The sequence below is a fragment of the Bos mutus genome, chromosome 21 (genome assembly GCF_027580195.1).
Source record: "Bos mutus isolate GX-2022 chromosome 21, NWIPB_WYAK_1.1, whole genome shotgun sequence".
Taxonomy (NCBI): domain Eukaryota; kingdom Metazoa; phylum Chordata; class Mammalia; order Artiodactyla; family Bovidae; genus Bos; species Bos mutus.
The window spans coordinates 24493895-24637147 of NC_091637.1; the positions used below are offsets into that span (position 1 = coordinate 24493895).

Below are 143253 nucleotides of genomic sequence, written 5' to 3' on the forward strand. Positions count from 1 at the left end.
TGTATCTTGATGACTGAGTTTTCTGACATTCCCTTAAAATTTGTGGGTTTTCCTGCTTGTTCAGTGGAAAAGAATCTGCCTGCCAATGCAGGAGATGCAGGTTCAATCCTTGGGTTGGGAAGATCCCCTGGAGGAGGAAATGGCTACCCACTCCAGTATTCTTGCCTGGAGAATCCCATGGACAGAGGAGCCTGGTAGGCCACAGTCCATGGGATTGTAAGAATCGGACAAGACTTAATGACTGAGCATGCACATCCTAAATTTTGTATCTGGGGTGTATGTCTCACTTCTTTCACCCTTGTCCTGGCCCTGTGAGGGAGTACCAGTTTCTGGACTTTTCTGTAAGCCACTCCTATGTGGTGGATGCTCATCCTTGTTCAGTTGGCTTCACTCCTGCCCCTGGCACTTGGGGGCTGGAGCCCAGAGCATGTCACATTGTCATGGTCTGAGCTCCTTTGTTTTCCCTTAAGACCTTCTTTGATATATCCCTATTCTGCTTGTAGTGTCCAGCTCCACTGCACTCCTCACACCAGTTCATAGCTGAGCTCCTTGTCCTGGCTCAGCCCAACCTCCAACCCCTTCCTCCCTCCTCCACATGAACTTTCTCTTCCCCAACTCCTGAATTCATCATCTGTATCCACAATGTGATGATTTAGCCTGTACGACTTTGGAGGGTGCCCTGCAGAACTGGTTGATTTTCAGCCAGTTTGCATCCTCTTGGCCGTTAGTCTTGGTGGTCAGTACTCATGCCATAACTCATGGCAGTTAAATATTTTGAAAATCAGGTTTCCTGTGTCTTATCCTCCTCTGTGAAATGGAGGTTAAAAACACCCGGGAGTTCTTGCTCAGAAACAAAGCTGGACACGCTGCAGGCTGGACAGAGGTGGTAGCGGCAGTAGTCATTGTTATTTATTCTGAGTCAGATGATAAAATGCTGGTGGCATTAACGGTGGTGTTTGAGGGGCTTCGGGTCCTGGCTGAGAGAGACTTGGAGGTTCTATGCTCCTCTCCTGATGAGGCTTCCAGCGGCCATGAGAGACGTTGTTTGTTTTTCAGTCTCTCAGTCGTGTCCGACTCCCTGTGACCCCATGGACTGCAGCACGCCAGGCTTCCCAGTCCTTCACTATCTCCCGGAGTTTGCTCAAACTCATGTCCATTGAGTTGGTAATGCCATCCAACCATTTCATCCTCTGTCGCCCCCTTCTCTTCCTGCCTTTAATCTTTCTCAGCATTGGGTCTTTTCCAGTGAATCGGCTCTTTGCATCAGGAGGCCAAAGTACTGGAGCTTCAGCTTCAACATCAGTCCTTCCAATGAATATTCAGGGTTGATTTCCTTTAGGATTGTTTCGTAAGACCCCTGGGGAGTAACAAGAATGGGTGTAGGGAGTTTACCGGTGGGCTCGAAGCTTGGAGGGGCCGCTGGGAGATTCTAGATGTGGAAGAGGAGCAGCCGGTTTGCCTGGACCCTGACCTGTGCAAGCAGGATTTACTTCCCCTCCCAGCAATGAGAAGTGGACCCTGGCTGTTCCTAGGCTGGGAGTCACTTGATCTGAGTGTGGGCGATAATTGCACAGTAAACATACGTTACGGCATATGTGTGATAAGTGCTGATAAGGGGCTGATGGACTGAAAATAGAATCAGGCTGGGCCACTTCACCATCAGGCCCTGCATGACTCCCCGGCCAGTTGCTCAGGGACCCTGGCAGGCACCCCACCTGCCCCCTGCCCTCTCCCTGGGCATCTCACCAGACCTGTTCAGCCATCACTCAGGCTGTCCCTCATCAGAGACACTCAGGCCCCCCTCTTCTCTCAGCCAGAAAACTTGAGGTTTCTAGTTCTTCAAGGCCCAGTTTGGGACACTTGGGAGAAGTGAGAAGCTCTCTCTGACCAGCCCTGTTCCCTGTTTTATTTCTTACTGTTTTTTTTTTTTCAAATGAAGTGAAATCTATGTAGTATCTATAATTCACCATTTTAAAGCATACAATTCAGAGTTCTCCCATTACCTGATATAATTTCTGATACAATAACTGATATGATTTCACATCAGGAGTACTTTCTAGCGAGCACTGAACTTGGGCAAATTCTGGGAGATGGTGAAGGGCAGGGAGGCCTGGTGTGCTGGAGTCCACGGAGTCACAGAGTCGGACACGACAGGGAAACTGAACAACTACAGTCAGTTCTTCCTCTCTCTCTTTTTGAGGTAAATTTCACATAACATGAATTGACTGTTTTATTTATTTTTATTTTTTGGTTGCACTGCACAGCATGTGGGATCTTAGTTCTATGAACAGGGATCAAACCCATGCTCCATGCAGTGGAAGCATGGAGTTTTAATCACGAGATGGCCAGGAAAGTCCCATGAGTTAACCATTTTAAAGTATAGAATCCAATGGCATTTAGTGCCGTCACAGCATTGTGCAAGTACTACCTCTCTCTAGTTTCAAAACTTTAAAAAAACCCTCTGTGAAAGAACAGCCCATGTCCTTTAAGCAACCACACTCCTTCCCTCCATCCCCAACCCCTTGGCAACCATTAATAACTTCCTGTCTTTATGAATTTGCCTGTTCTGAACATTTTATATGAAACAAATCATGCACTTTGTGATCATTTGTGTCTGGATTCTATAATGTAGCATAATGTTTTCAAGGTTCATCCAACGTATGGAATGCATCAGTGTTTTGCTCCTTTTAAAAGCTGAATAATATTCCATGGTATGTGTACCGTGTTTTGTTTATCCATTTACTTGTTGATGGGTATTTGGGTTGTTTTTACCTTTTGGCTATTTTGAATAATGCTGCTGTAAACATTCATGTACAAGTTTCTGAGTGAATACACGTTTTTATGTCTCTTGTGTATACACTAGGAGTGGAGTTAGTGGATTATATTGTAATTCTGTTTAACTTTTTGAGGAAATGCCAGGCTGTTTTCCACAGTGACTGAGTGGCTGCACCATTTTACATCCCACCAACAATGTATGAAGATTCCTATTTCTCTTTTGGAGAATTGTTATTTTCTGTTTTGTCTTTGTCTTTTATCATCACCATCTTAGTGGGTGTGAAATAGTATCTCATTGTGGTTTGGATTGGCATCTCTTTAATGACCAATGTGGGGTTCCCTTGTGGCTCAGCTGGTAAAGAATCCACCTGCAATGTGGGAGACCTGGGTTTGATCCCTGGGTTGGGAATATCCCCTGGAGAAAGGAAAGGCTACCCACTTCAATATTCTGGCCTGGTTAATTCTATGGACTATATAGTCCATGGGGTCGCAAAGAGTCGGACACAACTGAGCGACTTTCACTCACTCACTCACTCAATGACCAATGTATATCTTTCCTTTTCTCCTTTGCCTTTAACATTGCTTCTTTTTTCAGCTTTTTGTAAGGCCTCCTCAGACAACCATTTTGCCTTTTTGCATTTCTTTTTCTTGGGGATGCTCTTGATAACAGCCTTCTGTACAATGTCATGAACCTCCATCCATAGTTCTTCAAGTACTCTGTGTATCAGATCTAATCCCTTGAATCTAATTGTCACTTCCACTGTATAATCATAAGGGATTTGATTTAGGTCATACCTGAATGGTCTAGTGGATTTTCCTGCCTTTTTTCAACTTAAGTCTGAATTTGGCAATAAGGAGTTCATGATCTAAGCCATAGTCAGCTCCCAGTCTTGTTTTTGCTGACTGTATAGAGCTTCTTCATCTTTGGCTGCAAAGAATATAATCAATCTGATTTCGGTATTGACCATCTGGTGATGTCCATGTGTAGAGTCTTCTCTTGTCTTGTTGGAAGAGGGTGTTTGCTATGACCAGTGCATTCTCTTAGGAAAACTCTGTTAGCCTTTGCCCTACTTCAATTTGTACTCCAAGGCCAAATACTTCAGGTATCTCTTGACTTCCTACTTTTGCATTTCAGTCCCCTGTGGTGAAAAGGACATATTTTTGGGTTGTTAGTTCTAAAAGGTCTCGTAGGTCTTCATAGAACTGTTGAACTTCAGCTTCTTCAGCATTACGGGTCAGGGCATAGACTTGGATTACTGTCAAATTGAATGGTTTGCCTTGGAAACAGAGACCATTCTGTGGTTTTTGAGATTGCATGCATATACTCATTTGAATGCAGAGTTTCAAAGAATAGCAAGGAGAGATAAGAAAGCCTTCCGAAGTGATCAATGCAAAGGAACAGAGGAAAACAATAGGATGGGAAAGACTAGAGATCTCTTCAAGAAAATTAGAGATACCAAGGGAATAGTTCATGCAAAGATGGACACAATAAAGGACAGAAATGGTATGGACCTAACAGGAACAGAAGATATTAAGAAGAGGTGGCAAAAATACACAGAAGAACTATACAAAAAAAAAAAAGATTTTCATGACCCAGATAACCACGATGGTGTGATCATTCACTTAGAGCCAGACATCCTGGAATGTGAAGTCAAGTGGGCCTTAGAAAGCATCACTACGAACAAAGCTAGTGGAGGTGATGGAATTCCATTTGAGCTACTTCAAATCCTAAAAGATGATGTTGTTAAAATGCTGCACTCAGTATGCCAGTAAATTTGGAAAACTCAGCAGTGGCCACAGGACTGGAAAAGGTCAGTATTCATTCCAATCCCAAAGAATGTTCAAATTCTTTGAACTCATTTCACATGCTAGCAAAGTAATTCTCAAAATTCTCCAAGCCAGGTTTCAACAGTACATGAACCGTGAACTTCCAGATATTTAAGCTGGGTTTAGAAAAGGCAGAGGAACCAGAGATCAAATTGCCAACATCCGCTGGATCATCAAAAAAGCAAGAGAGTTCCAGAAAAACATCTACTTCTGCTTTATTGACTACCCCTTCTGCTTTATTGACTCTGACTGTGTGGATCACAGCAAACTGTGGAAAATTCTTAAAGAAATGGGAACAATAGACCACCTGACCTGCCCCCTGAGAAATCTGTATGCAGGTCAAGAAGCAACAGTTAGAACTGGACATGGAACAACAGACTGGTTCTAAATCAGAAAAGGAGTGCATCAAGGCTGTATATTGTCACCCTGCTTATTTAACTTATACGCAGAGTACATCATGAGAAATGCTGAAGCACAAGCTAGAGTCAAGATTTCTGGGAGAAATATCAATAAACTCAGATATGCAGATGACACCACCCTTATGGCAGAAAGCAAAGAAGAACTAAAGAGCCTCTTGATGAAAGTGAAAGAGGAGAGTGAAAAAGTTGGCTTAAAACTCAGCATTCAGAAAACCAAGATCATGGCATCTGGTCCTATCACTTCATGGCAAATAGATGGGGAAACAATGGAAACAGTGACAGACTTTATTTTTGCAGGGCTCCAAAATCACTGCAGATGATGACTAAAGCCATGAAATTAAGATTTTTGCTCCTTGGAAGAAAAGCTATGACCAACTTAGACAGCATATTAAATAGCAGAGACATTACTTTGCCAGCAAAGGTCCATCTAGTCAAAGGTATGGTTTTTCCAGTAGTCATGCATGGATGTGAGAGTTGGACTATAAAGAAACTGATCATTGAAGAATTGATGCTTTTGAACTGTGGTGTTGGAGAAGACTCTTGAGAGTCCCTTGGACTGCAAAGAGATCCAACCAGTCCATCCTAAAGGAAATCAGTCCTGAGTAGAGTACTCATTGGAAGGACTGATGCTGAAGCTTCAATACTTTGGCCACCTGATGCGAACTGACTCAATGGAAAAGACTCTATGCTGAGAAAGATTGAAGGCAGGAGAAGGGGATGACAGAGGATGAGATGGTTGGATGGCATCACCTACTTGATGGACATGAATTTGAGTAAACTCTGGGAGTTGGTGATGGACAGGAAAGCCTGACATGCTGCAGTCCATGGGGTCTCATAGAATTGGACACGACTGAGGGACTGAACTGAACTGAAAGACCAATATTGTCTAACATCTTTTCATGTGCCTATTTTGCATATCTTCTTTGGAGAAATGTCTATGCAAGTTCTTTGTCCACTCAAAACAAAAAACAAAAACCCCCACCTATTTATTTATCTATTTGGTTGGGCCAGGTCTTAGTTATAGCATGTGGGATCTAGTGTCCCGACCAGGGATCAAACCTGGGCCACCTGCATTAGGAGTCTTAGCCACTGGACCCCAGGGAAGTCCCATCTTTGACCATTTTTTAAATTGGTTTGTCGTCTTTTTGCTTTTGAGTTGTTAGAGTTCTTTATATACTCTGGATACAAAACTCTTATCCAATATACAATTTGCAGAAAGATTCTTTCATTCTGTAGGTTGTCTTTTAACTTTCTTGAGAATGTTCTTCAATGCGCAACTGTTTTTAATTTTGATGAGGTTTACTTTATTTTTCCTTTCACTCCCTTTTCCTGGCAGTCCCACTATGAATCAGACCTGACAAGAGCATCTTTCATGGGCTAGGTGTGGTACTGGGAGCCGCAGGAGTCAGACCACCCAGACCATGTGGAATCTCACAGGAGGGAAGTGACACAGGTCCTTGACATGAGGCAGAGATCAACCTGAGATGGGTACAGATGAAGCCCCTGATTGGAGAAAATCGGTAAAGGCTTCTGAGAAGGACATTTAAAGAAAAGTGGAAGTGACTGACATAAAAATAAAAACTTGAGAGCAGTCAGTAGTTTGGTCTAACTGGCATAGAGGGTGGTGCAATTGGAGAGGTAGTGTATGGACATATCCAGGGGCTGAAATGATGTGTGCTTGTTCAAATACAGTGATTGTAAAATGGTCATGTGCTCACATATCACTTGGAGAGCTTGTTCAGATTCAGGTTCAAGAAGTCTGAGGTGGGGCGATCCTGCTTTTCTACCAGATTCCCAGGCAATGCTAGTGTTGCTGGTTCAGGGTTCACAATCTGAAGAGTGAAGATGTGGTTCATTCATTCAACAAACATTCTGTGCAGAATGTCATGACATCCCAGGCTTGGTGCTGAGCAGAAGTGGATGAATGAGCCATGGTTTTGCCTTTGTGCAATTTAACATTTGATGAATGATTTTTTTAAAGCAAACATGAAGATTCTGTTAATTTATAATTTATTAAAGTGTATTGCTATAATTGAAAACGTTACAGAGACTTTTACTTTCAGTCTTGTGTAGAAAGAAATGTGTTAAGGAAAATTATGTGAATAAATATTCCAACAAAATACATCTGAATGGTTAAAAAATACTGGAAGAGAGCTGTGAATGTCTGTTTTAAAGATTAAAAATTTCAACAACAACAAAATTCTAGTAAGCACCATTCTATTTTCTGTTTCTATGAATTTGACTGCTCTAGGGACAAGGCAATGGCACCCCACTCCAGTATTCTTGCCTGGGGAATCCCATGGATGGAGGAGCCTGGTGGGCTACAGTCTATGGGGTTGCTAGGAGTCGGACACGACTGAGCGACTTCACTTTCATTTTTCACTTTCATGCATTGGAGAAGGAAATGGCAACCCACTCAAGTGTTCTTGCCTGGAGAATCCCAGGGACAGAGGAGCCTGGTAGGAGGCCATCTATGGGGTTGCACAGAGTCAGACGCGACTGAAGCAACTTAGCAGCAGCAGCAGCAGCAGCAGCAGCAGGGACATAATACAAGTGGAATTGTACAATGTTTACCTTTCTGTGATTGGTTTATTTCACTTAGCATAATGTCTTCATTATGTCTTGAATGTGACATAATGTGACAAGCTTTATGACATTCACAAAGCTTGAATGTCTTCAAGCTTTATCCAAGTGGTAGTGTTGGGGTCCAGCCTACCAGGCTCCTCCGTCCATGGGATTTTCCAGGCAAGAATAGTGGAGTGGGTTGCCATTGCCTTCTCCGTGAACCCTGTTAACCATTGTTAAAGAAAAACCAGGAAACCCCCTTCTCACAGGTGGCAAACAACGATTGGAAGTAAGGGTCAGGTTGTCTCAGATTAATGATAGCGTCTCCACCTGCGTGTTGTAATTGTTAATTCTTCCATGCCTGCATGTTGTAAAACTAATTACTAATGTGTAACCAGTCATGTAGCGGAGGGTATAAAACCGAGTCCCCCGAAATCATCATAGGCCTTGTTGGGAACCGATTCCCCTTGGACCCGCTGGTGTAATAAACTGTTCTCCATTGTCTTGAGTGTCCTCTGAGGTGTGTTTTTGAGTCCAGATTCTACAACAGTAGTTTGTGCCCTTTTATTCATTTTTAATTTTATTTTTGGAAGGGCACATGGTGCGGCATGTGGGATCTTAGTTCCCCAACCAGGGATTGAACTAACTGAGCCCCCTGCATTGCAAGCTCAGAGTCTTAACCACTGGACCACCAGGGAAGTCCTAGAATTTCTTTCTTTGTAAAGGTTGAATCCCATTCTGTTGTTTGTTTACCACTGGTTGTTTATTGATCTGTTTATACACTTGGATTGATTATACCTTTTGGTTATTGTGAATAAGTTACTATGAAAATGAGTGTACAATTATGTCTTTGAGACCTTGTTTTCAGTTCTTTTGGGCAAATACCCACAAGTGGGATTGCTGGTGTTACTGCTATTTTTAAATGAATTAATAAATAATTATTTAAAAACGTTCCTGAACACCTTATCTTCGACAAAGGAGGCAAGAATATACAATGGATTAAAGACAATCTCTTTAACAAGTGGTGCTGGGAAATCTGGTCAACCACTTGTAAAAAGAATGAAACTGGACCACTTTCTAACACCATACACAAAAATAAACTCAAAATGGATTAAAGATCTAAGCGTAAGACCAGAAACTATAAAACTCCTAGAGGAGAACATAGGCAAAACACTCTCCGACATACATCACAGCAGGATCCTCTATGACCCACCTCCCAGAATATTGGAAATAAAAGCAAAAATAAACAAATGGGACCTAATTAAACTTAAAAGCTTCTGCACATCAAAGGAAACTATTAGCAAGGTGAAAAGACAGCCTTCAGAATGGGAGAAAATAATTGCAAATGAAGCAAACCGACAAACAACTAATCTCAAAAATATACAAGCAACTCCTACAGCTCAACTCCAGAAAAATAAACGACCCAATCAAAAAATGGGCCAAAGAACTAAATAGACATTTCTCCAAAAAAAGACATACAGATGGCTAACAAACACATGAAAAGATGCTCAACATCACTCATTATCAGAGAAATGCAAATCAAAACCACTATGAGGTACCATTTCACACCTGTCAGAATGGCTGCGATCCAAAAGTTTACAAATAATAAATGCTGGAGAGGGTGTGGAGAAAAGGGAACCCTCTTACACTGTTGGTGGGAATGCAAACTAGTACAGCCACTATGGAGAACAGTGTGGAGATTCCTAAAAAACTGGAAATAGAACTGCCTTATGATCCAGCAACCCCACTGCTGGGCATACACACTGAGGAAACCAGAAGGGAAAGAGACACGTGTACCCCAATGTTCATCGCAGCACTGTTTATAATAGCCAGGACATGGAAGCAACCTAGATGTCCATCAGCAGATGAATGGATAAGAAAGCTGTGGTACATATACACAATGGAGTATTACTCAGCCATTAAAAAGAATACATTTGAATCAGTTCTAATGAGATGGATGAAACTGGAGCCTATTATACAGAGTGAAGTAAGCCAGAAGGAAAAACATAAATACAGTATACTAACGCATATATATGGAATTTAGAAAGATGGTAACAATAACCCGGTGTGCGAGACAGCAAAAGAGACACTGATGTATAGAACAGTCTTATGGACTCTGTGGGGAGGGAGAGGGTGGGAAGATTTGGGAGAATGGCAATGAAACATGTAAAATATCATGTAGGAAACGAGTTGCCAGTCCAGGTTCGATGCATGATGCTGGATGCTTGGGGCTGGTGCACTGGGACGGCCCAGAGGGATGGTATGGGGAGGGGAGGAGGGAGGAGGGTTCGGGATGGGGAACACATGTATACCTGTGGCGGATTCATTTTGATATTTGGCAAAACTAATACAATTATGCAAAGTTTAAAAAAAAAAAAAATAAAATTAGATTTTAAATAAAAAAAAAAATAAAAAAAAAAACGCGTTCTGAAGTTTTTCAAATAAAATAACCAGTAATACAATTATACCCACTGATGTAACCCACTTATATGGTCTTTTTCTGGGAGGGGTCCTTGATAGTTTTTGCGAGTATAGAGGGGTCCCTTATTTAAAAAAAACTGGGAACTGCTCATCCAAGGTAGTGGCAGAGGTGATGAAGAGCTGTGGCCAGTGTGGAGAGGTAGTTAGGGGTTAACAGTGCCTGGATCAGGTGACCCTTTAAAGGGAGAGTCAGGGCGACCTCTGGGTTTCTAGCTCGTACCACAGGGAGGGGTGTTAAGGAGACCCAGGGGCGGTGGGGGAGCTGATGAGGTCAGGTTGGTCCAGTAGAGTGAGGGGGCCGTAGGGCACCAGGTGGTGGCAGTTTCTATGTAGTTTGTTTATTTATTTGGCTGCATGGAGTCTTTGTTGCTGCGAGCGGTGGCTATTCTCCAGCTGTGATGCATGGGCTTCTCATTGCAGTGGCTTCTCTTGTTGCAGAGCACAGGCTCTAGGGAGCGCGGGCTTCAGGAGTTGCAGCTACCAGTCTTTACAGCACAGGCAGTTGTGGCGCACCGGCTTAGTTGCCCCATGGCATGTGGGGTTTTCCCAGATCAGGGATCGAACCCGCGTCTCCTGCATTGGCAGGCAAATTCTTCACCACTGAGCCACCTGGGAAGCCCTCTAGGTGTTTTGTTTTGAGGAGCCTGGAGGAGATGTGAGCTGCAGTTAGGAACGTGAGGGTAATTTGCTTTGTGTTTCTTCTCTTCAGCCAGGCCATGAGCTCTAGGAGGTCAGGATCAGGGCTGGCTTATAGGTATCTGATCCTGACCTCCTAGAGCTCATGATCCTGACCGAGGTATGCATGCCCAGAGGCTAGATATAAATTCTTGGGGGGTGGTGGGTGCGTCTGGGTGGTATGGCCATACTCCCGAGACAACTACAACCCACCTCTCCAGACACTCCTTCTCCAGCAGCCGATGCAGTGGGTGCAGGTTCCATCCCTGGTCAGGGAACTACGATCCTCACCTCACAAGGGACCCCAAGCAAGGACCACCAGCTGGACCCAGACAACCCATAGAATTGTGCAAAACTGTTTTCAGCCATTAAGTTTTGGAGCTATTTGTCCCTGCTACAATAGAAAACTGCAACAGTCTTCCTCATCAGACTATGTTGTTGTTGTTGTTCAGTAGCTTAGTTGTGTTTGACTCTTTGCAACCCCATGGATTGTAGCACACCAGGCTCCTCTTGTCTTCCACTATCCCCCAGAGTGTGCTCGAATTTATGCTCTTTGACGTCAGACTATGAGTTCCCCCAGAAAGAAGGAGTGGGTGCCCTGACCACTCCAGACCTCTGGTCTGAGTCCAGAGCCCGAGAAGGACCAAGTGTTCATCAAAACACTCCTTAAATGAATAAATGAAACCCATCAAAATTCCACCGTTCACCCTGAGATAGAATAGATTTATTAGCAAGAGGTAATCAGGAAACATATATTTTTACAAAACTGGAAATTGTTTTCCAAACAAGCTGTAAGTTGAAATATTATAGGACTTGAAATAGAATTCCCATACCACTAGGTATCGCTTACAGCAAAAGTTGTCTGTCTGTCGGAGTGGAGCATGCCTGCCACTTCAGAGTTGACCTGTGTTTTCTATACTGTACAATGTAAAAAATAGATGGTAGTATTCACAGAATAAGCACTACAGTACTATATTCCTGCTAGAAGGCATTTAGACAGGACTACAGTATATGCAATAAAAACACTTGGTTATTGAGTTCCTAAATCTACAGTGTGGTACTATTTTTCACAAGGCATACAGACTGGGAGCATCTCAACGTAAGCTTTGTAGTGACCATTAGGCGGCTCAAAGAGGAAAAGTGACATTTTTCACGTGTTCTCGACTTGCAGTGGATGCTGGCCGCCTTTGGCAAAGTCGACACGACTTGGTGTTGTGATTCTGTTTTCCTCGGGAAGTTCTGGGGCCTTGTCCAGGGCTACGGAGACCTATGGTCATGCCCCCTGGTGCTATTTCCAGAGCCGGGGGCAGCATGGCACCGAGGCGGCGGCCTCCAGGGCTGTCATGGGGCGTGGTTTTCAGCGGACAGGACCCTCTTCCCTCTGGGTCACTGGGAGGTGCGGAGTTTGGAGACCTGCGATTTGGGCTGGAAAAGCTGCTCTGGAAATCGGCGTCACCATCAGCAGGAAGGTTTGTCGATGACCAGACTCTAGGGTATGGTTCCCCTCCCGCCTCCCCCCACCCCCCACCCAGTTATCACAACTACATGGAACATGCCGGAGGATGTTGCCTGGCTGACTCGGCCCAGGGGCCTGGGCTGGGGACGGACAGAAGCAGGACGGGTGCCTAAGGGTCGTGTATGCGCGGGGTCTGTTTTCCCTTCGGAGAAGAGTAAGGGGCCGGGAAGGACAGACTGAGAGGACGGTTGATGAAAAGAACCAGGCACTGCAGGAGACGAGGGGTGGGGTGGGCAGACCAAGTCTTAAACGGTGCAGAAATTCATATTCTGGTTCTATGGGAATCTAAGAACAAGAACGGATTTGTATTCTTGGAGAAGCACATACTAAAGAAGAAAACCCAGAGAAACCAAACGACTATGTACAGTATCATAGAGCACGTGTCCATGTGAGCGGCTGGATCTGGGCTGGGTACCGGCTTCAGGTGGGGAGTTTTGGTTCTATTCGGAGAGAAGACTCGTAGAGGCTTTCTTCATCCATTACAAAAGATTGGTCCAGTAAATACTGGGTTACCTGAGAAAAGGAAAAGAGAAGGAGGAATGCGAGGTGATGCAATCTCCACAATATACTAGGTGGTCACTGAGTGTCTCCCAGGAATCAGGCAGCATCACGGGGAGAGGGGCATCAGGCTTGCACATGAGGCAAAGATGCATTAAAAACAATGTGTCTTTTTTAAAATGTTTATGATTTTGCTTCTTTATTATTATTATTTTTTGGCCGCACTGCAAGGCATGGGGGATCTTAATTCGTCAACCAGGATTGAACCCGTGTCCCCTGCATTGGAAGGCGGACTCTTAACCACTGGACCACCATTGAGGTCCCTGTTGTGTCTTAATACTATTTTTTAGTATTGCCTTAAGTTTTTGTCTTCATAGTAATAGAAAATCACATATGGTCAAAATTACTCTTGACCACCATTCCTATGTGTTAGAAGACATATTTTAGGCTCATATCAAGAAGTCGTCTATATCTATGGGACTTGCCTAGTGGTCCAGTGGCTAAGACTTCACACCCCCAGTGCAAGGGGCCGGGGTTCCATCCCGGTTGGGGAACTAGATCCCTACATGCTGCAACTAAGAGTCCAAGTGCTGCTGCTAAAGACCCTTCGTGGTGCAACAAAGACCCGGTGCAGCCAAATAGATAGATATTTCAAAATATAATCATCTCTATCTATGGGCTTCCCTGGTGGTTCAGCTGGTAAAGAATCCGCCTGCAATGTGGAAGACCTGGGAAGATCCCCTGGAGAAGGGAGAGGCTACCCACTCCAGTATTCTGGCCTGGAGAATTCCATGGACTGTATGGGCTCTCAAAGAGTTGGACACAAATGAGCAACTTTCACATTCACATCTATATCTCTATATCTAAAATGTCAACTGTAGCATCTGGGCTGTGGATGTATGGGTGTTAACAGTTTTTTCATGCGTGTGTGCTCAGTTGCTTCAGTTGTGTCTGACTCTTTGTGACCCTATGGACTGTAGTCCGCCAGGCTCCTCTGTCCATGGGATTCTGTAGGCAAGAATACTGGAGTGGGTTACCATTTCCTACTCCAGAGACAGTTCTTTCAGTGTTTCCATATGTTGGAAAAATGTTCTTAAACATCGGGATTATGTAGCATGAGAGAATCCCCCAGGAGCCGACCGTGGAAGCTGAGGCTGTGTAAGAAAGGAGGCTCCCTGTTCTTCCCCTCACGAGGCTCACTCCAGGGCAAAATCTCAGAGTGGAAAATCAGGAAGAGTCACCACATGGATTAAACTATTCTCCTTCCTCCACGTGTCCCACTTCACCCAGCTCCCGAGTGCTTTGCTGGACTCCTGTGTGTTAAATGTACAATGAGAGATCAGAGCCCAATCTCACAGTCAGACCCCCACCCTTCATAAAGAATCTCTCCAAGGCTCAGATGGTAAAGAATCTGTCTGCAACATGGGAGATCTGGGTTCCATCCCTGGGTCAGAAAGATCCCCTGGAGAAGAGAATGGCAATCCACTCCAGTATTCTTGCCTGGAGAATTCCATGGACAGAGTAGCCTGGCAGGCTACAATCCATGGGGTCACAAAGAGTCGGACAGGACTGAGCAACTAAACACTTTCACGTTTCCAAGGTTCAGTGACTTGTCAGTTGTTTGGAGCTGAAGGTTCATATTTTTCCACAGACACTTAAATCAGGAGGAAGAAAACAATTACATTTCTTAGCATGTAATCAGGAACCTTCTGATAGCTGCTGGAGAAAAATCAAGTCCTTGTGAGCTTCTTTGCTAGTTGACCCTCTGCTACTGTGAGGGACAGACCTGGCTGTCTAGGATGCTGACCATTAGTCACCAATGAAAAGGTTACTGTGTCTGACTAATGGCTCTCAACCAGCACCTCCAGGAAGATGACCTCAGATTTCACGTCTAGACGAACTCTGATAAAAACATGGCAATCTTAAACAGCTATGGGAAACAGACCAGACTTATTTTTTTCTGTCTTTTAAAAAATTACTTATTTTTATTTCTTGGCCATGCCATGTAGCATGTGGGATCTTAGTAGCCCAACCAGGGATCGAACCCATGCCTCCTGAAGTAGAAGGGTCCAGTCTTAACCACTGGACCACCAGGGAAGTCCCAGGACCAGACTTTTATATCTAGCTAGTAGCTTCATACGAACAGTTCTTTGAAGAGCACAAAATCTCAACCCTCCAAACACTCTGGAAATCATCAGACTGGTCAGTTTTATCCATCATGAGCATTTGTTTCCCTAAGAGTGTTGCTTCTTTTGAGACTGGCAGCAAACACCACCACTGCAAAGCTGTTAACAGAAGGAGCCTGAAGGGCATGCTTAAGATTTTGTGACCCATAGATTGTAGCCCGTCAGGCTCTTCTGTCCATGGGATTTCTCAGGCAAGAATACTGGAGTGGGCTATCATTTCCTTCTCCAAGTCTAAAGGGCAGTAACATTTATTTGTATTGTACCTTGGAGCTTAAGGGCAAGTTTAAGAAGGGGGCATAGGCCTAATACAGCCTGGTACCTGGTGTATGTTCAATAAGCACTTGCCAAATGAAAGAATGAGTGAATGACAAGGAAAAAGCGGCATACTTGATTAAGGCTTCTCTTCCCCCTATGGCTATCAGTTAAAGACAGAGTGAGTTCATGGAACCTGGCAGGAGACAGGGCAAGTCTATCACAAAGGAGTGTATGCGTGTTCAGTCGTGTCCGACTCTTTGTGACCTCATGGACTGTAGCCCACCAGACTCCTCTGTCCATGGGATTTCCCAGGCAAGAAAACTGGACTGGGTTGCCATTTCCTCCTCCAGGGGATCTTCCCAACCCAGGGACTGAACCCAAATCTCTTACGTCTCCTGCATTGGCCAGCAGATTCTTTACCACTGAGCCGCGTGGGAAGCCCCAAAGAAATATGTGCGTGTGTATGGTCTGCTAACAGAATAAAAAAAAAAAAGTTTTGCTGTGCTTGCAAACACACACAAAGAATGAGTGATGCAATTGGCGTTGGGAGGGGAACTTACTTGGAGGCTGGGGGACTTTCTGCTGGGTGCCCTTTCTAGCTGTGAATTTTGAAACTGGTGAGCATTTCAAAAAGATGTGATAAACACAGCCTCTCTTGCCTCCGAGGAGACCAGGCATGATTCTAAGCCATCCTGTGGCAGGTAAAGATCAGATGGGAGCTATGGGATGACCACAAGCTCTGTCTGAAGGAGAGGGAACTTGTGGCAGGTCAGGGGACAGGACACAGGGAGGAGGGCTTCCTGGAAGAGTGGGGCCCAGGGAATTCAAGGCAGAAAATGCTTGGGTTTGGAGGGGGAGGGGAAGAGGCAGGAAGAAGCGGGGTGCCGCCACAGCACTCGTGAGAAATCAGAAGTGACTGCAAATGCTGCCAGCTTACCTTTGCTTGGTGCTCGATCTTGTAGGCAGTTTGTTGAAACTGGCGGATCTCTCGGATGATGTGGGATATCTGCGGGAAGGAAGGAGAGTTTTAAATATTTATTTTAACTTATATTTATTATTTATTTGGCTGTGACATGTCTTTGTTGCCACATGTGGGATCTAGTTCCCTGACCAAGTTTCAAACCTGTGTCTCTTGCATTGGGAGCATGAAGTCTTAGCCACTGGGCCATGAGAGAAGTTCCAGGAAGGTGAGTTTTAGAAACAATTTGCTCTTAGTATCACCCCTGGACGCCCTCCCCCTGCAGAACAGAAGGGACATCAATAGCCATCAACTCAGCCTCTTAATTTACCTCCTGGGAGATGCTACTGAAGCATCATGATTTTCCTTCTACCAGCAACCTGCCTCAAAGGCTGATCCTTGGTAAGAATCTATAAATCTATAGGTTATAAGGGGTAACACAGACTATCTGTCCTTCTCTGACTTATTTCACCAAGCACAATATCCTTGAGGTCCATCCACGTTGCTGCAAATGGCAGAACCTCACTCAATTTATTTATTTATTGAAGTATAGGTGATGCACATTATTATATGTTACAGGTGGACAATACAGTGATTTACAATTTTTAAAGGTTATACTCCATTTGTAGCTATTATAAAATACTGGTTACATTCCCTGTGTTGTACAATATATCATTATAGCTTATTTTATACATAACATTTTGTACCTCTTAGAACTTCATTAATTTTTAGGGCTGAATAATATTTCAGTGTGTGTGTGTGCACGTGTGTGTGTGTGTATATATATATATATACACACACACCACATCTTCTCTTGGAAAAGGAAATGGCAGCCCACTCCAGAATTCTTGAAAATTCGATGGACAGAGGAGCCTGGTGGGCTACAGTCCATGGGGTTGCAAGAGGCAGAAACAACTTAGCGATTAAACCACCACCACCACCACATCTTCTTTATCCATTCATATAATCTATAAAAAACACTGAATCATTATATCATATACCTGAAACTGTCACAGAATTGTAAATCAACTATACTTCAATAAAAAGATGCATATTCTGAAATGTAAAACATATATTCAGTCAGATTACACTAAAGATGATGAAAATTATTTTAAAGACTCACAGATAATATAGTAAGAGAAAATTACCAATAATTTTCTTTGAGTAGTGAAAATAAATGAGTGATTTTGTTGCTAAAAAAAAATCCTGATGACCTTGATGCTCGGAAAGATTAAGGGCAGAAAGACAAGGGGGTGGCAGAGGATGAGATGGTTAGATAGCACCACTGACTAATGGACTTGAGTTTGAGTGAACTCCGGGAGATGGTGAAGGACAGGGAAGCCTGGTGTGCTGCAGTCCATGGGATCAGAAAGAGTCAGACATGACTTAAGGACTGAAAAACAACAAAAATTACAGTATGTGATTGAGAGAGAAACACATCACTTGATCAGTGGTGCCAGCTTATCCAATATCCTAAAACAGCTCCCCTCAACTCCAGCAACAGCTAAAGGCCACTTTCCATGTGCCCACGGTGTGCAAGACCACACAAAGTCTCCCTGTTCTGCCACTAGGGCAGTGCTGCCAACTTGCCCTTGACAGAGAAATCTTACCAATTAAACAAAACCTTAGGAGGAAGCCCATGATACAGAACCAATACAAATAGAGGCTCCCTGGCTGGAGACAACAGGGGAGAAGCATGGGTATAAACAAGGCTCTCTGCTGGAAGGGGGTCTTCATCTCCCCTCCCAGGTCCTAGATTTCTCTGGGGAAATTGGAAACCTACTTGCTTAGAAATGATTCGGCTGTGGCCACATAAAGCAAGGGCTTTTCTAGGACTTCCCTCATGGTCTCACTGGTTAAGAATCTGCCTGTCAATGCAGGGGACACAGGTTTGATCCCTGGTCTGGAAAGATCCCACATGCCTCGGGGCAAATATGCCCATGTACCACAACTACTGAGCCTGTGCTTAGAACCTGTGAGTTGCAACTACTGAAGCCCGTGTGCCTGAGAACCTGTGCTCTGCAACAAGAGAAGCCACTGCGATGACACTGCAACTAGAGAGTACCCATGTGTAGCAATGAAGACCCAACACAGTCAAAAATAAAGAAAATAAAGTTAAAAAAAAAAAAAGCAAGTGCTTATCTGAACAACACTGGATGGGCTTGGAATAAAGATACACCTTTGAGGTCAGACAGAGCCCCAGACCCGGCTCTGCCGTTTACTTAGGGGTGATCTTGGGCTGGTCCTGGATCTCTCCCAGCCTCAGCTTGCTCCCCTGTAAGGTGGACAACACCCACTCCTCAGCCTGTAGGTGTTAGAGGAGGGAATGGAGGTACAACTGGCTCAGGGCAGGCCAATGCTAATCGCCACTTAAGGGGGTTACTGTTCTTACAGGAGGAGCAGGGCTCAGGCTCCCCCAAGTCGGCCAGGCCTGGAGGCAGAGCTCCGGTGGGCCCGGGCTCAGGTTTTGATGACCCCTCCCCCTCCCCGCTCTGCTGCAGGGAACTCACCATTCTCATCTTGGAGAAGTTGACCAGGCCGTCCTCCGTGTAGTTGGGCGTACCCTCTTCGATGAAGGCCAGGTCAGTGAGGTACATCCCCAGGTAAGGGACACAGGGCGGGTCGCAACTTTGAAGCAAACGGCATTGACAGAGGTTTTTCACTTAAAACGCTGGTGCCTCTCCCAAGAAGAGACACACCCCTGTGGGTCACTCGCTTTGCTGAATGGAAAGGGGTTTCTATTTGCCAAGAGTTAACAGTAGCGCTTGGGGCTGAATTGCCTGCTGGGCAAGAGGGTCAGTCCTCTGGATGGTGGGGGTTGACATGGTGCCAGCTGGGGCTTCTCAGTGGACCATCCCCTCCCACCCCAAGCTGGAAGGTCCCCCTCTACCTGTCTGCTCGCCTTCCCAGATAGAGTCCTGGGGCTTGGCCGCCAGCTCCCGCCGGGCTCTCCTTTCCTTTCCATCTCTCCCCTGAAACTTTCCATTGCAACCTCATCCCAGAATCACGTCCTGGGGGTGCCTTGTAGTGCCACCCCCATTCCCGCCAGTCACCCCCAGACACTCTCTCCCTGAGATGTCTCTGCCTTTGTTTCTCGCCCCACTGGGACCTCTGCCCACCCAGGCACTGAGCTACCAGCACAGAAAGCCCTGCTCTCTGAGACCACTGTCCTGGATGTGGTCTGGGCGGGGGTTGATGGCCTTTGTGGGGGATGGGCCAGGCCTCTCTCATCTGTGGCTCTGAAGCAGGGGTTCCAGTCACTGGTCCTTCACGCCCTGTCTGGTGCCTCTTATGGGGTGCTGGGTAAGGGGGTGATGCTGTGATGGCTCTGGTGGTCACTCTGCCCTGGCAGAGCTCCTGACAGCTCCCTCGAGGGACTCCCCACACAGTGCTCTACAGACTCCTCTCAGCTCAGCACACAGCCACAGCAATCCTGCTTTCTGCCACCTGTCTCCTGGTGGCAACTCTGCCTCTCCAGAGGGAGTCAAGACAGGGAGGACGGTAGAGCAAGGATAGAAACCTGTCTCAGTCCTCTGTCTGCTTGCTCTGTGACCCTGGGCCGTATCTTTCCCTCTGGTCCTCAGGCTCCCCTTGTACAACAGCGCTCATGTTAGCTGAGACAATTCTAGGTGATTTGAGAGTTGATTTTAGGTGATGCTCAGACACTGTTTAAATAAATCGATTCATATGATGATAAACATTTGATTTTCACCCCCACCACCCAGCATCATGAGTGTCAGCATCATGGTTTTGACACTTCCTAACACTTGCCATTTCCTTCACTCTTTTTTTTCTTTTTTGAACAAACAGTAACAGGACTCACTAAGGATCAGAGCCTTGGCATACATCAGGATCTGGTAAGAATTTAATAACATTGTTTTGTTTTCACTGTATTTATTTTTTATGGTAACCATATATATTTATGGCAAATATGCTGGTTTCCCATTTGCTATCATGTTGGTTTTTCTTCTTTAAATAAAGAAAATAAATTTAAATATTTATTTCTGGGAAATAGTTAATTTAAAGGAGACTATTAAGTACATGCAAATACAGCTGACACGTGGGTATGACAAAGTCCTAAAGGAGGTGGATTTTTGGAGTTTGAGAAATAGTGGAGAGGAGAAATATTATTTGAACTGTCAGTCTTGACTTCTTCATGGGTGATAAAATCAATTTGGTGAATGTTGATCAGATTTTTAAAAAAGTTTTAAAAAAGAGAGAATAGGGAAATATCTGAGTTCATTGCATGGTCTAAAATTGCTTTGAGACATTTTTGTCCCTTTTAGGCATATATGTGTTTGTATACAGGGTAACACTGTCAAATATAATTTTTTTTTTTTCTTTACTGCAGGTTGTGGGAAAAAAAAAAAAGAAGTAAGAATCATGCTGTCACTGGCAGACCTCTCTGAGTCCTTCCGGCCATTAATAGTTCATGATTGTTATTGAGTGGGCCAAAAAGTTCGTTCTGGTTTTTAACATCTTATGGAAAAACCAGAATCATCTTTTTGGCCAACCCAATACATGCCTGGTTTTCCATCAAACTCCAAATCTGAAGCACAGGCTGGTGGATCTGATGGAGAAAAGAGTTCAAAGGTCTTAGAAGCCACTCTGGGGCTGGAGGGCTGGTTGGTGGCTTCTGGGGGTGCCCCACTCCTCCTGCCCTTGGTGGGCACCAGGCAGTCTGGAGAGCTTGGAGGACCTCTTATCTTGGACAGAGGCAGAGGGAAGGCTGAGTGACTGCTCGCTGACTGTGAATGACTGAAGGAAGCAGGATGTTTTTGAATGCCTCACGGGGTCCTGACCACCCAGACCAGTGAAAGAATAGCTGAGGTCCTCAGGCCACTCGGTGACTTCCCTGAATGATTTACTGGGGGTTATGACCCAGGTGTGGAAAGATGATGGGTGGGCAATTTAGTCACTTGCATGTGGCACCACCAGTCCCGGACTCTATTCTTGTTCATCACCTACATAGTGAGGGGCTTTAGGAAACAGCACACTTCATTCAGTCATGTACACACACACACACACCCCCCAGAGTCCAGAGCCATGTGGGAAATATATGGTGTTGTCAGAGTGGCTAGAGTAAGGGACAGTGGGGGCAGAGAAGGCTGGAGGAGGGCTCCCAAAGGGCAGTACTGTGTGGATACAGACCGTGCTGAGCATCTGAGTGTACAGGGAAGCACAGTGGGGGCTTTGTGTGGGCAAAATACCCAATGTGCGGCTAGCTCTGAACTCTCACGTGGCCATCTGACCTGTTGGGTGGGGTCCAGCCTTGCCTTGCATCAGGGCCTGGCCAACAAGGCTGTTACGGACGGAGGCAGAGCCCTCACATGCCTGTACCTGATGTTCTAGGGAGCAGAAAGAAAGTGCCCACCCCGCCCAGTCTAAAAGCTGCTTCTGGTTTCCCAGGCACCACCTAGACATGCTTGCCAACACCTGGTGACTCCTGGCACCTGGATCTTATCTATGATCATTTGGGGCCCCCAAGCCTGATGTTTCTGCCAAGAAATTCCTGATGATGTCAAAGGGGATGAAAGAAATGAGCTGGCATCAGTGACTGAAAGCAAGATGCAGCTGCCTGATGGGGTTCTCCACCGAACCCCAGGAAAGGGGAGGTGACAAGCAGGGGTCACCCTCTGCTCCTCCCCCCGACCCCCACTCCTGGCTGTGAGCTGGGCTGCCCTCTCTTACAAGCTTCTGGTCTGGAATCTCCTCTCTTTCTCAGGGAGGGGATGAGGGCTACCAGGGGCTGGACTAGAATCCCTGGGGTCAGGACCAACAGTGAGGGTATGTGGTGCAGGGAAATCAGGTCCTCAGATTTTGCGGAAATTTCTTTTTGGTAATGCATTGGGAGTGGGGTGGGGCTCAGAATCCTTTTTGCCACCTGGATTCTACCTGCTCTGCAGTTTCATGAGCAAGAGACCAGGCTTCGTTCTGTGGCCACAGGCTGAAAATAAAGATGCAAACAGATACTTGCTCCTGTTGGAGCCCCTGAAACTCCAGGACTGTGTATCCATCACATCCACGTACATAGATGGATGTCCACACCATCAGGAGGTCGTATGGGGTGGCCTGCTGCTTGGCCAGCAGACTTGCTCCCCTACAGCTGTCCCCATCCTCCACTTAGGGGAATAGAGGGGAAGGGCTGTGACAGGAGCAGCGAGAGCCTGGCTCCTGTGTGCCCTCCATGGGCATCCTATTCAAACTAAAGATAGACGTGCCAATGAGCAAGCATCTGCTGGGTTAAGATTACACAGATGGGCAAAGCTGGAACTGGCCCCTCAAGAGCTTGTGACCAAATTTTACAGCAAAATGTTGTCGAGTGGAGCTGTGGGCAGCTTCTGGTCACTCAGTGGATGATAGGAGGGACAGTCTTGTGGGTTTCACCAGGGTGTGGTTTGAGGAAGGAGAAGGGGGAGATCACGTCCGTGTGGGGGCATCAGGGCAGCAGACTGACGGGGTGCACACAGCAAGCCTTGTAGGTGGCCCAGGAGATATTTAAGAGAGTAGCTGGAGACAGGAGGTAGGATTTGGGGGTACAGTCTTGGCTGGTAAAGCTAAAAGGCCACGTGCTAGCCTGGGTGCTGCACAAGGCTGCATATTATGATGACAGACAAAAAAAGGACACCCGGGACATCAGAACAGGTCTGAGGACCCAGGGACCCACACAGTGAGGCCCATCATGAGCTCCTTGTCTGGGCGACTCACCAACTGTGCCCACCCACCACCTCATGCCCTCTGATCTCTGCCCCTCGCCTGGTGAGATGACCCCCAAGTCTTCACATACTGCTGCTTTATGTGTAAATCTTGGTGCTTCTGGAGTAAAGGGGGATAAACACATGTCCCAATCTGTCCTTCCCCTGCCTGGCCTGGCCTGCATCTCTGTAAGGCAGGAACCTGGTTTGCATAAAGGTCTCAGTGGCCAGAACACCTGAAGGCCACCTGTGCCCTGCATGGCTGGGTGAAGACGCGTCTAGGAGAGGCACTTACACAAGCCCACAGGGAACCTGAAAGAGGGGAGACAGGATGGGGACGCAGACAGAATGGGGACCACGGAGGCGGTGAGGCCGTGGCGGTGCTGGGCGAGGAAGCCATGTGAAGGAGGCAGATGGAGCAGCACCTGGGGGCGGACGGACGGACGGACGGACAGGTTGGTGAATGTGGGGGCAGCTCCCCACAAGCACAGTCCACGGGGGCTCGTGGAGCCCGGGCGGAGGAAACACGGCCGGACAGCACAGATGGGTGGAACATCTGTCTGAGGACACAAACAAAGTGGAGATGATGGTCAAGGCGATGGGACGCAGATCCAGCACGAGGAACACACCAGGGATGACGGGAGAGAAATGAGAAAGGTGGACGGGGCTGGCGGGAAGGGGGTGTGGGGTGTTGAAGTCACTGGAGGGGCTGGAGGTGTGAAGGGTTCCATCCCCAGGTGCTGGGGGCTTTAGCGGGCCTGGTGTGGGCAGTGGTCATGGGGTCCCTCTTGGAAAGGAGGAGAGGCGCTCCCGGGCTCCATTGGAGCCAGGGCCCTGGGGTCTCCCAGGGACTGGGAGGTCCAGCAAGTGGCCACCTAGGAACGGAGAGCAAGGGTGAGGGCCAGCCCAATAGGCCACGTGCTCAAGTGCCCGAGAGGAACACGGAGGCAGAGACTAGTGGAGGAACCCCAAGGGAGCATCTAACGAGAGTGACAGCAAACCCATGTTTCAGGTGAGTGTGCAGCCTTGGCACGTGACAAGGGGCTGAGTCACTGCTGTCCAAGGAGAGCTGGCCTGGCCTCTTGGGCAAACCACAGGGCACTGGCTTGGGTCAAGGCCTGGCTCCATCACCATTTCCCCCAATCCTTTGGCCAGCCACTAGCCCCTCAGTGTCCTCCTTTGGAGAAACATCATGGGAGATCTTGTCTTACAATGTGGTTCTCAGTGGGGGCAATTGTGCCTCCCTGAGGGTATCTGGCCATGTCTGGAGACCTTCCTGGTCCTCATAACTCAGCGGGGGCGGGGTGGACGGGGGCACTGGTCCCATGCATAGAGGCCAGGGATGTTTGCATTCTTTGATGCACAGGACAGCCCTCACCACAAAAACTATCCTGGTCTAGGGACTTCCTTGGTGGTCGAGTGGTTAAGACTCCACGCTTCCACTGCAGGTGGTGTGGGTTTGATCCCTGGTCAGGGAACTAATATTCCATATGCCCCAAGACTGGGGAAAAAAAAGTAAAAGATCCAATGCAGGAGATGCGGGTTTAGTACCTGGGTCAGGAAGATCCCCTGGAGAAGGAAATGGAAACCCAGTATTGCCTGGGAAATCTCATGAACAGAGGAGACTAGTGGGCTACAGTCCAAGGGGTCAAAAAGAGTCAGACATGCCTGAGCGACTTAAAAACAAAAGGACAAGAGGACCGAGGTTGAGAAAGTTCACCTCCTGGACAGTGTTAACAGGGCCAGGGAAGTCACAAACTTTGCAAACTGTGAAGTGTCAATTACTGGTAAAATCGTATTTGTTTGATTCCAAGATGCCGTTTGTCTATAAAACGCACTCTTGTTTTGATGACTAATTATCAAGTACAAAAAGGAAATGCAATCATATGAAATAAACGCATTGACTATGAGATGTAGCCTGACATCAGAAATAGTAAAATATAAAATAAAATGTGCATTTTGGAATCAAGGAATCTGGCACATCTATAATTGCTATCACACCTACCACACTTCTCAAGACTATTCCTGTGTCTCTCTCTGGAAATGCCCCAACACCATGAATTTTCTTTGGGAGATGATGGAGGACAAAGCTGACCTGCCCTGGGGTCTGGGGATGTGTAGGGATTGGTCTTGTGGGAAGACAGATGGACAGACAGACAGACAGGCCTCCTGCTCCAGCCAGGTGAGGCACATGAATGCCTCTGCAATGCAGTTCTATGATTTAAAAAAGAATGGTGACAAAATGACACACAACTTACTTTTTCAGAGCTTCTCTCAGATTCTTAAATCTGCCCTCTGATGACACAAGCTTTTGGAGCTTGTCAATCAAAGCTTTAGTCTGGAAGGAATTAGAAGCATTTACTAGCACACAGCACAGGTCAAAGCCCGCGGCTCTGGCCCACACTCCAGGGCCCTGTCCCACCTTGAGATGGGGCAGGTGGGTTCGGGGACTTCCTGGGTCTAGCAACTTGACCCTGAACCCGTGAGGAGGTGGACAAGGATCTTTGCTTTGTGTGCCCATGCTCATACATCTTTCAGAAACTGTGCGTGGGGCCAGGAGGGTCCAAGTGCTGGGGTCCTGAGACCTGGGCTGTTGGGAACAACGTGATGGGTAACTCCAGAGAGCCGGAGCCAGAACAGGGCATCACTGGTGTTTCACCATCATGACCTTCCTCATCACTGTACCCAAAGGATGCGACCATCTCCTCACACCTTCACTTTTTTTTTTTTTTTTTACACCTTCACTTTTATATATCAGGCAGTGAAGTGAAGTGAAGTCGCTCAGTTGTGTCCAACTCTTTGCGACCCCATGGACTGTAGCCTATCAGGCTCCTCCATCCATGGGATTTTCCAAGCAAGAGTGCTGGAGTGGATTGCCATTTCCTTCTCCAGGGGATCTTCCCGACCCAGGGATCAAAGCCGGGTCTCCCGCATTGCAGGCAGACACTTTGCCGTCTGAGCCACAGGGGCACCACCCAAATTTAATGGGCTTCCCAGGTGGCACTAGTGGTAAAGAACCTGCCTGCCAATGCAGGAGACATAAGAAACTTGGGTTTGATCCCCGGGTAGGGAAGATCCTCTGGAGAAGGGCATGGCAACCCACTCCAGTATTCTTGCCTGGAGAATCCTATGGACAGAGGAGCCTGGTGGGCTATAAGTCTATAGGGTTGCAAAGAGTCAGACGAGTGAAACGACTTAGCACGTGAATTTAAGAATCAAGAAAAAAAAAAGATGGTGAATAAACTTATCATCAAAGAAGAGAATACCTTGATGGAAAAGAGTAAAGTCTGCAGCAGAGGGTCCTCTCTGCCAAACGACCAAGGCAGGCCCCACCCACACATTAGGTGGAGCCACTCAGGCGGCTGGTGTTTGTCTTAAGGGTCCAGGTGGGTGCTGCGGAGCGTGTCCTGGGTTGAGCCTGGGTTTGTGCTTCTTCCCCCGCACGACCTGGGGAAAGTCCCTCACTTCGGAGCTCCTCAGCGCCCTCATTTATAAAATGATGAGATGAGTAGTGATTTCCTTTCTAGCACCAAGCCTCAAGATTCAGAACATGGTTGAGAAATCGGGCCAGAGACCTGCCGTGCACCATAGATTAATTTTTATATGAGAAACCTACCCACAGAAAACAAGCCAAGTCTTCATTCGGATGGAAGAAGAGATCAGTGTGTGCTCTTCAAGGAGAGAGAATGGCAAAACACAGCCCCTCCATGCTGGTCCCTCCATGTCAATTAGAAATGTGGTCGCCTGGTTTGGACCAACCCTGCTCAAAGGAAAAATGTATTCTGGGTCTGATGAAAGAGACACATGCTTCCTAGCATAGGAAGAAGCCCCACCAGGCCAAGGGTGGATGATTCTACTTTCGAGATGGCTGCTCTCAGATGCCCAGGCCAACCTCCACCCCAGGCTCCCAGCCACCCTCCCGCACTTGGCCTCTTTCCAGAGCTGTGCCCTCGCTTCCTCTTCTTTCCCCTCCACCTGCAGGGAAATGAGATGCTGCAGCTGAGGCCAGATGTGGGGACTGAGGGTCAGAGCCCTTGGTGGGCTCTGTTGCCTCCATACTCTATACATCTACAGGCAAGTTCACACTCAACGCACATCCAGAAAATGGAAGGGTGGGTCTAGATGTTCCTTAACGGCAATGCTCATTCAGATAGTCCAGAATTGTGGGTGACACAGCAGTTACACTCTCACATAGCTCCAGGTGAGGCATCATCATGCTCGTTTTCATTCTTTTTCAGTTGTTAAGTTGTGTCTGGCTCTTTGCAACCCCATGGACTGCAGCATGCCAGGCTCCTGTGTCCTCCACTATCTCCTGGAGTTTCTCATGTCCATTGGGTCATTGATGCTACCTAACCATCTCATCCTCTGCTGTCCCCTTCTCCCACCCTCAATCTCTCCCAGCATCTGAGGCTTCTCCAATAAGTGAGCTCTTCACATCAGGTGGCCAAAGTATTGGAACTTCAGCTTCAGCATCAGTCCTTCCAATGAATATTCAGGGTTGATTTCCTTTAGGATTGACTGGTTTGATCTCTTTGCTGTCCAAGGGACTCTCAAGAGTCTTCTCCAGCACCACAATTTGAAAGCATCAATTTTATGGTGCTCAGCCTTTTTTTTTGGTGCTAGTGGTAAAGAATGCACCTGCCAATGCAGGGGATGTAAGAGATGCAGGTTTGATCCCTGGGTTGGGAAGATCCCTTGGAGAAGGGCATGGCAACACGCTCCAGAATTTCATGGACATAGGAGCCTGGTGGGCTACAGTCCATAGCTCTCAAAGAGTCGGACACAATTGAGCACATACACACACTGGCTGGCCCTGGGTCTTGAATGACATCCTCGAGGCAGGCCAGATCACACACTTTGCCCTCTAACTAACCTCAAGTTGCACCGTCCTAAGAGAATGGAAGACTTCAGGATGGTGTAGGCAATTCCCTCCCAACTCTATGACAAGGGTGATGTAGAGAATGAAGCCAAAAAATTCCCAAACCCTCAGTGGGATGGGAAAACAAAGCCTGGTCAGAGGGCCTCTGGAAAAGATGATATCATTCTGATGGAACAGGGAAGAAGAAAGATGCTGACCTGAAATGGGTCACTCGGACTCTGCCCATAGCCATGTTTGAACCTTGACAGACTGAACAGCCTAGGTGACCTGGAGGTTCTACAGCAGCCTCGCTCAACCTCAGACTCCAAGAGCTCATGAGGTCGTGTGCCACATGTGGGCAGATGTGGCGTGCTGCCCTGAGCTCCTGCACTGCCAGCCCCTGTTCTTCCACTCGCAAGAGAGGCATCTTCCAGCTTTTGTCCTGAGCCCGGCATCCCTGTGTGCTAAGAAGCAAGTGGCCCAGCCTCACTGGGTGCAGTGCGGATGGTAGGGGTGCTCTGCAGTCCTGCTGTCATCTGGAGCTGGAGTGACTGGTTGGCAGTGGAAGGGCAGCAGAGATGTCCCAGGATGCCCTGAGTCTGGCTGTTTATCCAAAGAGGAGGGATTTATGGACCTGCCGCCTCCCTGGGGCATGGAATCATGAGCTGTCATTGGCATGAGAAGAGTAGTGAGGAGCAGGTGATGAACAGAACCATGAGGGGACACAGTATGCCAGTTCAGAATGGCCCAGATGAAGCAGGCTCCTTGGAGACCCTGGGCCCCACACAGCTCACCTGGCTGTAAGACCAGACAGTATATTACTGATGCCTTTGGAGGCATCCCCTGACCCCTGGTGGTCCCTGTCCAGCTTTCAGGGACATCCAGTAGTACACCCAGGAGTTGGCCCAAATGCCTCCTCTCAGGAGAGCTGTCTCCTGATGACCCCAGGGCATAGAGCTTTATTCCTGAGGAAGACTCTGTCTTATGGTTTTTCAGAATCAGGTTCTGAGTGAATAACCATTAAGTTCATATATAAGATCAGCAACTGTCTAATGGGTAACAGGGACAAGTTAACTCTCTGGGGGCCAGAAGGGTTGTGAAATCAAAGTCTGAGGAGAGGACTTGCAGGATCATCTGATCACCATCTTGGTAACCTGCAGGTTTGGACTGAGATCCCCCCAAAGTCACCACTCCTTTGTCCCAACTCAGGGAGAAGAGTGTTGGGAGCAACAATTACTGTCATATGTCCCACTCTGAGGTACTGACTATTCAAGTGGGAATTAAAGTCCCACAGCGTGCTAGTGCCACACTGTGGGCCTGATATCTGGTCTCAGGAGAAACAGGAGAAGAGGTTCTCTAGTTTACCTGAAGTGTTGGCCCTCACCCTGTCCTTCATCCACCTATGGATGGTGGCCCTCTGGTCTCCCTGCCCCAGCCCCAGCCCAGCCCAGCTTCCTGCTGGTACCTGCTTAGAGACTTTGAGCCACGTCTTTTTCAGCCGGAAGATCGCGCTCCGGTTCATGGACGAGGTGATCTCCAAAACAGCATTGTAGTTGTGTAAGCATCGGCATATGTCGGCCACGGCCACCCACTTCTCGATGGTGCTCACCCTCGCGTTGATGTCCTCATTGCGGACGATTTCTGAAGCGATCAAGTTACTGATCTTTAAGTCCATGCAATAGGACAAGAAAAAAAGTAAAGGGAATAAGTACTGTAAAGATGATAAATCACCATTATTTGCAGACGAAATGATTGTTTGAAAATTCCCAGAAGAATGAATTGGAAAACTGCTGGAATAACCAACAGAGCTCATCAGGGTAGCTGGTTAAAGATTCAGTATACAAAAAGAACTTTTAAAAATATAGTAGCAATACCAAATTGGGCTCCAAAATCACTGCAGATGGTGACTGCAGTCATGAGATTAACAGATGCTTGCTCCTTGTAAATAAAGCTATGACAAATCTAGACAGCATATTAAAAAGTAGAGATATCACTTTGCGGACTAAGGTCTGTATAGTCAAAGCTACGGTTTTTCCAGTAGTCATGTACATATATGAGAACTGGACCATAAAGAAGGCTGAGTGCTGAAGAACTGATGATTTCAAATTGTGCTGGAGAAGACTCTTGAGAGTCCCTTGGACAGCAAGGAGATCAAACCAGTCAATCCCAAAGAAAATCAACCCTGACATTGGAAGGACTGATGCTGAAGCTGAAATTCCAGTACTTTGGCCACCTTATGTAAAGAACTGACTTACTGGAAAAGACCCTGATGTGGGGAAAAGATTGATAGCAGAAGGAGAAGGGGCCAGCAGAGGATGAGATGTTTGGATGGTATCACTGACTCAATGGACATGAGTTTGAGCAAACTCTGGGAGAGTGCAGGTCAGGGAAGCCTGACGTGCAGCAGTCCTTGGAGTCGCAAAGAGTCGAACACCATTGAGTGACTGAACAACAGCACCAATTAGAAAATACAATGAAAAAGATATCACCTTCAAAATACCAGTGGGAATCTGTAAATTACCTGGAAACTTTAATGAGAACTATGTAGGACGCTCCATGAAAAATAAAGTTGCCAAAGGTAATAAGAGGACTGATTAAGGAAGAAAAGGATTAGAATTCAAAATGGGAATGTAAATGTCTTTTTTCAAAACTAACAAGCACGTTCAATGCAATCCAATAAAACATGCAATGGGAGTTATCTGAAAGTCTGACAAAGTGATTCTAAAGTTTATCTGGAAGAACAGTTAAGAAGAGTGAAGGTTTGAGGGAATCTCCCACCATACAACTGAAGCTTGGAGAAGACACACACTTTGCAGCAACCCTTGTCTCGTTCACATATCCAAGGACTCCTCTACCCTGCCTACAAAGCAAATAATCACATATACACACACAAACTACATGCGGGCTGGACTTGGAGCAGCCAGGGGTTGGGGAGGTGGTGGAAGCTGGAGCTCAAACATCAGAGAACTAGAACTGCAAGGAACTGGGGCAGCAAGAAATATTGGCCTTGCCTGTACATTTCTTTGCATTTTCTTTGAGTCTACAATCATTTCAAAATAAAAAGTACGAAAAACACGACTTGTTATTAAAAAATAAAAATAAGAGGACACTTACAGATGAGTATAAATTATAGGGCTTTACCACCCAGCATGGTCTTCTTTAGAAAAGTTTCTAGAGGATGTACATAAAGAAGAATGAGTTTAAAATGATGTAAGAATGGAAAACTACTGAAGTGAATCAGGAAGGAATGATAGCACAAAATAGCACACATATTATAAGCCTTAATTAAATGGAAATTTTTTTCCATAAAGAAAATACTGAATTCAAAACAGTTTTACACGTTATATAATTTTTTAAAAAAAGGAATAGATTAGTCAAATTTTCCAGAGAGGAGAGAATGAAGGAATACTTGCTAGTTTATTCTATGAAGCTAGTATAATCTTGATACCAACACCAGATACAGATAACCTTAGAAGAAGGAAAAAGTACACATCCTTTTGTTTAATATAACATGAATATGTTAGATTTGTCCATGGAATGTAAGGATGTTGACTATTAGAGAAAAATCTATAACTGTCATTCATCACATCGATAGATTGAAAGGAGAAAAGCCATATGTCCATCTCAATAGATGCAGAAGACAGTTGATAAAATGCAATACTTATTTATGGTAAAAACCATTATTGGCAAACAAGGAATAAGAAAAAGAATTTCCTTAACTTGATAAACAAACAAATTCTATCCTAAGTGGAGAAATATTAGAAGCACTCTTTAAGGCAGTTCAGACAGTAAAGAATCTGTCTTTGATGTGGCAGACCCGGGTTCAATCCCTGGGTCAGGAAGATCCCCTGGAGAAGGGAATGGCTGCAGACTCCAGTATTCTTGCCTGGAGAATTCCATGGACAGAGGAGCCTGGCGGGCTACAGTCCATGGGGTGGCAAAGAGTTGGACACGACTGAATGACTAACACTGATAGAGATTAAAACCAAGAACAAGATTCACTATCACCATTTCTGTTGAACACTGTGGTCTGGGGGCCAGGTCTAGAGGCACCCAGAGTGCAAGTGCATGCACCTGAAGGCGAGAAGTTCCTTAAATTTGTCCCTGAGCACTTCACACCAGTTTCAGCCCTGATCCTGGAGTTCCCAGCCAGTACAATTCAATAAGACCAAGACGACTTCCCTGGTGGTCCAGTGGTTGAGAATCTGCCTGCCAATGCAGGGGACACAGGTTCGATCTCTGGTCTGGAAAGAGCCCACATGCCACCGGGCAAAGAAGGCCATGCGCCACAACTACTGAGTCCAAGCTCTAGAGCCGGTACTCTGCAACAAGAGAAGCCTGTGCACAGCTACAAAGGGTAGCCCTCATTCTCACTGCGACTAGAGAAAGCCAGGGTGCAGCAACCAAGACCCAATGAGGCCAAAATAAATAAATCAATTAAAATTTAAAAATTTTAAAAGAAAATTTGTTTTAAAAGGTAAGACAAAGAACTAAAGCCAATAGGGCTGGAACCCAGCAAAGACAAAACCAAACCAAACCCTGTGTCAGGGAGAGATTAAGAAACAGTTTCAGGCTATGATTATCACCATCAAAGGGGCGCCCATTCTGTGCATGAAACAAAGGTGAATTTTTAACAGAGATGGCCACACGCCAGGTAGTGATGAGGGCAGTCCTCCGGAGATGGATTGTGTGGATTCGAAGTGGGCTCTCCTGCTGATGACTGGGGATGAAATTTAACCTCCTCAAGCCTTAGTTTCTTCATCCATGACAGAGAATAAGAAGATGAGGCTGATGAAACCCTGAGCACAGTGCCTGGCACATGGTCAACATGTAATGAATCCTCACTCCATAGTCTCGTCCTTTACTTACTTGAGTTCTGGGCACACAGTGGGGGAGGGTGGCCGGGGGGAAGAGGGACTTTTTTGCTGCCTCCTGCTGTGGTTGGAGTTGTGGGTCAGGTGTGGTCAGACTCAGGCCTCGTGTGTGTTTCCTGAGGGCCCTGCCCACTTCATCACGTCCTCTCTCCTGCTGCACATGCTGCTCTCCACTCTGCAGCCGTATTCGCGACAGGGCTCCTTCTCTGAGCTCCAAAGCCTGGATTGTTTGTTTCCTCCCGGGATGAGGGTCCGCCCCAGGCTGTGGTTGGCGTCATGTGGCTTTGACCAGGCCGTCAGGACAAGTGGGATCATGTGCTCCCACTTACAGCCATCAAAGGCTCTTGTGTTGATGATTAAATGCAAAGGAATTAAGACGCTAAGTGCAAATGCCCTTGAGGTTGTCACGAGACCAGGAGTGGACGGGTCCCTGTGGTTGCAAGCGCTGGAACTAGCGCAGATGTGGGGAAATCAGGAAGGGATATTTTCCCCAGGACTGGGGCTTTGCAGTGGAGGAAGGCCATGAGCTACCAGACACGGGTCAGAGACCTCAGGCATTTGCCCTTCAGAGTTTTGGTGTCTTCATATCTAAAGTACGATGACAGCCCCATCTTTTAGGATGAGTGAACTTTGAAAGAAATTATTTTGCATATAATTCACAGGCCCAGAGAGGACCCAGGTGCTGTGGATCTAGCAGGTGTACAGCCTGTTCTGAGGGTCCCACCAAAGAGAAACCTGCAGAAAAAGGCACTGCACCCCCCACCCCTACTCACATCATTGAAATGCTTAGTGGTTTTCATGATATAAGGGGTCCTCTCATTCTTTTCCAGTTTCATCCACCCTTGTCCGAAGAACTCCCTGTAGGAAGTAAGGGAGAAACCCAGAGTGGGTGGGGTTAGGTTTGTTCTTACTGATTTCTATTCTGAGTTCTCTGCTTTTTGAAGTGGTCATTACTGGGGAGTAACTTTCTGCAGAGGCTTTGAGAGGAGGGGACCCTGGGGTCAGGTCTAGCTGTGTCCCGTACCAGCTGTGTGGCTTTGGGTAAGCCTTGGGGCCTCAGTTTCCTCACCTGTGAAATGGGAATAATGACAATACTCTTCTTACAGGGTCATGGAGAGGCCGGACTGAGATTTGGTGCTGAGAGCACATCAGGTCTGGTTTTGGATCTTGCTTCTGACAGGGAGAACCCTCCATTTTAAAGTCACATTGCAGAAGTTGGTCTGCAGAACAGGAAGGACAGAAGGCCACAGAAAGGGCCAGACAGATGGAAAAAGGTGTCTGCAAGCCATGCCACAGCGTGTTCTGGGAATGGCGACCTCACAGGACCACAGGCTGTCCAGGCCTCCAGGACAAGCTCCTTATTTGACAGTGACCGTGACAGAGTTCCATGGGCAAGAGTGAGCAGTAACTACTGCCCAGAATAACCACTGTCTCTACGCCTGGGAGATGCGGCAGATGTATAAAGGCTGACACTCCACAACCAGCAGGGGCAGCACCCGTGTCAGTGGGGGTCTCTGTGTGTGTCCGGTGGGGCTATCTTTCTAGAAGGCAGAGATCCGGAGTCCTGTGATGATTTATGACCTCAGAATCGGTGACTCCAATTTCAGGAAACTATTCTAGGACACGTGTCAGAAACCCAGAGATATATTTAGTTATGAGGAGGCTTTTTGACCCCCACCTGCAAGTATAAAAGTGAAATCTGAAAACAGCCTCATGGCTTGGTGCACTGCCAGGGAATACAGTGTAGTTATTAAAAATGGTGTTCACAGATACCATTTTGGCATAGGGTCAGATGAAGAAAAGGTGACACAAATTATGTAGGTGGTACAGTTACAACTACCTGGGGGTGACTGACTATAGGCCAGAGGAGGTATTGATCAGGCCTTGGGGCTTCTTCAAAGGCCAGAGCTGTCCCCAGAGTCCATTCCTGCACATGCATACACAGAGACACATACACATGCATGTGCACACATTTGCTCACATGTACACACGTGCACATATGTGAACACATACTCTTTCTAGACCTCCAGAAAAGGAGCACGGAGCTAGATGCTTCTGGAAAACTGTGTGTGCATGTATCCGTGTGTGTGTGTGTGTGCGTGTGTGCATGTGTGTGTGCATGCACAAGTGCAGCTGGTAGGGAAGGAGGGAGCCTGGGGACAGGAAGGGACAGGAATCCTTCATCATCCCTGCCGGCACATGCATTTATGTTTCTCTCTGTGGAGCATCAACCATGCAGCTCTGGAAACCTGGTGCACATGCTTCAGGAGGGGGACTCAGCTGTGATCGTGCCTGAGGAGGAAGGCGGGGGCTGGAACCCATGCCCACTCACTCATAAGGGATCTTCTTGAAGACGAGGTGATCCAGTAGGGTCAGTTGCTCCGCAATCTCCAGGGCTGAGTGGTTTTCAAAGGGCTCGGCCTTCACGCCTTCAGCCTGAGAGGAGCAAGGTCCAAGTCAGGCCCGTGAGGGGCCCCTTCTGGCTTTGGGGCCCCTTCCTAGAGGGAACATCCATCTTGATTCTGGTAAGTGGGAGGGTGAGGCATGACTGGGGAGGCCCCCTCTACCCCGGGAGACTGGCCAGCAGGGGACGGTGGGAGCTGGGAACCATCATCTGCTGTGCCCCGTGTGTGTGTGTGTTTGTGTGTGTGTGTCTGTCTGTCTGCAGGCCTGTGCTGCGCTTCAGTCACTCATGAGATCATCCTTACGCCAACACACAGGTGAGACCACAGAGGTGTCTGGAGGTTAATGACTAGCCCAAGGCGCTCAGCCAGGTTGATGGGGACAAAGCCTGGGCCGTCTGATTCAGGCTGGAACCTGTTTTTTCCTTCGGGTCCTGTCTGTCCACACCTGCGTTATAGAACTTCCTTTTAAATTTCTTTAGGGGAGGACTCACAGGTGCAATGACCTCCCGTACCTCTGAACCGTGTCCACAACACAGTTGTTTGCCTTCGTCCTGGGTACAAGTCCCTGCCCCAAGGGCTACCAGGGACACCACATCTAAAGGTGACCACTCCCCAAGCCCTCGACCAGGGAAATCTTCAGGAAGCACTCTAGGGAAGCGATGTCCCCATGGCTGGGATCAGACAAGAGGAGGCCTGCAGCCCAGAGGCCTCTGGGAAAGCCTGGTGGATCCGGAAAGGGTAACTGGGCACTCATGGGAGGAGAGTCAGGAACACGGATGCCCCTGCTCCCCTCCGGGGTGCTGACTGGGCTGTATAGGAGGAGACAGCTAGCTACCCCGCCCAGAGGGCCCAGCCAGTTCACTAATGACAAGGAAAGTGGGGGTGACCCCGTGTCAGGGGAACAAGCCTCCATCCTGGACGGAGTCTTCCTGCCTACTTCTCAGCAAACGGTCATTGAGAACCGCCCAGGCAGATCCTTGTGAGATGAAAAGATCAGAAGACACAGTCCTGGCTTCAGGAGCTCCAGGCACAGACTCAGAGCAGGGACAGAGTTTGGGCAAGCGGAGGAAAGAGCTCCTGCTGCAGCCTGTGTGTGGTGTGTGTGATGTTGTGTGTATATGTGTGTGGTGTGTACATGTGTGTGAGGTACGCATGGTGTGTGTGTGGTGTGTATGCGTGTGTGCATGGTGTGTGCAGAATGTACATGGTGTGGTGTGTACACGTGTGTGATGTGTATGTGTGTGTATGCGTGTGCTGTGAGTGCTGTGTACATGTGTGTGCTGTGTATGTGTACATATGTGTGTGTGGTGTGTGTGTGGGTGGTGGGCATCCATGTACTCCCCCCAGTAGAGTCACCCTGGGCCAGGCACGGTCTGTGCAGAAGTCCAGATTCAGGAGCTTGAGTGTGGGGACACGATGCTACCAGGAATGACAATTCTCAGGAAGGCAGTGGAGACGTGGGGATGAAGGTGGCACGGGCCACCTGGGTGCTCAGGACCCTCACGAGGAGCAGCCCCAGCCTCTGAAGCAGGGGCGACAGGCAACCAGCACAGCCCACCCTGAAGGCCCAGGCCTATCCTGGGGTGAGGCCGTGAGCTGGGGTGGGTGCCCAGGGCATGGACACCTGAGGAAGGGGCCTGGCCCGGAGGTGCACTGCCTAGGAGGAGCTGGCCGGCCCCGGGGAGTGGCAGGGCCTGGAGCAGAGGCCTGTGAGCGTCGTCACAAGAAGCCCCTCTGCTCTCTGTAGGGCCCTGGGGCTTCCTCCAGACTGGACGTGCCCCACGCAGGCCCTCAGATTCTGGGAACCACGTCAGGGTTGGGCGGGGAGCTGGGGGTGCAGCTGGGTGGGCGGGCGGCCCTTTGTTCTAGAAGAGACTTGGCTACACATGAAGTTGGAACAAGGGCCCTCAGGCTCTTGATGGGTGAACGTTCCAGTCAGGCCCCTGTTGAGAAACACGAGCAGTGTGGCTGCTGCTCTGAGTGGCCTGGCCAGTACGTGGACGTCCCTGGGCGGGTGCCTGGGGCACAACCCTGCAGCACTGCTCTTGGGGTTGGGGTGCAGGCAGGGCGCCAGCTGCCCCACGGATGGCTGCCCCCACCCCCAGGGCCAGGAGAACCCGCTCTAAGAGTCAGGAGCGGGGACGGGAGGGAAGCAGTGAGTGCAGGACTCAGAGGCCTGAGTCTTCCCATTGGCTACTCTGAACAGGCTGGATATCACTCAGTCTGACGAGTGGGCCTTCACCTCTGGGGAGGTCAAAGGTGGCCCTGAGCTTCCTTGGTCGCAGTGATGGGCAAAAGAGGCCCAGAGAGGGCCCAGCCAGGCCCCAGAAGCACACAGACCATCATCCCTTCCACTGCAAGGAACCCTGCCTTGAGCTCTGCCTGGAGTCCCCTCACTGCCAGGTAGGTGGCCACCTACCATGACCCAGCTTAGGTCACCCCACCTCCCCCTGCCTCAGTTGCCTCATCTGGAAGATGGGGATAAAGATACAGATCCACAGCACTGTTGAGAAGAGTCCTTAAGACTCTAGCACGCAGTGGGGAGCCTGTCCACACCAGGCCTGACTTCTTACCCTCCTCCTTCCAGGGACAGTGTGAGCAGAGACAGTGGGGGCTGGTTAGGGGAGAGATGAAAGCAGAAGATGAAGAAAACACAAGACTTGGTGTTATCAGTTGAATCTCTCTCCCCAAAAGATATGGTAAGTCCCCTACATATGAACCTTCAAGCTGTGAACTTTCAAAGAGGTGAACATGTGTTCGCATGTCCAGTCGTGTGAGTCAGTTCCCGTGTCTGGCGTACAAGTCACGTGCGTGCATCCTCCACAGAGGTTGTGCTGTGTGTATTTACTGTACAGTCCTATACAGAGGATAGCAGTGCAGCGTCTTTATTTCAAGTCCAGGATGTCCAGAAGCAACCGAAAAAGCAGAGGTGAGGAAGCTGGTACCACTGTACTCTTCAAGGTACTGTACTGTAAGATTAAAATGGTTTTCTTTAATTTTGTATTTGTTTCTTACATATCATTTGTGTGAAAAGTATTATAAAGCTACGACAGTACAGTACTATATAGCTGACTGTGTTAGTTGGGTACCTAGGCTGACTTCGTTGGATTCACGAACAAGTTGGACTTACGAGCAAGCTCACAGAACTCGTTTGTATGTAGGGGACATACTATATGCTGAAGTCCTCAACCTTGGGACCTGTGACCGTGAACTTATTGGATATAAGATGTACTCAAGTAAGATGGGGTCACTAGAGTGGGCCCTCATCCAGTATGTTGTTATTGCTGTCATTCAGTTGCTCAGTCATGTCTGACTCTTTAAGATCCCATGAACTGTAGCACACCAGGCTTCCCAGTCCGCCACTATCTCCCTGAGTTTGCTCAAGTTCATGTCCATTGCGTTGGTGATGCTATCTAACCATCTCAGTGTCTTTCTAAGAAGAGGAAATTTGGACATAGGGCCAACACACACAGAAGGAAGAGGACACGGAGACAGCCGGGGAGGAGATGGCCATGTGACAACCGAGGCAGAGACTGGAGATCCTCTGTTACAAGCCAGGGAATGCCCAGGGCCACCAGACATGGAAGAGGCCCAGGAAGACCCTCCCCTGGAACCTCTGGACGGAGCATGCGCCCAGCAACACTTCAATTCCAGACTTCCGGCCTCCAGAACTATGCAAGATTAAAATTCTGCTGTTTTAAGTGCCCCATTCTGGGGCTCTTTGTTGGGGGAGCTCCAGGAATCAATACAGGGGATGACTGAGTTCCTCTGGGAAGTCTTGGGGATAGATCCTGGGAGCCAGGTAGCCAGGGAAAGACAGACTTGGCCAGCGAGTGAGAGAGAGGGCAAGTCCGGCTCACCATCTGTGTGATCTCCTCGAGTGTGATCTGGTTGTCGCCTGGGTCATCCTGGGTCAGAGTCCTGGGGGGTGAGAGGGAATGATGAGCCCTGAGCAGCTGGTGACACCCCTTGCCTTCGGGCAGTCCCCTCCCCCACCAAACCTGCCTTGTTTTCTGTCTCTGCTCTGCCATTTCCAGGGCCAAGAGCCCCTTTTCCCCTTTCATGTCATTGATGTCTTCAGTGATTCAGCTCCCTGACCCTCCTGGCTGGGTAAGGCCCCCTTCTGGGGCTCCCTCAGCCCCTAGGCTTCCTGTAGTCTCAGCCCCAGGCTCCCCAGCTGGGAACAGCCATGTCTGTGCCTGGTCCTCTCCTCCAGATCCGCCAGGAGCCTCTGAAAGCAGGCTGATGTCCCTGTTGTCCCTGTAGCTCAGGTACCTGGGGCTGGGCTTGGCATGTGGCCAGTGCACCGGCCGGTAGGGTGACAGGACAAATGAGTGGAAGGAGCTTCAGGCTGGAGCATCAGAGAGGCCAGAAGTGCTGGGGAGCCTTCCAGATGGGGCAGGGGGAACAGAGGAAAGCAGCAAGGTGGTGGTCAAAGGCCCAGGGGTGGGAGGCCGTTCACAGCAACTGAGTAGTGGGTCCTGAGCAGTGGTGGGGATGAGGGCAGAGCTCCTGCGTCAGGCCAAAATGCTGAGCCCTCATTCTGACAGCGATTGTGAGTCCTGGGGATGGGGCCAAAAAGCCAGGCCAGGGCTGGGGGACAGTCTGGAGGCCATAGGGCCCGCCTGAGCCACCCACACTCTTCCTCCAAGGAAGGAGACCCGCAACTAGGGCTCTCTCAGTCCACCATCCACACCAGGGCCCGCTTGATTCCCTACATCCAGCAGCAGTCCGAACAAGCTCCCTGTCCGAGGGTCACTTGACCTGACTTGACCCATAGGCCTAAGGTCCTGGCACAGTCCTGCACATCTCCTGGGACGAGGAGGAAGGGCATGGAGGACCTGGGAGCTGACTGTGTGCGCGCACGTGTGTCTAGGCAGTGGGTACGGCAGGGAGGGTGGTCTGGAAGCGATGCTAGGATGTGGAGCCTGCAGGAATTATGGGCCTGTAGCCCAGGCCTCAGGAAAGCAAATTGGATGATCTGGCTGGAGGAAGCCTGGAGACTGGGTTGTCGGCCAGAAAGTGGATGCAAGTCTGGGTCAGAGTCTGTGACCACGGGGCAGGGAGGGAAAGCTGAAGCCGGACAGGAAGTGAGGTTGGGAGGCCTGACCCTGAGTCCAGGCACCTGGGCAGGGCCAGAGGGCAGCCTGAGTCAGCAGGGGTGAGCAGTGGGTAGACCAGGGCCTGCATCTGATACCCCTGAGACCTGCAGAGGTGATCTCACCGCAGCCTCACCACAGCCCTGGAAGTAGGTGTTGTTCACCCATTTTACAGAGGAGGAAAAACAAAGTTCACAGACAGGACTTGCCTGAGGTCACACAGCGCATCACTCAGCCAGCAGGGCGCTTGGATATGTGCCGCCTGACCTCTGGCCTCTGCCAGGAGAGGCCCAGTCTGGCACAGGAGGAAAAAGGTTAGATTTGGGGACAATTTAATTCAATTCGACCATATTCCCTGGAGCACCTGGAAACAGGCTCGCCAGTGCAATTGGACAAAGCCCTCTTCCATGACAGTAATGATCTTTTTAAAAAAAATTTGTATTTTAGATTATTTTTTATTTTAAAATTTTTATTGGATACAGTTGTGTTACTTTCTACTGTACAGCAAAGTGAATCTGCTATATGCATACATATATCCCCCTTTTTTTGGATTTACTTCCCATTTAGTGGAATCCAGAATGTTCTTTAAGCTGCCCCCTGTACAGGCATCAGCTCCCTGTGGCTCGTGTGACTCAGGAACTAGAGTTTAAATTGTATTTAATCTTAAATACTTATTTTTATTTATTTGGCTGTGCCAGGTCTTAGTTGAGGCACGTGGGATCTTTAGTTTTGGCATGTGGGATCTTGTTCCCCAACGAGGGATCGAACTTGGGCCCCCTGCATTGGCCAAGCCCCCAGTCTTAGCCACTGGACCACCATGGAAGTCCCTATTTAATTAATTTAGATTTAACACCCATACGTCACTAGTGGCTATCACACAGGTTGGCGTGGAGTAAATGGGTATCAGCAGTGGGTGTGGATGGGGAAGCAGGCACCCTTTTTGTCTCCAGGTCTGAGGTGGGCAGGTGGAGGGAAGGACACACATGAGCAAGCCACTCGAGATCCTGGTTGCAGGGGTGCTGACCAGCCCCCAGGCTGCCCAGGGCTCCGAGATCCTCCCAGAGCAACCGCCTGAGGCGGTCCTCTGGTCTGGGGAGGGCCCTCCTCCCCCTTGCCCCCTGCCTCTGGCTGGCCGTCCGCAGGCAGAGGGCAGGGCCCCTGTCCAGCAGGCCTTCCCCAGCCCCCACCTGATGATGTTGGCCGCAGCCTTCCGCTCCTGGGTCAGGAGCTCTGGGTCATGCATGACCTCCTCCAGGAAGCTGATGACCTTGCATTTGAGCTCGTCATTGGTCTCAAAGTCCTGCAGGGAAGACAGGAGGGCGGCTCTGGCTATTGTTCCAGCTGCCCTGAGGTGGTCCCTGCCTGGCCAGGGCAGGAAGATGCAGGCTCTGCCCACTCAGGCTTCCTGCCTCATCTCCCTCTTCCCCAGCTGCCTGCCAGGCACCAGTGGAGCCGACTGACCTGGAGGTAAAAGGTGCTGCAAGGTCAAGGAGCATCCCTTGATTGCTGCAGCCCTAGGCCAGGCCCTGGGAGGTAGCCTTGATGTAGACAGAGATGGAGAGCAGAGGCCCCTTGTCCCCTGGAATGTCCTAGGTCCTCTTGCAGGGGATCTGAGCAGGCCCTCCTGAGAATATCAGGGCAGCTGTTTCCTGGGTCAGTGATCTTGGGTCCCCAGCAGCTCACCTGGATTGTGGGGCGTCCCTGGGGGTCCCACCTACCTGAGAATGCTTGGACACCCAGTGTCGGAGCACGTTCAGGACGCGGTTGGTGGCTGCTCTGCGAATCACAAATTCCTTGTCTCCGTTCCTCTGGTCGGGGGGAAAGCCTGGCACGCAGGTGACAGAGAGGGGAGAGGGTAGTGAGGATAAAAACCCCCAGATCTGGGGGAGCCGGGGGAAGGACGGGGGTGCTCTGGGTGGGGGATGAGAAAATATCTGACAACCAGCCCAGGTTCTGACCAAGGAGTCCGGATGGCTCAACTTCCTGTGGACACAGTCCTCACAGGCCCGCTTCTCCCGGACCTCTGCAGCTTTCAGGGGCCGCTGGAGGATTCTGGTGGCCTCTACTCCACCATGAAAGTGGGAGGCAGAGCAGGTGGCCGAGCGTCCGTCAGGCAGTGGGCTTGACTCCAAGCAGGGGTTTGCCAAGTTGCAGAGCGGGTGGGTGGGGATAAAGGGGCCCCCAGGCAGGAGGCTCAGCCCTGTCAGGGCCTGGGGCAGCAGGCACTCCATATCAGAAGGGGGACAAGCCCCTGGGGTGGTGCTGTCATCAAGGTGGTGAGCCAACTCTGTACCTGCACTGGCCAAGGACATCCTCCGGTACTTCTCCTTGTTTGGGGTTCCCTCGTTGGCGCCCGCAGTTGCTATCGCGAAGGCAGAGGCTGCTGATAGGGCGCTGCGGTTACTGTCCAGCTCGCGACAGGGGGTCATGACCACTCCATTGTTGTAGGAGAAGAGGGGGAGCTCTGTGGGGAGCAGGGGATCAAGCCTGAGACTTCACTGGTCCAGCCTCAGCTCAGGAAACCATGGGTCTCAAGGCTAGAAAGGGCCTCTGGACAGGCAGGCTGTGTTCACTGCAACCAGGGCTGGGCAGGCGGCGGGCATGGGGTCTGGTCTCCTGCTGCAGTCCCCAGGGAGGGACACACCCATGCCACCCTGTGTCACCCCAAGGCTGCCTCAGGGCAGAGAAAGCCCCTGTCTGCCTCCTTCTGCTTCTCCTGCTGAGAAGGTCCCAGAAGCCCTCCTGCTTTTGGAGAAAGTCCAGCCACCCTTTGCATCTCTTTGCAGCCCCAAACCTTTTACCTTGTAGGCCCAGCTGGGCCCAGCACTACTCAGGGACAGCCTCATGTATTTTCTCATCCTTTCCGTCTATTTGGAATGAACACATAACCTGTGCAGAGTCTGACGTGGATAACTCACACTGACAGGCTCCCTGGCATCATGGTGGGGGTGGAAAGAGCACCGCAGTCCAAATCCTCACCCCACTTACTAGCTGTGTGGCCTTGGGCAAATTACCCAACCTTTCTAAGTCTCTGTAATCTTGGGATAATACCTGCTTCAAAAGGTGGATAAGATTAAAGGAGTTAACACAGATGAAAGTATTTAGTATTGTGTGAAAAGATATATATATATATATATGAAAAGATATTTATATAAGTGAAAAGATATATAAATATGTGAAAAAAAATATATATGCCCATGGACTTCCCTGGTGGCTCAGTGGTAAAAAATCTGCCTGCCAATGCAGGAGACGCAAGTTTGATCCCTGGGTCAGGAAGATGTCATGGAGGAGGAAATTGCCTGGGAAATCCCAGGGACAGAGGAGCCCAGTGGGCTATAGTCCATGGGTCGCAAAAAGTCGGGCAAGACTTAGTGACTGAACAACAACACATATATGCCATGGAATATCAATGTAATTAACAATGATTATTTTTTTTAGCAGTAATATTAGTAGAATCTCACTCCATAAACCTTTAGCTTCTTCTTGGAGAAATCTCTGGCGAGCAATCCATTCTTAGGACAAAGTACTAGTCCTTATGCATTGAGGAGCAAATAATTGATTTTAAAACTCAAGGCTTATTTCTGGAACTTGGCTATCTGTGAGTTCTGCTTCTGTGTGATGTCCTGGCAGTCTCTCTCTGCTGGTGGGTGACCCTGTGACATACTGGGTCTCCTGAAAAATTGGGGAGTTTGGGGTTCAGGCTGTGCTTTACATGTGCGAGCAGGGGCTCGAGGAGACAGCTGGAGACACAAGGGGCTTCTTTGAGCTCATGCCTCACCTCTGGGTTCCTCAGAGCACCCCCCCTCCCCCACCCCTCATGTGTGGGGAGGTGCTTTAAGGGAACCAGAGACCCAGACGGCCCCCTGAGAGCCCTCCTGGATCTTGAGTCTGAGACTTGGGCCCGGCATCATCACAACCTCCCAGAGACTCTTCCCTTAGATGAAAAACAGGAAGGACCTGGCCCCGTTGCCAGGTGTCACATGATTAAAGAGCCAACACAGAGCCTGACATGTAGCAGCAGCTCAAGAAACACCTTCTGGGTCTTCCCTGGTGGTCCAGTTGGTTAGGACTTCACCGTCCAGTCCAGGGGGTGCTGTTTTGATCCTTGGTCAGAGAGCTAAGATCCCACATGCCTCAGGGCCAAAAAAACCAAAACATAGAAGATACATTGCAACAAATTCAATGAGGGAGTGAGTGAGAGTTGCTTAGTCGTGTCTGACTCTTTAGGACCCCGTGGACTGCAACCTGTCAGGCTCCTCTGTCCATGGAATTCTCTCTAGGCGAGAATACTGGAGGGGGTAGCCATTCCCTTCTCCAGGGGATCTTCCTGACCCAGGGATTGAACCCAGGTCTCTTGCATTGCAGGAGGATTCTTTACCATCTTGAGTCACCAGAGAAACCAGGATCTTCCATAAATGAAGCCAAAAGACAGGCCTTCCTGCCCACCTGGGTGGGGTGGGTTACACAGCCTTGTCTGAGGTCGGTGGAGGGACTGCCGAGAGGAAGAGCACGATTTCCCAGCCAGCGCTGCAGCCCCCAGAGTCGCTCAGCCAGGTTCCTGCACTGGAGTCGCTCATAAAACACAAGGCGTGACACCCACTGGTCTCCCTCAGCCTCACCTGCCACCCTCCCCAACCTGCATCTCACACAATGTCTGGAATCTATTTGCAGTTCTGGGTTGGTGAGCTGTACCTGAGGAGTTTTTGCTTTTGACCGATTTTGGTGTCGTTGGAGATTTGGTGGGGGATGTCTCAGTGTCACCATCGTCACTCTGGTTTTGATCATTGTCTGACTCTTCCCTCATGGAGACTTCTGAGCCTAGAAGGAAAGAAGGAAGCAATTTGATATTTCTCAAATAATCACTGGCTTTTTCAAAAAGATTTTAATATTTTTGGCCTCACCATGTGGCACTCGAGGTCCTTGTTTCCCAACCAGGGATCAAAACCAGGTCCTCTGCATTGGAAGCACAGAGTCTTAACCCCCGGACCTCTACCCCTAGTCATTTTATTTTCAGCTAAAGTCCATGCTTTATTCAGATTTCTTTAGTTTCTACCCAATGTGCTCTTTGTATTCTAGGATTCCACCTCGGAAACGAAATGACAACTTGCCGTTTCCTGGCTAGGATTCTGCCCTTTGCTCTTGCAGGATGGCCTCTGGGGCTCTCTGGTAGGCTGTCACTTTGGTAATTGACTTTCAGCTATGTGCATCCCGTTTACTGCACGTGCCACAGTAAATGTCACCTGGTATGGAGGTCCTGGGGGCTTCACCCCTTCCCAGCCATGCCCTTTGTTGGAGGTTCCCCTGTCTTCCCCCTTCTCAACTCAGAGGAGAGAAATTCCAACCATCTTAAGTTTTTTCCCAAGGCTTGCTCCTTGAAGGCTGGGGCTTCTGCCCAGCCCAGGGTTGAGTATGTCTGCGTGTGTGCGTGTGCATGCATATGTATGCTAACCACTGCAAGGCTGGTGTCACGCAGGATTTGGGCTGACCTAACCCCAGACAGAGCCAGACAACCCTCCAAGGGACACCGTCCAGGAATGGTCGGGTTTCTGAGAGCAGGGAGGGTCCAGCCTGGCCGCCATCACCTGTAGCCGTCGTCTCCACACCCAGCGTCGCAGGTGTGCTGTGCTTCACGCTGTTCCCTGAACACATGACACCCTTCCTCGCCCCTTAGTCTCGCCCACTCCATTCCGCTGGTCTAGAATGTTCTCCCTTCCTCTATATGTGACACATCTAGATCTGACAGGCCCTCCAGGAAGCCTTCTCTGGCTCTCCCCAGGGTCTCTTGAGCATCCCTCCAACACAACACATATCAGGAGTCCTGTTTCCGTGTCTAGCCCTGCTTCTCAGCCACACTGTGAATCCTGGGGGCAGGAGCTAGGTCTGCTGCCCTCTTCTCTCACAGGCCCTGACCGAGGCCCGGCCCAGGGCATGTCTGCTGCAGAGGTGGACAGATACAAGGATGCAGGAGGAAGCGGTTACCAGGGCAACGGGACACCTGACGATGGGGGGAACAGTCAGCCACCTTCCTGGGTGTCTCTGCCTGCCTCTCCCCCACCCAGCCTCTGCATGGTCACCGTAATCTGGCTGGACCCCCTCAGCCTACCCCTCCTGCCCCTAGGGAGCCTGGTGGGGCTGGCCAGCACTGCCTTGGCTGGGCATCCACTCACTCTGCTTGCTGAGGGCAGAGGGCTCTTCGGATTTCTCGGTGGCAGTGTCACCCTCGTCTGGGATCTTGTTGGCAAAGCTGCTGGACACGTAGAGCTTGCTGGTGTCCAGTGTGGCTTTGCCAAAGGGCGACATGGCCGAGTACATGCTGGTGTAGCCGTTGGAGCTGCAGCTGAGCGCGGCCAGGTCCAGGGCCTTGCCGCCTGTGATGATGGGGATGTTCAGGGAGAGCTTCCGCCGGCGGCTGGGTGATGACGTCTTGGTGATGGACAGGGGTGGCGGCGAGGAGAACTTGCGGGTGGCACGTGGGGACTTGGGTGGGTCCCCGTACAGGAGCTTGCTGTTCTGGCCACTGGCAAACAAGAGCTCCAGTGACCTGCGGGGGTGGGGTGGGGTGGGGAATGAAAACAGACGGTCAGCTCAGTGGAGCCTGACTGCCTGCCCAGGCCGTGGGAGTCCGCTGTCTCTGGTGGGGCTCAACAGGGCAGTGGTGGCTCCTTCATCTTCATGATCCTTGATCCTGGGTGGGTCCTCTGAGCAGGAAGGTCTGACAGGAGGCCACGCCAGAGGGGCCATGTGGTTCAATGGCCAGTGGCCAGGTTTCCGTGGGCCCAAGTGTCCTGCTCAGGGGGTGGGGCATGGGCTTTGGTGGGGCAGCGGGTCTGCCTGAAGCTCCCTCTTCATCTCCCTCTGGTCAGTAGCAGCGGCTGATCTGACATCCTGTCTATCCCCCTGACCTGTAGGCTTCTAAGAAAGCTCCCTTTGTCCCCCGCACGGGCCTGGTGTCACCTACATGCTTTGACCTCACCCAGGTCCACACAGTTTATGGACAAGGAAGCTGGGGCTCAGAGACAGGAAATGACTCCTCTGATGTCTCCTGACTCTAAACCCAGTGTCCTTTCCATCCACTTGGGTGCTTGCCCTCTAAAGGTGGAACCACCCCAAGTGTGCAAAAAGGGGCTACGGCCTCTCTTTACAGCAAGATGCTGTAGGTCTAAGCAGAAAAGGGATAAGATTCTGCCTCTCTCGGACTTTCCTCCCACCCTCCCGCCTTCTTTCCTTGAGTCCACACTTTGTTTTTTTTTTCCTTTCTTCAGTGGGGAAGGCGGGGAGGAGAGTGGGCCCTAGGGTTTAAGGAGGTGGCCAAGGGGTGAGGTTAGGGAGGATTCAACATGGTGACCCCCAAACTCTACCCCACCCCTGGAGCTCAGAGGCAGGAGGAGAAAGCTGGGGCCGAGCAGCAGTGTCAGGCAGGCCAGCCCTCTCCCATGTCTTTGCAGAGGGCAGGCTCATTCCTGTGACAGTGCTCACATCCGCCCCTCAGGTTCCAGCCTGAGGCTGAGCTCAGTTTCCCTCCGGGGCCCAGGAGGTCTATGGATCAGCCTGAGGTGGGGGCGGGTCAGGTGAGGGGTGCGGAGGAGCCTGCCCACCTGGCGGGGATGGCACTGATGGGCTTCCTGTAGATGGTGATGAGCTTGTCCAGGACCACAACAGCGGTGGTGAAGACGCGGTAAGAGTGCAGGAAGGTGTTGAGGAAGTCGATGCTCAGGAAGCGCAGATCGGTCAGTCGCTCCAGTAGCCGCTCCACGCTGGCGTACCGGATCTGCAGCACTTTGCAGGAGTTCATGGTTTTGCTGAAGCGAATGTCCACGTCGTCGCAATACAAGGAAGCGTCAGACCTGAGGAGGGAGGGATGGAGGAGGGATTTGGGTCTGAAGGTGCCTGAGTCCATGGCTATCTCCCCAGCCAGGCCGCACACTCCCTGAGGGCTGGACCATGGCCCACCCATCACTGTCTCCCCAACACACCAATAATCAAGGATGCAGTGGCTTATGATGGGAACAAGGAAAGCTTTGGAAGACTGAAGTTGTGAAAGAATGGGCTACAACTTCTTTTTCCCAATCATGCCTGATGACCTGACATTATAAAACTCCTAGAAGCACTAGATAAAATATAACAAACTTAAAAATAATATACTGTTTGCACTTCCCTGGTGGTCCAGTGGTTAAGGATCTGCGTGCCAATGCAGGGGACACGGGTTTGATCCCTGGTCCAGGAAGATCCCCCATGCCATGGGGCAACTAAGCCTGTGTACCACAACTGCTGACCCCACGAGTACCTAGAATCTGTGCTTTGCAACAAGAGAAGCCATCGCAATGAGATGCCTGCACACCACAACTAGAGAGTAGCCCCTGCTCGCTGCAACTAGAAAAAGCTGGAGTGCAGTAGTGAAGGCCCAGTGTTCAGTTCAGTTTAGTCACTCAGTCGTGTCCGACTCTTTGCAACCCCATGAACTGCAGCACGTCAGGCCTCCCTGTCCATCACCAACTCCCGGAGTCCACCCAAACCCATGTCCATTGAGTCAGTGATGAAATACAACCATCTCATCCTCTGTCGTCCCCTTCTCCTCCTGCCCTCAATCTTTTCCAGCATCAGGGTCTTTTCAAATGAGTCAGCTCTTTGCATCAGGTGGCCACAGTATTGGAGTTTCAGCTTCAACATCAGTCCTACCAATGAATACCCAGGACTGATCTCCTTTAGGATGGACTGGTTGGATCTCCTTGCAGTCCAAGGGACTCTCAAGAGTCTTCTCCAACACCACAGTTCAAAAGCATCAATTCTTTGGTGCTCAGCTTTCTTTATAGTCCAACTCTCACATCCATACATGACCACTGGAAAAACCATAGCCTTGACTAGATGGACCTTTGTTGACAAAATAATGTCTCTGCTTTTTAATACGCTGTCTAGGTTGGTCATAGGACCACCTGATCTGCCTCTTGAGAAACCTGTATGCAGGTCAGGAAGCAACAGTTAGAACTGGACCTGGAACAACAGACTGGTTCCAAATAGGAAAAGGAGTATGTCAAGGCTGTATATTGTCACCCTGCTTATTTAACTTCTATGCAGAGTACATCATGAGAAACGCTGAGCTGGAAGAAGTACAAGCTGGAATTGAGATTGCCGGGAGAAATATCAATAACCTCAGATATGCAGATGACATCACCCTTATGGCAGAAAGTGAAGAAGAACTACAGAGCCTCTTGATGAAAGTGAAAGAGGAGAGTGAAAAAGTTGGCTTAAAGCTCAACATTCAGAAAACCAAGATCATGGCATCTGGTCCCATCACTTCATGGCAAATAGATGGGGAAACAGTGGAAACAGTGGCTGACTTTATTTTTCTGGGCTCCAAAATCACTGCAGATGGAGATTGCAGCCATGAAATTAAAAGACGCTTACTCCTTGGAAGGCCCAGTGTAGCCAAAACTAAATATAAATAAATAAATTAATGAATAATGTGCTGCCGAGTTCACAAGTTATGAAGAAAATCTGTTCACAAAGCATATTTGGAACCGGATATTCAGAGCAACATTATTCATAATTGTGGAAAAGTGGAAACAACCCAAATGTCCATCAACTGATGAAAGGATACACAGAATGTGGTTTGTCCATACAATGGAATATTATTCAGCCATAAAAAGGAATGAAATGCTGATATACACTGCAACACGGATGACTTCTGAAAACATGGCAGGTGAGAGAACCCTGTCACAAAAGTCCACGTGTTGCAAGATTTCATTTCTATGAACTTTCCAGAACGGCCAAATCTACAGACACAGAAAGTAGGTTAGTGGTTGCCAGGGGATAGAAACAGGGGGGAACTGGAATGACTACTAATACACATGGGGTTTCTTTTGGGGGTGATGGGAATATTCTGGAATTAGCGGTGACGGTAGCGTGACACTGTGAATACACTGAAACCCACTGGGGTGGGGAGAACTCCTCATAAAGTCACCCAGATGCTTAGAACACCTGGTGTACACCACACTGCCTCGGCTAGCCCCCAGCTGCTGGCGCGCTTGCTTCATCAGGCCTGCCATGGAAACTGGGTATGTGGGGGGCCCTTTCACACACTTGCTCCACAGTGGTCTGCAGTTCCCCAGAGTGTGTACTTCAACAGGCAAAGAGGCAGTGGGTCCCCGATGTTTGCTTTGGACAGGACAATGTCCCCGGGGTGGGTCAGCTGGCTCCTGGTGTCTGTAAGGGGGACAGAGCAGGCTGGGGATTCAGAGGTTCAGATGGAGGTGAGAGGGCCAGCAGGCCACCCGTGGTGGGGCGAGCCATGCGGGGGTCAGGTGAGCAGACGCTGGAGGATAAGCAGGCCTGGTGCACGTCAGGGCTGCACTGCCCACCGGGCTCAGGAAGCTGAGTTCAGCAGGAGGACACCCCCTCGTCCCTCCTCCCTGGGGTGCTCAAACCAAAGAAAAAATAGCCATTTAAAAAATAGGGAACTTGATGTATGGCAGAAGCCAGCACAATATTGTGAAGCAATTTTCCTTCAATTAAAAAATAAAGAAGTTTGGGGAAAAATTAAAATGACAAAAAAAATAATGACTTCCTTGGTGGTCCTGTGGCTAAGACTCTTCACTTCCAATGCAGGGGGCCTGGGTTCAATCCCTAATCAGGGAACTAGATTCCACACGCCACAAGTAAGACCCGGTGCAGCCAAATAAACAAAAAATAATTACAGAAAAAAGCCATCTCCTAAAAAAAAACAAAAAAAGAATGCATAAAGTGTAATTCCTGATATTCTATTTCAAACAGCCTAATTGAATGTGAGAGTTGGACTATAAAGAAGGCTGAGTACGAAAGAATTCATATTTTTGAACTGTGGTGCTAGAGAAGACTCTTGAGAGTCCCTTGGACTGCAAGGAGATCAAACCAGTCAATCAGAAAGGAAATCAACCCTAAATATTCATTGGAAGGACTGATGCTGAAGCTGCAATACTTTGGCCAAGTGATGTGAAGAACCGACTCATTAGAAAAGACCCTGATGCTGGAAAGGATTGAAGGCAGGAGGAGAAGAGGGTTGACAGAGGATCAGATAGTTGGATGGCATTGCCAACATGAGTTTGAGCAAACTTGGGGAGATGGTGAAGGACAGGGAAGCCTGGTGTGCTGCGGTCCATAAGGGTTGCAAAGAGTCGGATGACTGAACAATACAAAAATACACATTTTCAAGACAAAAACAACTACAAAAACTAGACCTAAGCCATCAACCAAATAGATGTAAACTCAGAACAAATACATGCCTAGAGCCCCCTGAGGTCACCGTGTGACCTTTGGTCTCTGGAGCTCGGCCCAGACCACGTGGGGCTTGGGCACTTACTTGATCATCTGTGGCACCGTGACCTTGGAGTTCTCCTCAAAGGCGTTCATCATCAGCCCGTTGCACCGGATGTTATCCACACACTGGAGTCAGAGAGAGGACTCCCGGTCAGAGCCTCAGTCTCCATGCTGAGACCCAGGCCTGGCAGGGGCTCTGCTCAGCGAGGGTTCACATGCCCCCACCTGACACAGGGTCGGAGGGCACCATCCAGGCAAGGACAAGGTCAACACAGAACATCCTGTGGATTCTGGCCAGAAGTCAAGTCCCCAGCTCAGTGACCTTTTGGGACTTTACTTGACCTACTTGGGCCTTAGTCTCCCTATCTACAAAATGGGTATAATGATTCCTACACCCACTCCCCTGGCCTGGGGTGTTTATGAAAGTGAAAGTGTCTCACTCTGGCCATTCTCGGGGTGACCTCTGAGGTCCAACATCAAGGATAGGATCAGATCACAGTGATCTGGGTTCTCTCTCCCTGAAGGCCAGCTCAGTGAGGCCTCCAGCCTCCTCTGTCCTCTGCCCACTGCAGGGCTAATGTGTAGGTTCCAGGCCTCGTACCAGAGATGTGAATGTAATAAATTCAGGGGACCACAGGGAGCCCAGGAACCTGGGGTCTCAAACCAGCCCTATGGATGTTCTGGATGCAAGGGGCCCCCTGACCGACAGGAGGCCTAGGGGTCTCGGGGGAGTAGACAGCTAGCGGGGCTCAGCCTTGAATGGGGCTGTTCCTGTTGATACCTGTGTCTTTCCCATTAGGACCCTGAAGCTGCCCCTTCCTCCAGCAGGCATGAAAGAAGGGGACCACCTGCCCTCAGGGAGAGGTGATACCGCTCACCTGGCTGATGTCACTAGTCCATGCCGCCTTCTCCTGTCTGGACGAGGCCACGAGGATGACCGTGAAGGGTGGTGAATCCTTTGGCTCCACCCCGATCTTGAAATCCAAGTGGTCTACATCTTGGCCGGACCCTTTGGCTTCCAGTTGCAAAACACGGAGTTAGCAGGATGAGTGCGGGACTTTTTTGAGTTGGAAAACAACTGCATGATGCCTGCCTCACCTGGTGGTGAAGGCATGGCATCGCTAGGGCATCAGGCCTCTTGCCAGCTTCAGAACTATATTTTTGTCTTTTCTGGATTCATGCCTTGGTGTATCTTAATTTTTCCCCAAACTTCAAGCTTTTTATTTTGTATTGGAGTATAGACGATGAACAATATTGTGGTAGTTTCAGGTGAATAGCAAAGGGACTCAGCCATCCATATACACATATCCATTCTCCCTCAAACTCCCCTCCCATCCAGGCTGCCACTAACATTGAGCAGAGTTCCCTGTGCTATACAGGAAGTCCTTGTTGGTTATTCATTTTAAATATAACAGTGTGTACAAGACCTTCCCAAAGTCCATAAAAATCCTGTTCCTCCCAGAAACCGTAAATTCATATTCTAAGTCAGAACTTTTTGTTCTTTTTTAAGGTGAGGAATCCCCATTTCAAAGATGGTAAGACTGAGGCCTAGAGTACAGAGTAGCTTCCAGCCAATAGGGACAGCTCTGATTCCGTATCAGAATAGCTTTTAGGATTCCCCAGTTGACCCTGCTCTCCTAACCCCAGTGAGGGGCTGAGGTCCCTAGGGAGGATTTTCATAAGACACTCCCACCCCCATGCTGGGCAGGGGTTAAGCCAGGCCCTTCTGCTCTGCATCCTGGGCTTCCCTTGTGGCTCAGCTGGTAAAGAATCTGTCTGCAAAGCGGGAGACCTGGGTTCCATCCCTGGGTTAGGAAGATCCCCTGGAGAAGGGAAAGGCTACCCACTCCAGTATTCTGGCTTGGAGAATTCCATGGACTGTATAGTCCATGGGGTCACAAAGAGTTGGACACGACTGAGTGATTTTCACTTCACTTCACTTTCTGCTCTGCCAAGGTGATCCAGGGGCCAGGCGGAGAACCTTAGATCTTGAGTTGTTAGGGACTGGCCTGGACATTTATCTCAGCTGAGAGGTCCCCAAAGCCAAAGTAAATCCTGGGTATTTTTATTTCTGCTCTTAACCTGTAGGGCCCTTGAGCTCTCTTTATTTGGAAAGACTAAGATCATAGTTCAGGGACTCCTTCCAATGCCTCCGCATTCACTGGTCTGAGTGTTGCGGAGGGCCTGCTACAGCTCTGGGCTCTACTTGCCATTCGTGTGGTGACCTGGGGATGCGATGGTTTCAGCTGCTTGCAAGTGGGGTGTCTGCATGTTGAGTGGGGGTGCTTGGGGCTGTGTCTCTACCTTTCCTGGACTTGGGACTGAAGTTTCCACAGGGGTCTGGACCGGCTATGGCCAAGACTGAAGACGATCATGCTGGTAAGAGCCTCGGGTGAACTGCTACAGGTTTATTCTTGCCTTGCGGGGCTGCTTGGCTCCCCTGGGTGGAGGGTCATGAAGGGTGCAGAGCTCAGCTCCATGGGGCTGACCAGGGCATGCGTGTGTATGTGTGTGGATGAGGCTCCCAGCTCTCAGCAAACCCTGAGCCGAGACCAAGCGGGGACTAGAATCTGAGGTCCTCAGACACAGCCCCCACCATGGAGCCCTGATCTAGAGAAGGGCAGAAATGGCCCATCCAGCTGGTGTACTCCCAGGGCAGGGATCCGGAGCCTCGTTGGGGAGTCATGAAGCAGGGAGACGAGGAGCAACTTGGGTCCAATTGAGAGAAAGCAGTGACCCCACCCCTTAACCCCAAATAACAGGCCCATCCCCCAATTCTGATTCTCCAGGAGACAGAAATCCACAGACAGCCCCATGCCAAGGCTTTCCAGGCACTTGGGCCCCCCGTACCTGGCCCTTCTGGTGTGCTGAGGTCCCCCTCACATGCTCCCTTCTCCCTGAGTCTTGTTTCCTGTCCTGGGTCCTGGTCTGTCCAGCCTCACTGCAGGGGATGGTCCCCTACGCTCCCTCTGGTGGGAGCACGTGTGTCCCTGAATACCCAACCTGTTTGCACTGGAGGACAGAGCTGGGCCTGGCACCTCCCTGGCATCTTCCTGGCTGTCCAGTGAGTAACAGTGCATGCAGCATATGGATGCATTAATGAGGGGTGCTCTCTGACCTGCAGGACCCCCAAACCCAAGGGCACTGAGTCCAGGGACCCAAGGAGCTTGGAAAGAACCAGGAAGAGGGTGGAGGTGGTCACCCACTGGGCCAGGGAGCTCCTTCTCCAAAGACCCAGACCGGCCCCTCCAGATCCAGGACAATGACCTCCGAACTCCTCTCCTCCCAAAGCCTGGGCTCCAGGTCTCGGAGTGAGAGCATGTGATTTGTGTGAGGGCACACTGGCCTGCAGGCAGCCTCGCACTCACCTTCTTCCTCCGTGCTCTCCGGTTCCTCCAGCAAGGTGCAGTCAATGAGGGATATGACTCCGTTCTGAAAAAGAGTGGGGCTACCTTGAACTGGCGGGGGGAGATGCTCTAGGTTCGGAGTTCCAGAATGTCAGTGCGAGGAGGGACTCTAAAAGTGACAGCCACGCACGTGTATGTGCACATCATAGCCAAGTGGGTATTCTGGTTTTTAAGTTGAAGAATTTTATCTTCATATAAGGAGCCCAGGGATTTCTCTGGTGGTCCAGTGGTTAAGACTTCACCTTCCAATGTAGGGGGTATGGGTTCAATCCCTGGTCGGAGAGCTAAGATCCCACATGTCTCTTGGCCAAAAAACCAAAACACAGGTGGCGCTAGTGGTAAAGAACCCGCCTGCCAATGCAGGAGACGTAAGAGACACGGGTTCAAACCCTGGGTTGGGAAGATCCCTTGGAGAAGGAAGTGGCGACCCACTCCAGTATTCTTGCCTGGAGAATCCCCGCGAACAGGGGAACCTGGCAGGCTACAGTTCATGGGGTCATAAACAGTCGGACATAACTGAAGTGACTTAGCACACAACAGAAGCAATACTGTAACAAATTCAGTAAAGATTTAAAAAAATGGTCCATATAAAAAAAATCTTAAAAGAAAATTAAATATTAAAAAGAAGCCCAATGAAGTAGCTCAGTTGGGACTGGCTCAGAGATGCTGTCCCTGAAGAAGGCTAAAGGTTGGGCTGGGGATGGAGAGCTTGCATGTTTGCTTCTTGGCTCACAGCAGCTCCGAGGTAGGACCTTGTAGCCCCAAGTCTGGAGAAGTTTGAAGTCCCTCATCCTAGGCTAACAAAGGTCCATCTTGTCAAAACTATGGTTTTTCCAGTAGTCATGCAGGGATGTGAGAGTTGGACATGAAGAAGGCTGAGAGCCAAAGAACTGATGCTTTCAAACTGTGGTGCTGGAGAAGACTCTTGAGAGTCCCTTGGACAGCAAGGAGATCAAACAAGTTAATCCTAAAGGAAATCAACTCTGACTATTCGTTGGAAGGACATATGCTGAAGCTGAAGTTTCAATATTTTGGCCACCTGATGCGAAGAGCCAACTCTTGGAAAAGACCCCGATGTTGGGAAAGACTGAGGGCAGGAGGCGAAGTGGGCAACAGAGGATGAGATGGTTGGATGGCATCACCAACTCAATGGACAGGAGTTTGAGCAAACTCTAGGAGATAGTGAAGGACAGGGAAGCCTGGTATGCTGCAGTCCATGGGGTTGCAAAGAATTAGACATTAGTGACTGAGTATACATGCAAACTGGGGCTTAGTAAGGTCACTCACGGGTAAGTAGCAGGGCTAGAATTTGCGTAGTGCTCAGATTCCACCTTTACCAGTATGCTAAGAGACGTTTAAAGCTCAAACAAATAAACAACCCCTCAAACCAAAATAAGATAAAATGAACAAACACAAAGGCATGTGCTTTCATATTGAAAAGCTGCCTTCAAGTCTCCGGTCCAAACCACCCCTACTGACTCCCACCTGCTGGAGGAACCATTCCTCCAGTCTGGACAGAGATCTTCCTAAAAGAAACTCCAGAGCTAATAAATAATGAATGCTTTCCTTGACACACAATTTGGTTGAAACTGGAGTATTCCATGTTTGTAAATTAATTTCCCCCCGTGCAGCCGACCAACTAATTTGTCGACATGTTAACATAAGCAGTAGGTTCCCCGAAGCCATTGCTTGATCTATTAGCGCTGCAGGAGGCTATGGGCTAGGCGTCCAGGGTCTGGAAGAATGGTTTCCCTGATGTTCTACTTTAATTAAGGGCTCCTTCTGGCCCTCTCCAGGCCACAGCATGTTCAGACGTGAAATCTGCTGAAGCGAGCCTTCATGGGGATGAACACAGTTTGGGGAGGCTGTCGCTACAGAGGCAGGGGCATCACAGCTCCCAGAGCAGGTCTATGGGCACTCCCTGCATCTGTGCATGCCTCTGGTGAGGACAGCCACCTTTATTTCAAAGCAGATAAGAAAGTGAGGTGCAGACCAGCATGCGAAGTGTCCCAGCTCACACAGTGTAAGAGACAGAAGTGGGATCAAATCCTGAGCTCTCAGCAGTGGGATAAGCCATGTGCCATGTTGGGGAGTGGTAGCTTCTGCCTGGGGTGCTGGCGGGGGGTGAGTGCCCAAAGGCGTTAGGAACGGGTGCTGTCCGAACTCCTTTTTGGTTGGAAATGAGAAAAAGGCTCTGGGTGCTGCTCTGCCTCAGCCAGATGTGACCATCCTCCACTGGCCCCTCACATACACCTACGGGACTTTTAAGGGCTTATCTGGGGACTTTTCTGGTAGTCCAGTGGTAAGAATCCTGCCTTCCAATGAAGGAGACACGGGTCCAATCCCCGGTCCAGGAAGATCGTACATGCTTCGGAGCAACAAAGCCCGTGCACCATAGTTACTAAGCCTGTGCTCTAGACCCCAGGACTCACAACTGCTGAGCCCATATGCTGCAATTACTTAAGCCTGTGGGCCCTGGAGTCTGTGCTCTGCAGCAAGAGAAGCCACTGCAATGAGAAGCCCAGGCACTGCAACCAGAGAGCAGCCCCCACTTGCCAAAACTAAGAAAAGCCCATTCTCAACAACAAAGACCCAGCACAGTCAAAATAAAGAAATTAAAAATAAATAAATAAAAATTTAAGAAAGAGCTTCTCTGAACCCCCTGGCTCCTCTGTCCCAGCTCCCAGCTGTGGGGGCGCCTTTGGGCATCTTCGAACTCACTTTCCCATTTCCCATGACTTCTACAGTAGAAAACCCATGAATGGTTCGCTCATTCCAAGCTTCCAGTTGGACCAGTCAGCGTGTGTGTGTGTGTACACTCGAGCGTCTCTGACGTCCCTGCCCACTGTCTGGGCCCTGGTTGGGGTCGGTCAGGACTCCCAGGTCAGTGTAGTGTCCAATCTCCAGCCCCAGCAGCTCCCCAGCCCCGGCCATCCTTACCTTAGTCAGGTGAAGCTTTCCACCAGAGCCTCTGGTGCAGATGATCAGGTGCTTAGAAAACAGGAAGCACTGCCTCTCGCCCTCCTTCTTCAGGGAAAGGGACCCCAGGCGCCCCCTGGTGATCTTGCCCTTCTCGGACATGGGCACCTGGATGAGGGACCCTGCAGACGGAGGAGAGACCCTGAGTCCATCTCCCAGGACAACCTGTGCCTCTGAGCCAGCTTTGAAGCTGCATGTGGGTGGCGATGCCAGTGGCCATGGCAGTGGGACAAGGTGACCCTGGCTCCTGGTAGCAGACAGGTGACTCAGACAGCCCCTCCAGCCCCTCCTTGGGGCCACATGGTGGGGTTCAGGGGGGGCGGGTGATAACGAGAGAAGCTCCATGCCAGAACTTTGACCCATCCAGCCAGGGCCAGGGCCTTAGAAAGCAAAGGAACCCTGAAGGACATGGCCCCTGGGGTGAGAATGCAGGACTAGGCTGGGGCCTGGGGGTGGCAGGAGACTGAAGAAGTGGGGAGCTGGCTGTGGCCTAGAGAGATTGATAAGACACACTAAGTCCCTGCTGCCACATGCAGCCACTGTAGACATGACCAATTGATCACAGCGTGTTCTGCTGCAGAGTCCAATGCCACTTCCCCAGGAAGCCCTCCCTGATTCCCCCTAGTCCCGCTCTGGGCCACCACTCTGCCTCCTGCCCACATTTATCACTGCACGGACCCTCTTTCCTGTATCCTGAGCCCCTTTCCCTTGCACATTCAGCTCTGGAGGGAGGGGCAGGTTCTCTGGGCATCCCTGGAGACCTGAGCTGGACTGGCATGAATAGGGCAGGCATCCATGGGCGTTGTGAGACAGAATAAATGAGAAAGGGCTTGTTGGGCTCCCTGTCTGATCTCCAGGTCCAGCCCATCCCCTCAGTTTGCGCACAGCACAGCTCAAGGGAGTGGGTCACAGGCTAGGCTGGCTCTGGGGTCAGCAGGTCCCAGGGTGGACCCAGGGGAAGGACACAGGGGCTCAGAACAAGCTCCCAGTAGAGGGGGTTCAGGCCAAGAGCATTGGGGACCAGTGACAGCTGCTCAGGCCAGCCTTTCATGTAGTCAGAAACCTCCAGGACAAGATGGAAGGAAGGAAGGAAGGAAGGAAGGAAGGAAGGCTGAGGTCCATCCTGAGGCATCACCTCTGGTGCACAAGAGCAGACACTGAATTTCCCACAGGCCGTCGAATCTGAACCAGCTGACCTTAAAGGCATTGTTGCTCTAACATCCCCAAGTTGGAAGTCAGTTCCTTGGGCCCCAGAGAGCTTCACCCACCCTTCTCAATAGGGCTGAGCCTCTCAACAGTGTCCCCAAGGTTAGCTGAAGCCTAAGAGTAAGGGGACCGCACCCAGAACCACTGTGATCACGGCCTCCCCAAGAGGCCAAGGAGGCCAAGCACAGGACAGAGGGACTGACCCTCGCCAACGCCACCTCGACACTGTAACTACTTGTGACTCACGGGGCCAGTCAGAGCCTGGCCTCATGCTCCACCCCGTATTCTCTCCCTCAAAGGACATGTCAGTGTTTACGATGGTATACAGTAGACAAACCAAGGCCATCTGGGAAGAATTGTGTTTACATCTGGAGACAAGGAAACTGTGAAAACTGACAATATCAGCATCTATATGTATAGACACCACCGTCTACATATAGCTGTCACATTTCCCCCCGCAGGCCCGGAACATGCCGCAGTCATGCCGGCAGGCTTTAGCACGTGGCAGCTGAGCCAACTGATGGTGTTCCTGAATGTGGCCTGCCTCCCGCTGCCGGAGCCCACCTGGCCGGGGATGGATGGGGGATGCAGGGTACAGAGGCCATACCTTGTCTCACAAAGGTCTGGCTGGTGTCCAGGAGGATCTCACAGCCTTCAATGATCATGCGTTCAATGGCCAGGTTTTTCCGGATGTTCTCGGTCTCACTGACTTCATCGTGCATTATCCTGTGAGGATGAACAGTCAGAGACCAGCGGCCCCCACCTCCCAGGGAGGATGCAATGCTGGGTCTCTGGCTAGACCTGGGAAGACAGCCTGGATTCTCAGGTAGAATCTGTGATCACCAAAGGTGAGAGAGCCTACTTACACGGAGAGCCCGCTGTGTGTGTGCACTTTACAGGGCGGGCTCCTCTAATTTTCCAACAGCTCTGGGAGGCTGAGAAAGACGGTCTGACCCACATGGAAGAGAGACAGCAGAGCTGGGAGGAAGATGGGCATATAGCAGACATCCTTTCTTCATTGATTGCCTCTTACCCCACCACTGGTCTCATTTCCATCCAGAGAACAAACCAAGCTCTTTCCTGCCTCGGGGAAATGTGCTTGTTTCTCCCCTCTGCACGTTCTTTTAAAAAGATTAATTAAAATTTGAAATTGGAGTACGGTTGCTTTGCTGCTGCTAAGTCACTTCAGTCGTGTCCGACTCTGTGCGACACCATAGATGGCAGCCCACCAGGCTCCCCCATCCCTGGGATTCTCCAGGCAAGAACACTGGAGTGGATTGCCATTTCCTTCTCCGATGCATGAAAGTGAAAAGTGAAAGTGAAGTCACTCAGTTGTGTCCAACTCTTCGCGACCCCATGGACTGCAGCCTACCAGGCTCCTCTGCCCATGGGATTTTCCAGCCAAGAGTACTGGAGTGGGTTGCCATTGCCTTCTCCGACAGTCGCTTTAGCGATATAATAATCTGAATCAGCTATTTGTTATTGTTGTTCAGTCGCTCAGTTTTATGCAACTCTTTGTGACCCCATGGACTGCAGAATACCAGGCTTCCCTGTCCTCCTCTACCTCCCAGAGTTTGCTTAAACTCATGTTCATCAAGTCGATGATGCCATCCAACTGTCTCATCCTCTGTTGCTTCCTTCTTCTCCTGCCCTCAATCTTTTCAGCATCAGGATCTTTTCCAATGAGTCATGCCAAATAGAAGGGGGAAAGTGTGGAAACAGTGACAGACTATTTTCTTGGGCTCCAAAATCATTGCAGACAGTGACTGCAGCCATGAAATTAAAAGACTCTTGCTCCTTGTAAGGAAAGCTATGGCCAACCTAAACAGCGTATGAAAAAGCAAAGACATCACTTTGCTGACAAAGGTCTGTATAGGCAAAGCTATGGTTTTTCCAGTAGTAATATTCGGATGAATCAGCTATACACATACATATATGTCCCTTCCCTCTAGATCCTCCCTCCCACTGCCCCAACCCACCCTCCAGATTATCACAGAGCACTGAGCTAAGCTCCTGTGCTATGCAGCAGCTTCCCACTAGCTATTTTACATGTGCTAGTGTGTATATGTCAATGCTACTATCTCAATTTGTCACACCTCCTTTTCCCCCCTTGCACACTCTTTATATAGTGGTTTCCTTAATGTTTGGGTTCCAGAATGCCTTATTTTTGGATTGCCAACTTGGCAATCCAGTTGGCTCAAGGAAAGACTGACTGCAGTTTATTTCTATAGGCTCCAGCACGACTAGGAGGTTTAAGCAAGACACAGTTTGCCCCTTCATCTGAGAACACTTGAAACTTTCTGTTCTGGTTCTGACTGCTGCAACACTGCTCCTCTCCACAAGGTGGCAGTACTTAACTGCTTTTTAAAAATAGCATTGGTGGGAAAAGGTAGGAGTGAGTTAACAACTTTGCTAAGACCCTCCATGTGTTCCCAGGAGTCTTAGGAAAGTAGTGAATATATATATGTTTTTTGGAAGGAGGTCTGGAAAAAGTACCCCACCTATGCTAAGGAAAGCACAAAGCCTCCTCTTTGTTTGTTGATGCCTGAAATTCCACAAGTAAGATACCACTCAGAGAGCTGACGAGTATTCAGTGGTTAACAGAGTTCTCTCGTAGACATGATGCAATTCAAACCCCGTAACAATGAGAGATGACATGGGTGGAGCTGGAGCTGTGAACAGGGGAATCAGTGTGATTGATGCTAAACACATTACTCAACCCTCAAATACTTAGCTTCCCATTTGTAACTGTTGGGGTGAGGATGGAAAATAATGTATTGCATGGGCTGGCCTCATGCAGTGACAGGTGCTTGAATAAAAGGTGGTGACCACTGCCCTTATCACTGCAAAATGTTATTGTAAAAAAAAGGTGATACATGATAACTTGTCATTTTTGCCGGCTATCAGACTGGGGCATCGAGATGAGGTCTCTGCCTTAGAAGCTTTGGTTTTCTACCCGTCCCACCCCCACCTTCCCAGCAACGCTCTTCTCTTTCCAGGCCTTAGCCTTCTTCAGGAAAACACGTGGGCACGGGCCAGAGAGGGACCTTTCAGGTAGTTCTGTGGATGGAAGTAGCCATCCTTCCTCCAGCCTCCAAAAGTACTTCACTTTTGGAAGCAGCCCAAGGCAATCATAACCCTCTCTCTTGCACAGAGTGGGGGACTGGCTGAAGAGGCTAGAGGTGCTCAAAATGAGGGGGTGGACTCCCTGGCGGTCCTGTGGCTGAAACTTCACAATCCAATTCAGGAAATGCAGGTTTGATCCCTGGTCAGGGAGCTAAGATCCCAGGTGCCGTCAAACTCAGCATAAAAAACCCGAACATAAAACAGAAGCAATAGTGTAACAAATTCAATAAAGACTTTAAAAAATGCTCCACATTAAACAAAAAAAAAAATCTTTGTTATTTAGTCGCCAAGTCATGTCTGACTCTTTGGGACCCTGTGAACTATAGCCAGCCAGCCTCCTGTGTCCGTGAGATTCTCCAGGCAAGAATACTGCAGTGGGTTGCCATTTTCTCCTCCAAGGGGTCTTCCGGACCCAGGGATCGAACTTGGGTCTCCTACGTCTCTGCCCCTGGCAGGCGGGCTCTTTACCCCTGAGCCACCTAGGGATGGCTGTTAGACGTGTATAAACTGCAGCAGCTCAGGGTAAACGGCAGACCCAGGTTGCAGTCTGTGATGGGGGAGCCTAGGTTAGGGAAGCTGGGGGCGACTCTGGGAAGGCGGCCTGGGGTTTCCAGGGCCTGAGGCTCCTGGGGGAACTGGAAGTGATGACCTGGGTTACCCTGGAGCCTAGGAGTGAGGAGTTCAGGAGAGGAAGTGGGACAAAGGCCCCCAGAGGTGAGGGGTGCAGGGCTCTGAGGCTGGCGAGGGAGGGGCTGGTTATCTTCTGGCTTCTAGTCAGGCTGCAGCTTTCCTCAGGCCCCAGGGAAGGTAGGAGGAGGATGAAAGGGCTGCTATCACATGGGAAAACCCTCTTCTGTGCTTCTCAGGCTGGGCTCAGGACCAGGTGCAGGTGATGGGTGGGGGGACAAAGGAAGAGCAGTCAGTACACCCAGCACCAGGGGGGAGAGGGGACTGGGGTCTTGGGCCAAGTTCCCTGGTACCCACGTGCCTCCTGTACCCCTGCCTGCACTGGGACAGGGCATCCCACAGGGTCCAGGAACTCACAGTGGGGGTCCACATCTTCTCCCTGGGGAAGAGTACACTGTACTGACTCCCTGGGGCCCGAGAGAACTGGGGTCCACACCCCACAACGGTTCTGTTAGTCTGCAGTCACGTCCTGCTTACACCTTCTCCTGAATTCTTCACTGTGGGGTCTGTGCCCTGCCCCAGTCCAGATTGGTCCTCCCTCTGCCCAGCTGCCCAACAAGTTCCACTTGTTGAACTCGGGAAGCTGTTTAGGGCTCTGGGTGGTGGGTGGGGCTCCAGAGGGGCTGGTGGCTGAGCCCCACCCGCTGCAGACCCATCCAGTCTCTGACCATAAGGCCCTTCCTCACCTCTTGGCCTCCACTGGTGAATGCCCCAGGGCTCAGCCTTTGGTTCATACCTCATTCCTGCTTAAACTCACTCCCTTGGTGATCTCATCAATCTTGTGACTTTTAAAAAAAAATTTTGGCTGCACTACGTGGTATGCAGGATCTTAGTTCCCTGCCTAGGGATCGAACCCACACCTCCTGCAGTGCAAGTGCAGAGTCTTAATCTCTGGACTGCCAGGGAAGTCCCAGCTGGTGACTTTAAATACCATGTCTGAGCTGATGACCTGTTCCATCTCGCCTCCCTAAACTCCAGACTCAAACACAGACTCTCTCTCCTTGTCATCTCCACTGCTGTCGTCCATCTCAGGCCCAACACACCCCCAATAAAGCTCCCATGAAGCAAAGCAGACCCCTTCAACCTGCCCCTCCAGCAGCTTCTACACCTTGCATCGTGGCAGTGCCATCCTTCAGGCTGCTCAGGCTCAGACTCCCTTTCGACTCCCAGGTTCTCTCTCTGTCCTCTTATCTCATCCATCAGAAACTCTAGTGGGTTCCCCCTTCAGAAAACACTAGAGTCTGAAGCTCCTTCCCTCCACACCGCCCCGCCCCCACAGATGGGGAATCCCTCCCCCACCGCCTGGCTGTGGCATCCCTCCTCCCTGGTCCCTCTGCTCCTGCCTGGGCAGAGACTGCGCCCCAGGGACTGACGGAAAGCAGGGGAGGCCCTGACTATGGGGCTTCAGCTTCTGACAATGGCCCAACCATCGCCTGTCCACCCACAGACACTGCCTGCTGCTGAACAGAGCCTGGGATACACGAAGGCCCAACACTCGGGACCCCGTGGAGCTCCTACAGCCACAAGCATTGACACATCGACACTGGAGAACCAAGGAAATGGGCAGAGAGTGTCTGCGAGTCCCGGAGATGGGTCCACGGACTGCCCAGGCCCTTGCTGGGCCCCACCTGTGCCAGGGACAGCAAGCCACCCATCCCATCTCGCCGGTGCCCACCTGGACTGGAGCCGTAAACCCCTCAGACTGCTCCTGGGGATTCTGCCTCCAGGTGGGACAGGCTATGGGTCCCTACCCCTCGAAATCTTAAGCAGAAACATGAGTTTTGGCCATTTGGGCTCAGCGAACTCCCGGTGGGGGCACCCTCAAGCCTGGGTCTGCCCCGTGATGTGGGTTCCCTGGTGTGGGGACTCGCTGCAGGTTTACCTGGACAGCTCCTCCAGTTTGGACTTGGCATAGTCCAGGCTGTTGCGCTCCACGTGCTCATGAGGGGTGTGTGCCAGGAGCTCGTGCAGCGTCAGGATGTACCTAGGGATCTGTGGGGGCGGGGAGGTGAGGCAGGAGAGAGGTGGCGATGAAATGAGAGACAGGGGAGAGACAGATCCCCGGAGAGGGATGGGGGCGCAGAGACAGGGGTTCTCAGCACCAAGGACCTCCACTGCACTTCCAATCTCAGACTTCCAATCTCAGACTTGGAGCCAGGGTCTTGGGTGGGACGACCCCACCCCTGGGCTGTCCCGCAGGCCAGTCTCTCCGCCGTTCGTACCCCTCCTGACCCCACCGCCCAGCCACCCACGTGCGCATGCGCCCTACCAGGGCGGCAGGCGGGGCGGCGCACCTGGAACATGGGGTAGGTGAGGAAGGTCTCCAGCGTCCTCTCCTCGCAGTCGGGCTTGGCCTCGTAGTGCTTGAGCAGCTTGTCAAAGTCGCGGTTCTGCTTGCAGTGCGCCAGGATCTGCAGGCTGTACTGGTGGTTGCGCACGAACTCCTGGTAGATGTTGAGCATGGGCAGCAGGATGTCGAACAGGTCGGCTGCAAGGAGGCAGGGCTCAGTGGGCAGCGGGGGCGCCCTCCATGTGCGGTGAGGGGCTGACGCCCTCCCCCAGGCCCTCGGCCTCCCCAGACCCTCTGGGGAGGTCCCAGAGAAACCCCCTGCCTTTGGAGCCGACCCTGGCCCCACCGCCCTCTCCTAGGAGAGACAGGAAGGCCCCAGGCACTGGGATCAATCACATCAGAACCACAAGGTTTGGAGCCTTATCTAGTCTGACACCTAGAGGGCCAGAGAAAGCAGGTGTGGAGGGTGCTGTGGGGTGCCTGCCCCCTGGGCACCTTTTAGGACACAGGTGCTTCTTCCCTGGCTGTCACCAGTCCCAGTGGCTGTCAGCTGGGTCCTCCCTGCGTGGGAACTGCTCTCCGCTGAAGGAAGCTGCCCTGCACAAGCTGGGCCCGTGACGGTAAGGGAGGGGGGTGTGAAGGCCGGCCCCTGCCTCGACTGGGGACCTCTCTGAGAGGCCACCTGGGTCCCAGAGTGCCTGTGGGGGTTGCCCTTGGCCTCTGTTGTAATTACATCCCCCCAGTGCCCTCCTCCCTCCAGGGGGCCTCCCTCCCAGAGTGTCCCATCTGTGACTGGGACCTGTCAGAGGCCACAGGGTGAGTCAGCAGCTGGCTTGGAACCAGGTTTCCCGACTCCCTTGTTCCAGGGCTTTCCACCTCATGACATGCTTTCCTGAGTCTCTATGCCCTCACCTGTGGGTCCCCTGTCCCTGCCCTCTCAGCTCTGCAGCCCCTGCTGGCCCGTCAGTCTCAACCTCCTGTCCTTCCAGCTCTCGAAAGCCCAAGCCTGCCCTTCAACACTTGGTGGGATGGGATGGAGCCTTTAAAACAGAGGTCCCCCAACCTCCCGGCCAGCACCTCCTGTCAGATCAGCAGCAGTGTTAGATTAGAAATAAAATGCACAATAAACATACTGTGCTCGAAACATCTTGAAGTCATCCCCCCAGTCCTGGTCCGTGGAAAAACTGTCTTCTATGAAATCAGTCCCTGGTACCCAAAAGGTTGGGGACCATTGCTCTAAAACATCAGCTTACTAACCCCATTAAAGAGAAAGACCATGCAGCTAGTGATGATTATACTCAGTGAAGTAAGTCAGACAGAGAAAGACAAACTCCACATGATATCACTTATATGTGGAATCTAAATATGACACGAACTTATATACAAAACAGAAACAGACTCACAGACTTAGGGAACAGATTTGTGGTTGCCAAGGGGGAGGGGGATGGGGGATGGATGGAGTGGGAGCTTGGGTTTAGCATTTGTAACTTTTTACATATAGAACGGATAAACGAGAAGGTCCTACTGTATAGCACAGGGCTTCCCTGGTGGCTCAGTGGTAAACAAGCTGCCCGCCAAGGCAGGAGACATAGGAGACTCAGGTTTGATCCCTGAGTAGGGAAGATCCCCTGGAGGAGGAAATGGTTACCCACTCCAGTATTCTTCTCGGGAAAATCCTATGGACACAGGAGCCTGGAGGGCTACAGTCCATGGGGTTGCAAAGAGTCTGAGCACCCATACATCCAGTGTATAGCACGAGGAACTATATTCAATAACCCATAATAACCATAATGGAAAAGAATATTACAAAAAGAACATATATATAGGTATAAGTGAATCACTTTGCTGTACAGCTGAAATGAAGACAACATTGTAAGTCAACTACATTTCAATAAAAGGAAAAAATTTCCTTGTAACAAACTCTAAGTGGGAGCTCTCATGCAAGGCATCCACCTATCCAGTGGATCACCTCATCAATCCTACGAGGACAGAAAGTACAGCCTTTTTCTTTTTTCTAGTGTATATGTGTGTGTTTGCTCAGTCGTTAAGTCGTGTCCAACTCTTTGTGACCCTATAGGCTGTAGCCTGCCAGGCTCCTCTGTCCATGGAGTTTTTCAGGCAAGAATATAGGAGCAGGTTGCCATTTCCTCTTCCAGGGGATCTTTCTGACCCAAGGATAAAACCATGGCTCTTGTGTCTCCTGCATTGGCAGGCCTGTTCTTTACCACTGAGTCACCTGCTTCTTCTTTTGACCTTGGAGAAAATGGGTCTCTTTGACCTGAGAGAAATAGAAATAGCACTCACTCCCTGTGGAAGTCTCCTGGCCTGTGGGCAGGGGAGCCTCTCCTCTCTCAGCAGTCCCTTCACCTTCCTGAGCCTTTTCCCTTGACTCCACAGCAGAACTGACACAACACTCACCTTTTCCTGTTGAATTAGGTGGAAGGAAGATGCTACCCAGGGTTGGAGAGACAAGATGTGAGAGGCACTCCTATACATCACTCTCAGGAGTGAGGACTTGGAGAGAAATGTGACGGTGGGTACAGAGCGGGGAGTCCACCGCCCTTGTTTCAGCCATTCAGCCTCTGGACACCTATCTCAGGGAACTGCTCTCTACTATGGAGACCACCTCACACATAGACACTATTGTTTCTAGTAACAGCAAAAAGGCAGAGCATCTTTAAGAGCCAAGAAGGGGGAGATGTCTGTGTAGACAGTGGCAGATTCACAGGGCCCTGGAGCACTACACAGTCATCAAAAAGCATGCTTCAGCTTGAGAAAATGCTTATGCAATAATGTTAAGTAAAAAAAAAAACCCACAGTAAGATTCAAATTCTATATTCAGTATGTTTGCAATTATGTAAAATGGGAAAAAAAATCACCAAGATCTATGCATAGAAAAAAGAATTGGAAGGAAACAAACCCAAGTGTTTACAGTAGTTATCTTTGGGAAGCAGAACTATGGCTGATATTTTTAACCATTTCCTTCTTTTCTGGATTCTCGAATTTTCTCAAATGGGTACATATATTTTATTTTTAAAAAGGAAAAACAGATAAACTAAAAATATATCACTTCCTCCCAGAAATGTAGCTTTTGCCAATTTGTTTTTCCTCTTCTGAGCCCTCTGAGCGTTCCTGGGAGTTTTTAAAGGGCCCCTGTGGTACATTCTGCAAGGACAAAAGTGTTGCCAGCTGGGGTTTGGGGGGGAGGGGGTGGCCACTGTAGAGGGACTTCCCAGGTCAGGGTGGGGATGGAGGGGCAGAGGACCCCTGCCAGGGCTGCTACTCACCCAGGACCAGCGTGGGCCAGCTGGAGATGCGGGCCTTCAGGCCTTGGTAAAAGATCTGGTGCAAAAACATGATGGTCTCGCTGCAAGAGAAAACACAGGGTTAAGCTCAGGCCAGGACATCCTGTCCCTCCAAGCATCCCCTACCACAAGTTAAGGAAATCCTCTCAGGTGACACTTAACCTGAAAACCAGTTCAGTGGGATGGACTATGTAATTTGTGGGGCCTGATGTAAAACAAACAAGCGAGCCCCTTGTTAACAAAATGGTTAAAAATTTCAGGATGGGGTTTCCCTGGCGGTCCAGTGCAATGCAAGGGACACCGGCTGGATCCCAGGTAAGGGAAGATCCCACATGCCACGGAGCAACTAAGCCCGTGCACCACGACTGCTGAGCCTGTGCTCTAGAGCCCGTGAGTCGCAACTACTGAAGCCTGCATGCCACAGAGCCTGTGCTGCACAAGAGAAGCCACTGCAATGAGAAGCCTGTGACCCTCAATGAAGAGTAGCCCTCACTCATCGCAACTAGAGAAAGCCTGTGTACAGCAACGAAGACCCACCACAGCTGAAAAAACAAAAAATTAATTAAGAAAAAAATGGTCTCCGAAAAAATAAAGTGTATTTCAGGATGGTGACGGCAGAGTGTACAATTCAGAAGGGCTCTTCTCAGCATGCAATCAAATGCTGGTCAAGCTGGCCGAGAAGGGTAGTGCTCTGGCTGCTGGCTTCCCTCAAGTCCCTGCTGGCTGGGGGTGCCCCTGAGGGATCCTGGAGGAAGCTAGGGCCCTGAAGAACTCAGAGAAAAAGCCACTCAGAGGAAAAGTCCTCATGTCATGAGGACATGACAGGATCTAGGGCTTGAGACCCACACAGATGGAGGCTCGATCTGCTGCCTTTTGCCCCTTCCCACCTGTGTGACCCTGAGCAAGATGCCTAACAGCTCTGAACCACAGGTCTTTCCATGGAAAACACAGAGGTGAAATGTGGTTCTTCTGAAAGTATTGTGCATCTACTGGAGCAGAGTGATGCTCAGCAAATGCTAGTTCTCCACCAGCCCCTTTTGGAATAAACGTTAGAAAATGGAAAAAAAAAAAAAAAAAGGAAAGGACAGAAACCCAGAGTCTCTAAAGTGCCTGCTTTGTCATCACCTGGAATGCTGGGGGTGCACATAGTCTCATTAGGCCTCAGAGCATTTCCCAGACAGCCACATTTGCCGTGGCCCCACTCCCATACCCCCTTCTCTGCCCACTGCTCCCCAAGTGGCTGGTTCCAGAGAACAGCCAATCTGTGAGAACACAGAGAACCCAAGAGACGGGCCAATTCTGCTCCATCCTGCAGGGCCCACCTCCTCCTGTTCTTTCCTTGTTCCTGCTCATCACCCTGGCTCCTACACCCTGCAGACCTGGGGGTCTCCTCAGCATGTCTGGGCTTGCCTTGAATCACAGGGGAAGCCAAAAGAACCAAATATGCCAAAGTGTGGGGACTTGTCCCTGGTGGTCCAGTGGTTAAGATTCCACACTTCCAAAGCAGGGGGCACGGGGTTCAATCCTGGGTCAGGGAACTAGATCCCACCTGTGGCGCAGCCGAAAAAAATTCTCTTTTTTTAACGTGCGCTCCACTCATGGAAAGGGAAAATGAGTCCCAGAGAGGAAGAGTGAGCTCCCAGGAGTTGGGGCTCTGGGCCCTGTCTTCCGCCTCCCTGGAACATTCTCTGTCTTTCTCTGCCGTATCACCACCCCTCCATGGCTACACTCTCTGCTCCCTCCCCAGGCTCTCCCAGCGCCCTGGGTGGTCGCTGAGGCCCTGGTGTTTTCCAGCTTGGGGTGCTGTCAAGGGGTGCTGTCCCTTCTCTCAGCAGTTTGTGCCCTGAAGGCAAACCCCCACCACTGTGAGGTCTCATTCTCAGGACAAGAGCAGAGGATGGAAGGCGCTGGGTGGGTGCCCCTGGGCTGCGAGGCACAGGAGGCCAGTAAGGGGCCTGGACCTCATGTGCATGGAAGTCCTGAGAGGCATGGGGCTCCTGGACCCTGGATGGGTTTGGAATTCCCTGAGCACCCCCACTCTGCAGAGAAAACACACTGTGTGAACAGAGAAAGAAAAGAAGGAAAGACTGAAGAGAAAAAGGGGTGAGGGAGCTGAGAGGTGGGGGTGGTGGTAAGAGAACAGAACACAGCGCCTGGGCTCTGCAGAGCAAAGTCTGTACTGGTCACACCCCCAGGACGTTCAGAAGGGAAGGCTGGGGCCAGGGGGGCCTTTAACAGGTATCATTGGAAAAGATCCTAATGCTGGGGAAGACTGAAGGCAAAAGTAGAAGTGGATGATAGAGGATGAGATGGTTGGATGGTATCACTGACTCAGTGGACATGAGTTTGAGCAAGTTCCTGGAGATAGTAGAGGGTAGGGAAGCCTGGCGTGCTGCAGTACAAGGGGGTCGCAAAGAGTCGGACACAACCGAGCTACTGAACAACAAAGTAGTGGAAACATTCCAAGTTCTCATTCCTGAGTGTGGTCCAGTCATTACCGTGAATTAACTATCATTTCCCTGAAGTCCCAAGAGAACAGGCCCCCCAGGGGTGGTGACACAGTGATTTCTGGATTGGGGGCCCCATTTGATGGCTGAAGTCATCTTCAGTTTTCAGGCAGAGAGTCTGCAACAGATGTACCTGTGACCAGGCTGATTCTGCCTGTTCATGGCCCTTGAACTAGTCATTGAACAGATAAACAGGCACCATGCCAATCTGAAGAGCTTTAGTTGTCCACATGGGAAGAGCCTTTGGAAAATTCAAATGAGACGGATCCGGGGTGCATGGCAGTGCACAGAGGGGTGAATGTGGGCCCTGAAGTGGGGGAGGGTGGAGGTAGAAAGACTATCGGAGGTTCCTGAGGAGCCAGGAGGTGATGAATGACCCCAAGCACTGACAGCAAGACTCAGGGCCCCACTCCCAGGAAACGGTTTCCTACGGCTGCAGGAAACACCAGGGAGGAAATCCACCCTCTTAGATTCCAACAGGGCATGGACTGGTAGAGTAGCACAGTAGGAACATGATAAGCTGGGACTACAAAAATACAGTTGATGAAGGCTCCCTTTTCCCTTTGTATTGGCCATTTGAACATCTTCTTTTGAGAACTGCCAAGTCCTATTTACTATTTTCAGTTTTATTAATTTAAACTAACTCTTCATGTTAAGTGTATAATGGAACATCTACATTGCAGACTTCTTTTTTCTCAGCTATTTTCCACTGATTTTGTGTTTACTGTCTTTTAAAGTTTTTCTACTTTGCCGTGAGGTGTACCATTTTCTTTTCTTTTCTTTTTTTTTTTCCCTGTTTTGAGCATGTCTTTTCCCACTCCTAGATTGCATACACACTCATCTGTATTTTATTTTTTACATATAAATACTTAACTAGGGGACTTCCTTTGTGGTCCAGTGGTTAAGAATCTGCCTGCCATGCAGGGGACACAGGTTAGATCCTTGGTCTGGAAGATTCCACATGCTTCAGAGAGACTAAGCCCATGTGCCACAACTACTGAGCCTGTGCTCTAGAGCCCAGGGGCCTCAACAAGAGAAGCCACCACGAGAGAAGCCTGAGCACCACAACCAGAGAGTACGCCTGCTGCACCTAGAGAAAGCCCATGCAGCAAGGAAGACCTGGTGCAGCCAAAATAAATAAGTGATTGTAAAAATACTTAACTCCAGTTTACTTTGGTGTAGCTTGTGAATAAAATACATAAATGTAATCTTTCTCTCAGTTTGGTTAGCCAACTGCCCCATTTTATTTATCCAATACTCCAGCTGTTTCCCCTGCTTTCCAAAGCTGACTTTATTGTTACTAAATTCTCAAACATGTGTAAGTCTGTTTCTGAACTTTCTATTTTACTTTGATGGTCTATTGGCCTGTTCTGGAAATAGTGTCGGGCTGTTTTTGTTACTTTTAATATGTTTATAAGCCTATAATATATTTGAATTAATGTAGGAAATGTTACTTTCATTGTTCTTTTTTCAGAACATGATTATCAATTTACATGTATTTATTCCTTCAGATGGACTTTAAAATCACTCTGCTAGGCTGAACTTCAATTGCAATTATATTAACTTTATAGCATGTTTTGGGTGAAATGACATATTTATGACATGGAATCTTGCCATCCAGAATGCTGGCCCACTTTCTGTTTTTGTACAGCCTGCACGTTTAGAAGGACTTTTATAATTTTAAATGGTTGAAAAAAATCAAAAGTGCATTTTATGGTAAGTAAAAATTATATAGAATTACCATTTTAGCATCCATAAGTAAAGGTTTACTGTAACATAGCTGCACCCATTCAACCAACCATTAGGATTGCCTAAGTCCACCTGCTTCTGACAGAGACCCTCTGGCCCTCAAGATCTAAAATATTTACCATCTGGCCTTTGACAGAAGAACTCTGCTGAGACCTAGTTTATGTGAATGCTGTCCCTGAATTGTGCAGTGCACAGTGAGGGCAACTGTATTCTACGGCCCTATCCCTCCCCACAGCTTACTTAGAGTGCAACAGGGAATCTAACACAAAAGAAATCGTTATTTAAGTGTGATGAATGCTACAAAAGAGGGCCCTGGAAGCACACAACCAGGGAAAAGAAGCCAACGGCGACAAGGGGAGTGGGGTGGTCGGAGACATCCAAGAAAAACATGAAGGAAGAGTAGGAGAGAGCTGTTGTAAGGAAAACAGGGAGGACAGTAGGGTGGGGAGAATTAGAGGGAGAGAAAGCGACCTGTCTACTTGGGAAGCATTCATTTTTCCTGGTTCCCTTCTTGAGCCCAGAAAGGAGTGTGACTCACCCAAGCCATTCTCAGATCCACAGGGCTGGGCTGGAAGAGGAGGGCAGAACCAGGCCTCTTCACTCTTGCCCTGCTCTCTACCCATCCCTCCTCACTCCCCAGCCCATGCAGACATGACGAATGGATGGCAGCATACTCCCCCACGGAGCCTCACCATCCTTCTCAGCCCGGGACTCCCAGCCACCGCAGATCAATCAGAGTGGCATCAAGGTACCAACCATCTGTCACCCAGGCGGGATGTTCTCATCACGGGGCCATGCCTGTGGTTCCCAGCACATGTTGCCGGGCAATGTTTTTATTAAAGGGAAACAGTCCAAGTCTCTGCGCTCATTGTCTTGGGTAAACAAAATCTGCTGCAGGTGTTTATTTCAAAGATCACTCCTCCCCGACCCTCCACCCTCCACTATTGTAGAAACACACAATTAACCCCCTCCCCAGCTCTGTAGCACCCTCCAGGAATCTGCCAGCCTGGAGAGAGGCCTCTTTCTTCTCAAGGACTTCTTTTAAGGAGCTCTGGCAAATGAAATCACCAAAGTAGCATCAGGTTTCTAGTGTGGCTGAATCATTGAATTCATTTTGGCCTAAAAGCAAACCCAGGGGGAAGTCACGTGTAGAAATGCCTTCTAGTGAGTGGGCTGGCAGCCTCTGCCCTTGGCCTGTGGCACACACGGACCTCTGTGCTGTGGTCCAAGGCAGGGAGACCCCAGAGATTCACAGCACTTACCCAGCAAGAGGGGAGGCACTTACCCAGCAAGAGGGGAGGCTGGGTTCACACGCAACAGAAAGTTCTCAATAGTGCAGAAGTGGGTGGGGGCAGTGCGTGCCAAGACCTGGGTTGTGATGAGCACGCGTTGGGGAAAAGGAGGATGGGGTAAGTGAAGATCCAGCCCATCATTTAATAGGGCAGCAGGGGCAAGCAGAGGCCTTGATGTAAAATGGAACTGAATTAAAGTCACAGCCCACTGGAACCCTGAGAATGTCCCATCCATCACCTCTCTGAGCTCTGATGCCAGCCTGATGGGGCATCTCCCAGGATCGGAAATCACTCGGGCCAAGTGCTCAGAGAGCCTGGCATGAAGCCGGCCCTGCAAAGCTTAATGTGGTGAGGGCAGTCCAGAACATTCAGTCATGCACAGAAGCTGTGCAGTGCTGCTATTTTTTAATGAAAAAATCAATTAAGCTGGTCTCTGCTCACAAAAAGCAAAGTGGTTAAGACAGTGACGTTTATACTGTCCTATGCACACAGTGGGTCATGTGCTGAGGTATGAACGATAAGAAGGCAGTCATGTTCAGGACTTCCCAACTGGTCCAGTGGTTAAGACTCTGTGCTCCCAAATCAGGGGCCTGGGTTCTATCCCTGGTCAGGGAACTAGAGCCCACATGCTGCAGCTAGGAGCCTGAATGTCACAAGGAAGATCCCACATACTGCAACTAAGACCTGGCACAGCCAATTAAATACATTAAAATAAAGCAATTTTGTAAGGCCCAGTGATTCAGTTTCTACAAGGTTTTCTGAGGCTAGAAGCCGCTCCCCTCCTTCTGCTCCCACCTCTACCGTGTCCCTGTACCCTGACATCTCCTCCACATCCATGAGGTCAGCCTGGTCCTTCTCCCAGCCACCTTCAGCATCTCAGCTCAACCTCTCAAAATCAGACCTGCGTCCCCTGGCTCCCCCATCTCCTCCCAGGTGATACATAAGTCCTTAAACTTGCTACAGCACCCTGGCAGGTAAAGGGGCAGAGCAGGGCCCAGGGGAGGTGACCCTGGGTCCCAAACATCTCTGCATAATACCTGGATGAGGCAGCTGGAACTAGTGAAGTGACTGAACGATGACTATGCTAAAGGAAGTGCAGCTGAACGAATAACCTGGAGCACATATGATTTACGTTAATTCCTAGGTGAGAATCGTTTGTAAATAGCGCTCTGTTGATGTTTTTATGTTTGTTGCTTTTACCTAGTTTACTCCATTTTATTGGCTACCACAAAGCTCCTTTAAACCACTTCCTAAGACTGCCCTTTTCAAAAGAGGTGGACAGCAGAAGGGCAACCGTCAGCTCAGCCTTTTGAGGCACTTCCAATCCCACACAAACACCCAGGGTCACCATTTGGGAAAAGTGACCACTTTCATATGGCATGTGCGTAACACGGTACAGAGCTGAACTCTAACGAGCCTGAGAATTCTAAAAATTTAGACCTGTTTCTTGATCATTATGACGGTGCTATTAAGGTAGAGGAAAGGAACATGCTTGGTTTTTTGTAGCTTGATTTGTAACTTGTAAACATTTAGTTCAACTCCTGTCCCACGTGGTGCCAGTGGTAATGAACCTGCCTCTCAATACAGGAAACATTTAATCCAGGGTTTCTCAACCTTGGCTTGATTATTTTTATTGATTGATTTTTTTCTGGTGCATAGGATCTTAGCTCCCTGACCGGGGATCAAATCTGCACCCCTTGCAGTGGGAGCTCAGTGTCTTAACCACTGGACCACCAGGGTATTGGCACGATTATTTCTGGTGGAATAATTCTTTGCTGGGGGGGCGGGAACTGCTCTGTGCACTGTAGGATGTTGAGCATCATCTCTGACCTCTACCCACTAGATGCTACTTGCAAACTCTCCCCCGAACCCCCTCACCAAGTTCTGACAATCAAAAACGTCTCCCGACATTGCCCCAGCTGAACCCCTGAGTTTAGACATCTACTCTGTGGGCCTCTATCCATATCCTGCCCATAAGGGTCAGAACACTGGCTTCTAGGCCCGGGGCCTCAGGAGGGCTCCTTCCTCTCTGGGCTCAGTTTCCTCCTCAGCACTTGGTGGGAACTAGAGGAGGGCTTGCGCTCAAGTTCAGTGCTGGCCAGGCTCCCTCCTCCCGCCTTGGCCAAGCACTTCGAGGAAGTGGTGGTGGTGGTGGTGGTGGTGGGGTGCAGGCAGGGACCGAGGTTCAGGTGCTCACCTGTTCAGGAAGATGCTGCTGACGTCGTCGTGCGTGATGGGGGGCTTCTTGGAGCTGGCGGCCATCCGCAGTGGGCGCAGGAAGTTGTTCACCAGGATGTGCAGCTGCTGCACGTACTCGGCCTCGGCCTCCAGCATGCTGAACACCACCTGGTTCCTCTTGCGCATGCTGTCTGCGTGCGGTGACCGGATGTAGTCCTGGATGATGGTCTTCCACTTGCGCCGGCATAGCCAGCCCCGCAGGAAGCTCTGCACCTGGGCGCCGAGACCGGGGGAGAGCCGCCCATCAGCCTCTGCTGCCCGGGTCCTTCCAGGACCAAGGCTCTGTCGTCCCCTGTGCTTAGGGAAAGAGCTCAGGCAAAGGTAGGCCTGGTGCCCCTGCCTGCGTGGTGCTGGGCGCGACCTCGAGGCCCTCCGAGTCCACTCTCCATCTGTGCCCTGAGGCTAAGGAGATGATGGCCAGACTCAAAGTGTGTGGTTCCCGGACAGGCAGCTTCAGCATCTCCTGAGATTCTGTCAGAAATGCCAACCCCAGGCCCCATCCCAGACCTCTGTGTTCAAACCAGGTCCCCCAGGTTTCTCTGGTAGCATCACCAGACGGAGGGAAAATGTGGCTCCAAGTCCCCACCATGGGAGGGGACTCGAGAAGAGAGAGCTGCCAGGCTGTGCCAGGTGGAGCTCACACTTCTCATCTAATGACTGGCCTGAGAGCCCTGAAGTTTCAATTTAAGCTTGTCTGGACAGAGGGCGATTATCACATTGAACTGAATATGGCAGATGAGTTCATCTTATGCTTGGACCTCATCAGCAGGCACCAGAGGCTCTCCTCTGCCTCCACGGGGAGAAATGAACACGGTGACTTGAGTTGGGCTGCTTGGCTTGGCCTCGTTTTGGCGAGAACTTGGGAAGGGCCTTGATTCCCAGACTCAGAGGACTGTGTGAAGATCTGCATGCTTCCAATCAAGGCTCCTCACCATTCCTGCTGCTGAGTTGTGGGCTAGCTCAGGGGCTGCACGGGGAGGGCCCAGGGCCCCAGGAACAAAGGTGCTGCGTGGTGCTGGGTCGGAGCGGGGATTCTGGGGATCCAGGGGCTGCCTGCTGAGGTGCTCATCAACATACTATCAGCTGAAAAGGGCACTGGCCGTGAACAGAAAGTGTGGCCTTCCGAGTGCAGACCTGTGGCCAGGGCCGTCTGCCCTGGGGAGGAGCGGCTTGACTTCGTCACAACAGCTCTCTGAAGATAAGAAGCCTCTCTGGATAAAGGGTGAGGGGCTTGCTCAGAGGCCCCGGAAGGGTGACAATAAAAGGAGGACAGTGCATTTCAGCTGGATTTAACAAAATGTTCCCACCAGAATGGCTATCAAAATGGGCCAGGAAGTCCAGTGGGGCCATGGAAGACAAGGCAGACAGCACATCCCTGTGTGGGTAGGGCTTGGCTCAGACCCCTGGTGGCACTAGTGGCAAGTCCCAATGTCCATGGGGTACCAGGGGGTCCTATGGATCATAGGTGGGCAGGCAGCTGGCCTAGGGCCAGCAGACACTGTGGGCAGGAGGCAGGCCCGGGGCTGCGAGACCTCCTGCTTTTCCAAGAGATGGTGTGTCCCAGTGACCGAAGATGTGGGCTCTGGAGCTCAGCGGCCAGGGTTGAAATGTCGCTTTGCCAATACCTGGCTGTGTGACCTAAGCAAGTCACTTTGCCCTTATGGGCTTCTGTACCCTCATCTGTGAAATGCAGACAATAATCAAACTCCAGAGGGCTCTCAGTTCGGAAGAGATTAATCTGCATACATCTCCTAGAATAGTGTCTGGCACATAGAAAGTGTGTAAGGGATGTTAGCTCTTTCTATTTCTGAGTAACCAGAAATACAGAGTTTTTTTTTTTTTAATGTGAAATGTTTAGCGTTTATAGCACCGGCAACACATTAAAAAGGGGGGAAAAAAAACACCGTATGGGCTAAAAACCCCAAACACGCTGGGAGGCTGAACTTGGCCTGTGGGAAGCCAGTTTGCAGCTTCTGGTCTGTATGGTGCTGGGGTCCTTTTATGCTCTTGACAAGGAGGGTTTTCTGGTTTCACTTGTTTTTCTTAGGGTGAGTCAGGCTCCCCTGCTTCAAGTCTGGCCAGCTGCAAACACAGACCATGTTCTTCCCCTGCACAGGGTGGCCCATGATGCTGGTCAGTATCCCCGCCACTGGGCAGTTTTCTGGTACCTCCTGAGATGTTCACCCCTTCTGGACTCCAAAAGAGTAAAACCAGCTGGACCAACCCTGGTGCGTCACAGAGGTCGGTTCCCATGCTAACCTCTGCTGGGGACCGAAGGGTACAGTTGGGAGAGGCAGTGTTTGCAGGACAGTGGCTGGGGTGAGGCGGGGCGGTCAGGCACGCAAGGTTTGGAGGATGGAAGAGCGGCCTGGGGTCTCGCTGAATCTGCCCAGGGTCGTGAAGAAAGCTCTCAGCTACGAGTCTCACAGCCTGGGCTCCTGCCCGGGCTCAATCCACTCTTTCACCTTTTGGGGCCTGGGTTTTCCTATCTATCAAATGGGCTGAACCACCCTACCTCACAGAAACAGCCGGAAGAAATGGCTCGACAAGGTGCCGGTAGGAGATGAGGGCTATTGGTTCTGCCTTTGGAGTGGAAGTGGAAGGCCACACTGGGAGCAGGGGGGCAGCAGGTGGACGCTGTGGACACGGGGCTGTGCGGGGGTGGGGCTCTCTAAAGAGGACCGGGGCAGCTTCGCCAGCCCTGAGGGACGGTACAGACCTTCTTGATTTTTTTGATGTCACTGTCTTCGTCGTTGGGGGTGACAGTCTGGGTGGACTGGATGCGCTCATTGTCCTTGAGCAGAGATGCGATCTGCAACAGAGACATGGGTCAGCTGCTGGGGGTGGGGGGGGGGCTGCGGCAGCGGGCGGAAGTCCCACCACTCCAGGCACCACCAGGCGCAGCGTGGTGGGCAAGTGCCCTCCCACGCACTCCGTGAGGCCAGGGGTACTGCAGCTCCTGTCCGCCCGAGGTCACAAGCCGGACATCTGTGAGTGAGCACTGGACCTGGTGCCCGTCCACCCGGGTCCAGAGCAGCTGGGATCTGACTCTGAGTGACCCTGGGCGGGGCACCCTCAGGGCTGCAGGCAATCCCTTTGTAATCTGGGAGCTTTGGTCCAAATCTGTGATCATCTTCCTTGCTTCCTAAACCTTCAGTCTCTTTATCTTCGAATTTCTATTGTGGTAAAATAGACATAACATAAAATTTACTGTTTTAACCAGTTTTAAGTGCACAGCTCAGTAGCATCAAGTTCATTCGCACTGCTGTGCAACCATCTGCACCATCTGTCTCCAGAACTTTCTCATCCTCCCCAACTCTGTCCCCATTTAAACACTAACTCCCCAGCCCCTGGCACCCACCATTCTACTTTCTGTGAATCTGGTCTCTAGGTACCTTGCCTAAGTGGAATCGGACAGTATTTGTCTACCTGTGTCTGCCTTATTTCACCAGCATAAGTTTCACCTGTGTCATACCAGGTGTCAGACTTCCCTTCCTTTGTAAGGTTGAGTAATATCCACTGTATTGTTGTTTTGTTGGTCAGTAGGGTCTAACTCTTAGCAACTCCATGGACTGTAGTCTGCCAGGCTCCTCTGTCCATGGGATTTTCTGGGGAAGAATACTGGAGTGGGTTGCCATTTCCTTCTCCAGGGGATCTTTCTGACCCAGGGATCAAACTGTTCTCAAGCACTGGCAGGCGGATTCTTGACCGCTGAGCCACCAGGGAAGACATCCATTGTATATACAAACCCTATTTTTCGATCCATTCACCCATCAATGGACACTTGGGTAGTCCCTTTGTTTTTTCAAACAAAACTGTCCTGGAACCCCAGCAGGACTTCAGCTGGAAGTGCTGCTGGCTTGGCTGTCCCCTCCCGGGACAACCCTGAAGACTTCTCTGACTTGGAGCTCTCTTTGGAACACAGCCTGGGAACTGCTGGCCTAGAAAAATGGAACAGCCCTTTAAATGAGCGTTGGAGCTGATCTAAGAATCTATATTTGCCAGATTTGGGATCAGACAGGTCTGCCCAGCTGCAAGAATAAAGCCAACACAGTATCACCCAGAAGAGGCGCCTTAAGCCACACTGTGGCCGGGGGCCTCAGGCAATCTCAGGTGGACAGGCCAGTGGTGCAGCCTCCCTGGTGGGGCTCCATCACGCCACCCCAGAGTCCACAAGTTTCTGCTGGGGATCCCTCACCAGGGCTCCCAGGGCTTCGAACTTTCTCGTGAAAATGCTGACATGCATGCATACTAAGTCACTTCAGTTGTGTCTGACTCTTTGCAACTCTATGGACTGTAGCCTGCCAAGCTCCTCTGTCAATGGGATTCTCCAGGCAAGAATACTGGAGTGGGTTGCCATTTCCCTCTCCAGGGAATCTTCCCGACCCAGGGATTGAACACGTGTCTCTTGGTCTCCTGCAGTGGCAAGCGGATTCTTTACCACCTGGGAAGCCCGAAAATGCTGATACTGCCTGTGTATTCCATCACGACTATGGTATCTATAGGGGAAGGACCATACCGTTTCATTCATTCATGGGTTCCGGGTGCCTAGTGTGGGGCTGGTGTCTGACAGATATTCATTGGCTACAGAAATAAGTTAATTAGAGAAGGGTTAGAACCACAGCAGTGACAAAAACCTCAACCACAGGAAAACGCCACAGTCACTGAGCCCCACACAGCCCAGGGGACTCCACAAACACCACCACAAAGCCTCCGCTCCTCTTCAGCGCACGTGGCTCTGTCCCCTCAAGGCCACTTGCTGAACTGCAGAATGAATGGGCTCTCACAATTGAGCGAATTGAGCACTCTGAAAGCAAAATGGAACAGTTACCCGCTCTCCACTCGCGGGTTGCTAAAATTACCCCAGCCTATGCTTGAAGAGCGGCTGAAAATATCTAACTGAGACATATTCAGCGCCGACACAGGCTTTTCTTCTTTCTCCCCCACCCCCCACCTTTTATTTCGATTCTCTGGGAACATCTGCACAGTGAAATAAAGGCTGGTTCTTTGATCTGTATTTTAAAGGGCTGAGGAATACATGCGAACACACACACGCACAGGCAGGCTCTTAGAGAGCTGAGAGATGCAGGAATGCCCAGTCAATGCCCACATTTGACCTGATTATTATCACCTTCTGCTTTCTTTGCTACTTTTGAGCTTTGCACGTGGAACCACTTTTTTTTTTTTTCTTTAGCATGGTGGGTTGTGTGTGTGCATGTGCTGTGTGTGTGTGTCCGTCCTGTATTTAAACCTGGCACTTGTCTCAGAAAGAGGCATTCCAGGACATCCACTCAGCAGGGACCAGGGCAAAAAATAGATGCAATTAGGTCAGGCACTATGCTGCATGCACAGTAGCACTGGCAGCCTTGGAGCCTCTGTTCAAGGATCATCAGGTCTGGGGTGGGGGGCAAAGCTCTAGTGAGGGAGTTGCAAGCCTGCGAGTTGCAAGCCCGCACAAGTCCTGGGCTATGGCCCATCTCTGCCTGGAGCAAGGGTCAGGTGAGCCCACGGAGGCAGCCTTTCTCTGACCCTGGCCGGTCTCTTCTGGAGATGGCTCTGCTTTGGACCTCAGTTTGCTTGCTAGATGTCCAGGGTCTGCTCAGTTGACCCTTGTCAATGAAGGCCACGCAGGGTGGGGACTTTGGCTCATGCCCAAGTCACTGGCTAGAGTCTAGCTTCGGCTGCCTGACCAGGCTCAAAGCCAGGTGTCTCTGCTGGACCCTGTCCACTCGCCACCAGTGGTCTGGCTTCCTTAATCCATCAGAGGAAAACCCCGCTTGCCACCCCAACTTTGAGACAGGGTGCATCGGTTTCTGCCCCATCCTGCTCCCTCTCAAGAGGCAGTGTGTTTAGTCCAGAATGCATTTAGTCAGAGCCATCATTCACGGTGGAATTAACCCAGGTGTTTTCCTCTTTGTTAACTGCCAAGGTTTTACTAAGACCTTTGTAATTCTTGTTTTTCAGATAGCTGCCACACAGCTCAGTTCTTCCTCCCTTTTTTTTTCCTTAAGTTTTTTGATCTTGTCTAGCAACATGTGGGATACAGTTCCCTGTGCGTGTGTGCCTAGTCACTCAGTCTTGTCCAACTCTATGGGACCCTATGGACTGTAGCCTACAAAGGTCCGTACAGTCAAAGCTATGATTTTTTCCAGTAGTCATGTATGGATGTGAGAGCTGGACAATAAAAAAGGCTGAGTGCTGAAGAATTGATGCCCCTGCATTTTGGGGGGCTCCCCTGATGGCTCAGATGGTAATGAATCTGCCCACAACGTGGGAGACCGGGGTTCGATCCCTGGGTCAGGAGGCTACGCTGGAGAAGGGAATGGCAACCCACTCCAGTATTCTTGCCCAGAGAATCCCATGGACAGAGGAGCCTGGTGGGCTACAGTCCATGGGGGTCACAAAGAGTCAGACATGACTGAGCAATTAACACACATTGTGACCTCCTGGTGAGATGAGGCCGTGAGAGGCAATCAGATCATCATGTGGAGGTGTGAACAGCTGGCGAGGGGTATCTGTGGGCTGAGAGTCAGCATCTCTCAGGTAAATGAGAATTGCTGGGATGCTGTTAAAGTGCAGGTTCTGAATCGGGATATCTGGGTGAGACCCCAGGTTCTGCATTTCTGATGGGCCATATCACACTTTGAGTAGTGAAGGTCTAGAAGACTTAACCTAGCAAGACTAGAAGACTAGTTCTAGAAGTTTTGGAAGACTTAATCAGCCTCCAGATGGCCATGGCAGGCAGAAGGAAGGGATCGTCTTGGAGCTGAGCCTGAGCCCACACTCTGAGGACTTACCAGCCATGCTCTGGCCCCACACCTGCCCCTTAGTCCATGTGGTTGTCAGAAGATTAACCAGGAGCTTGCCAATCAGTGACCTCACTTGATCTTCACAGCCTTGTCAGCTAGTGATAAAAAGCCTATTCTTCAGAAAGAAGGTTGAGCGCCAAAGAATTGATGCTTTCGAACTGTGGTGCTGTAGAAGACTCTTGAGAGTCTCTCGGGCAGCAAGGAGATCAAACCAGTCAATCCTAAAGGAAATCAACCCTGAATATCCATTGGAAGGACTGATGCTGAAGCTGAAACTCCAATACTTTGGCAACCTGATGTAAAGAGCTGACTCATTAGAAAAGACCCTGATGCTGGGAAAGATTGAAGGCAGGAGGAGAAGTGGACGACAGAGGATGAGATGGTTGGATGGCAACATCAACTCAAAGGACGTGAGTTTGAGCAAACTCTGGGAGATAGTGAAGGACAGGGAAGACTGGTATACTGCAGTCCATGGGGTTGCAAAGAGTTGGGCACGACTTAGCGACTAAACAACAACATAGACAGAGGTGCAGAGGGACTGGGGGACTTGCTTCAGGTTGCAGCTGTTAAGAGGCAGGGGTGGGCTTTGAACCCAGATCTGACCACCCGACCTTTCTACTGGGCCAGCATCACTGATTTTAAGTTTGGGGCTGGCATAGCTGTGGCTGGGAGAGGGTCCCTCCTGCCTACCCTGTGCCTCCCTGAACCTGGGGAGCCCGGGTGTGAGGTTGGAGGCTGGGATCCCTGGCCAGACTCCTCTGCTCCCGGGGTTGCGGTCACCTCTGCCTTCAGTCGCTCGATCTCCACCTCCCCGTCCTCGATCTGCTGCCGCAGCTGCTTGGCCACCGTCTTCTCGGTCTCCACGATCTGCAGCAGGTGCAGGTATTTTTGCATCAGCGCCTCGTGCTCCGTGGCCAGGGTCCGGTAGCTGCGGACAGAGGGAGAGGGCAAGTAGGATGCTGCACCCACAGGAGCTGGCTGCCTCTCTGGGGTCACCAATGACCTCCCACTTAAATTGAGAGGACACTGTTCAGTCTGGAATCTACTGACATGACCTTCCAGGTTCCCTGGATGCAACTGGTAAGTGGTGTGACAGCTTAGAGACAGTGGCTTTTGTTTCAAACTCAGAAGCCACTTCACACAAGTTCTTTAAGTCCCTAAGAACTTATGGGGGAGACCCTCTTGGCAAAATGGGACAATAATTGCCTCCCTACAAGCCCCCAGGATGGAGATGAGGATCCCAGGAGGCTGAGGGCAGGGAAACAGCTTTGCTCTAGGAGAGGGGCTATGTGACAGAGGTGGTGGGCAGTGGAGACCGGTCCCTTGATGGTGTCAGAGAAGGAGGCTCTGCCCAGTGGTGCTCTGAAAGGGCGGGGAGGGGTGGCGGGAAGAACTGGCAGCTCTCCTCAGGGCGGTGGCAGGGGCAGAGGGTGGGCAGAGGACCTGATGCCCGTGCCTGGAGGAAAACACCTGATTCTCAAATCAAAGCTCCATGCTTGTTCCCCCATCCCCTTCTAGAGGTAAACGACAAGCTACAAGAGAGAACTCTTTGGTTAAAATAAGGCTTTGGTACATCTCTTATAATGAGTTTAAACTAGAATATCAGGTGTTAATGTTTTCCCAACTTCCCAAGAGGCTTAATTATCTTGACTTGCAAAGGAAATGCAGTCGAGAACAGGAAGGACTCCGTTTTCACACTGCTGGTCTCTCCTCCTTGCTCCACCAGTGTGAAAATTCAGAGCCTTCATCAGTTTGTTCTTAGCGGTGCTTCAAAACTGGGATCTGGAGTCTTATTGGCAGGACGGTTCGGTCTGTTTGTGCCTCCCTTTCTTCCCTTCCCCTGTCTTCGCTGCCTGCCTCCCTTGCCTCCTCCTCCCCCAGTTTTCGGTTTTAAAAAAACGTTTTATTGGAGTATAACTGCTTTACCGTGTTGTGTTAGTTTCTGCTGTACAGCAAAGTGCTTCGTCGATATGTATACATATATCCCCTCTTTTTTGGAGTTCCTTCCCTTTTAGGTCACCGCAGAGCACTGAGTCGAGTTCCCTGTGCTGTCCAGCAGGTTCTCGTTAGTCATCTGTTTTATATGTAGTAGTGTATACCTGTCTACCCCAATTGCCCAATTCCCCCCCCTGCTCCTGCCCCTTTGGTGTCCATAAGTTTGTTCTCTATATCTGTGACTCTATTTCTGCTTTTCAAATAAGTTCATCTGTACCATTTTTCCAGATTCCACATACAAGTGATATTATATGAAATTTGTTTTTCTCTTTCTGACTTGCTTGACTCTGTATGACACACTCTAGGTCCATCTGCACCTCTGTGCAGCACCGTCTTTATAGACTCACAGATTCTCAGAGCTGGGAGGAAACTCAGGAATCACGAAAGGCCAACTGTCTAATTTTATAAACAAAGAAACTGAGGCCCAGAGAGGGGAAGTGACTTGCCCCCTTGAATGACAGTCAGTCACTGAGCGTCGAAGCTGGAGCTGGAATCGCACCACAGTTCCTGAAGAGTCAGGTCTGCGCTCTCCACGTGGCCGTCCGGTTTCCATCTAGTTCTCCTTACTGAGCTCCAGACCACAAGCCACACTTGGTGTTACATTTTATACATTGCTGTACAGACACATAGCCCAGAGGCATCCCATAATCTAGACTACTATGCATACAGTGGCAGAGTGCATTGTGTCTGTACCTGTTCCTATACCATGTGCTTATTTTTGTACATACCTTGTTTCTACTATGTTGTGTCAAAGTGAAAGTGTTAGGCGCTCAGTGGTCTCCGACTTTTTTGTGGTCTCACGGACTGTAGCCCGCCAGGCCACCATGGAAGCCCTAGGGGCAGCCAACCTGGTCCACAAATTAAAGATGCCTCTGAAAACGCATCTAGACCTGCACGCTCGGAGCCAGACTGGACCCTGCTGGCTTCTCTCAGCCCTTCAGTCTGTGCTATGGTTGTCCATCTGCATAGCATCTGACTTGAAGAGCTTCTGGGTGGCCATGGCTTCTGGGTTGGCAGCAGCCAGGGACAGCTCACTGTCTCTCTGCAGGTATCTCATGGGCCAAAATGACCACATCTCTTAGACAACCTAACTGTAGCCTCAGCAGCTAGTTTTTGTCTTCCCCTTAAATGTCCTGGCCCAGAGCAAAAAAGCCTGTGTCCAAGTCCAGTGTGGCCTTGGCAAGAGTTGAGGAGTAAGAATTGGTTTGGGACTTCTGGTCCCTCCTTTTTCTTCTTCCAACCTCTCTTCCCATTCTCTTTGAAAATAAAACTTTCCCTCAGAAAAGGATCAGACATGTTCCTCTGTGAATGTGTTACTCACTCAGTCGTGTCCGACCCTTTGCAACGTCATGGACTCTAGCCTGCCAGGCTCCTCTGTCAATGGGATTCTCCAGGCAAGAATACTGGACTGGGTTGCCATTTCTTTCTCCAGGGGATCTGCCTGACCCAGGGATCTAACCCATGCCTCCTGTACTGGCAGCCAGATTCTTTACCAGTGAGTCACCTGGGACACCCACTCTTTGGCATAGCTGACCTTAAGATAGGGAGATTCTCTAGGTGGGCCTTACCTAATCACATGAGGCTTTATTTTACTTATTCATCTAATTTATACAATTTTATTTGGCTGCACTGGGTCTTAGTTGCAGCCCCGAGGCTTGTCAGATCTTAGCTCCCCGACCAGGAATCAAACCCACATCCCTTGCATTGGAAGGCAGTGTCTTAACCACTGGACTACTGGAGAAGGCCCCACATGAACTTCTTAAAATGGAGAGCTTTCTCTGGCTGGTCACAGAAGGAGTGGTCAGAAATTTGGGGCTGGAGAACGATTTGGTGAATCACTGTTGGCTCAAGGATGGAAGGGACCACATGGCACGGAATGCCAGACTGCTGTGCTACAGGATGGAGCTGAGAGCCTTCCCTGACCACCAGCCAGCAGGGATGCGCTCCTATAAGAAACTGACTCTTGCCAACAATAGGAGTGAGCTTGGAAGCAGAGACATCTCCAGAACTTCGAGGTCAGAAGTTTGACTCCTTGATTTCAGCCCATGACCTCTGTGCAGAGATCACAGCCAAGTCTCAGTCCAGACTTCTGACCACAGAACTGAGAGAAATGGGTTTGGTTTTGAGCTACTAAGTTTGTGATCATTTGTTCTGCAGCTGTAGAGAACTAAAACACGCTAATAGACATAATTTGTTTTACAAATTTGAGGGGAATTTGGGAATGGGAAGCACAGACCATAAATGTACAGTTTGATTGAGGTGGATAAATGCATATGCCCTGATTGAGATAAAATCCCCAACATCCCAGAATTCCCCTGTGCCCCTCCTCATCAATCCACACCCCAGAAGTAGCTACTTTTGGATTTCTGTCACCACAGTTTAGTTCTGCCTGTGTTATTAGAATTTCAGATAGCAGGATTCAGACAGCATGTACTGTCTTATGTCTGGCTCTTTTACTCCGCATCCTGGCTATCTGTTTTGTTACACATATTTGCAGTGGGTTCCTTTTTATTGTTGAGCGGTATTCTATCGCAAGGATGTATCAAGGTTCTTTCCTACATCTGCCTGTTGATAGACACCTCAGCTATTTCTAGTTTGGGGGCTATTGTGCATAAAGCTGCTAAGGAAATTTGCATGCAAGACTTTCTGTGGATGTTTTTTATTTCTCTCGAGATAAATACTAGGAAGTGGAACTGCCAGGTCACAGAGTAGGTTAATGTTTCACTTTTAAAGGAACTGCCTAATGATTTTTCAAAGTGGTTGAACCACTTTATGCTCCCACCAGCATCGTGTGATTTATAGTTACTCCACCCCCTCTCCAACATTTGCTACTGTCAGTCTTTTTTTAAAAAATTTCTTTGGCTGCGTCAGCTCTTAGTTGTGGCAAGAGGAATCTTTGTTGGGTCATTCGGGGTCTTTCACTGTGGCACAGACTCTCTAGTTTGGCTCACAGGCTTAGTTGCCCCTCTGTGTGTGAGATCTTAAGTTCCCCAACTGGGGATTGAACCCATGTCCCCTGCATTTCAAGGTAGATTCTTAACCACCGAACCACCAGGGAAGTCCCCTTTATGTATACTTCCAACACTTATCTGGGCTTCCCTGGTGGCTCAGCTGGTAAAGAATCCGCCTGCAATGTGGGAGACCTGGGTTCGTTCCCTGGGTTGGGAAGATCCCCTGGAGAAGGAAACAGCTACCCACTGTAGTATTCTGGCCTGGAGAATTCCATGGGGTTGCAAAGAGTCGGACACGACTTTTTGAAAGTAAAAGTGAGTGACTTTCACTTTCACCACTTATCCATCTTTCATTTATTATTCATTTATCCACTTATCCATCATTTACCACCCACACATACACTCAACATCCAACTTCTGTCCATCCATCCTTGCATTCTTGCACTCGACATTTGCTGAACTCTTGTCTATATAAGGCCTTTGGTACCTGCTCCCAAGAGCTTACATTTTGTAGACAAGTAGACACAGAAACACACCGTTATCCTCTCAGCCAGAAAGGTCTGCTGCTTGGAGGGGTGAGTCTGGGTGTCCAACCTCCCTGAGAGTACTCGGCCCTGCTGGGGATTGTTAGCTCTGGGGCCACACCCTAGCCCCCAAGCCCATCATTTCCCTCAAACCTAGAAATGCTCCATTCAGTTTGAAGCCCCCGTTTTCTCTGTTGCATACACTCTCCTTCTGCTCTTCTACCCACCTGGCCCAGTGAGTCCCTCCAGAGAGGGGCACACATGGATGGGAAGGAGGGAAAGAGCCAGTTAAGAATCTGCACATCCAAGCACAGAGAATTTCAGTCTATAGAGAAGACCAAGGCCCAGAGAAAAGACAGGACCAGCACATCCCTGCAGCATCCGGTTTAGAACTCAGGTGGTCTTAGCTTTTGGTGACCATAAAACCTTGTGCTTAGTCACTCAGTTGTGTCTGACTCTCTGTGACCCCATGGTCTATAGCCCACCGGGCTTCTCTGTCCATGGAATTCTCCAGGCAAGAATACTGGAGTGGGTAGCCATTCCTTTCTCCAGGGGATCTTCCCGAACCAGGGATCGAACCCAGGTCTCCAGCACTGTGGGTGGCTTCTTTACCATCTGAGCCACCTGGGAAGTCCTGTAATAAAACCCTATAATCCAATCAAATTGGACTCAGTTCTCCTGGGATGATAAAAGAAGCTCATCTGATTGGAGGCAGGAGGGCACCCTGCTGTTCCTCGGGGGCGCTTGGCTCCTTGTGCATCCCGGAGAGGCACATCAGAGCCCCGGGTCTCTAAGAGTGGACCCGTCAAGACGCCCTTCTTACAGCTTCATGTCCCCTCCATGTGCTCCCTCTCCATGTCTTCCCCTCCCGGGGTTTGAGTTTGCCCAGGACGGGGCCCAGTCTTCTGCCTGGACCTTGGGGTGGCCGAGGCGTACCTGGCATGAGCGATGGCTGCCACCCACTCGTCGCAGTCCTTGGCGTCCTCTGTCCTCAGCTCCAAGGCTTTCTGGTTCTCGTGGCTGAAGTTAACCGTGAAATAGTGCTGCCCAAAGAAAAAGAAGACAGCCCCGATTACCAGGGTGATGGGCAGGGAACCAGCAGCATCTCCTGTCATCCATCTGGCTGCTTTGCAAAACACTCTGCTGCCACATCTGCTAGGCACGCACTCATTATCTATGATCATCTGAATGCCATTCTATTTAGCAGTTTCAAACTCTGATTAAGGCAGGCTTTGTACAATGTAACAGAGCCTATGCTTAGGTTATTGTAAGAAGGAAGCAAAACCCACAAAGCCCTCTTTGCCAACAGACTGCACAAAAGCCAGTTTTAAGCCATCAGGTATGCTGGGAGAAAGGCAGAGGAAACACACCAAGAGAGCATCCCCTCTGGCAACTGGGTACCCACTCAGTGCAGCATTCATTTCATTCACTCCACAAAAACATTCTGTGTATTCTACTATGTCCTGGCCTTACAGCAAGAAACAGACAGACCCTAGCAAGCTCACCAGAAGCCAGCTCTATGTTGGGAGCTGGTGGCTGACTTAGAGCTGGGTCACACGGGGGGCCTGCTCTCCAAGCTGCCAGGGCAGCAAGGACGCCAACAATAGACACACAAGTGTAATATCATTCTATGAATGAATACCTATAAAGCTGTTAGAACACCGGAAATCTAGTAAGCCCACATGTTCGATATCATTAATGCAGTGCAATGATCATTACCCTCATGGAGGTAAGAAAAAAGGGTCCAGGGAAAGTCACCCGCTGATTCAGCCCAAGAAAAGCAGGAGGCCTTCCCAGAGGACGAGGTGTTTGTCCAGGCTTTACTTCAGTCGATGGAAGAACAGAAGGGAGCATGGACATCTAGAGTGCACGGCATGTTCCAGGGGTGGAAATAAGGTATGCCAGAGCTGAGGCTGGGTGGGAGGAGGGGCCTGCATGGTGGAACTGAGCGGAAGGACACTCCCAGGTCTCTGGCTTGAGCACCTTAGGAGGGTGGGATGCCAGAGACTGGAGGAGGCATCGGCAGGATAAAGGGCAGGTGTCAGGGAGTCAAGGGTGGGAGTGGACATGCAGCCTGTGTGTGCCTGGAGGACCGTGTCTTTCTGGCTGCAGACAGGAGTCTAGGGTGCCAGCTTCAGGGTGGAGAGGAAAGCTGGGAGCAGACTCGGTCAGAGAGAAGGTGCACAAGCAACGAATCGGGACCCCACCTGTGGAGGCCACCTGGGTCTGGCCCTGGAGGAGAGAGGCTGCGAGGTGCAGTAGGGGTCCCCCCAAACCTGCCTGTTCAGAAGTTGCCCCACAAGCCACGATGTGGTCTTGCGTCAAGGAGTGCTGGCCCGTCCCTCCCTCCCCTGCAGCCTGGGCAGCAGGGAGCACCAGCACAAGGGCATAAACTTATTTTTTTTGCTTCCGCTGACATTACTGTCTTTCTGTTCATTGTCATTCTTGGTGGCAGCCAGGGGTGTGTGTGTGTGCATGTGTGTGTGCGCTGCACAGTCAATGTCTCTCACTTGTTTCCTAGGAAACAGATCTGGCTGTGGAATGAAATGTCAGCTGCAGCCACACATAACTGAATTGGGAAGGCTCCGGTGGGTACTCCCCCCTCCCTGGAGAAGGGAGCAGTGACACATGCAGCTGCAGGCGACAAGCCAGCACATTGCCCATATCCCCAGGGGTGGAGAGCTCACACACGCCTGACTTAACTTCACTCTGTATAATAGGCTCCAGGTTCAGAGATCTGGCTATACGATGAAATGCCAACGGAGGGGGTGGAAGGGGCTGGGGAAGGGGCCTCTTGGAACCTTGTGATCTTGTGTATTCCCAAATGCACCAAGTGGAACAGGTCTTGTGATCTGTTGACCACAGATGAATGTGAGGTGCAGAAAAGTCAGGCCACTTGCCCAAGGTCCCATAGCTGGAAACGAAAGGAGCCAGAATAACACCTTCCCCGGGTACCTACTGTCCACACAGATCTTGGGCTTGATGCTGGGGTGAAGGATGAAAAAGGCAAGGTCCCTACCTGAAGGCACTTTTGGCCAGGGGAGGCTCAGGGTCCTAACTCAGAAACAAGGCCCTCCCAGCTCCACACGGGCTCAGCAGGGCTGCCGGGTCCCCAGAGAATCCCCAGGGGAACTCAGCATGGTCGGAGCTGGCTGGACTCATCCGTGGCCCTGGCCAATTCCCAGGGCAGGCATAGTTTCCTTCCCCACGGAGCCGTGGCGGGGCCCAGAGCTGCTTGCCCTGGGGAGGAGACATCTGGGCTTGGTGGAGGCCTCTGAGTCTGGCTACTCAGAGCTGCAGCAGGTGATGGGCTTGGCTGAGGCCCCTCCCTCCCAGCAGAAGCTTCTCTCTAGTTGTGGTACATGTACACAAGGGAATATCACTCAGCCATAAAAAGGAACACACATGAGTCAGTTCTACTGAGGTGAATGAACCTAGAGTCTGTTATACAGAGTGAAGACAGAAAGGGGAAAACAAATATCGTATGTTAATGCATATATATGGGATCTAGAAAGATGGTGCTGATGAACCTCTGCAGGTCAGCAGTGGAGACGCACACCTGGAGAACAGACTGTGGACATGAGGAGGGAAAGGAGAGGGTGGGAAAGTTTGAGAGAGTAGCACTGAAACATATGCATCACCGTACGTAGAATAGATGGTGGGAATTTGTTGTATGACGCAGGAAGCTCAAAACCGGTGCTCTGTGACAAGCTAGAGGGCTGGGATGGGGTGGGAGGTGGGAGGCAGGATGCAAGAGAGAGGGGACATGTGTATACCTATGGCTGATTCATGTTGATGTACGGCAGAAACCAACACAATATTGTAAAGCAATTATCCTCCACATAATAATAAATCATTTTAAAAAGAACTTTCTTTCTAAGCAGTCTTGCTTCATGGATGAGCAGATAGCTACCTGCCACCCTGTGTACTGTAAGTCCCTGCCACCTCACCTCAGCTGGACAGCTGACCATGAGGAAGGAAGCCAGGAAGGCTGCCTCCCTTTCCCTCCCCAGCACCAGCTTGAGTCTGGCCTTCAGAAACATCTGGCTTTGTTTTTTTTTTTTTAACATCTAAAATTTTATTTATTATTGGAATATGGTTGCTTTACAATGTTGTGTTAGTTTCTGTTGTACAACAAAATGAGTCGGCTATATGTACACATATACCCCCTCCCTCTTGGACCTCCCTCTCACCCCGCCCCATCCCACCCCTCTAGGTCATCACAGAGCACAGAGCTGAGCTCCCTGTGCTATGCAGTGGCTTCCCACTAGCTGCCTGTTTTACACATGTGGTGTATACATGTCAGGGCTACTCTCTCAATTCATCCCAACCTGTCCGTCCCCTCCTGTGTCCATAAGCCCATTCTCTGCCTCTGGCTCTCTATTTCTGCCCTGCAAATAGCTTCACTAGTACCATTTTTCTAGATTCCGCATATATGCGTTAAGATATGATATTTATTTTTCTCTTCCTGACTTACTCCACTCCATAGGACAGTCTCTAGGAGAGTCCTCTGGCTTTCGACAGCTGCTGATACTCAATTCTCAGTCCCTCAGACCAGAGACAGGGCTCCCAGAGGCCCCTTCCCCAGCCCCTTGCACCCCCTCCACCGCAAGCTGCCAGTTCACCCTTCTGTTCGTTCCAATACTGTGTGGCCTGGCATCTGTCCCCATTGCTGCTGTTCTAGTTCAGGTCCTGGGACCATTCTCCCACAAGCATCCTGCATCTCTCTTCCTTAGAGATAGCACCTAAACCCTGAATAACCGACTGGCTAGAAATACATGTGAAGTGGCCCGCTGGCTGGAGGGACGTGCATACGGCCATAACAGCAGCCAAGACCCACTGCATCTCCTAGGAAGCTGGCTACGGATGGCATGGTGAGCTCTGGAGAACTTGCAGAGTACCTTCAGGGCAGAAACCAAAGGGCCTGCAGTGCTGGCAGCTGGGGGTGGTGGTGGCGCTTGGCCGTAGATAAAGGGGAAATCGGAGGCCCTGGGCATCAGGCCAGGTTCTCAGCACACATTATCACCTCAACCCCAGGTGTGAAATGGATCACCTCCACTTAACTGAGGAAGTGGAGGCAAGCACCGTGGTTTGCCCAAGGTCACCAGCCAGGAGATAGCTCAGCTGAGCCAGGACTGGGGGCTGCCCCAGGCTGGAATGTAAGTGCTTCAGATGACTGGAGCATTCCCTCTGTGCTTGTAAACCTCCCCACTGACAGCTGGCCCGTACAACCACGTTGCCTGACTGACTAGTAGAAAGTGTTCACTAAGGGAAAGTAAAACTTCCACCTGGCAATTCTGAGTCATCACCCCACCTGACTTCAGGCAGCCAAATAAATGAGACTTTGCTGAACTTTGGACTTGGGAGATGAGGGAAGAGGGACTACACACAGAAATGAAGACAAAGGACAAGGGAAAGCTGGAGGGAAGCACAGAGAGGGAGACAGAAGGAAAAGCACACAGGGACACAGAGACTGAGAGGAAGTGCAATTCATTGTGAAAGAACAAAACCCACACAGGGAGAGAATGGGTGAGCCAGGGGCTCCAGGAAGATGCTAAGAAAGAAGGATGTTTTAGATGCTTTGTTGTGTCCAGCTCTTTGTAAGCCCATGGACTGTAGTTTACTGTAGCCCACCAGGCTCCTCTGTTCATGGGATTCTCCAGGCAAGAATACTGAAGTGGGTTGCCATTCCCTTCTCCAGGGGGATCTTCCCGATCCAGTGATCGGACCTAGGTCTCCTCCATTGTAGGCAGATTCTTTATCATCTGAGCAACCAGAGAAGGCCAGATACTAAAAAATTTATCTATTTGACTGTGCCAAATCTTCCTTATGGCACAGAGTATCTTTTTTTTTTTTTTTTTTTCCAGCTGTGGCATGTGGGATCTAGTTCCCTGAATGAGGGATGGAACTCAGGCCCCTTGCATTGAGAGCGTGGAGTCTTAACCATTGGACCACCAAGGGAGTTCCCAAAATAGGTGACTTCTTGGCCTGTATGGGTTGCTGTGGACTTGGGAGCAAAAGTGTGATGACTGTCCAGCCCTGAGCCACTTCAGCAGCTCAGGGCAACATCAAAGGAACAACTGCCCATCTTGTGGGTAGATGCACTGCCGCATAGCAAGAAACTGGCTGGTCCCTCCCCAAAGGATGCTCAGGACTGACCTCCCATCCTCTGCTGGCTGCCATCACCCGACCCCAGCCCCATCCCTGGATGTCAACGCTTGGGCTGGGCTGCCCACGGGTGTGCACGAGAGACAGGATGCCTGGTTGAGAGTGGCTGGCCTGGTATAGCTGAGCCTGAAGCTCTGCCCTGATGATGGCCCTCAGGACCCACGGTGAGGCTGTTTCCCATCACTGCATCCTCAATGGGGAGTGGGGCTGCCTCTGGCTTGGCTGCTCTGAGGAGCTTACCTCTTGGTTCTTGGAGTAGGAAAAATACCATCTCCCCTTCTCTCTGGTTCTTTGATCTTGCTCTTTTTCTTTCAGCTGCACTATGGCTCAGCGATAAAGAACCTGCCTGGCAATGCCAGAGATGCAGGAGATTCTGGTTCAATCCCTGGGTCGGGAAAATCCCCTAGAGGAGGAAATGGCAACCCACTCTAGTATTCTTGTCTGGGAAATCCCATGGACAGAGGAGCCTAGGGGGCTACAGTCCATGAGGTCACAAGAGTTAGACATGACTTAGCAACTAAACCATCATGAAACATGTAGGATCTTAATTCCCTAACCAGGGATGGAACCCATGCCCTCTACATTGGAGGGCAAAGTCTTACCCACTGGACCACCAAGGAAGTCACCTAATCTTGTTATTTCCATTGTTCTCTGTCTCTTGTCTCCTTTTGAACCTCCGCACCTCTCTGTCCCTTTCTCCCTGTGTCTCTCTTGCTGCCTCTCTCCTATCTACCTGTCCAAGTTCCTCCGCCCCTTCTCCCAGTCTCTGTCCACATGGCAAGTGAGATCACTTGGCCACAGCTTCATCACCAGCCACAGAAACCAGCCCACATATAGAGCCCCTTTCTTCCCTGAGTTGCTCAGGCTCCTCTTGCTCAGGCTGGTGACTGGCTGCTTCCAGGGTTAGGGGCTCCTCTTTCTTTCTCTACCCTGCCCAGGAAGCCCAGACACATGTCCTCAGGCCCTGACACACTCTCCCCTCCCTAAACTCCTTTCTGCTTGGTTTGGGTGTATGGGGACAGACTTTCTTGATGCCAGAGAATTATGATCTGCGACAGGGGCCTGGGCTTAGGCAGGAATGGGGGACCCACTGGCCTGCTTTGGTTCCAGATCCTGGGGTCTAGGCCTTGTTTGGGCCAGCCAAACTCCCTGGAGCTCTGTAACCACCATAGAGAACCAGAGAGTGCTCTACCGCCAGTGACCGCCTGAGGATCTCACAGGCTTGTAGTCCAGAAGGCAGATGGGGTGTCTCTGGGCATTCTGGGTAAATGCTATCAATATCCATCTTTTCTAGGGATGACCAGCAACCCTGGTTCTGCTTATCCTCCCTCTCGCCTCCTGCCTATCCCAACTGGCTGGGAGGGCTTCCGCACCTCCACAGGATGTAGAACATGGGGAAACCACTGACAGGTGCGATGACCAAACATCCCAGTTGACCTGGGACTATAGATCACAACAAACTGTGGAAAATTCTTCAAGAGATGGGAATACCAGACCACCTTACCAGGCTCCTGAGAACTCTGTATGCAGGTCAAGAAGCAACAGTTAGAACCAGACAGGGAACAACAGACTGGTTCCAAATTGGGAAGAGTACATCAAGGCTGTATATTGTCACCCTGCTTATTTAACTTATATGCAGAGTACATCATGAGAAACGCTGGGCTGGAAGAAGCACAAGCTGGAATCAAGATTGCCGGGAGAAACAGCAATAACCTCAGATATGCAGATTACACCATCCTTCTGGCTGAAAGTGAAGAGGAACTAAAAAGCCTCTTGATGAAGGTGAAAGTGGAGAGTGAAGAAATTGGCTTAAAACTCAACATTAAAAAAACTAAGATCATGGCATCCGGTCCCATCACTTCACAGCAAATACAGGGGGAAACAGTGGAAATAGTGACAGACTTTACTTTCTAGGGTTCCAAAATCACTGCAGATGGTAACTGCAGCCATGAAATTAAAAGACACTTGCTCTTTGAAAGAAAAGCTATGACCAACCTAGACAGCATATTAAAAAGCAGAGATATTACTTTGCCAACAAAGGTCCGTCTAGTCAAAGCTAAGGTTTTTCCAGTGGTCATGTATGGATGTGAGAGTTGGACTATAAAGAAAGCTGAGCACCGAAGAATTGATGCTTTTGAACTGTGGTGTTGGAGAAGACTCTTGAGAATCCCTTGGACTGTAAGGAGATCAAACCAGTCCACCCTAAAGGAGATTAGTCCTGACTATTCATTGGAAAGACTGATGCTAAAGCTGAAACTCCAATACTTTGACCACCTGATGAGAAGAACTGACTCACTGGAAAAGACTCTGATGCTGGGAAAGATTGAAAGCAGGAGGAGAAGGGGACAACAGAGGATGAGTTGGTTGGATGGCATCACCGACTCAATGGATTTGAATTTGAGCAAGCTCTGGGAGTTGCTGATGGACAGGGAAGTCTGGCATGCTGCAGTCCATGGGGTCACAGAGAGTTGGACATGACTGAGTGACTGAACTGAACTGAGGCGCTTCTGCAAGCAGCGGACTCTGGAGCTAAAACCAAGACAGTCCTGAGCACACCAGGACCCCTGGTCATCCTACAAAAGGTGGAGCAGGTGGAAGTCTCAACAGTGGGGTCCATGCTTGACTGTGCGGCTCAGAACCAGGGACTCTGGGCAGCCTCTGCCTCTCCCCCTGGTAAGTGGAAAGTGAAAGCGTTAGTTGCTCAATCGTGTCCAACTCTGTGACCCCATGGACCGTAGGCCTGCCAGGTTCCTTTACCTATGGGATTCTCCAGGCAAGAATACTGGAGTGGGTTGCTGTTCCCTTATCCAGGGAATCTTCCTGACCCAGGGATTGAACCTGGGTCTCCTGCATTGCAGGCGGATTCTTTACCATCTGAGCCAGCTGGGAAGCTTCCTGGCAAGTGGGCATGACACTGACACCTGCTTTGGTCAACTATGCATGAGTGGTCTCAATCATGCAAAATCAAGGTCTCTCCACCTTTAACTCTCTACCTGAGTGATTTCTCATTTGTGAATTCAGCCTATATCTTTTGTCCACACTGTAAACCCAGACACTGTCCATCTCATGGTAGTAATCAGTGACAAACATGGAAGCCCACGATGCCTAGTGCTTTCTGCCAGGCACGGGCACTTCTCACACTCAGGTCTTAACGGATCTCTTTCCTGCTCCCTCTGGACTGTCAGGTGCGCTAGCCCTTGCTGCTGCTTCTGCTAAGTCACTTCAGTCGTGTCCGCCCCTAAGCTTCTCCATCAAAGCCATTATCCTCTTGTAATGACTTTTTATTGTCTTTCCTATCACAGTAAATCCCCTACATACAAACTAGTCCTGTTCCAAGAGCACGATCGTAAGTTCAATTTGTTCATGAGTCCAACAAAATTACTCTAAGTACCCAACTAACATGATCGGCTACATGGTACTGTACTGTAATAGGTGTAGAATACTTTTCTCACAAGCAATACATAAAAAGCAAACACAAAATTTAAAGAAAACAGTTTTAGTCTTAACAATGCAGTACCTTGGAAAGCACAGTAGTACCAGCTACATCACCGCTGCTTTTACGCTTGCTTCCGGACATCCTGGGCTTGCAGAAAAGACACTGCGCTATTGTACTCTACATAGTACTGGACAGTAAAGTGCACACAAGCACAACCGTTTGGAGAGGATGCGCGCACGTGACAAGGTACGCCAGACACATGAACTAACTCATTGACTGGACATGCAAACACACGTTTACATCTTTGAAAGTTCACAACTTGATGGTTGGTATGTAGGGGACTTGCTGTACAGCACAGAGTCCCGATCTGGGCCTCCCAATAGAGATACCTGAGAACCTAAGCTGACACGGATGCTCGAGCCCTGTTTTTAGGCACGTTAAACCAGAACGTGGGAGCAGGGAACAGGGAAGGCATAGGTTTCAGGCACTGATATTTATCAAAGCTCTCCTGTTGGTCCCAGTGTTCACCCAGTGCTGCGAACCCCTAAGAGGGAGCAGTGTATGCAGAAGAAGCACCTCTTTCCCCTACTCATCCCCCCACGTTCTCCTGGAGCCCCCCGTCCTGGAGCAGCCATAGAGGCATGCCATCCATCCAGGAATTTTCAGTTATTTGGAACAGTGACAGGGAGAGATTAAATTAATGAGCAGTGTGTGTTGAACTCGAAGTACCAACAACAAAGGAGGAGGCAGAAATGTCTCAGAGAGAAGTGGAGATGAGAGACCATGGAACTAAAGTTGGGGGTAGGGGAGGACAGGGCAGAGAGAGACGGTTCTGGTCCAGGCCTTGGAGACCGGGACACAGGTTTGCTCCGTGGGTTCCGTTAATTACCACAGTAACCATTCCAAGAGCAGTCCTTTTTGCTTAAGCTGCTTTGAATGGGCTCCTGCTCCTTTCAAACAAATAATTCCTGACCAAGAATGTCCCCAGAGCCTGGCACCGTGCCTCTGCCTGGGTTTGGAATGGTTTGGAATGGCCTTCGTTTGCTGAATGGGTGGCTGAATTTGTGTCACCGTGGCACGGGAGCCCAGATCATTAATTAATCAGTGCACAGCAAATGCCACAAAGCAGGTGGCATTGTATTTACTTCTCAGGCAGGTGAGTTGTCTGGAAGGGTGTGGGCCATGGCTTTCCATTAATGAGACTTATGTCTCTTTAGGGAGAGGAGGCCCGCTCACTTCATAAAGGCACTGAGTGTCGTACAATGAAGGGACTTCTCTTAAATATGTTTAACGATGCATGTTGTTTAAAAATATTTATTTATTTGGCTGCATCAGTTCTTAGTTGTGGCATGCGGGATAGAGTTCCCTGACCAGGGACTGAAATCCAGGCTCCGGCATTGGAAGTGCAGCGTCTTAGCCACTGGAGCACCAGGGAAGCCCCTGAAGGAACTTCTTCCAGAACTTATCCCACCAGGGAACACTTTTCATTTTTTGGAAGATCTATCAACATTCCATGAAACTAGTGTTCCAGGACTCCGGGACCTGTGGCACATGCTAGGCTTTCGAGTCACTTGGGTTTAAATTTATTATATATTATTTAGCCTTGGTGTCTTCAATATATCTCTTCATTTCTGTAGACCTGTTTTCTCTTTCACAAAAAGGGGAGGATATCACAAATCTCACAGGGTTGTGCAAAACATATGATGCTGTGAAAGCTCCTGGTTCATAGAAGTGCTTGATAATGGTTTTTAAACCACTCAAATCATTTGCCATGTCCAAGTGATGGGTCTAAACAACCTGTGTCCTCAGTCACTCAGTCATGTCTGACTCTTCTGACCCCATGGACAGTAGCCCGCCAGGCTCCTCTGTCCATGGGATTTCTCAGGCAAGAATACTGGGAGGGGGTTGCCATTTTCTCCTCCAGGGGATCTTCCCAACCTATGGAAGAGTTTCCTGCATTGGCAGGAGGAATTTTTACCACTGAGCCACCTGGGAAGCCCCATCAAAACAACTAGTTAGCGGCCAATTACTAGAAAAACCACACACTTGTGCATATACATGCTGGGTACAAATTGTGCCCTCCTAACATTCATGTCCATCAGAATCTGTGACTAAGAACTTATTTGCAAATATGTGTTATGTAAAAAAAAAATGGTACAAAGGAACTGATTGACAAAACAGAAATAGAGTCACAGATGTAGAAAACAAACTTATGGTTACAACAGGGAAAGGTGAGGGAGGGAAATATTGGGAGTTTGGGATTGATATATACTCACTACTCTGTCTAAAATAGATGACGATTGAGAACCTGCTGTATAGCACAGGGAACTCTGCTCAAAACTCTGTAATGGCCTATATGGGAAAAGAATCTAAAAAGGGGGATATATGTATATGTACAGCTGATTCACGTTGCTGTACATCTGAAACAAACATAACATTGTAAATCAACTCTACTCCAATAAAATTTTTTTTTAAAAGACCTTATTTGACAATAGGATCTTTACAGATGTAAGCAAAGGAAGATGAAGTCATACTGGATAACAATAAGAGGCTTTAATAAAAAGAGAGAAATCTGGACAGACACACAGGGAAGGAAGTCATGTGAAGAGGGAGGCAGAGACTGGAGAGACGAATCTACACATCAAGGACCACCAAGGACTGCTGGCAGCCATCAGGAGCCAGCAGAAGAAAGGAAAGGCTCTTCCTGAGACTGCAGAGGGACCATGGCCCCGTAGGCGTCTTGGTCTTAGACCTCTAGCCTCTGGAGCTATGAGGGAATACACTGCTGTTGTTGTAAACTAACCCTCCTCAAATAAGCAAGGCATATGCACACGTACACACACAAGAGGCATGGGAGAGGCTTAGAAACTGACGTGTCAGAGCTGTACTAAGATCAAAGGATTACTCTCAATCAGCCATTTGGGGCGTTGTTTCCAACACCTTCAGCTCCTGCTTCTTCCTTTCTGATATTCAGTGGGTCACCAAGTTCTCTGCTTTGGATATCTCTGGCACTGTGCATTCTCCCATCCTCACCGCTGTGCCTGCTTCCAAGGTTCCTCATCTCCCAACTGGGTAAACCATTCCCTCTGGTCTCCCTGCCCCTGGTCTTATCCTCTCTGAGTCATGCTCCTTGACCAGAAACCAGACCCATTGTCCTGTCTGGGCCTCTGCTCGCTGTCTCCTCCAAGAGGGAGTTGGGCTGGGGTCAGCGGCAGGATGGAGGCCATCGCTCTTGGCCAGCCCCGCCCCTTCCTCTTGGTAGGTCCACTCCAGTGGTCTAGCTAGGCATCATCAGCTTCTCCCCCACGGGCCCTGGCCCCTCCCTCCTGGTCCATCTTTGGGACCATGGTCCCAGTTGGCCCTGTGCCTCAGTCAGCCCTCTCTCCCGGATGCTGCGGAGGTCCCAGGGCAAACAGGACTGTGCTAGAGTGGACCTGAAGGGGCCTGATCAGCATATGTGTGTGTGTGTGTGTGTGTGTGTGTGCAGTGCTCTGCCTGAAGTCCATCTCTCCTTCAATAAGGGGCCACCCACTCAGGCTCCCCATCATCTGAGGTCCCTTTCCACCACTCACTGTTGAGATCCCAGGGGAAGTCCGTCTGCTCTCTGGCTTTTGCAGAAGAGGTCCTGCTGACTCAGGCCAGGCCCCTCAGGGCTTGCACATTGCCCTGTCTCACCGTGTCTGTAGCACAGTGAATGGCTCTTCAGGCTGCTTCCTCCCTGCCCTGGCTGTACCACCCTTGTGTCTGGGACATACAGAGGGGTGTCCCGGGGTACCCTGTGTTCCAAATGGTCCTACTCAATAGAAGTACTGGCCTCGACCAGTCCCACTGGTACTCTCACACCAACCCAGAAAGGACCCTGCCTACTCACACCCTCCACCTCACTTGACATGACTCCACTTGGAGGCTGGAAGCCACTTCATGACCTTCTTCCTACCTGCTCTCCCACCTACCCTGCTCTGAGTGGCCTCATTTCACTGACCTCTGCCTCTGAGTTCTCAAGTCATGGTCCTCCTAGGGCCTGGTTACCACACCAGAAAGATTATATATACAAAGATATATAGATACATGACCATATATATGCATGTCTGTATAATTATACAAAGGGTAACATACTGCAAACACTATTCTACATGTGTTTTTCTGACTATATTGTGGAGATAATTCTCTATAAGTATATTTACTGTCCTCACCTTTTTATTAGCTGCATAGTATTCCACCGTGTGGATGTGCTGCAGTTTATTTGGCTAATCTCCTCTTGAGGGACATTTGGGTAATTTGTAGTCTTTTTTCTTACAAACAGACCTGAAATTAGTAAACATCCTTATGCACAGGTCACTTCTAACTGGGTTTTTGACAGAAGGTGAAAGACAGACCTATCCAGACTGGAGTTTTTTTCCTTCTTTCAGCAAAGCAAAAATTCCTTCTATGCAGCTGTAAAAAAGGATGAAGACGATCAATATAGAGAACTATCTCCACAATATACTGAGAAAAATGTGTAGAATAGTGCTTGCAGTATGTTGCCATTTGCATAATTATACAGATATGCATATACATGGCCATACATCTATATACCTTTGCATATATTTGCATGTATAATCTCTCTGGAAGAACGCATAAGCAACTGGTAACATTAAAATCCTCTGTGGAGAACTGGATTGCCAGGGTTAGCAGTGGGAAGCAGCATTTTCACTGTTTACGTCTTTGTAACTTCTGAATGTCAAACAATGGGAGTATATTACCAATTCTAAAATTTTAAAAGTCAGTGGCTGTTTGAGAGTGCCTAACTGACCATCCACTTCCCAGGTTCTCCAAGCTGCCCCCTGTATTGTCCAGTCACCAGGACACTATCTTTTGGACCTGAGCATTGTAGCCTCATGGAGTGTGATCTTCAGTGAGCACGCTCAGCCTGCCCTGAGAGCCAGTGGGAGCCACTGATGGGGGGTGAACCTCTGTTTCTGCAGTGATTCTGCCCCTGAGGTCCTCATCACTCCCTAGTAGTCTCCCATACGTAAGCCCCTGGGTACACAAGTGCTCCTACTGGATGAATTGCACTGTGACTTTCTGGGAGGCAATGGGTGTTCCATAATTGGCTGGTTTCCCTTTGTGCCCAGACTACCAGGAAGCTCTCAGATGTAATTACACGCCTGCCTCTCCTCACCTGTGCCCACACTGTATGGGCTCTCCATACAGAACACCAGTCCTTCCCCCAAGCTCCCCAAAGCCTGTGGATCTGTCAGAGAGGTGAGGGGAGTCCAAGCGACAACCAGTGTAGCTGGAAGGCAGGGAAGACCCACTGTTGAAGAAAGTGTAGATGCGCAGCAGCAGGCTAGGGGTAAGGTTAACGGGCACACGGAGAGTGCTGCATGATTGACTAGTGCTTCCAAGCTATTTCACTAATTCCTTGAGTTTGGCTAAGAGTCTAAGAGGCAATTCCACAAAGCTGGTTATATTTCACTCATATATTCTGACAGAGGAAAAGTCAATCAAGTCTGTCTGAATTTCCAGACGTGTTTTTGGAATGCCAGCTACAGCGGCTAAAAATTCATTCATTCACACTTCTAAAATTAATTTCATTTTAAGGTCTCAGTTAGATTTTTCAATTTGAAAAATAAATCAAAATTCAACTGGGAATTATCTTCTTGAAAATAATTCTCTCTCTTTTTCAGGGGAAAGGAACTGCATTACCCTTGCTCGTTTAGTAAGACGTGGTCTTTAACTATAAATTGCTGAATTTAACAATAGAGGCCTGGATGTCCTCTGATCTTAACAACCCAGAACCAGGAGGCCTGACATTTATTAACAGCAAGGGCTCGGGGTCTTGCATGACACAGACACTCAGGTGTTTGTGGAGAGATGAGCTCCATCTATCTAAGCTTCATCCGAGCAAGGATGAGCTCTTCCCCACGTACAACTGCAGGAACAGCAGGGTTACCTTGGTGTTGCATGAAACGCTAGGCATGGAAAGGACTTTGTAAGCCGTCAGCTGCAAAGGTGCTCTATCTGAGCGGTGGCTGGAGGAGAAGGTATGGAGACCACCTGGAGCTTTCACGGGCTCACTACCAAGCCTGGGAGGTAGGAAGATCCAGAGGTTGTGCAGTCCAGGGCATGTGGGAACCAGGGATGGTTTCAGGGGCACAATGCAGGGTGACGCATAATAGAGAGGGTGGAATCTTCAGTGTTCTCACACTCCCCAAATTCAGGCCTTTGTGACCGCTCCATTTGACAGCCTTCTCCAACCTGACCTCCTGCCTCCTGATGGGTTTTCCTCCTGTCTCTCCTCCCCCTGCCTCGATCTTGCCAGCCTGGAGCTGACAGCAGTCCATTCTGGCATTGAGACCTGTGCCAGCTCCTCACTGTGCTCTGTAACCTGCACATGGGCTTTAGGGGCCAGCTCTGCCTCCCCCGCAAGCCGCATTCACCGTCCTACTTGCCCCTTTCTGGGTGGAGTCTCCCCAGTGCCCCCAGGCTGGGAAGAGATGCCCCTGTAGGTGTGAGCACACATTGCTGGGCACAATCTCTGCTTCCTGTCATTACACCCGTCACGATGGCGCTTCTGCTTTCCTCTCAGCTACTCATGAGTGTGTGTGTGGTGACTAGATCTGCATTTTGGAAAGTGCTCTGCTGCAGAGAGGCACATAAGTGCTGGGACACAGTGAATGTATGGAGACGGTTCTCCCAACACCTCTAGAGCCCTGCTTTCATGATAGGTCTGCACGTCCCTACTGCCTCTGAACTGAAGCCACGTGACCTGCCTTGTCACCCTGAACTGTGGCCAGAGCGGTCCACTTCTGGGTGTGGGGGGAAGCTTTAAGAGCCAGGGAGAGATTGGCCACATACCCGCCCTTGGTGGAGGTGACCGGGGAGGCAGGTGTCAGGATGAATCTATGTCAGGCTGTGTCCCTGAGCGGTCACAGTGAGCAGTGCCCTCCTGCCAAAGCCCAAGCAGGAAATAAGCCTCTGTTGTGTTCCTGGAAATTGGGGGCTTGTTTGTTACTGCAGCATGACGTCACCCATGCTGACTAGTATCCTCGTTAGGAGGCCTGCACCTAAGTCCAGACAGGATGATGGTGGCCTGGACTAGAGCCTTGGAGGAAGAGAGCAACCAGAGAGGATGGTCTGCGAGAGATTTAGGAGGTGAAATCCACAGGGCTGGGTGATGGCGTGGCCACCATGGATGAAGGAAGCTCCTGCAGCCACTTTCCCTCTTTCAGGGGTATGCTCACTCAGACCTTCTCAGAAACCCATAGGTTCTCTGAGTTAAGATTTACCATCCTATTTTTATATCCAGGGTCAAGGGTCTGTGTTGGCTCACTTCAAACCTTCCAGAGACGCAGGGGATCTGGGTCCTTGCTTTGTGGAGGAAGTGCCTGTCATAACCATGAAAGGTGAAGCCACAATTAAAGCAAAAGTGTTAGATGCTCAGTCGTGACTGACTCTTTGTGACCCCATGGACTGCAGCCCGCCAGGCTCCTCTGACCATGGGATTCTCCAGGCACGAATACTGGAGTGGGTTGCCATTTCTTTCTGCAAGGGGATCTTCCCAACCCAGGGATTGAACCTGGGTCTCCTATGTTGCAGGCAGATTCTTTACGGTCTGAGCCACCAGGGAAGCCACAATAGTTATAATGTATTGATTGGACCTACTGTGCTATTGAGGGGGGTGGAGGGGGGGAACTTCTCAGTGACTCAGTGGTAAGGAATCCATCTGCAATGCAGGAGACCCGGGTTCAATCCTTGGATAAGGAAGATCCCCTGCAGAAGGAAATGGCAACCCACTCCAGCATCCTTGTCTGAAAAATCCCATAGACAGAGGAGCCTGGTGGGCTACAGTCCATGGGGCCACAAAGAGTCAGACATGATTGAGCAACTAAACAACAGCAACTGTACTATGCGAGGGCTTTACAAACAGCACCCACTATGACACTCAGAACAAGCAGCGGGGCAGGCTGAGTTACAGACTCCATCTCACGGAAGGGGACGCTGAGGCTCGGAGAGCTTGCAGACCTTCCCAAGCTGGGAGCTGGCAGAGCCAGAATCCAAAGTCACTCCATGTGGCTTTTACCCAGTTCCACGTCACTGCTGGGGGTGGACAAACCCCTCAGTGAATGAGCCGGGAGTTGAAGCCATGTGCTTGGGGGCTGCGCCTTCCTCTCCAAGCTGGGGAGGGGATGGGCCGCGGGGGTGTCCGAGGCTCACAGCTGCTCCCAGCACGACAGGTGCCCTCCCGGAGGCGTCTAGGCGTTGGCAGTGTTCTGGGCCCCCCTCAAGTGCACGCGTCACCGACTCTCCTGCATAAACACCAGGGGGCTGAGTCCTGTTCTTGGCTCCGTGCATGCAGGCGCTGGCTCCAGGCTCCCACAGATGCCAGAGAGCCCGTGGGGTAAGGATGCCTGCCTTGGGGGGCTTATCCCCAACTCCTGGGACTTGAGGTGCAAGTCTCCCACCCAAGCAGAAACAAAAGCTGCTTCCCAGATGTCACCAGAAAGACAGCACCATCCTTTTGCTTGCTGTTAACTCTCTCTCATTCTTTATTTCTCTTGGCAGAGGATACTAAACTCAAGCAGTCCCTCAGCCCCAGTCTCTGTGCTGTGCTTGTGGTTGGGAAGCGCAGGTTTTAGAGTCACATGGACCTGCGTTCGGGCTTCCCTGGTGGCTCAGCTGTAAAGAATCCACCTGCAATGCAGGAGACTTGGGTTCAATTCCTGATCGGCAAGATCACTTGGAAGAGGGTGTGGCAACCCACTCTAGTATTCTTGCCTGAGAAATACAATGGACAGAGGAACCTGGCAGGCTACAGTGCATGGGGTCACAAAGAATTGGACACAACTGCACACATGCACAGACTTGGGTTCACAGGCTAGCTTTGCCAAGTATGTGCTCTGTAATCTTGGACAAGTTACTGACCATCTCTGAGCCTCAGTTTTGTCACCTCAAAAAAGGTTATCAGGGATAACCTCATGGGGCTGTCAGGATGATGAGGGAAGGGACTGGATGTAAGACGTGCCCTCCAGCCTTTACATTCTACAGGGAGAAGGAAGACCCTTCACAAACCACCAGCTAAATACATCAAGTAAGCCTAGCCTGATAAGCCATGTGGATGATGGACAGAGGGCTGTGTAAGCCTGCGATGGGGGACCTGGGGCTCCTCTAGCTCCCACAGGGTGGGGGTGGGGGGCTCAGGAGATGACTTTTAGGTTAAGACCTAAAAGGAGGTCTTTGAAGGAGGAGAAGTTGGTCACTAAACCTGGGGGCAGAGGGGGGGGATCATTCCAGGCATAGGGAGCAGCTTCTGCAGAGGCCTTGAGATGGGCAAGAGGAGGCAGGGTTAGGTGAGGAAGGAGGGGCAGGGGAGGGTGGGGCAGGGTTGGCAGGGCAGGTAGAGGCTGGAGGCTGCTGGGTGCTCTGGGTGATGCTGGAGAACCTGCATTTTTTCCCAAAGGCGATGGAAGACAGTGACATGCTCAGGGACCTAGAACATGGTCAGGTTTATCCTCTAGAAGCTCAGTCCCAAGGATTGCCATGTGGCCAGGGACTGGTGTGGGGCAAGGAGGGACCATGTGAGCGAGTCCAACATATCAAGCCTGACACTGTGAGCTCCTGACCCAAGGCAGGGGTGGGAAGAGAGTCTGGACTCCTGAGCATGGAGAGTTCTGGTACTTCATGTTTACGGAGCGCTCTACTCAATGGTGAGCTTTAAAGACGGGGAATCAATTCCATTTTTTTCTGTATCCACAGGACCGGGTATCGGCCTGACACCGAGAGCCAAATTGTGTACTGCACAAATAAATGTCCCAACTACAGTGTCACTAGGGCTTCCCCACTGGCTAAACTCATAAAGAACCCACCTGCCAGTGCCAGAGGTGCAGGAGACTCAGCTTCGATCCCTGGGTCAGGAAGATTCCTGGAGGAGGAAATGGCAACTCACTCCAGATTCTTGCCTGGTAAATCTCATGGACAAAGCCTGATGGGCTGTAATTCATGGGGTTGCAAAGAGTTGGACACAACCGAATACACACACACACACACACACACACAAGGTGTAATTATTGAGGCTCTTCAACCTCGTGTCAGTGCTAGAAATATTTGGGAGCTAGGGTGGGGACATGAGTCCCCTCCACAGTGAACTCTGGGGCCCCACGTCTCCTGGCCTGGCCCTGGTCTGAAACCGGAGAAGGGGACCGCCCTGCTGGTCCTTCCAGAGGTGCAAGTATGGCAGGCTGAGCTGCTGGCCCCGCATGTGTGTGTGTGTGTGTGCGCGTGGGTAACATCCCTGTGTCTGAGGGGTGTTGCTTTTAGAGTAAGCTTATTTCCCTGCATCCAGGTTTCTGCTTTTCTGATTGGCCAAGAGGCAGGATGAGCTACAGCAATTGGAGGGCAGGCTTTGTGGTGAAGACAGCGCCGCTGCAGAGAAAGCCAGAGAGCATTTCAGCCACTACCTTGCTCAGTGGTGCGGATGAGATTGTTTCCTCATCTGCAAAGTGGGAATGCTCATGGACTTACGGTTGTCTTTAACATGGAGACACCAGGCCACCCAGAAATGAGGACCAGGAGAGGGCCTTCATCTGGTCTCCAGGGAAAGGCACCCACGGGTGGACAACAGGTACTGTGGGCCCCCAGCTTCTGGACCCTCTGCCTACATCAGTGCTGAGGTTCTGGATGAAGGGATCAGGAAGGGCCTGGGGTCTATATTTTGACCCTCCCTGGTTGGGTGATAAGGAAGTCCTGGGGTTGGTTTGGTCAAGTCCATGCCTGAGAAGTTGGGGTTGGAAGCTCTGTTTCAGAGAGCTGGGAATGACAGTAGAAAAAGCCAGTGTGGGGTGACTCCATGCCAAAGCAGAGCAACAACACCCAGGGTTGGGACTTCCCTGGTGGTCCAGGGGTTAAGACTTCACCTTCCAATGCAAAGAATATGGGTTCGATCCCTGGTTGGGGAACTAAGATTCCCACATGCCTTGTGGCCATAAGACCAAAATATAAAACAGAAGCAGTATTGGAACAAATTCAATGAAGACTTTAAAAATGGTCCACATAAAAAAAAAACCTTAAAAAAAGAACACTTAGGGTCAATTTCTGAACCCAAATTTTACGTTCAGAGCCTCTTGGTCTTCAGTGTGTGGGCCATAGGGTCAGAGGCAAGGGGGTCAGGACTGAGCAAGCAGGGCTCAGGCAAGTGTATAGGGAGTGCTTGCAACTGCCGGTTGGCAGGGGAGCATGGCTGAGCCCCTGTGACTTTATGAGGCTTTGGGATCCGAAGTCAGGGCTCCAAGATGTTAGGGCTGCACCAGAAGCAGTCAGACCAGTACAGAAGCAGCGAGAGGACAGTGCATCATGTTAGGGTGGCCTGGACTCCCAGAGCCCCTGCATATCCTACTGGAGCATCTTCACAGACTATACAGCTCTAACACATCTTTATCTGCGTTCATCTTCCTGGGGGGTTGGGGACTATGACACCCAAGCTTCCCGGGCCTACGGCACAGCTCAGGGCCTGACTGCTGTACAGTCAGTCTCGAAGACATGGAGTGTGGAATTAACAAGGATACATCAATAAGTTCAGCTTCATAAGTACCTTCTGAGCACCTACTGTGTGTTTCATTCCTCACGCATCCCTGCCACTGGGGTAGTTTCCAGCCAAGACTTGGTTTTTATTTCTAGAGAAACTAACCCTGATTCTCCCAGGTGGACGTGCTGCCTGCTTGCTGCTGCTGCTAAGTTGTGTCTGACTCTGTGCAACACCATAGATGGCAGCCCACCAGGCTCCTCTGTCCCTGAGATTCTCCAGGCAAGAATACTGGAGTGGGTTGCTAATTCCTGCTCCAGTGCATGAAAGTGAAAAGTGAAAGTGAAGTTGCTCAGTCGTGTCCAACTCTTCAAGATGCCATGGACTGTAGCCTACTAGGCCCCTCCATCCATGGGATTTTCCAGGCAAGAGTACTGGAATGGGGTGCCATGTCCTCTGCTGCCTGCTTAGACCTGGATAAAAATGACATTCTGCTAAAATCGAGTCTTCACTAGATACTGGCCAGTCCAGTCAAACTGATAGCCTTTTTGTGGTCCCTCACATGTGGGTTCTCTGCCACATCCCCAGCTGGTTTTGAATTAAGGTTTCCTGTGGTTTGCAAGGCAAATCTAGTCACAGAATGGCTTGGAGCTGGGCCTCTCATGCTGGTGCACTGTAGGTGTCACAGGGACTACAATTCAAGGAGAAACACTGATTTGCTGCTGGCACGATCAATTTTACTCAAAGATTTAGGAAACAAAAAGCTATAAATTTTTATAGACACATGCAGTGCAAAGGAGCAGCCAAACTTGGCCTGGAGTCAAATGGACCATCTATAGAATGTATAAGACAAAGCACACGTCTTTAACAGAAATCTGCACCTGAGCTGGACAGTACCAGATGGCCACCTACTATTCTCAACCCTCTTCTGGTTCTCCTGTGCCAGGAAGGCTACTCTCACGACCATACTGGAGGATCTCTTGACCATTGCTCTTCTGGGAAAATGGCTTGGACCACCTGAGGACACCACCAATTGGCTTTGCACTCCTATCCCTCCCATAATCCACTGCTGCTGCTGCTGCTGCTGCTAAGTCGCTTCAGTCGTGTCCGACTCTGTGCAACCCCATAGACGGCAGCCCACTAGGCTCCTCTGTCCCTGGGATTCTCCAGGCAAGAATACTGGAGTGTGTTGCTAGCACGATTCAACACCTGAGCCCAAAGGTGAATGATTTAGAATCAATGTAAGAGGGCATTTTTAGGAATTCTTAGACACTGGATGAATTCTAGGTCTTAATTCTGCCACTGAATCTGAATCAGGTAGTAATTCTCTTCCCAATCTGCTCTCCAGGTTTCCCTGTCTGTAAAATGGGAGGAGTGGGTCGTAGGATCTCTTTGAGGTTCTTTTCAGCTTCAACATTTTATGTTAGGCCTCTACTCCCTGGTAGGAAGCTAATTAAGATTAACTAATCAGACTTTCGGAGAAGGCAATGGCACCCCACTCCAGTACTCTTGCCTGGAAAATCCCATGGATGGAGGAGCCTGGTAGGCTGCAGTCCATGGGGTTGCTGAGAGTCCGACACGACTGAGCGACTTCACTTTCACTTTCTACTCCCTGGTCAGGTTGGGTATCATTCAGATTCAAACTAAAACATCAAACTAAAATGGACCGTGAGCATCCTTGCATACACATTATACGTGTTCTCAAAACCCCAGAAAGATAGGTGTTATTACCTCCACTTTGTAGATTACAAAAGAGAGGCTCAGAGAAGTTTAGTGTGTTAACAGGTCACACAGGAAGTTGCAGAGCTGTGAATCATCTCAGGCCTGTTTCTGGTCCAGGGGGCTGAGAACAGACACTGTGAGCCCAATAGCAGCTCAGTTTCATCCAGCCCTTTTTCGCTGCCTGCCTGGGAGCTCAGCTTTGTGCTCTGGTATAAGAGGTTGAGGATGGGCGCCAGCTGGGGCTCTAGGCCATGGGTGGACTTTGGCCGGCAAGTGTTGGTACTATTCTGGAAGGCCAGCAAAGAGCAGGTTGTCAAGGGCTGAGAGAGCATCTCTGGCCCAGGCTGAGTTTGCCTCTCCCAGGGGAGTCTTCCAGGCCCCATTTTTGCCTTGAGCTTAAGGAGCTGCCCATTCTTTGCATCACTTTGCCATCTGAGGGCCTCTACCTACCAGGTGGCACATCATTCTCAGAGATCCATCCTCAAATATTCCTGTCCACCTTTCCCAGCCTCCCAATTCATCTCCCAACACCTATGGGCTGTGGGCAGGAGAGGAAGAGACATGCTGCAGGGTTTGAGCTCAGATCTCTATCTTGGACCATCAGGAGGGCAACTTCAAGGATGCTTTTATTTAATTCAATTCAATCACTGCCAGTCTGCTTGCAGTAATGGCTTTCGAGCCCTTAGTTCTCTTCTCAGAACCTTAAGGTGGCCTTAACTCCTGAGATGACACTGGGCAAGCAAATTTCTCTCTTTTGGCCTCCGGTCTCCATCCAGGCAGTAACCAGCTGGTTAGGTCCCGCTGGATCGCAGGTCCCTCGCAGCGGTGACATTTTAGCATCCGTTATCTTTGACTTTACCTTCCCAGAGGCATCGGGATGGATGCCTTTGGAGAGCGCAGCAAGCATAAAAATCGCTCTCTGGCTGTCTGCGGCTCTCACTTGGTGGCCGCAGGTCCTACTCCATCCCCCCACGCCAAAGGCTCACCTCCACGGCTCCCCGATCCCTGGTCCACCCAGGCCTGGGCTTTCAGCCTCGCAACTCCGGAAACCCCGGGGCAGCGCTAGAGGCGCGACTGCGGCGGCGGCGGCGGAGGCGCAGGGGGCGGGGGTGAGAGATGCGCCCACTTGTCCCGCGGCCTCCGCAGCGGCCCCGGCCCCAGATCCGGCCCCAGCGCGTCAGAAGGGTCCTTGGAACCCTTTGGTTTGTTGCTTGGGCGTGGAGACGGCTGGGAGTTCACCACCGGTCGATGGCGCGGAATCGACCCCGGCGCGCAGTCCCTAACTTGGCTCGTCTTCGCTCCCGCCGCGGTGAGGTAGGGGCCGCGGCGCTCGGACGCCTCGGTCTCACCCTTTCCGTGCCTAAGCGCGGGGAAATTCAGCTACCTGGTCCGGGGCTCTCCGGGGTGGTGGGCACACCATTTTTGGCTGGATGTGCTTCTACATTCATTGTTTCTGTCTGTCCTGAGGCACCCCATCTCTCTCCAAACCGCGTCTCCCTCCGCATCTCCGCGTCTCGCCCGCTCTGTGCCCGCCTCCTGCCGAGCTCGCCGGGTGCAGGACAGCCGCAGCCCAAACCCGCTCCCTGCCTGCAGTCCCGGGCCCCTCTGGCCACCGCGGGTTACAGCCCGCTTAGGCCAACCCTCCCATCTCTCCGAGGGCGCCGAAAGTAGAGGGACTAAAGTTCGGGCGCCTTCGGCCGGGGAAAGGCCCGGAGCCCCAAGGGCCGCGGCCCCGGCGCTGGCCTCACCTGTTTCTCCAGCGGCTCCTTGGCCGAGAGCGTAGGCTTGGGGGAGGGCGCGCGGTCGCAGACGCAGCCCTCCAGCAGGTAGAGCCCCGAGGGCCGCGAGCTCGAGTCGCTCTCGAAGTAGAAGAGCAGGTTCTGCAGCAGCGCGAACCACTTGGTTTGCCATTTTGTGTTGTCCGAACTCCGCTTGCTCAGGTAGCCTTTGCGCGTTCCGTCCTTGCGCGCCAGCAGCCCCAGGGACGCGACGTGGCCATCGTTCAGCCGGATCCCCTTCTGCATGGTGCTCGGAGGCCAGCTCGACTCCACGCGCTTACATCTTCTCCGCGCGGAACCCGGCAGCCGCGGTCCGTGAGCGCTGCGCGCTGCCTCTCTCTGGCGCTCGCTCCTTCGCGCTCTCCCCTCCCCTCCCCCCACCAAATCTCTACAGTCCAGGATCTGGCGCCGAGCCGCGGCTGCTGGAATCCAGATGTACCATTCCCCTCCAGAACCTTTTCTCAACTCCGCAGAGCCCCCGGGCCCTGGAGATGCCTCCCGACCCTCCCCAGGCGCCGGGCAAACGGAGGAACTGGCGAGCTGCGCGCTGGCGAGGGGCAGGCGGAGTCATGTGACGCTGATCCCTCGAAGAGCCCGTTTCAGCAGCGCGGACAGGGACACACGCACGCAGCCCGCCGAGGCGCAGAGCCGCGCGCAGGCTGCACCTTGGCACCTCCTCCTTCTCCCCGGACACACGCGCACACGCACAAACACAAATCCTGTCCTCCCTCCCCCGATCTCCCCTTCTCCTCTTTGGGTGTTAACAAATCAGATCAATTTTCGTTTAACCCAAGGAACACCAGAGGCTCGCCATCCTGGGAGCGGGCGTCTTTGCGCCCCGCCGCAGCGCACTGTAGACCTGGGGTTAAGTACCATTTGTCATTTTCTCCTCCAGAGGCTTCCTCCTGGTACTTTATTTTTCTTTTCCGAGGTTGATGGAGGAAGGTGGATGGCGAAATGAATCTGAAAGAGCTTTCAGTTCTAATATTTGCGTAACCGACCAGGTCACATCATTTCAGCATCCAACCCTACTTCTGGTGGCTTCCCCAGCGACCTGAGGACAATACAGGCGGAGATATGGAGGGGGGACGTGAGCATTTAATTTGAGTGTTGCCATAATTACCGGCGCCACCCCTGCGCCCCGAGGTCTGGCTAGCGAGCCGCTGCTGGCAGTTTTCTGCAAATACCCTCCAAAGCCTGAAGGCGGGCTTCAAACGCAGGCGCCAGGGACCATGGGAGCCTTCAAATAGCTGCGCTGGCGCAATGATACCTTAATGATAGATTTTCCGTTCTTATTTTTAGCTCGCATTCGCCTACACAGTTACACGGCATTTATCCGGGAACGTCACAGCGCCCGCCTGCTGCACCGGGAGGGCGCGCCGGCCGCGGGGCAGCCGGCGCGCTGGAGCTGGAATCGCTCACCGTCGTCTGCCGCAGAGGGTACTGGCCGGGCTAAGGCCGGGAGCGGCGCCCCAGCCCGGCCTGGCCTGTTTGTAGCGAGGACAGGCGGGAGCGTAGCCTTCGGGAGGAAGGAAGGAAGGGCACCATTTTTCAGTACAGAATCTGCTGGCACCCCACCCCCCTCCCTCGCACGCTCAACACACAGACACATCCACATACCACACACACACACACACCCCACACCCACTCACCCTCTCACCCTGGTCTGGAGCGAGGGAAGGGCCTGGGAATAAGCTCTGGGAAGGCCCCGGGAAATCCACGGAGAGATATCCGACCGTGCCTAAATTGGAACAGCCCCGGTCCTGGGCACAATGGCGAAAGCCTGCCTTTTTAAGATGGGGACCATTCCGAGGGAGGAACTGACCGAGTTAGCCTTACTCTTGCCTCTCAGTTCCCACGCTCGGGCTTGGGAACTCTTAAGGATTTTTCTTCACGAATAATGAAAGCAAAGAAGGGTGATGGCTAAAACTCTTCATTTAGCTCGATTTTTCCAAGAGGGTCCCTGCACTGCGACCACCTTTACTTCTCTTCTGCCTTCTTTGTGAAAGCAGAGTTTCCAGAAGTGAGTTTCTTAATCCAGTCCCTCTTCCTCTAAACTCTTCTCTTAGGACGCCTGATACAGAGGCCAAGGAAACTTCAGGGAAGGGGCACTGTTCTAAGTGCTTCAGGTTCACTAAGCCATTTAATTGTCATACAGCTCTAGGAGTAGTGTCCATCCCCTTCCCTCTCCCCTCATCAGCTCCATGGTACAGAATGGGGAAATGGAGGCCTGGGGTGGTTGAGTGATTTGTTCAGAGTCACTCAGCTGGAAAGTGGCAGGGGCAGGATTTGAACTTGGCGGTCTCTCCCCACTGGCTATGTAGAGTTGAATGACTGGTTGCTGTGTTGCAGAGGGTTTGGCCTTTATCCTAAAAGGGGGCCTCTCTCATGTGGGCCAGAGCCAAGACTGGGTCTGCTTGACATGTGGAGACAGTGGGGGACGGGGAGGGGGGATTAACTGGGAGATTGGAATTGACATATATACACTGCTGTGTGTAAAACAGATAGCTAGAGGGAAGCTGCTGTATAGCACAGGGAACTCAGCTTGGTGCTCTGTGATGATCAAAAGGGGTGGGATGGGAAGGGGATAGAAAGGAGATTCAAGGAGGAGGGGATATATGTATACCTATACCTATGACTGATTCACTTTATGGTACAGCCACAAAGTGAAACTAACGTTGAAACTTTGAACTAACACAACATTCAAAAGCAACTATACTCTGATTAAAAAACAAAAAAGATTGGGTCTGCTTAGAGGCTGCTGTGGCCAGAGAGACCTATGGTACCTGAGTTCCAAACCTGGACAGCACACTGGAAGGTTGGATGTGGCTCAAAGTATTCATGTGGGAGACAGGAGGTGACAGCAGCCCTCGCACTTTAATTATGTCCATCTGAGCTGCAAACATACTGCTTTCTCTCCAATCTCCATTGGCAGAAACCTGAGCAGAGCCTGTGAAGGGGCCCCCTGGTCATCCCCCTGGTCTCCAGCCAGAGTTCAGGACCATTGGAAGGCACTCAGGGGAGTTGCTTAAGGAGACATCAGCTGCAGTTTGGGTTGGGATGGGGGTGCCAGGGAGCAGGTAGGCATGTCCTGCCATAGCAGGCAGAGATGGGCATGTCTAGCTATGGTGTGTGCTGTCTACCAGGCCAGAGACCAACTCTTCCCCATAGGTGGAAAAGATGCCCACAAGACCTCACAAGTGCATCTGGGCTTTGCCTTGTTTCATTCCATCCTCTCCATAAGGCTTTTGGACAAGGGTTAATAACCCTGTTTCACAGATGGAGAAACTGAGGCTGGAGAGTGGAAGCAACATTTGCAGAGAATCTCGTAGGGTGACGCTATGATGGGGATCCTGATTGTTCAGCTACAGCTCATTGCAGAGGACTTGCTCTCTGGGTCTCCCAACTTCCAGCTCTCTGGGCTGAGGTCTCTGCAGATAAGGATACGATAAGGAGGATTAAGGAGTATTTTGGTGGGTTTGAGATCTGCATTTAGAAATGACTAGCTAGTGACATGGACATTGCTTAGTCCAAAATCCTAGTAAGTCTTCATGGGGAGATTTCTGCGGGGCTTCAGAAGAGTGCTCAGCTTGGGCATTTGTTGACCTGGGAGTTGTGTGGGTCTGACCTGCCTTTAGGCCCTGGGAAGAGGGAGTCTTTGGGGGGTGTGTGTGTGTAAGTGTGATGTGATGTACACATGAGAGGTGTGTGTGTGGTGTAGGTGTAACATTTAGAGAAACCTTGGTCTTTTGGCAACATACTCCGAAAGAAAAATGTACTTTTCACATCACCTAAAAAAATGAAGAATTTAATATGTTGAGTCAGAGGAGTTTTGGAAACAGAGGCTTTGCCAATGGGGATTCATTCCTCCAACTTTGGGCTCGGTTGTTAGCTTTGCTCCAGGATCCACATGTAGATGTGAGGGATTTATACCTTTACTTTCTGACCAGTGAGAATACCCTTATTATACCGTTGGACTATAAATGTAATGCAGGCATTTTGTAAAGTATTAAGGCAATATAGAAAATAAAGAGATTACTCCTCCATTGATTTTCTTTTCTATTTAATGTCCTTGACTTTCCTCGTTGCTAACATATTTACCAAAATGGGATTCTGAAACACACACTATTTTATCATCTCTCTTTACTTAACAGCATGTGAGGACATATTTTCATATCATTATGGACTAGGGTTCTTGGCCTTCTTAATCAATAGAAATTGATCAGAGGCCAGACAAGCTATTCAGGCGAGGCTTTATCGAGGTCCCTGCTGCAGTGGGAGAGAGCAGGGTGAGAACAAACAACAGGTTCCCTTGCTTGCTCCCTGGCGTGGGTTGGGGGACAAGCTTGTTCCTTATATGGGGTGAGGGTAGGGCTGTGTCCAGGATTGGGCTGGAGGGGTGGCTAAGGTGGTTTGCCCACCCCTTAGGTAGTGCTGTGTGCAGGGGGCATGTGCAGTATCCTGCTTTTGCTCCAGGCTCCTCAAAAGTGGCATTGGGGGTTTTGATCTCTTTTGGTCCAGAATTTGCCCCAACTACACATGCATGGGGTTATTTTTAGTTCCATACAGTTTCTTTGTATTTTGTTGCTGGAGGAGAGGTGTGTCCAGGGGCAAGCACTGCAGCAAAGGGTTCCAGGTTTGTCTCAATATTACTGCAAATTTTAATCAAATATTACTACAGATTTTAATCAACAGATTCTTTATGATTTGGCATTTGGGTTGTCTTCAAGTCAAAGCTTTTGGAATGCCGTGCTGTGCCGTTCTGTGCCAAGTCACTTCAGTTGTGTCTGAGATCTTTTGCGACCCCATGGACTGTAACCCTCCAGGCTCCTCTATCCTTGGGATTCTCCAGGCAAGAATACTGGAGTGGATTGCCATGCCCTTCTCTAAGCTTTTGGAATAATGATGTAATTAGTATCTTTGTATATACATTTCCCTCCCTTAAGCTAAAAACTGAAATTTCTAGGTTAATGAAACATCTATTTGAAATATTAATAGATTTCCAAAGAGAGCTTTTATTCTTGACATGGCTGTCCACAGAGATGAGAGTATCCATTTCTCCATCTATTCGTCAGTCCTGGATATTGATACTAACCATCAGTTTTATTTTTTTTTTTCATGAAAAAATCTATTTTTATTAATAACAATACCATGCTGTAGTTGAGAAAACAGAGGACCAGAGAAGTTAGATCTCTTCTTCAAGGTCACACAGCTAGTCAGTGGTAGATATAAGGCAGAAACCGAGGTTGATGTACTTTTTAACCTTGCAGTCTTTTATCGGGCAACTTGCTACGATGTTTTCATTGAGACCCAGGGTAGGAAAGCGCAGCGGATTGTTTTGCTAGGTCATCTCTTCTAAGCTAGTAGGACTCTCGAATAGAGCCAGCTCCCAGTGACACTGGATGCTCCAGGATGCATGTTCCCAACGCTGCAGATCAGCAACAGAATTAAATCTGAATGTGAAATTACATCCTGTCTGGCCTTTCCTAAACACACATAAAACTCAAATCTTTGTAGACTGTTTTGCTCTCTTCCAAAGCATTTTCCAGACGCTTTATTCTCCACAGCCATCAAAGTCTTGTCCTACCCCTTCACCATCAGTTTTAATCTGTGTTGCAAATAATCTCCACAGTTTGTTGCTTGTCTTTAATGCTATGTATCTATATATTGTAGGGATTTCCCCAGTAGCTCAGTGGTAAGAATCTGCCTGCAATGCAGGAGATGTGGGTTTGATCCCTGAGTCTGGAAGATCCCCTGGAGGAGAGCATGGCAACACACTCCAGTATTCTTGCCTGGAAAATCCTATGGACAGAGGAGCCTGGGGGTTATAGTCCATGGGGTCACAAAGAGTCAGACACAACTGAAGTGACTGAGCATGCATTCACAACTATATATTTTATATGTCTTTATTTGGGTTGTAAGAAATTTTAAAACTTGGGTGCAGATAAATATATCTTTTTCTTTATGGTTTCTTATTTTAGATCTCCTGCCCTCTTGTGCCAGTTCCTTCAAGATTGAAACATATGTGCCCATATTTTCTCCTTCATTTTTTCAATTTTACTTTTTCTATTTATGCTTTTAATTCATTAAGAGTGAAGTTGGGGTCTTGCTTATTATTAATTTTTCCCAAAGAGCTGGCAAGTTGTGCCAATACCCTTGATTGAATAATCCAAATTCTACCACTGATGAGGAGTAGCGTCTTTATCAGGGATCAAATTCTTGTCAATACTTAGGACTATTTCAAGACACTGCTTTTTGTCCTATTGTTCTGTCTGTTGTTTTTTTTTTAAATTGTGATATAGTTGCTTTACAATATAGTATTAGTTTCTGCTGTACAGCAAAGTGAATCAGTTGTATGTATGTATGTCCCCTCCTTTTTGGACATCCTTTCCTTGCCTCCTATCCCACCCCTCTAGGTCATCACAGAGCACAGAGCTGAGATCCTCGTGCTATACGGCAGCTTCCCACTAACCATCTATTTTACACATGGTAGTGTATGTGCGTCATTGGTACCTCTCAATTCATTCCACCCTCCCCTGTCTGTTCTTACCCCAGTGATTTCTGTTTCTTACTGCTTTACCAACTATTTTGAAATCTGGCCTCATCATCATGCCTTGCATGTGGTCAATTTAGTGATTGTTCTGAGGCTTCTGGGAAAGAAGATACATGCTTTGTTCATAGCGTATGGAGTTTGACAAATATCTAGCAACTCGATAAATTTTGTGACATACAGAGGGCTAGGATTTACTCATGACCATAGCGGAATAGGAAAGTGTGAAAAAGTAATGTGAAAGTGCTGTTTGCTCAGTCGTGTCCCACTCTTTGAGACCCCATGGACTGTATCCAGCCAAGTGTCTCTACCCAGGAAATTCTCTAGGCAAGAATACTGGAGTGGGTAGCCATTCCCTTCTAATATTCCACAGGGGATATTCCTAGCCCAAAAATCGAACCCAAGTCTCCTGCATTGCATGCAGTTTCTTTACTGTCTGAGCTACCAGGTCAGGAAGATACCCTGGAGAAGGGAATGGTGGACCCACCAGCATTCTTGCCTGGAGAATTCCACGGACAGTGGAGGAATAGGAACAGTAAGTCAAAGATTTCCCACCCCCTTCATTGGAATCAGGCCCAGCTAATCTGATCTTTTGAATCATTTTAGGGGAGTGGGAGGGGAAGAGGCATATGTGCTCTGCTTCTCATTTTGATTCCATTTTCCTTCAGTATTCTTTTTTTTTAAATCTGAATTTTCTACTTTTTGTAATAAAAAAGTTACTCTACTAAAGAAATAAGACAGGGACATGCAAAGAAGTTTGAGAGATGGCTTCAGTCAAAACCATGTGGTACTTAAAAAAGGAGACAAATCTTCAGCAACTTAGAGAGTTTATCTATTTGTGTGGCACAGTTCTAGAATGTTCTGGAGGAGAGATTATACTGAGTTATTAGATGAAGAATTGTTGTCCCAAGGTTCCATATAGATTTTGGGGGGTCTCTTTGTGCAGAGTCCAAAATAAGAGAGGATATTAAGACATGGAATTCAGATGGATCTAAAAATCAATCTAGTATCATCAGACTTTTTTGTATCTTAAATAAAGAAAGAAAAACCAAGGAGGGAATTTCTCATTATAGCTGAGGCGACCAAATTGGATAATCATCTGATAACTTTTTAGGATGTCTCCACCCTTCCAAATCTTACACTTTTAAGAAATATTTTTAAAATTAATTTTTATTGGAGTATAGTTGCTTCACAATGTTGCATTAGTTTATGCTGCACAGCAAAGTGAATCAGCTGTACATATACATATACCCCCTGTCTTTTGGACTTCCTTCCCATTTAGGTCACCCCAGTGCACTGGGTAGAGCATTGAGCATCCCCTGTGCTCTACAGTAGGCTCTTATTAGTCATCTGTTTTTTAAAAAATATTTTATTTATTTTGAATGCACTGAGTCTTAGTTGCAGCATGCAGGATCTTTTAGTTGTGGCATGTGGGATCTAGTTCCTTGACTAGGGACTGAACCCAGGGATTGAACCAACGTGTTGCATTAGCAACACAGAGTCGTAGCCACTGGACCAGCAGGGAAGTCCCAAGTTATCTGTTTTATACATAGTAGTGCTCTTGCCTGGAAAATCCCATGGACGGAGGCGACTGGAGGCTGCAGTCCATGGGGTCGCTAAGAGTCGGACACGACTGAGCGACTTCACTTTCACTTTTCACTTTCATGCATTGGAGAAGGAAATGGCAACCCACTCCAGTGTTCCTGCCTGGAGAATCCCAGGGACGGGGGAGCCTGGTGGGCTGTCGTCTCTGAGGTCACACAGAGTTGGACACGACTGACTCGACTTAGCAGCAGCAGCAGCAGCAGTGTATATATCAAACCTTATACTTTGTACAATTCCTGGAATACACGGGCAAGAAGGAGGAGCCTTTTTTCATGGCCCAGAGGCTGAAAATGAATCCCCAGGTCGGCTTCAGAGTCTAAGTTGGTATAGACTGAGCTCTATCACAAATGAATCTAAAAGATTATGGCTAGAACACAGTAGACATTTGTCTTCCATTTCCAGAGTTGTTTCAGTACCAGGGATGTGAACAGAATGGCTTTGCCTTCTGTATGTGGTATGTGTGGCTCAAACTGGAGCCATCCCTGGGGACTTCCCTGGTCCAGCAGCTAAGACTCTGAGCTCCCAATGCAGGGGGCCTGGGTTCAACTCCTGGTTAGAGAACTAGATCCTGCATGCCTCAACTAAGATATGGCACAGCCAAATAAATAAATTTTAAAAATCAGAAATAAGTATTAAAAAAGCTGAACCATCCTTTGTTTAAGATGCAGGCTTTCTTGGAGATCCCGCTTCCTGCCAACCTTACTTGACAGGTAAAGAAATGAGGGCTCAGAAAGGGGAACTGACTGCCTGGAATGACATGCCAGTGTGTGGCAGGTCACATCCAAACACAGCAACTTCAGGGTTTCCACAGAGTTTCTGCGGCAGGTGCTGATTGCTACCCTGCTATGTCCCTCCCTCACATCCAGTGGGTGTGACGTATTGTGAAAAAAAAACACTCTTGGTCCCTGGGACGGGATTTCTGAGGCTCACAGGGAGATGCTCTGTCTGCCCTGGATGGCAGATATGACAGAGGTACACAAAAGGCCATTTTGTGCATGAACCTGAGGGCAGAATCCAGAGTCATATCATAACAAAGTCTGAGCTTTGGGGCCATTCATATTTTTTTCTGGGTCACTGGTTGCTATCTGCCATCTGTCAGGGAAGAAGGTTGAATCTGCTAGAGGTTTTTTCTTAGCCATGGTGGGTTGATGTTTGCCTACGACTTGGGACCTTTCAGTCTTCAACCAGCTAGTTCATCGGTCGCAGGTCCATGTGGGATATAAGAGACTTTTGCTTCAAACTGTCCAAACCCTTCCAATTCTATTGATGTTTCCTGGTGTGGATTTTGGTACATGGCTTCCTAAATAAAAGCATGGACTTTCTCTTGCAGGAGACTGAATTACAGCAATTCTGAGCACTGAGGAGCAGAGGGGAGCTTTCTGCTCCTTCTTGGAACCAACACTTTCCTCCAAGCTTTATGGACACTGGGACTCAAGTCCAAAATGGCACTGGGTTCTTATGTCCAGAATGTAAGGATCTTGCCACTGCCCATCTTGTCTTTAGCAGAGCATATACCCTTACCCATGGTCACCTAAGTGGGTCAAAGGATTCTGACATCTCAAAATCAAAGTCTCTGGGTTTCTTTATTGACCATTCTCCAATAGGTGGGTGAGTCATAAAGGCAAATATACATTAAAATGAGTGCTTTTTGTGTGTTGGTTGATATTAAAATGTGAATTTTTAATGATTTTTCTCCTTAGCATGTTAATATGATAGATTATTGATATGATAGGTTGTTAATATGGTTGATTGACTTTCAAATATTGAACCTACCTTGCATCACTAGAAGAAACCCTTTATTATTTTTATATATTGGCCAAGAGGCATGTGGGATCTTAGCTCCCCAACCAGGGATCAAACCCACACCCCCTGCATTGGAAGATGAAGTTGTAACCACTGGACCACCAGGGAAGTGGCAGAACTGGCAGTAATTCTTATTTGAACAATTCAACATACTACTGGAAGGCCTACATAGCTCAAAGGCAAGAAAAGAAAATAGAATGGATATAGGTCAGAAAGGTAAAAATAAAACTATACCTATTTGCAGATTACTTGATGGTCTCATGGACTATCCCAAGGAATCTACAAAGAGAAAAAAATCTTAGAACTAATAAATGAGTACATCAAGGTTACAGGTTACAAGATCAATATACAAAAATCAATTACATTTCTATAAAACTGCAGTAAATACATGAAAAACAAGATTAAAAATAGTGTCATTTACTAGTGTGAAAAAAAAAGACAGAGAGAGAAAGACTTAGTGTATTAGTCTGGAGAACCAAGAAAGCTGGTGGTAGAATTTAGTCTGAATTCAAACCCTGAGAACCAATGGAGCCAACAGTGTAAGACCCTGTCTGATTCTGAAGGCCTAAGAACCAATATGCAAGAGCAGAGAAGATAGATGTCCAAGCTCAGACAGAGGGAAAATTCATCTTTCCTCTATCTTTCTGTTCTATTCATGACCTCCACAGATGGATGATACCCACCAGCATTTCTGAGGGCAGTCTATGCTCTTTGCTCAGTCTACTGATTCAAATGCTAATTTCTTCCAGAAACACCATCACAGACACACCCAGGCCATCTGAGCATCCCTTAGCCCAGTTGAGTAGACAGGTCACACTTAGGTGTGTGTATATATATATATATATATATATATACATACATACATATATATACAGACACAGACACACACCCCTCTGTGCTCAGTTGTGTCCGACTTTTTGCGACACTTTGGACTGAAGCCTGCTAAGCTCCTCTGTCATGGGATTTTCCAGGCAAGAATCCTGGATTGGGTTGCCATTTCCTGCTCCAGGGGAATCTTCCCGGCCTAGGGGTCAAACCTGCATCTCCTGCGTTGCTGACAGATTCTTTACCCACTGAGCCATCAGGGAGGCCCATACACTTAGGTATAAGTCTAACAAAATATGTTGTTGTTGTTCAGTCGCTCAGTCGTGTCCGACTCTTTGAAACCCCATGGACAACAGCACACCAGGCTTCCCTGTCCTTCACTATCTCCCAGAGTCTGCTGAAACTCATATGCATTGAGTCGGTGATACCATCCAACCATCTTATCCTCTGTTGACCCCTTCCCCTCCTACCCTCAATCTTTCCCAGCATCAGGGTCTTTTCCAATGAGTCAGCTCTTCGCATAAGGTGGCCAAAGTATTAGAGCTTCAGCCTCAGCCATCAGTCTTTCCAATGAATATTAAGGATTGATTTCCTTTAGGATTGACTGGTTTGATCTCCCTGCTGTCCAAGGGACTCTCAAGAATCTTCTCTAGCATCACAGTTTGAAAGCATCAATTCTTTGGTGCTCAGCCTCCTTTATGCTCCAACTCTCACATCTGTACATGCCCAGAGCCTAGTCTTGAAAAATTAAAAGCCTCTCCCCATTGCCCTAGGGCAGATCTCAAAGACAGCCCTGCTGGCTCTTGGGAGAGGAGAAAGGGGAGATTCCTCTCATACTGCTTTATGAGGCTTTCTCTTTCAAATGAATCTGCAGTATCATGGTGCTCAGTCACTTTAGTTGTATCTGACTCTGCGACCCTTTGGACTGTGGTCGGCCAGGGTCCTCTGTCCACGGGTTTCTCCAGGCAAGAATACTAGGGTGGATTGCCATTCCCTTCTCCAGGGAATCTTCCCAACCCAGGTGTCGAACCTGCATTGTAGGTGGATTCTTTACCTTCTGAGTCACCAGGGAAGCCCTGCAGTATCATGAAGTACCACTGATTTGCTCATTTTTGAAATCCTGCCACATTCAAAGTTCCCTCCACCCTCCCCCCTTCTCCCTGCAGTGCCTGGCACTGTGCTCTGACCTCAGAAGGGTTACAGGACAGTGCATGGAAGGAAGTTCAGCACTCACCACTCACAGTCAACTGGGTCATGCCCTCGACCCCTTCCACCCCACCCCCTGCGATGTTCACTCCTCTGGGGACCCAGCACCCACCCCCCGACACACACACCACCCACACCTCACTACATCTCTGCCCTGACCTCTCGACTTCTGTGGCTCTTTATGTAACCCAAGTACTAAATGTTCCATCTGGGAGGCTGGCTCCAAGGAATTTCTTGTTTTCAGATATTTATGCCTTAAACTGAAGACCAAATACTGCTGGCTCCTGCCTCCTGTCTCTTCGCAGCATCATTAGTCGTTTTCAAGAGCTGCATTCTGTAAGTGAATCTGCCAGCTTGTCACTGGTGAGTTCTAAGTTACTGGTGACACTTGAAGAAATGCCCAGAATAACCTCAGCCAGTCAGCAATGCAGAACCAGGGAGACAGAAGCTCCAACACATGAGTTGATGGAGAACAGTGGGGATCTCATCTATAAAATCTCAGTAATAGCTTGGATCCTTCTCCAAGGAGATAAGAAAGCTGTTGTTACTTCCAACCATCTCCTCAGCACTCCTGTCAGGAGGACAGAAGCAGAAGTTGGTGCTTCCCTGTTGCATGGGTACCCTGATATGGAGAATGTTATTAAAACTTATAGAAAGTTAACTAAGATACAGATGAGGGTTGCTTAAGTGAATATATAAAAGGGAAGTAGTGAAGTTGGGAGAGTGAATCATTTATTTATCCACTCATTTTTTTTTCATGCATTCATTAATTCAGCAAGCTTCCATGAGCCCCTTTGTGCCAGGCTTTTTGCCAAGAGGGGGGAAATACAAAGATTAATGAAACAGAACTCCCCTCTTAAGCCCTCATTCTGGTAAAAGAAACAGACTCTTGAGCAAATAACTTCAGTGCTCCATGTGCAGGACTGCCATGTACAGTTGTTCAGGTGCTTCACTGCACAAATATGCTCAGCTGGAAGGGCAAGCAGGACCTGAAATCTGGTCTTTGGTCTGCTTGCTGGGCCTTTGCCTTGCGAGGAGCTAGGTCTGCCTGAAGAAAGGGTACTTTTTTTAGGTGGTGAAAAACCTATCTAGGTGAGTCCCAGTCTGGCCACAGTGCTCTAGCCCCACATTTTTATAGCATTAGCTTCTGTAAACCATTCCAGTTGCTAATCACAAATAGATGTCCTGATGATCGATAGCTGCCACCTGATTTGGGTTCTAGATTTTACTCTGGGTCAAGGAGACCCTGTGCTTCTTCCCTTTCTGGGCCTCGGTCTCCTCTCTGCAGTGTAGGAGTGGGCAAGATGGGTAAAGACCATTCTTCCATCAGTAATCTAGGTGAGTATCATTTCTTGCAGAGCAATGCTTCCTGCCTTTATATTTGGAGGCTGGATATCGACAGAGAAACATCAGTAAAGGCAGGATACTCTCAAGGGAACTTCTGGTAACAGAATTCTGGGACTTTAAACAAGACAGAAGGACTGCCTGAGCTCCAGGGTCCCAGCAGTGGAGTAGCCCATGCCCCAGTGCTGGACACCATCCTTGTGGCAGGATGATTGGAAGCACAGGCCAGTTAGAAGGCTTGAGGGATGGTGACTGGCTGATGGAGATCAACAGGTGGCCTGGGGAAGACTCTGCTTGTATGTCCCAGATGCTTTCTGATTTTTTTTTAGCAGGGCAAATGTCAGACTAAGAAGTAGGCATCAAAGTGGGGACTCAGTCAGCACAGACACAGGGGCCCCGGGAACACTTGGCACATTGTTCCCTGAGTCTGTTTAACAACGATGAGTCTCAAAGGGGTCAGGGCTTCCCTGGTAGCTCAGCTGGTAAAGAATCTGCCTGTAACGCAGGAGCCCCGATTCGATTCCTGGGTCAGGAAGATCTCCTGGAGAAGGGATAGGCTACCCACTCCAGTGTTCTTGGGCTTTCCTGGTGGTTCAGACAGTAAACAATCTGCCTGCAATGCAGAAGATGCCGGTTCGATCTTTTGGTTGGGAAGATCCCCTGGAAAAGAAACAGCAGTGGAAAGAACACTCCAGTATTCTTGCCTGGAGAATTCCATAGACAGAGGAGCCTGGTAGGCTACAGTCCATGGGGTCGCAAAGAGTTGGACATGACTGAGTGAATTTCACTTTAACCAGCTGTGCCTGTCAGAACCCAGGGAGGCCAGGGACAGGAGGCAGGGATGGGAACTGTCCATGACTGAGGTGGAGACAGTATGGTGTTGTGAGCAGAGCTTGGGGCGGGCACTCTGCAGCTGAGTGCCTTTGGACAAACTATTAACCCTCTCTGCAGCTTCCATTTCCTCATGCATAAAAGGGACACAACAATCTTGGCTTCGCAGAGTGGCTTCGAGCACTGGCAGTGTTGGATGTGCCGTCCTAGCACTTCTAAAAAAATATTTCCTTGGCTGCATCAGGTCCTAGTTGCAGCACGAAGGGTCTTCGTTGTGGTGCTTCTAGAACGTGTGGGCTCAGTAGTTGCAGTGAGTGGGCCTAGTTGCCCTGCCCCTTGTGGGATCTTAGTTCCCTGACCAGGGATTGAACCCACGTTCCCTGCACTGGAAGGTGGACTCCCAAGCACTGGACCACCAGGAAAGTCCCTGAGTATATTTTTCTTAAATGATGGCTCCCATTAATCTGAGCAAAATATACTGGAGTGCAGTACAGGTACGACTAGCAAACAGCTTTCTGCATGGCAAAGGGGGGCATTCCACCCATCCCCCAGTTTATCATCATGCATCCTTCTGCCACCACACACCTGGATGAAGTGACTCAACATCTAGCTTCCGAGACTCCTTCCTTTACTAGAGAGAATTTGAAGCAAGCCCATCACTATGTGTGTCCTCTAAAGACAGTGACAAGCTGTATCCAGGGTAGCTGGATTGGAGTTTCTATTTTGGTTGTCGACAGGATCAAACAGATAACTCTCACTGGTCTGCCAGGTCAGAATTGAACAGAGAGGACAAGAGAGCCAAGCTTAGGCAGGAATCTCATAGCGCTGAGAGGTGCATGTTCTAAACACTGGTGCCCACCAGTGTGTCCATGGGGCAATGAAACAGTCAGGCTCTGGGACTTCCAGGAAGATAGGGACTATAATGATGAGAGAGAGCCCGCGGCTATCATGGTGAAGGAACCGTGGAAGGAACGGAGCACAGCCTCCTACCCTGGACCGTGTAAAAAGCCTCTCGCATTTGATTCTCCCGCCAACCCTGTGGGAGAGGTGTTGCCCCCATTCTGCAGACAGACAAACTGAAGCTCAGAGAGGATGATGATAGACAAGTCAGGGCAGTACAGTGAGGAAGGGGTGACACCAAAACCGGAACCCACACCTGTTCTGCAGTGAGTATTCAACCTGGCAGGCAGATTTTGGCAGTAGCACACCCAGGGGGGACTCTGACCCTCTAGATTGACACAGGTGGCTGAGTTCACAGGGGAGGCCTCCAGGGAGGCCACCCCCGGAGGTGGGAAAGAAGCCTAGGGCTGCCTCACTAGGGTGACTAGAAGTAACAAACAACACACCCTCATATTATACATCCAGAAGTAAAAGAGCTTTCAGGTTAATGTTGTTTTTCATTGCTCAGTTGCTAAGTCGTGTCTTACTCTTTGCAACCCCATGGACTGCAGCACGCCAGGCTTCCTTGTCCTTCACCATCTCCCAGACCTTGCTCAAACTCATGTCCATTGAGCTGGTGATGCCATCCAACCATCTCATCCTCTGTCGCCCCTTCTCTTCCTGCCTTCAATCTTTCCCAGTATCAGGGTCTTTAGCAGTGAGTTGGTTCCTTGCATCAGGTGGCCAAGGTATTGGAGTTTCAGCTTCAGCATTAGTCCTTCCAATGAATATTCAGGGTTGATTTCCTTCAGGATTGACTGACTGGATCTCCTTGCTGTCCAAGGGACTCTCAAGAGTCTTCTCCAGTACTACAGTTCAAAAGCATCAATTCTTCGGTGCTCAGCCTTCCTTTATGGTACAACTCTCACATCCATACATGACTACTGGAAAAACCATAGCTTTGCTATACATACTCTTGTTGACAAAGTGATGGCTTTGCTATTTAATATGCTGCCTAGGTTTGTCATAGCTTTCCTTCCAAGGAGAAAGTGTTTTTTTAATTTTATGGTTGCAGTCACCATCTGCGGTGATTCAAGAGCCTAACAAAAGAAAATCTGTCACCATTTCCACTATTTCCCCATCTATTTGCCATGACATGATGGGACTGGATGCCATGGTCTTAGTTTTTTGAATGTTGAGTTATAAGCCAGCCTTTTCACTCTCCTCTTTCACCCTCATCAAAGGCTCTTTATTTCCTCTTTGCTTTCTGCCCTTAGAGTGGTATCATCTGCATATCTGAGGTTGTTAATATTTCTCCTGCTAACTGCTAAGTCACTTCAGTCATGTCCGACTCTTTGCAACCCCATAGACGGCAGCCCACCAGGCTCCCCCATCCCTGGGATTCTCCAGACAAGAACACTGGAGTGGGTTGCCATTTCCTTCTCCAATGCATGAAAGTGAAAAGTGAAAGTGGAGTTGCTCAGTCGTGTCCAACTCAGTGACCCCATGGACTGCAGCCTACCAGCCTCCTCTGCCCACGGGATTTTCCAGGGAAAAGTACTGGAGTGGGGTGCCATTGCCTTCTCCGAATATTTCTCCTGGCAAAAGTTAAATAAGCACGGTGACAATATACACCCTTGATGTACTTCTTTCCCAATTTTGAACCAGTCCGTTGTGGCAAATAGTTGGGAAAATAATGGAAACAGTGAGAGACTATTTTTTGGGGCTCTAAAATCACTGCAGATGGTGACTGCAGCCATGAAATTACTACTTGGAAGAAAAGCTATGATCAACCTAGACAGCATATTAAAAAGCAGAGACATTACTTTGCCAACAAAAGTCCATCTAGTCAAAGCTATGGTTTTTCCAGTAGTCATGTATGGATGTGAGAGTTGAACTATAAAGAAAGCTGAGTGCAGAAGAATTCATGCTTTTGAACTGTGGTGTTGGCGAAGACTCTTGAGAGTCCCTTGGACTGCAAGGAGATCCAGCCAGTCCATCCTAAAGGAAATCAGTCCTTAATGTTCATTGGAAGGACAGATGCTGGAGCTGAAACTCCAATACTTTGGTCACCTGATGAGAAGAACTGACTCACTGGAAAAGACCCTGATGCTGGGAAACATTGAAGGTGGGAGAAGGTGACAACAGAGTGTAAGATGGTTGGATGACATCACCGACTCAATGGACATGAATTTGAGCAAGTTTTGGGAGTTGGTGATGGACAGGGAAGCCTGGCATGCTGCAGTCCATGGCGTTGCAAAGAGTCAGACACGACTTGTGACAGAACTGAACTGAACTGATTGGTGACGCCAGTGGTAAAGAACTCGCCTGCCAATGCAGGAGACATAAGAGACAGGTTCCATCCCTGGGTTGGGAGAAGGGCATGGCACCCCACTCCAGTATTCTTGCCTGGAGAATCCCATGGACAGAGGAGCCTGGTGGGCTCCGAGTCCATAGGGTTGCAAAGAGTCGGACATGACTGAAGCAACTTAGCATTGTTCCATGTCTGGTTTTAAGTGTTGCTTCTTGACCTGAGTATCGGTTTCTCAGGAGGCAGGTAAGGTCTTTCACTTCCGGGTTAATAGGACTCAATAATACAACCATATTATCAAGGTTCCTCCTATCTCTCTGCCTCAGCTTCCTCTAGTCATTGTTGACCCTCATAATTCCAAGATGCTGGCAGCAAGAAGCTCCACAAATCAGCCAGGCCCACCAGCCGTCATTAGTAGAGATAAGCCAAAGCTTTCAGAGTCTCCTTTCCAGAAGGAGCAAAGCATCCTTTCCCAGAACCTCCTGAGCAGACCTGCCCTCATATCTCATTGGCCAGAATTGAGTCACATGCTCACTCCTACACCAATAACTAGCAAGAAACCCGGAACTCTGTGACTGGCTTAGATTTCACCACTTCTGGTTGTCTGTACTGGGCCCGGTGGTGTGATGAAGCAGAGGACGCTAAGCCACAGAGCATAGTGACCCAAGCTCCAGACCTTGAGGTGGGGGGACGTTTATGCAAGGTTGAGCAGCGACCCCTCCATGGGGCTCGGGGAAGGGCATCCTCCAGGAGAGCTGCGGTCGCATTAGAGGAGAAGCTAGCACCGGGATGGTTCCAAAGGCTTCCCGCGCTGGTCCCAAGTGTTACATTAGCTGCTGGCAGAGGGAGGTCCTGGCGGTGCTGGAGGCTTGATGGTTTCGCAGTCTGGGCATCGCGGGGGCAGGTGTGGCTGAGGCCTGGTCTGTAGGAGGGAGGCCGCGAGGGCACGGGAAACTGCACAGCCTGTTTCAAACACTCAGCCCACACACCACACACGCGCGTACCCGTACACGCATACAGCCTTGCCCGTTTACAATTGTGAGCTCTTCCAATGGCACAACGCAGCTTTTAAGCCAAAGTGCCAGGCAAGGCCCTGGTTCTTCTTCAGAGAAGTACAGAAGTGTTAATTATATCTTACTGTCCTTTTGACATTTTCAACTGGACATCTCAGAAGCTCCCAGTACCCACCCCCCTGGAAATAACTGGGAACTGGCTGGGACCCTCTTTCTCCACGCCAGTTTTTCCAGCGGGATGGCAGGGCTTTTACATGACAGCTGTCTTCCAAAAGGGCAAAAGAGTAGAAGCTACAGGCTTTTTAAGGTCTGGGCTCAGAGGTCCTGGAATATCACTTTTTCCCCCCTCCAGGTCAAAGCAAGTTATAGGGCCAGCCTAGAATCAAGGAGAGGAGAAACAGACTTCATCTGTTGATGAGAGGAATGGTGTGGGGACACAGTGATGAGAAGCCTTGTTGGTGGCCATCTTAGAGAAGGAAAGCTCTCTATACAGAATTGGTGAGCAGGGGTGCGGGGGCTCACGCCCATGCCTGGCTGATACCAAGTCCACACCTCTACCTCACTGATCACATCGCGGGCTTTTCCAGCTGGAAATGAGATCACACAGTGGTCCACAACCTTCAATGTCTTAACGTGGAATTCCCAAGAAGCAGATCCTGAGGCCCCACTGGAGCATCAGTGGCTTATTTGGGTGGAAGCCCTGATAGATAAGTGGAGAAGCAAAACAAGATGGGAACTATTAAATGAACAGATGACATTGTGGCAACCAGAGCTCAGTCTTGCCAGGGACTTCTGGGAGGCCACGTGGCGCTCTCCTGAAGGGGCCAGTAAGCTCGTATATTCATCCTCCCATTTCCTACTCTCCTGCCTAGATCCCATCCCAGACTCCTGGAACTGGCGATTGAGTTCCTTTGGGGGCTTGTTCAGGACAACTTCATTGACTCCCAGTTCTTGAGGCTTCTTATTGGCTAGAGAGGACTTACTGCTGGTTACCCTGGAGCCACATGCCACAACCTGGGTGAGCTCTTTAGCAGCTGATAGAACTCTAGACTTTTCTAAAATGACAAACTCTCTCCTTGTACCCGTAGGCTGTCCTGCCTGGCTGTAAGAGCTGTAATTAGAACTTGTGGTAGACTGGTGCTTTGGTGACTGCCAAAGATCTATGCCTCTTAGTATAGTAAGTCCCCTAAATATCAAAGAGTTTCCAGTCCTAGAGCATGTTCACAAGTCCAATTTGTTCCTAAGTCCAACAAAGTTAATCTGGGTGCCCAACTAACACAATTGGCTATATAGTACCGTACTGTAATAGGTTTATAATATTTTTCACATATTGTTCAGTCACTAAGTCATGTCTGACTATTTGCAACCCCATGGACTACAGCATGCCAGGCTCCTCTGTCCTAAAGTATCTCTAGGAGTTTGCTCAAACTCAGGTCCATTGAGTTGGTGATGCCATCGAACCATCTCATCCTCTCTTGCTCCCTTCTCCTTTTGCCTTCAATCTTTCCTAGCATCAAGGTCTTTTCCAGTGAGTTGGCTCTTCATACCAGACGGGCAAAGTATTGGAGTTTCAGCTTCAGCATCAGTCCTTCCAATGAATATTCAGGGATTATTTTCTTTAGGGTTGACTGGTTTGATCTTGCATTTTTCACATAAATAATACATAAAAATCAAACACAGAAAATAAAGAAAACATTTTTAATCTTATAGTACAACCTTGAAAAGTAAAGTAGCATATTATAACAGCCGGCACATAGGGGATGGCATCGAGTGAACAGGCAAGAAGAGTTACTGATGGAGGAGGTAGGAGTTGGTAGAGCTGAAGGATCATCAGCAATAGAAGACAGAGGACAAGTTGAGGTGTCACTCATGCCTGATGTTGATGGCACAGGTTCTGGTTCCTTATGGAGACAATTCTCTCTACCGTCTTGAAAAAATGATTCAGTGATGTCTGGGTGGTAGCTCTTTTTTTTTTTTTCTCATCATAGATGACATGATAGTGCTGGATTGCATTCTGAACAGCTGCTGCAACCTTCATGTACTGTTCCACATTTGGGTCTTGTGTCTCAAAAGCTAACAGTGCCTCCTCAAGTAAAGAACACCGCCCCCCCCCGCCCGCCGCCATTTCCTGTGTCATGAATCTCTTCGGTTTTTCAGCTACTTCTTCCTCTTGTCTCTCTTTGTCCTTTCTCTGGGTGCCTTTGCATCCTTGAAAGCCTGCAACTTGAAGGTTCCTATGTAGGGGACTTACTGTATTCATATCCTGGTGTGGTCTCTTCCCACATTGATTCTGAGCTTGGTTCTGTGACTTGCTTTAGCCAATGGGACACTAGCAAGCATGATGCAAACAGAGGCTTGATAAGTAAATGCTTTTGTCTCCCGCTTTTTCTTACCCAGCTGCAGTGCCATACGGAAGTCTATGCCATCCTCTGGAGAGAGATCAGATGAAGAAACCAACACATGGAGAGGGAGACAAACCACCTGGACGGGTGAGGGAGGCCTTTTTGGCCCTTCCTATTCAGCCCAGTCACCCATGCCAGGATGGTCCCTGAGCAGAAGGACTTGTGCTCTGTCTGAATTCCTGACCCTCAGATCCTCAAGCAAATGAAAATGGTTGTCATTTGAAGCCACCAAGTTTTGGGGAGTCACACCTCAGTACGTAACTGAACTAGCACTTCAGACCTTGCACACTCACTTGCCATATGCGTCTTTGCAGCTCCTGAAATGTACTGACTCTGTAAGTCGAGGGGGTGCTTACCTAGAGATAGTCAGCTGCTAGTTGGAGGAAGTGGGGCATTAGGGCAGCCACCACTGCCTGTCTGAGAAGTAAGTGCATCCCCTCTGGAAGGGCGTCCTCCTGCTGAAAGGCCCCCCAGGCCTTCTAGCAGCAGGTCTGATGGTGTGGCCTTGCAGCACTGCCCAGAGATGCCACAGAAGGTCTCACCAAGCCCTGTGGTCATTACCCACCAGGGTTCTTGGCCTTCCCCAATCAATAGAGATTGATGGAGGTCAGACAAAAGATTCAGGAGAGGAGACTTTACTGGGGTCCCTGTTGCACCAGAGGAGCGCGAGAACAAACAGTAGGTTCCTTTGCTCGCTCCCTGAGGGGCCGGTGAACATGTTCCTTACATGGGATGAGGGTAAGTGTGGGTCCATGGGTTGGGCCAAAGGGGTGGCTTAGGTGCTTTGCCCACCCTGCTTTTGCTCCAGGCTCTTCAATCGCTGGGTTTCGAAGATCCCCTGGAGGAGGGCATGGCAATCCACTCCAGTATTCTTGCCTGGAGAATCCTATGGACAGAGGAGTCTGGCGGGCTACACTCCATGGTGTCCCAAAGAGTTGGACACAACTGAAGTGACTTTATACATGCTTCAAAAGTGGCGGTTGGGTCTTTTGGTCTCTTTGTATCTTTAGGTCCAGAGTCTGCCCCAATTGCTCATGTACACAGTTATTTTTAGTCCAATATAGTTTCTTTGTGTTTACAAGCATTGCAGTGAAGGGTCCCAGGTCCCAGCCTGTCTCATGGTGAATTCCCTGCCTCACTCTGGACTATTGACCTCTCACCAGAGAGCAAGAATGGAATGCCCAATTCTGAGGGCCTGGCCTAGAGAGACCACAGGGAGCCCTGCATCATAGGCCAGCTCAAGATCTTTCCCCAAACCCATCTGAGCTAGAGGCCTCACCTCTTCAGGAGGCTCAGCTGAACCCAGGTGCTGCTCACAATCTTGTCTTAGAACCAGCTCAGAAAAGAAACAGAGGCTGCTGAAATCGCAGGGCCAATACCAAGAGAAACAGAAAACAGTATTAGAGCTCATTGTTCTGTAGGATTGCTCCATGGGTTCCATTGCTGTGAAAGTGAAAGTGTTAGTCTCTCAGTCATGTCCAACTCTTAGCGACCCCATGGACTGTAGCTTGCCAGGCTCCTCTGTCCATGGGATTCTCCAGGCAAGAATTCTGGAGTGGATTGCCATTCCCTTCTCCAGGGGATCTTCCCAATCTGGGGATCGAACCCGGGTCTCCTGCATTGTAAGTGGATTCTTTATGGTCTGAGCCACCAGGGAAATTCGGGTTCCATTGCTACTGGCATGCAAAAATCACCACCAAACACAAATATCATGTCTGAGCAACAGATTTTGCATCCAGTGGTGAAAGCATACCCGCAGTACACGGAAAAAAAAACTTAATTCCCATAAAAGTGAGCAAAGTTACTAATGAAAATCTCTCCCCATCCAAATTAAGATCATCAACTAAATAAATCCCCCTAACTGATGAATGTACCCAGTTCATATTTTATTAATAAAACCTGTTTTCCCAGTTTTATGGATTAAATTCCCCAGTTATTTATTCCCACCACCTTTTCTTCTTGAATCACAAAATAAATGTCAATTTCAAAAGTTAGATGGTGAATATTCATCTCTCTCCCTAGAATAGTGTGGGTGGGAAGCTTTTTTCCTGATTTAGAAGGGGGAAAAGCACAATTTAAATGTGAAGTACACATAAAGGAAAAAGAAATGGGAAAATTATTATAAAATAGTATTTTTTTTCCTTTTACCCCCTTTTTATCCCCATTCTCCACTTTCATTACCTTCTTCCCCACAGGAGATCATTCTAATATATTTAGTGTGTATTGGTTTATATGTATGTGTTCCTGTAAATGTGCACTGTTTGGTAGATATGCTTTTTTAAACCAGATACAGAACAACTTTTTAAAATATTTATGTATTTGGCTGCACTGGGTCTTAGTTGCAATATGAGAGATCTCTTGAGGGCTTCTCTAGTTGCTCCATGGAATATGGAGTCTTAGTTTCCCAACCAGGGATTGAACCTGCATCCCCTGCATTGGAAGCCAGATTCTTAACCACTGGACCACCAAGGAAGTCCCAGTAGATATGTATTTTTAAGTGTTGTTATTGGTGTTATGTTATAAATCCCATTGTTTCTTGCTTATTTTCACTTGGCGCTATGTTTCTAAGATCTATTTGTGAAGTTATATGAACCACTGATCTTTTGATTGTAACTGCTATAGAACATTCCATGATGTTCATTTGCCCCTACCACCTTTTAATTCTGCCAGGGATGGATGCCTTGATGCTCTCCAACCCCTGATCACTTGAAACAACACTGTATTAAACATTTGGGGTTTCCTTGGTGGCTCAGAAGGTAAACAATCTGCCTGTTAATGCAGGAGATGCTGGTTGGATCCCTAGGTTAGGAAGATTCCCTGAAGAAGGAAATGGCAACCCACTCCAACATTCTTGTCTGATAAACTCCATGGACAGAGGAGCCTGGCAGGCTACAGTCCTTGGGGGTCAAAAAGAGTCAGACATGACTGAGCAAAGAGCGTGCACACACATACTAAACATCTTTGTTCATGTCCCCTAAAGACTCGATAAAACAAATGTCCATGCATTTTATTCACAAGTTGAAGTATGTGTTCACATGCCTTTAATTTAGGTACAAAAAGAATCCAGTAAACACACACATCTATAAAGCTAAATTTAGATTTCTTAAAATCTCTATTTTATAATGGAAATGTTCAAAAAGCCATTAACATTGTGACTTTGAAAGCACAAAGAATCTATTTATTTATTAAAAAAATTTTTTGCTCATGCCATATGGCTTGTGGAATCTTAGTTTCATGACCAAGGACTGATCCTTCACCTGGGCAGTGAAAAATGCTGAGTCCTAACCACTGGACCACCAGGTTATTCCCACAAAGAATCACTTTAAAAACAAATTATTTCCTAATCAGTAATATCCTGTGAATAATATATATGTGTATGTGTGTGTATATATATATATATATAAATCAAATCTGTTGTATTCATTTAAAGCAAGCACGAACACAATAAAATCTTGCAAGCTACTTTGATATCCTATCAGAGTTCTACAGATGGTGGCAGAAGACACAAATCTCCTGGGTCAGAGAAAGGACTTGGGGACTCATGGTATTAGCAATAGCCAAGAGAGACAGTGGGGGCTTTTGTTTCTTTGGTTTTGGGTTTTTTTTTGTTTGTTTCGCTTCCACAGGATGATGTAAAAAGTTCAAGGTGACAGAAAGTAACACCCGCATTTACAGACAGGAACCCCGAACTTTAGGGAACCTGAGCATCTTTTAATGGTCAGTAAACATGCCTGCCCTTTGCTCCAGACAGAAACACAGTCTCTATCTTCTAAGGCTGTTCACTTTGTAGACATCATTGAAAAACAACCGTCTGGAACAAGCAGAGAGGTCTTAGCTTGTAAGACAGCCAGAAATGTCAAAGTCCCATAGAAAACTATCTGCCAACAACAAACTAGCACTAATTTCCCTGGCTTCAGGGTCATCGCTCTGTGTAACGATACTGAGAACATCCCTGTGCAGAGGCAGGTCAGGGTAAACTATGATAAAGCCTCAAAGTGGATGGCAGCACCTTGCCGCAGGGCTGGGGAGGAGTTTGGGAAGATATTGAGGTTTTAAATATTAATTAACTTATTTATTTGGCTGTGCCAGGTTTTAGTGGCACATGGGATCTTTCAGTTGCAGCATGCGAATTCTTAGTTGCAGCACATGGGATCTAGTTCCCTGACCAGGGATCAAACCCAGGCCCCCTGCGGTGGGAGCTCAGAGTCTTAGCCACTGGAGCACGTGGCAAGTCCCAAGATACTGAGTTTTGGTGTTGTAACCATTCATCAATCAGATTCTTATGAATAAAAGGAAGGAACATAGAAGTGACTTATAATGTAAGCTTAATTTCATAAATGCATCAGAAGTATCTTAGTATCTTAAGTATCTTAGCTTGGATTCCTCCCAAAGCTTGCATGAAGATGATCTATTTGGATAAATCTTGGGCAGTCCTTCACAGCTCTTATTATGCGAGATTTTAGTCTTCACTGAGACCCTAAATCCATATGGTTAAACTCCTATCGTGTTCTTCCTCAGCCTTCAGTTGTTGCAAGAATTCCTTTAGTGTTCATTCAGCCACTTTTTATTGAAGATCTTCTGTGTGCCCAGCCCTCCTCTAACACCAGTAGTAAATGAAACCAACAAAGTCCCCATCCTCGTGAAGCACCCACATATGCCATTGGCTTTCTCCCTTTTTTTCATCTATCTCTTTCTCTCTCTAGATAGCGTGAACCTAAAATCACCAACAATACTGATTCTATTCTTTCTCCTAACTTTGAGATCAGCCACTCCCTCCTCCAGGGAAACAAGTTTCTTCTCTGAAGTTCCTCTCACATCAGTATGCCAGCTCCTCCCATTTTGAGAGCAAGAGCCTGGATTCTGTTCCTCACTCAGCTACCAACTCTGTGACCTTGGACCTGTCTCTTTTGCCTTCATAAACCCTCATGTCCTCAGGGAAAATGGGCACAATGCTGAGTCATTGGAGGGATTGGAATGATTGTTGCAGAAAGGGGGACCCCTTCCAGGGCCCAAGAGTGGGCTCTTGCCTTTCATTCAGAAATGAATTGTCCAAGGACTTGGAATTCCTGACACTTGTTGACAAAGCAAGAGACTTTACTGGGAAGGGGCGCCCGGGTGGAGAGCAGCAGGTAAGGGAACCCAGGAGGACTGCTCTGCCATGTGCTCAAAGCCTTGGGTTTTATGGTAATGGGGTGAGTTTCTGGGTTGTCTCTTGCCAGTCACTCTGACTCAGGGTCCTTCCTGGTGGCACATGCATCGCTCAGCCAAAATGGCTCCCAGTGAGGAGGATTCTAGGAGGACATGTGGACTGGTGTCTCTTTTCTCCTTTTGGTCTTTCCCAAATTCTTCCATTTGTTACCAGGACCTCCTGTTGTAAGATAACTTGTGCAAGTGGTTACTATGGTGCCTGGCTGGGGCGGGCAGTTTCAGTCAGTGGTACCCCTAACACAATTACTACATTTCTGTGTAGGCATCACTCTCCCCATCCCAACCCAAGTCCAGTCCTTAGCAAGGGCTGGTTGGAGAGACGGAAACCAAGGCCTTCTGCTTTCCAAGGCCTCTTTCATTTCTGACTCAGGGCTGCTCAGATCTCATGTTATGTCTGCTCCAGTTTCCACCCTGACTTCCATACTGTCCGCTCAGCCTATTCCTGCCCATCAGATGGTGCAAAAACTAACAACTCCACACACAGAACATGGCTTCCTGCACTGAGAAGCAGCTCCAGACGATTCATCATCAAGTAAATGAGAATAACACTAACTTTTGCTGCCATGGCAACTGCTGTTGTGCCATCACTGACTTTCGAAGTTACTTAAAAATGCGCAAACCGTTCTGCATAAAGTGACTTAACACCACCAAGAGTGTGGCTTTCCTTTCCCCTTGAGATTCTTCTTTAAGAAATTAAGATTTTCCCCCCTTAGAAGCATTTCATAATTTAGTTTTAAAAGAATCATTTGAAAAATGTTGTATAATTGATTTATAATGTTATTTTAGTTTCAGGTTTTCAACCAAGTCAATCAGTTACACACATACATATATCCATTCTTTGCTTAGCTTCTTTTTCCATATAGGCCAGTACAGAATATTTTTTCTTTTTTTAAAGCATATTTTAAAAGTCTTCTTTTGAATGTAGTACAACATTGCTTCTGTTTTATGTTGTTGTTGTTGTTTTTTTTTTTTTGGCTGTGAGGCATGTGGGATCTCAGCATCCTGACCAGGGATCGAACCCACACCCCCTGCATTGGAAGACGACGTTTTAGCCACTGTTCTGCCAGGGAAATCCCATTGGAGAGTGATGAGTAGCGTTCCTGTGCTATACTGTAAGTCCTTATTAGTTATCTATTTTATATATAGTACTGTGTATATGTCAATCCCAATCTTCCAGTTTATCCTCCCTCCCTTAATGCCCCCTCCATAACCATAAGTTTATTTGTTACATCTATAACTCTATTTCTGTTTTGTGGATAAATTCCTTTGTACCTTTTTTTTTTTTTAAGATTCCACATACGGAGACATAAAAGAACCATTTTAAACCAAAGATTTGCCAGCTGCTTCCTTCTGTGCTTGTAAAGGCAAATACAAATGAAAAATAAGAGGCTTACTCCTTTCTGTTGAAAACAAGAGGAGACTTCCCCCTTCTCTTTTCTTAGGGCACTGAGTTCGTCAGCATGTAATTGTCAGTTGTTCCTCTGTCTCTTTGAAATGTATCCAAATCTTTTTAAAAGCTAAATAAGCCTCTTGCCAGCTTTATGACCAGGAGTGTCTTTCTCAAGGACCCTGGAATCATCTCTTTGAATCATCAGCCTTGAGAAAGATGGAGCCTTTATCTACCTGTTTCTCTGGGAGGACAGGAGCCTCTAAGCTGCAAAACTGCCTCCAGTCCTAAAGGTATGAGAAGGTGATTTTTCCTTTGGATGAAGCCAATTAACTAACACGAGTGGTTATCCCAACTACCAAGGGAATGTGTCTTAAATTAAGATGAATTATGTGTGACCAACAGTTCTTCCAAGACTTTTTACTTGTGGGTTAGTAATGGTTTGCCTTGAGATCATCTGTGTAATTGGTTGTATCTTTTCTGCTGTATAAAAGCAGGAGATGCCTTTCTGCCTTTGCCATCTCCTAGTGGATTGCCTGAGAGGCGCATCACATTCTGGTTTCATGCTTATTCAATAATAAAATTGTTTCCTTTCTTTGCTACCTTGGTGGAGAGGTTTTCTGGGTTGGGAGGAGATTTGTTTTTAATTGTATTTCCCCAACGCCCACCAGAACCAAACATTTTAAAACCACACTCATGGAGGATATCATTATGAAGTTTTGATAAAAGCTCTGGAGGATGGTGCTGGGGAATTATAGAAGGAGGAGGAAACCGTATCCAGCTTTTTCCCTTCATTTACTCTGCCCAGGGAGGACGAGGCGTCTGCTTAGAGCCAACCCTGGAAGTGGTCCTCCGACATCAGCCTCAGGAGAAGCTGGCATTCTGGGCCAAATGATAATGGAGGGTCTTTTCTTGTGCCTTTTTAGAAAAATGATGCACACTTTTATTCTGATTGCACCGGGTCTTCTTTGCAGTGCACAGGCTTCTCTAGTTGTGCGGAGCATGAGCTCTAGAGCACACAGGCTCAATACTTGCCACGCAGCGCAGACTTAGTTACCCTGAGGCATGTGGAAATCTTAGTTCCCTGACCAGGGTTTGAACCTGCGTCCCCTGTATTGAAAGGTGGACTTTTCACCACTGGGCCATCATGGAAGTCCCTCTTTTACCTTTTTAGGGAAACAAAGAATCCACTAGTATTTCTGGCTCCACCTAGACCTGAGATGCTATTCCTGCAACACATTACTTGAGTTAGGGAACATTTGGTACCTGTCAGAACTCCAGGGAGTGCTGTTCACATTGTTGCCTGTGACACCCGCGGCATTCTGCAGCACCAACCTGCATCTCTGTGTATTGTGGCTGAGTCCCTTAAAGAGGTTACTTCAGAAAACCTGTGTTCAGTTTACCTACAGCAGCCTACTGCATGAGACAGATCCCGGGATAAGCCCAGGCAGAAAGCTTTCAGACATCCCAAGAATCCATTCTGCTTCTTTTATCACCAGCTGATATTTCCCTTCTCTTCTTTCCTTCCTTTCTGTTCCTAACCTCTCTCTATTGGAATACAAGGTCTTAAGAGCAGCACCTTCATCTTCCTGTTTGCTCCTGGACCCCCAGCAGTGCTTGGGACATGGTAGACTCTTCACAAGGGAGACCAGTGCATGTGTTTGCTTGTTTCCTTGGTCACCATTTAGCACTACCTTCTCAATATTTTCAAAGTGTGCATGTATGCTCAGTCACTCAGTCGTGTCCAACTCTGCGACCCCATGAACTGTAGCCCGCCAGGCTCCTCTGTCCGTGGGATTCTCCAGGTGAGAATACTGGAGTGGGTTGCCATTTCCTCTTCCAGGGGATCTTCCAGACCCAGGGATTGAACCCGTGTCTCCTTTGTCTCCTGTACTGGTAGGTGGATTCTTTACCATGGAGCCACCTGGGAAGCCCAAAGTTTTCAAAGAGACTTCTGTATTCCTGAGTTCAAGCTTCCTGCCTAGGCTCCAAGCCCCTCACATATTTCAGCTAGAGTCTTTGCATTTTGAGCTGTTGGTCCATTCTAACTTTTATAAGTACTGAATAGAATTACATTAAATCTTTGAACAAAATTGAATCTAACATAATCTCAGGTTTCAGGGTTTCAGATTTCTCAAGTTGCCAGCTTTCCAGAGGTCTCCTGGTGGGAGCATCTTTTCTGAAGCTTTGGGAAAGTTGGTGTCCTGTGACATAGGACCAGGAACTTAAGCCAATGAGGCTTTTCTAAGGGAGGTATTGAGAACTGAGTTGCCCTGAAAGGAAAAGTGTTAGTTGCTTAGTGGTGTCTGACTCTGTGACCCAACTGTAGCCTGCCAGGCTCCTCTGTCCATGGGATTCTCCAGGCAAGAACACTGGAGTGGGTAGCTATTCCCTTCTCCAGGGGATCTTCCTGACTCAGGGATTGAACCCAGGTCTCCTGCATGGCAGGCAGATTCTTTATTGTCTGAGATCCACCAGGAGCTTCCCTGAGATGTTGGCATTTAGACAAAAAGCAGAGAAGGAATGGCAAGGAGATTTCAGAAGTTGGGTTGTGCAATGAACTAATGTCAGATCATGGCCCAGACCCCAAGTCACAGGCCTGCCCAGAGACTGGAGAGAGCAGGTTGAAATGTTCTGAACATAAAGGATTGCATTCCAAATGTATCTTGAAGTAGGAGAAGTAAGTTGCCAGAAGCTCATGTTAAGAAGCAAAGGAACTTCAAAGAGCTATAATACTGTGGGGGAATTTTAAACAGTCACATTTCCTGAGCTAGTCTTTCTTCTGAGAAACGTCTTGTCTTTCAGAACCATATGGCAGTAGCACACTCGATGTATAATAAAATCC

At 49.3% G+C, this 143253-nt stretch overlaps 1 protein-coding gene and 1 long non-coding RNA gene across 3 annotated transcripts; one reads left to right on the forward strand and one right to left on the reverse strand.

The window, feature by feature from the left end:
- Positions 1 to 12289: 12289 nt before the first annotated feature.
- RASGRF1 (Ras protein specific guanine nucleotide releasing factor 1) lies at positions 12290 to 113415 on the reverse strand. Of its 2 annotated transcripts, XM_070358415.1 has the most exons (28): positions 113015 to 113415; positions 89377 to 89483; positions 83751 to 83898; positions 78881 to 78973; positions 76121 to 76374; positions 68358 to 68437; positions 65075 to 65268; positions 64663 to 64772; positions 59575 to 59693; positions 57723 to 57883; positions 54744 to 54807; positions 52254 to 52390; positions 51419 to 51501; positions 47682 to 47930; positions 46254 to 46627; positions 44779 to 44904; positions 42380 to 42550; positions 41805 to 41911; positions 41274 to 41386; positions 38848 to 38908; positions 34915 to 35018; positions 33356 to 33440; positions 29174 to 29371; positions 25109 to 25188; positions 23276 to 23410; positions 18666 to 18783; positions 16135 to 16203; positions 12290 to 12771 (listed from the first exon to the last, which is right to left on the reverse strand). In XM_070358415.1, exons 1-28 carry the CDS (start codon positions 113288 to 113290, stop codon positions 12679 to 12681), a joined length of 3909 nt encoding a protein of 1302 aa, XP_070214516.1. In that variant the 5' UTR covers positions 113291 to 113415; the 3' UTR covers positions 12290 to 12678. The 2 variants fall into 2 exon arrangements, with proteins under 2 accessions (XP_070214516.1, XP_005889824.1); XM_005889762.2 differs by lacking the exon at positions 23276 to 23410.
- On the forward strand, positions 53538 to 72149 carry LOC138984400 (uncharacterized). The gene is made up of 4 exons (XR_011461666.1): positions 53538 to 53754; positions 64228 to 64507; positions 67507 to 67603; positions 68636 to 72149. It is a non-coding gene; the product is annotated as an uncharacterized lncRNA (long non-coding RNA).
- Positions 113416 to 143253: the final 29838 nt, after the last annotated feature.

Coding starts and splice junctions, on each gene's coding strand:
- RASGRF1 (XM_070358415.1), bottom strand. CDS start 113,290: ATGCAGAAGGGGATCCGGCTGAACGATGGCCACGTCGCGTCCCTGGGG. Junction 68,438..76,120: donor AGCAGCATCTTCCTGAACAG/GTGAGCACCTGA, acceptor TTTCTCTTGCAG/CGAGACCATCATGTTTTTGC. Junction 38,909..41,273: donor GCTGCGGCCAACATCATCAG/GTGGGGGCTGGG, acceptor CTCACCCCCCAG/GACTCTGACCCAGGATGACC.